The 144,179-nt window shown below is 40.0% G+C and overlaps 4 protein-coding genes across 4 annotated transcripts in view; all 4 read left to right on the top strand.

The window, feature by feature from the left end:
- The first annotated feature begins 37,821 nt into the window (after window positions 1–37,821).
- LOC308222017 (alpha-1-antitrypsin-like) lies at window positions 37,822–47,779 on the top strand. The gene is made up of 4 exons (XM_080619502.1): window positions 37,822–39,392; window positions 42,696–42,966; window positions 45,665–45,812; window positions 46,974–47,779. The coding sequence occupies exons 1-4, from the start codon at window positions 38,759–38,761 to the stop codon at window positions 47,160–47,162; spliced, it is 1,242 nt and encodes a 413-aa protein (XP_080475628.1). The 5' UTR covers window positions 37,822–38,758; the 3' UTR covers window positions 47,163–47,779.
- Window positions 47,780–80,808: 33,029 nt separating this feature from the next.
- LOC308221233 (alpha-1-antiproteinase-like) lies at window positions 80,809–115,562 on the top strand (the record flags this gene model as incomplete). Its single annotated transcript, XM_080618219.1, is given in 9 exon segments — window positions 80,809–80,850; window positions 80,853–81,549; window positions 82,054–82,324; window positions 83,022–83,169; window positions 83,907–84,106; window positions 98,137–98,543; window positions 99,795–100,065; window positions 100,715–100,862; window positions 115,356–115,562. Coding segments are annotated over 9 exon segments (2,391 nt in total).
- Window positions 106,945–112,161, top strand: LOC308222255 (alpha-1-antitrypsin-like protein CM55-SI; the record flags this gene model as incomplete). Its single annotated transcript, XM_080620030.1, is given in 4 exon segments — window positions 106,945–106,978; window positions 109,743–110,199; window positions 110,201–110,280; window positions 112,148–112,161. Coding segments are annotated over 4 exon segments (585 nt in total).
- A 24,224-nt stretch (window positions 115,563–139,786) lies between the features above and the next one.
- Window positions 139,787–144,179, top strand: part of LOC308221604 (alpha-1-antiproteinase 2-like) — a gene marked incomplete at its 3' end in the record, with an annotated part of 4,585 nt that continues 192 nt past the window's right edge. The window contains exons 1-4 of the mRNA XM_080618747.1: window positions 139,787–140,438; window positions 141,414–141,684; window positions 143,471–143,618; window positions 144,177–144,179. The exon at window positions 144,177–144,179 is cut by the window's right edge and continues 192 nt beyond it. Of these exons, the coding sequence (XP_080474873.1) occupies window positions 139,790–140,438; window positions 141,414–141,684; window positions 143,471–143,618; window positions 144,177–144,179 (1,071 nt within the window). The 5' untranslated portion in view covers window positions 139,787–139,789. The remainder of the gene's footprint in view (window positions 140,439–141,413; window positions 141,685–143,470; window positions 143,619–144,176) is intronic.

Genomic DNA, 144,179 nt, shown 5'->3' with positions numbered 1-144,179 from the left:
GGTTAGGAGAACAAGATCAGGTAGCGTAGCTAAGTAAGTTTTCAAACTGGGATAACCCAACTGCTTTTGATCCTTTGTCTGTGCCCCCAAATTACAGGGTCTTAATATCTGAAGTGCAAAGAAATGTTATTAAATTAGTAGTAAAATCTAATTTAGTAGTGGAATAAAGAAATGCAAAATTAACATCTGACACATTAGAAAACTATCTATGAAATGCAACTTCTTGAGTTTCACAACCAAAAAGAAAAAAACTAGCATGCACTTTGGCCAGTTTTTGCAATTCCATGGAAGTAAAAAAAGCAAGCAAGCTATAAAATGGGAAGCTGCTGTTACTGTGATCATAGCATGGGAGTGAAACTTATGGTTTAAATACGTATTAACTAGCAATTACCCTAGCTTAAGTTAAAATTACTGCATTCAAAATATAGGGAGATCACAGCTGTATATTTCTTCTATTGATTTTGCAAATCATAAGATCTGCAGACGTGCAAGCATCTCTGGCAAAACCCATTTTGCAAATGGCACAATCAGTCTTCTAGGTTACTGTAGCACTAAATACCCAGAAAATCAGCCAGTATCAGCAACATCTAAACTGTGGAATTAAAATCAAATGAAGCTGAGAATGACATCATAAAATGTTTGGATGTTAGTGTCACAAAATCCAATATGTAAGTCCAAAATGAAATAGGCGAAGTATTTTCCAGAATCTCTTCACTGAAGGTGTTTTCAATTAAAAAAATATGCTACAGAATGTTTAGTCGAGAAGGAAACAATTCCTGAAGGCATTAAAAAGAGGAGAATCAGTGATCCACCAAAGAAGGAAAGGTGCAGGGTATAGCAATGGGAATAAGACATCTTATACTTGAAAGTATAAACCTTTTTTAAGGAAGTGGCATAGTTCCTGCTGCCATCAGAAAGACCAGAATCTTAACCACATGGCTTATTCAGCTCAGTCTTGAAACAGTTTCATATGTGTTAGCATTTAAATTTGAGCATGCCGCAATGTGGCCTTGTTTCCCCACTTGGTGGTTGTTTGTTAATTTTTTAAGGTTGAGAGGTAACAAGCAATCAGGAGAGAAGATTTTATTAATTCTTAAGTAACAACTTAAAAAAACCGCAAGCAGTAGTTGAGATTGTTACCATCTAAGCTATGAGTCAACAATAAAAACTAGTAATAGTAAGATCTGATTTTTCTGGGGAGGCCATCTGAAGAAGCAGTACATCAGTAGAAATTGTTACGTGTGATTTAGATAATGATACAGCCCAAAGTGAAAAGTTTAGAGCTTGCTTCAGGACATACTGTATGTAATCAATGGCTAAAGAGTAACGGCATACTGTACACCTGCATTGATGGAGGGAAACAGACAAAGTTACAGAACCTTTTTAAAAACCCATTTGGGAGCACTCTCACAGCCTGGTCATTGCCTGCATTATATTTCCCAGAAGCACCTCCTTTGTTGAGTCTGAAGGGCTGGAAGTAGAAACGCAGAAGGAAGGAATGCTGAGATTTTGAAGATTTTTGCAGTTTGTGTAGTGAAGGGAAGAACTAATTAATCAAAAAGAGAAAGATTATCTGTATTGTTTCTCAGGAGTGTTCCCCAGAGGCTAAGACCAGCTTAACATTAATGTGTTCATTCCTTTTATTGCCTGAGGGTGGCTTCACCTTTGGGCAAAGAGGTAATGTTCTGATCCAAATTCTGCTTGCAGTAATTTTTCCACTAAGCTCAGTGGGCCTTTCTTGGCCCCACTTTCTTTATTTAAGTAAACAGTAAGTTTACATACCTGTATGATAGAAAGTTACTGGCAGAGGACCTCCTCTAGAGCTAGTTTTCTTCTTTCCCCCAAAATTCCACTCTGTATGGGAAGTACAGCTGGACACATCAGAGGAATGTTTTTGTGAGATGTCTGATTGATTGTTCTTTCTGTATTTTCTGGCTGTTAAATAGAGTCCAGCAAGGCTAAATGTTTCCAAACAGCAAATCCTTCCAAAAAGGGGAAGATCAGCTAAATATAATTTGAAAGTGTATTAGGTTGACTTTCTTGTATTTCCACTTTTTCAGATTTAAATATGATTCACTTGGACAACTGAACAAACTAATTCAAGAACTTTGACATATTCCTACTTCAGAAAAACAAAATGAAATGGTTCTCAGAGGATCCTTGTAAAAACCTTAATCACAGGCAGCAGGAGGTGCAGAATTCCAGGAAGGTGCCTGGGAAGCTGTATGTGTCACATTTCGTCTGCCCTTTGTGCATGAACTCACAGGCATGCACACTTCCATATCACTTCTTGAGCACTGTATTGCTACTTTATTATACTCAAACTGTCTCTGCAGCAGCTAAGGAGGGGGCAATGGTAACCAGGAGAAAGGCAGAGGGTTGTTCTTAACGGTATCAGCTGATAGACTTAATTGTGTTTACTTCAGAAGTGAGTTTTCAAAAAGAATTTACAATTTTGAGTGCTCAGTTTGAGAGACTGTGGGCTTTTTTCTTTTATTCAGAGGTCAGCCAGTGACTTTTGTGAATTACAGCTGGAAATTTGGGAGCTTGGAAAAAAACCCTCCCCCCAACAGCATGTCTTTGGCAGTTAACAGCAACTCTCCAATATCTGCAGACACTGGGCCATGTCTCTGATCCATTAGCCTTTTTACTTTCCCATTTATACTGAAGCATTCCCCAAATTAAAAACACCATGAGGTCATTTAGAAATACATCATCTTCTTTTACTAAGTTACTTACATTGCAAATCGTACTTACAGTGACTTACCCACTCCCTTTTTTTCTGTTGTGGTGATTTTGTTAAACATGACAGATAATTACATCTTAGTTGATCCTTTGGCTATTTTACTTAAAAATGGCTGGTTTTGCTTAGTTCACTTTTAATTCACCAGTTGCCTGCAGCCTACAATAAAAATGAATGCAAACTATGTTTAAAAGCTTTAGGAGGCAGATCTGACAAATGCAACATGGGATTTAGAGACAAAACGCAATTGGCCACTCCTACCAAATCACATCCCAACTAATGAGAGGGTTTGGGATAGACAGAACTCTTTGGCAATTTGGAGCCTCCTGACAGGCAGCTAAATCTACTGCTGTCAGAAGCTGGGCACTATGTTGAAGTCAAAGGAACATTCTGGGAAACATGGGAACAGGGGACTAGAAGGGGTTGTGTGGGTCATCAAGTCCAGTTTTCTACTGCTGTAGACATCCACGTTTCATAATCCCTTTCATTAAGTTACCAAAATCTATCTTAAAACTAGTTAGATTGTTTGTCCCCACCATTCCCCTTGGCTGGCTGTCACAGAACCTCTTTCTTCTGATGGTTAGAAGCCTTCTAATTTCCAACCTAAATATATTCATAGCCAGCTGACGCCCATTTGTTCTTTTGCCAACACTGTCCTGATGCTGAAAAAAAAAATATTCTCTCTCCTTAACTTCAGTCTCTTAATGCAGGACATAGACTGTCCATTTATTCATTCTGCTACACTATTCAAGCTAGATCCTTTGGGGTTTTCTCCTGTAAGGATGTCTCCATTCTCCAGGGATTCCCTTCTCTGAGCAAGCTGGTCACAGTTTGACTTCAGCCTTCTTGACTGTATATAGTGAGGTTTGACTGCAGTATGCCAGTGTGAGATTGTACTAGTGCCTTAACATTGTTGTGAGCACCTTGGTTCAAAATAGCGGTTCTGAATTTAACTGGTAACTCAGATGTGAAAAAATGTTATCTGCAATTGTCACAGCATAAACACTGTAGTTCATGAGCACAAAGATAGTGCAAACTAAAAAAAAGGTCTTAACCCACTATCCAAAATTACTACATGAAAATTTTACTTTAAAACTAAGCCTTTGAGATTTTTTAATAGAATCATAATAATGTTGCTCTAACTAAAGCTGCCCAGGAATTAATTTGTCCTATATGGTGCTGTTGATCATCCTCAGAAAATGTGAACAGTCTTCTCTATCAGACAGGGCATAGATGAGGTTGCTTGCAATGAACTAACACATTTGTGTAGGGGGAATAATAAACTGAAACAGATTTCAAATAAACAGAAACAGATTTCATATAAACTAGCTCTAAAGAAGATTTAAAGTACTTAGGATTTGGAGAGACTTGGTTTACCAGTAGATGGCACAAATTAGCTTGATTTGGTTTCAGAACACGTATAAAGAATACATTGACTAAACAATGAATTGAAGTTTTAATGAAGTTCTATTTATGGTAATTAGATGACAGAAGAATTTATAAACAGGAGAGTAACATTCATATTTTGCATTCTATTGCCCTGGTAGGCTTTTTGGTTAAAGTAATTTGTTTGCCAGTGCACTAAACTCTGTATCTTAAGGAGTTTTGACCTGATTTTGGCCAATTCAGATCTAAGTAGAAATGCCAAGTCAGTCAGTGGGTATCCTGGGCTGCATCAAAAGGAGCGTGACCAGCAGGTCGAAGGAGGTGATCCTGCCCCTCTACTCTGCTCTCGTGAGACCGAGTATTGTGTGCAGTTCTGGTGTCCTCAACATAAAAGGGACATGGAACTGTTGGAACAAGTCCAGAGGAGGGCCACGAGGATGATCAGGGGACTGGAGCACCTCCCGTATGGAGACAGGCTGAGAAAGTTGGGGCTGTTCAGCCTGGAGAAGAGAAGGCTGCGTGGAGACCTCATAGCAGCCTTCCAGTATCTGAAGGGGGCCTACAAGGATGCTGGGGAGCGACAGTTCATTAGGGACTGTAGTGACAGGACAAGGGGTAACAGGTTCAAACTTAAACAGGGGAAGTTTAGATTGGATACAAGGAAGAAATTCTTTACTGTGAGGATGGTGAGGCACTGGAACGGGTTTCCCAGGGAAGTTGTGAATGCTCCATCCTTGGTGGTGTTCAAGGCCAGGTTGGACGAAGCCTTGGGTGACGTGGTTTAGTGTGGGGTGTCCCTGCCCATGGCAGGGGGTTGGAACTGGATGATCTCAAGGTCCTTTCCAACCCTAACTATTCTATGATTCTATGTTCCCTTGCCTAATGTGCAGATTTGAGTTTGTTTATTTTGTTGGTAGGGTAGTTTGTTTTTTCTTCTGAGAGAATATACTCTCACACTAAATCTTTCATTCCAGGTGTTTAAATACCAGTTGGCTAAGAGTTTCATCCATTAAGTTGCCAACTCTTTTTAATTGGGCTGATTTTAACTCAGGGCATTTGATACTTTGGAGAACGGCGCTGTATCTTGAAAGACTTATCCCACACTGAGATGTGGAGGAGTGATTCTGACAAAACTCTTGCCTCATCCTCCACTCCTCCCTTGCCAACCATGTGGCCATGTTTTTCATGGGGAATCCCAGCCCTGGTGACTGTACGGATTGGCTCCTTACTTTACAAAACAGGTTCATATTACAGAGCAACAAGCCAGTCCCAGATCATCCAGCTACCTCCCTGTCGTCTCAGGTGTTGCCTCCACCCTACTGGCAACCTGGGAATCATGGCCCATTTTCTCTCCATCTGTCTCTGTCCCCTACTTTTTCTCTGTCAGGTTTCTTCACTGTAGGTTCCTTTCAGGTATCATCACAGCACGTTTGCTTCAGAGTTCGCAAGGATGGTAGATTTTTCCTTACAAGACCACAGCCTTTCTGTGATGTAGTTGAAGACATTTTTTGCAACAGTTAAGAATGTAAGAAAGAAAGAAGAAAAAAAAAAGTTACCTGGCCTTGTTTGAAAGATGATTTTGTCAGCTTGATAGGATTAATGTGATTCTGCTTTCCAGCATAAAAGGAATTCCAGTTCAGCCTAGCTATTCTATAAAAGGTCATCAGCAATTGGATGAAAAATTTCTGTAGAAGGACTTGGAACAACAACACAGGATCTTGAAACAATTACATGTTTTATTAACTGAAGGGCTGATCAATAGTTAATTCTTGTTGGGATAAAAAAGACCCCTCTCATCTACTTTCTTCTCTCATAAATATAATTACAAAAAAATCTCCTTTGTACTGTAGTGAGTCAGTATAACATAGACAGACATTTACTCAGTTATGGCCTGTTAAATGAGGAGGTTTCCTTACCTTGGAAAATGGCACATCAAGTTTTATAACAGAAAAAAACCCTGCAAAATAATTGCCTTTCCCCCATTTCATTTAACTTCTCTGTATGCAATGAACATATTACAACTTGGCCAAGTAAATTGGGGAAAGCAGGATTTAGCCAACGCATGTGAAAGTCAGGTTTGAGTTATACACTAGCCTTAAAGCTCTTTTAAGTACTAGAGGAAGCTGTGTTAGGAACTTTGCCAGTTGTGTGTCACTGCTGAACACTGTCCTGGAGGAGCTTAGATGCCAAAAGAGAGATGCTCAGGAGCTATGTTTGTCCCTGAGTGACTCAAAAATCCCCAAAAGAGGCAACACGGAGAAGAGGATGCTAGTAATGCCAACAGCCTGCAGCTGATGACTTGATCCTTCACAGCTTTTGGAAGATGACTATGTGTCTTAGGTGCAGAGGATTGGACCTTGGATTGAAAAACAGATTTGAAATAGAAGAGAAAGGAAGGCAGGATGTGTTTTAGGAACTGCAAAAGCAAGAAGAAAATCTGTCTTTGGTGGTGTGGCTGTCTTGGGTGGCTGCTAGATGGCACTAGCACACGCTTATGCTGCAGAGAGGATGTGCATCAAGGAAGGCAGATTTCTTCTGAGACTCCTGCCTGGTTCATTCTGAAAGCACAATGAGATGGTTGCTGCGTGTATCCTGAGACAGCCCACCGCCCTCATCGCTACTTTTGTGTCTGGATTTTAAGGATGGGGTAATGAGTTTCCATTCATGTAAACAGGAGCCTGTATTTCAGTTCTTTTAAACTTTAAAAGCACTTTGAGACTTGTGACTCTTTGAGGGTGGATGGTTTTGTGCAAATTCAGTAACTGTTGTGACACTGCATAGAGTCTGTACAGCATAAAATTCTGCATAGGTAAGATTGGGCTTAAACATGAGAGCAGCCCTTCTTTGGATATTTTTATTTATGAGATATTTCAAATGCTCATAGCAAGCAGAAAAAATTAAATTCAGTCTTATGAGACTTACTGTGTAAGCGGAGAGAGAAAACACATAAAAAACCATCCTGGATGATCATCAAAGCTTGATAATTATTTTTACTAGTTGTGTAGCACCATTTCTGATTGCATTGGCAAGCTCAGTAAAAGGCGGTGTGTGTTTTATGAGGGATTAGGATGAAAAGAGGGTGTCTGCCTTTCCCTGTCCATGAGCTAGAAAGAGTTTCATGTACATGGAGCAGGCGGGAAGTGAAGGCACAGGGAGTTACCAAGGAAGCGATGATGCCAGAGGCACTGGCATAATAATGGAAATGAAGAATAGGAAGAATTAAGAGCGGGGGTGTAGGCAGGGATAGACTTGTGCAGGGTCTGGAAGATTCCCTCTTGCCTCTGGTGTTTTCCAGTCAAATGCAAACTCATCTAATCTCTGCTGTGGAGTGTGCCCCCTCTTGAATTTTCTGACTGTATCTAAAAGTACTGCCTTCATTCTCCTTTTGCATGACTGAAACCTCAGACTGGGCTATCCAGACTAGATACTAACTTCCTTTTAAACCTACTGCTGAGCCCTCACACCATTTTTATACATTACTCATGTGTATGCACACCTTACACATGAAAGGGGAGCCCATGATATATGTGGCACAGTTGGCTCTAATATTATGCTCACAGCACCCTGTTGTGCGAGTTATGTTCATGAAGTTAATCCAGATATTAGCAGTCAAGTTATTACAAGGATACATATTTACAAGAAGTGCATGGAGTTACAGGGATGATGAACTTAACCTTGTATTTCCCAGATACTGATATGGCAACCATTTTTGGAGGGTGTTATGAGATTGGCGCTGAGACACCCTTTGGGGAGTTTTCACTTTGACACTTCAGTCAAAAGAAACAATTAAAAATGAAACCTCCTGGGAGCCCAAAATACCATTCAGAAAGCTCTTAGGAGTAACCAAAGAGTTTGCCTTTCAAGGTAAAGCTATCTCAGCTGTACTTTAATGCCTCTGAATATTTGCTGTCTAGGCTTCTGCCACAGGGCAAATCTGGAGAAGCAGGATATCTTATAGCACTGCTAGACTTGTAGCTCAAGGCTGTCTGCAAGTTTTTGGGTCAGGTTTATGGTACTTGTAAATAACAACCTTGGTAAAGATACCTTAGGGATCAAGGTGAGGATTATCTGATCATGATAGGATGGATTTCTACCCTATTACAGAACAGATGCTTTTAACAGAGAACTGATCTGTCACTTTCCAGTGAGGTTATTTTGTTGCTGCTGCTGTTTTAATATACATCAAAGAGTAAATACCAATTTCTTCAGCCAAGATGAAATAGGTGGTTTTAAATTCCCCATACCTGAGTAGCCAGCCGGTTAATACCAACTCCATCAGAGCCCTTCTTAGGAACAGAAGGAGAGAGATGTAACTTGCTAAATGACATTCTAGGACCTCCTGGTAGCATGAACTTGTTTGTTCATGGTCATTTGTTTCAAACCCAGGTTGTACCAGGGCCTGTTAAATTCAATTGCTGTTTTCTACACATTTTCTGTCTTTCATCTGCCATCAAAATGAGAGCTTTATATGGAAACTGTACTTGTTAAAGAGTACTCCATTCATCTAAGAGACAGGGAACAAAGGACACAGAGTTTTGAGACACTGGCAGGAGGTATTTATTTATAAATGTGATCAAAACATTGAAGAGGAAAACAAATATAAATTTAGAAGTTGTTTCTCTTTTATAATGATAGATAATGGACAGTTTGTAATTTTGTTTCACAAAATATTTTTCAAATATTTTGAGTTTTCTGCATTTGGATATCTTGTTTCCTTTATATTTTGCTTTGTGCCACTTACCGTGATAAGGTGAATGCTGTCAAAAGTATGTGAGCTTGTTCTCCTTCCTTTCCATTCATCCCTTCTTTTTTTTTTTTTTTCCTGTGTTACTCTCTTCATTTTAGTTTTCTTCTTCTGGAGCTTTCTAGAATGTTCAAGAATTCTTTAAAAGCTTTTCTGATTTAATAAAGGCTATAGGGTAGTAAAAGTGTCGTAATTTTTTAATGCTCATTCTGCAACTTCTTGCAGTTCTAAAATTAGTCTCTACTCTCCATTAGTTTGGTTGTTTTCTTTATAATGCTTTCAAACTGAAAAAATATTCAAAATCTGTTGGCCTAAAAAGACTAAAAGAAAGGATGAATCCCCAACATCCATTTGTTGCATCAGTGAGCAAAAAAAAAAACAACCAAGGGGGATAGATAGAAAGTTAAGTCAACAGCCTTTCTGAAAGAAATCTGAAGACTCTGGTGAAAGCGAATTGGTTTCACTGATGCAGTATTTTTTTGTTTTAAACAGTTAGATAATTTGTAGGATCTCTGCTTCTCCAATGTTTAATCCATATAGAGTATTTTTAGGGCTATGCTAGTTATAGGTATACTTTAAGATATATAAGTAATGGTAAAATTTGTAATGGCAGATTCCAAGTCAAAAGTTGCTTAGAGCAGCACAAAAAATATACTTCATCTGTACAGCCTCTTACACAATTGTGCCTCATGTAGGTGTATTGAAAGGCTTTACTGACATGTTCAAAACTACACAACTTTATATTGTGAAACAAATCTTGTGTTAGACATGCTCTGAATGTTCTCATGTTGTGAGCTCATGAAATGCTTCTGCGTAGCTTAGATATTAGATACACAGTTGGTCTGCTATTGTTGTCTCATCTACATAAATAATTTTGCCTAATTATGATCTAATCTTTATCTAATCATAAATGCTATTTTTATATTTTTAACCCATTTTTCTTTTTATTATATATTTATTATTTTAAAACTCTGTTTCTTTTATCATAGTCATTTTTTGGAAGACTTGTGAATTAATTAGAGTGTAGAACTGCCAGCCTATTGTGGCAGACTGTGGCTTTAAATACTATGGATTTATGCTTAAACGTCACTATGCTTAACCAATGGAGATTAATAATACAATACTTTCAATGTTCAATACTTTTTAATGAATACAGGTACTTTACACATTAATACATCTATTTTACACAAAACAAAACTAGTATGTGATGCTTTTTAAGGTAGTCTGCTAGTCCAAAAATATATGCTAAAACTAAACAATTGATACACTCCACCTGGTACTTACAACAGCACTGCTGGCATGTTGTCTTACTGCTTATTATTTGTCTTCTCCATCTGTCATCTCTCACAATCTTGTTTGTAAGTATTTTGGTGTGGGTTTCTGTTTTTTCATTGCCTGTATTTGGCATAAAGAACCTTCTGGGTGCTACTGCAGAGATAGTACAGTAATAACTAGAGTGTATAGTTTGAAAATAATATGCATATTAATTCCCAATATTCATTAGAAATCAGTCAAATGCTTCTAATTTTAGTTAACATCTGTGGAAGTGGACATCTGTAGCGCATAACTTGGTGTTCTGGATATACTTGTAAAGGCATAGCTGTTGTTATACGTATACATCATTGAGGAAAGAATTGTGTTTTTTAAAGTGGATGGATTGTATCATCATTTTTACCTATTTGTTTGTTTGGTAAAGCCAGTGAAGAACTTCAAACATAGGAAAAGGAGAAGTTGTTCATGTTAAAATGTCTGTTGGGAGTCTGATTTTTTTCCTGCTTGTTTTTACTGACGATTGTGATGAAGGGTCAGAAAAGCCATTGCATATGAAATTCTTGCGTTTGATGGGTGACAAGGTTTGTGAAGAATTTACATGGCAGTTGTTTTACAGAATACTAGTTCTGCAAATGTCTTTAAGGATTTAAATAGACACAAAGATTATGGGAGAAAGATGGATCATAGAGGAGGGACTGTGAAGAACAGGGAAGGAGGAAGAGAAAAAGCAGGTCAAGGGAGGTGATCATTCCCTTCTACTGAGCACTGGTGAGGCCACACCTGGAGAACAGTGTCCAGTTCTGGGCTCCCCAGTACAAGAGAGATGTTGACTTACTGTACAGTGTCCAGTAAAAGGCCACAAAGATGTTTAGGGGACTAGAACATCCCTCAAGTGAGGAAAGGCTGAGAAAGGTCGGACTGTTCGACCTGGAGAAGAGATGGCTCCGAGGGAAATCTCATCAATGCACATAAATACCTGAAGGGTAGCTGTAAAGAAGACATTTGTGATAACTGGCTGATACTCAAAAGCCACCTGAACATAGTCCTGGGCAACCTGCTCTAGGTAACCATGCTTGAGGAGGGAGGATGGACATGATGATCTCCAGAGGTCCCTTCTAATCTCAGATATTCTGTGATTCAGAGGAGAGGAAAAGCACATGAGAGTGGGAGGAGGGCTTGCTGAAGAAGCCTGAGATATGGAGAACATCAGGCACAGAGCAAGCTAACAGACAGTCCTAGAAAGAAAGAACATGCAAAGTCAGAAGTGCAGAAAGCTTCCTTGGGATTTTCTGATCACCTCAGCCCCTCAGTACCAGGAACAGGCATGCCTGTGGTTGTGCCTATCAGATAGTTTCTGTATCTCAGAAGCTGTCCTCTCCCCACCACTGTCTTTCCCCCAGCCTGTATATCCAGAGAGTGGGGAAGCAATACGCTGGTTCCTAGTGTCCCTAAAATGGTGAAGTAAGGTCAAACAGTGCTTGACTTTCTGGTTAGAAGAGTTGTGCAGCAGGACACTGAGGAGCCAGCAGTGGCATGTAAGTCATCTGCAGATGAACAATGCCAGAGTTCAGGAATAGCAGTGATAAAGACTTGTAGATAATCAGAGGTAGGACTACACCTGAAGGAGGAGAGAAAAAGGGAGGCATTGCTGCCAACAGCATTGCTCCACCCAAAGGTTTCAATTGAACAGGATGTCCACAAGTCTTTCTGTGCTGTATGCAACAAAAGGGTTTGCCAAAGGGACTAAGAGGGGGAATGTCACAAAAATAATCAGCAAAACTAATAGCAAGTGTAGTAGGAAGTATGTGTGTATGTATACAGGTTCATACGCATGCCTACTTACTGTATGGTGGGTACGAAGAGATCTTAAGCGAAACTGAGCAAGATGGGTGTGCCTGTGCACAAGCATTTGTTGCAAGATGCAGGAGAGCAGAGCATCCAGAACATAATTTTCACTGTGAGCACCATAAGGCAAGATATTGTACTGATAAGAGCTGCATAGATATTCTACAGTGGCCTGCATATCCCTTCCTTCCTGGACTTCAGAAGCAGTAGATGTGCAGCTATCTGACAGTGGTACCACATACTACTCCTTTATAGTAGGCTGTTGGGAGACCTGCTGGTGACAAGCAAGATTCCTCATGTACAGCCCAGCTCTGATTAGTTCATTCACACTATGCTGGTGTGGTTATCAAAATGGCAATCAAACCATACTTGTGTGATCAGCATCTTCATTATTGTCTCTGTATTTGTGTTGTGGTCTAAACACAACCCAGGACAACTCTCATGCCAGACCGGATAAAGGTTTCGCAGAAAACTATGTCTCACACATGGAATGAGTGGTGAGAGGGAAGTGTACTTCTTGACCATCAGCATTTCTTTAAAAGTCTACTTTTTGGTGGGATTGTTTGTGGTGCTTCTCTTTGTTAAGGTCAGTTTATTCACCAGACCATTGTTGTACTTCTTTATCACCTATAGTTTGATGTTCATGAATCAAATTGTTATAGGAAACCTCTTTTTAACTAATGAAGACTGATGTAGCTCTCTTCTTTTTATCATAGTAGTCTCTAGCTGCCAGTGCTGGAGCCTAGTATCATCCTTTTACCCATCCTTTTGGCTGGGTATTAGGTATGAGGCGGCTGAGCTGCATCTCCTTTCATCCTCTAGGAAGCAAAAGAGACCTTCAGAACATGGTAAAATGTTGGAAAGTGGCCTTCTTTCTAGGAAAGTGGCCTTCTAGGAGAAGGTATATTCTCCTACTGAAGGAAAGAACTGAGAGCAAGGAAAAAGGCAAATGTTCCCACTGAAACTGCCTTGATGATCATATTTTCTCCTGCTGTCTTCCAATACAGAGCTCTCACACAGACTGCCACCAAGATATGTTGGATTTCTATTATCCCTACAGCTAAAGTGATAAAGCAGTATGATAAATAGAGTGAACCAGCACAGAAAGAGGAGATAAATTGCAAACTGCAAATAGGTTTTCAATTACTTTAATGTACAAATGAACCACTGCTGCATAGCATTTATATTCAGTCAGTTCATTTTCTTTGGTAGACAAGGGCATCCAGTATATATTTATTTTTCTCCAGTAGGGGGGTGCAAAATATGTAACTTAATTTTTTTCATGGTGGTTAGCTCAGAAGGTCTGGTTGCCTAAGTAGCTTTGGTGTGCCCAGGATAAACATCAGTTGGTGATGGCAGTGATTTGGTGTTTTCATAACTGTGTGACAGACTGCACTTATCACCAGACTTAACTTGTTTCATGGCTTTTGATGATAATATCAGCGATGGGGGTGCTGAGAATTGCAAGCTTTTCCAAGTGGTATTGCCTGATGCACTTGATACAAGATCCCGACCTACATAAAAACAGATTCTATTTTCCTAACTGGCTTTTTTCCCCGTATCATGTCATTCTGCAGCCAGCTGGTGAAGCACTAAACAAATAGGTTCAATTTTTGGAAGCCAGTGACATCAAGGCTTTGATTCTGAATGTTTTTTCTATTTGAAACACCAGAAAGAAAGATCAAATTGCTGAACTACAGGCCATATGTAAGGAATCTGAAAAATTACACCCGGGGGGGATATTTCTTAATATTAGTAGCAGCCTGGAGAAGGCACACGTTGCTTTCTTCCAGCTTCCAACTCGCTGTTGTTTGAGAGAGGAGAAAGGCAAATATTAAAAAAAAACCCCTTCAAACTGAAACCAGAATCAGAGGCAGGTGGACAGCTTATCTGATGCTGTGATAAATGAGAAAAGCCTCTGGACTCCTAATTATCCTAGAGGATCACTACCTGCAAGAGATACTCAGAAGCTGTTATAATGGCTTTAGGTAATTTTTTCCTTAAACTCCAACAGTCTAAGGCATAGCACAGAACTCAGCCGTCTGTTCATAGCCATTATATCTCCTGGGATTTAACAGGTTTGCATCTGTATGGCTGTGATGAATGAGTTAGGAAATAGGGCATGCCAGCCATTTGTGCACACAAGTACATTCACCAGGCAAACAGCTTCTATGCCCACCACGTCAAAGTTTTTGAGCACAGTTAGTGTGACTGGGAGGTTTGCACGCAGCTGACAGTGCATGGGCAGTCCTGTGTTAGTTTGTCTGTGACACTGAAAATATATCTCAGGAGAGGAAACCGTTTTTTGCAGTAGCATATTAGCATGGCCTTCCTTGGCACCTGTGTAGTCATGCATATACTGAACATGAGGATCAGCACTACCAATAGTGTTATTCCATAGTGCAGACTGTATAATTTGCATTGGTGAGAAATCAAAAAACCAAATCACTCCTGCTCTCTCTAAACTTTTGCAGTTGTTATGTCCCACTGACATAGACTCACTTCAGGAGGTAGCATAGTGTCAGTAGGCACACATTCTTGACAGGGAGTATATTCCTTCTAGAGACCGTGGTGCTCTAAGTAGCTGGTTAATTTAATTTCTATTTGATACAGCCCAATCAGCTATATGTAGCAGATTTGATGCAATCAGCTTTGTCACTAAACAGCTTGGTTTCTTAAAAGTTATTAGACTTATCAGCTTGTTGGTTGTTTAGCCTTTGACTGCCTAAGAGAATAGGTAAATGTAAAAAGACAGGACTTCCCTGGAATAGACAGTCATTGGTAGTCTGTGATTAACAAAATGGGAAAAACTCATCTGTTTTCTGTAAATTTCCAAGGGTTAGTGTATATCCTGAATGATATATGGTTCCTTAATGACTGTAAATCTCTATCCCAATGATGTGTGCTACATACAATAGTCAGTTCCTGTGTGCTGTCTTTTATGAAAGGCTAAACCAGCTGAATCTCCCTGTGTTCTTCAGACACTGTTTCTATAGATCATACATAGTGGTTGCCAGCTGCTGAGTGAAGGTGCAAGCTCTTTCTGTTTATTTCCCATGTTCCTTGCAATGTATGGACTTGGTGCCATCAGAAGACCAATTGTTCCATATATAAGCAACCTTCTTCTATCTAGGGAAATGTCAATGGGTGCTTCCTTGGAATCATGAATGCCTTCATTATGTAGGTAGCCCCATCACTGTTAAGAGCAGCCTAGGCTTGGCTAATTATGGCATTGTCATTCAGTCTCAATTAATAAACTAATGTATTTATAGCCCTGGGGGTGGACTGGGGAGGTGGGAATGAGTCCTACATAAATACTGGCTGGTACTATTCTGAGGGAATAGCTCCTGTAGCAGCATTTAATTTGCATTTATAAATATTACGGTGATGATTGATGTTTACCATTTCCATAGATTTGCACAGAGCTCTTGGCAAAAGAGATAAGAAATACCTGCCACAGTGAATTAGAAAAACAAGAACTGAAAGGAATACAAAGATGAAGCTCAATGTAATAAGACCATGTATTAAACAAGATTCGACATACGTACTTCTTATTCCTTCACTTAGTTTACTTTCTTTAATAGCATGGAAAATGTGGGGCTGTAGTAAAGATCTAAATGAGCAGATAGTGCTGTGTGTTGCACAGGGATATGATGACATCTCACCTACGTGCACAATGTGGAAAATAGTAAAAATGCAATATAGGAAGCAACAAAGTATGTGGCAAACCACAGAGGAGGAGAAAGTACACCGGAGTCAGGGTCCTTTTGGTGGTCCACTGCAGCAGTGTAACAACTTGTTATGTTCATGTTTCCTTTGACTGCCCTTCGCTTGCTGTCAAGGTGAGGATGGAATTCTTACTGACATTTGGCAGAGAAGGTGATAATCACAATAGCTATCTGTAACGCTCTTTATCAACAGGCATGTAGGAATGAATCACAAAGATGCTTGCTCATCTGGATGTTGTTAATTGCTTTTGAGTGTTCAAGGATGCCATCTTGTAATATTGGTATCAGTGATTTCCCTTTCTATCTTCAATGAAATCAGACAGGTTTTTTGTGTCATATGTATTTAACGTACTTGCTCAAATTAGTTGTCTTTCAGGCCTTGCATTTTTTACTGTTTAGTGGTATTTCATCACTACTGTGGTTTTGATTTTGCTAATCACAAATACACACACACAAAAGATTATGCCTAGGAATTTCCATTTTAATTAGAGAAGAGAGGAAAGATGAATGTAGGCAGGCTCAAAAGCAGCAGTGGCAGTAATGACTACTGGCTAGTGTGATTTACAGTGTTCAAACTGAGTGAACATGACAACTTTAAGAACAACATAATTGCTCTTCTCTACCATAGAAGCACCATAACAAAGGAAAGTAAGAGGAAGATTTTAAAAAGAACAACTAAATAATACAATCATCTAGGTTGGAAAAGACCTCTAAGATCATCAAGTCCAACCTTTATCTCGGCACTGACAAGTTCACCGCTAGACTATGTCCTTAGGCACCACATCTACACATCTTTTAAATACCTCCAGAATGGCGATTCAACCTCTCCCCTGGCAGCCAGTTCCAACAAGCTAGACAATCTATTCAGTGAAGAAATTTTTCCTAATATCCAATCTAAGCCTCCCCTGGTGCTACTTGAGACTCTTTCCTCTTGTCCTATTGCTTGTTGGAAAAAGAGACCAACCCACCCCACTACAACCTCCTTTCAGGTAGTTGTAGACAGTGATAAGGTCCCACTTCAGCCTCCTTTGCTCCAGGTTAAACAACCAAGTTCCTTCAGCCACTCCTTGTAAGATTTGTACAGGGGGATAGATGATCACTTCCTTACTCCTGCTGGCCACACTATATCTGATATAACCAGGATGCTATTGGCTTTCTTGGCTACCTGGGCACACTCCTGGCTCAATCTAGTTCTTGACCAACACCCCCAAGTTCTTTTCTCCCACGCAGCTTTTCACCCACTCTTCCCAAAGTCTGTAGCATCGCATGGGGTTGTTGTGACCCAAGTGCAGAACCTGGCACATTGCCTTGTTGGACCCCATACAGTTGGCGTTGGCCCATTGGTCCAGCCTGTCCTGATCCCTCTGCAAAGCCTTCCTACCCTCAAGCAGACCAACATTCCCACTTAACTTGGTGCTGTCTGCAAACTGATTGAGGTTCAACTCAATCCCCTCATCCAGATCATTGATAACGATATTAAAGAAAGCTGGCCCCAGTACTGAGAACAGGGGAGCATCCCTTGTGACAAGCCACCAACTGAATTTAACTCCACTCACCACCATGCTTTGTGCCTGGCCATCCAGCCAGTTGTTTACTCAGTGAGTGGTATACCCGTCCTGTGGAGACATGGTTAGCAAGCAAAGGTCATGTTCCCATGTCTGAGCTTAATTAAGCACAGATTCTGTGAAAGTGAGAAAAAACACCAGTTGTGTACAGTTGCCAGCAGTGGAAAAACCCTGGAAGTTAACTAATAGAGATAGAAGACCAGCTGGCCAACCTTGTAGCTAAAAATTGTCTGTGAACTAGGAGCAGAGACCTTGAGGGGAGGATGTGTATATGAGCAGGAGAAAATCACCAAAAGTGCACCTGGAATGTACCCAATGCTGTATATGCCAACCAATCACTACGAGAAGCTGTGTGTACGTGGCAGTTTGACACTATATATACCTATTATTTGAGCACAATAAACGGATCACTTTTATCAATCATATTGATTGTGCATGTGTTCCCTCCGTGCGCGACAACACCGTCCAAGCCATGAGCAGCCAGTTTCTCCAAGAGGATGCTGTGGGAAATGGTGTCAGAGGCTTTACTAAAGTCCAGGTAGACAACTTCGTCTACATCTGTCCACATTTTTGTCGGTGACATGGACAGTGGGATTGAGTGTGCCCTCAGCAAGTTTGCCCATGACACCAAGCTGTGTGGTTCGGTTGATACGCCGGAGGGAAGGGATGCCATCCAGTGGGACCTCAACACGCTTGTGAGGTGGGCTGATGCCAACTTTATGAAGTTTAAGCATGCCAAGTGCAAGGTCCTACACCTGGGTCGGAGCAATCCCAGGCACAGCTACAGGCTGGGTAAAGAAGAGATTCAGAGCAGCCCTGCGGGGAAGGACTTGGGGGTGGTGGTCGATGAAAAAATGAACAAGAGCCGGCTTCAGTGTGCGCTTGCAGCCCAGAAAGTCAACCGTATCCGGGGCTGCATCAAGAGGAGCGTGACCAGCAGGTCGAACGAGGTGATCCTGCCCCCCTGCTCTCGTGAGACCTCACTTGGAGTATTGTGTGCAGTTCTGGTGTCCTCAACATAAAAAGGACATGGAACTGTCGGAACAAGCCCAGAGGAGGGCCATGAGGATGATCAGGGGACTGGAGCACCTCCCGTGTGAAGACAGGCTGAGAAAGTTGGGGCTGTTCAGCCTGGAGAAGAGAAGGCTGCGTGGAGACCTCATAGCAGCATTCCAGTGAGGGGGGCCTATAGGGATGCTGGGGATGGACTCTTCATTAAGGACTGTAGTGACAGGACAAGGGGTAATGGGTTAAAACTGAAACAGGGAAAGTTTAGATTGGATATAAAGAAGAAATTCTTTACTGTGAGGATGGTGAGGCACTGGAATGGGTTGCCCAGGGAGGTTGTGAGTGTTCCATCCTTGGCGGTGTTCAAGGCCAGGTCAGACGAAGCCTTGGGTGACATGGTTTAGTGTGGGGTGTCCCTGCCCATAGCAGGGGGTTGGAACTTGATGATCTTAAGGCCCTTTCCAACCCTAACTATTCTATAACTCTATGATTCTAACTTCCACGGCTTTTCCCTCATCCACTTAGCAGGTCACCTTGTCATAGAAGGAGATCAGGTTAGTCTTGCAGGACTTGCCTTTTATAAACCCGTGCTGACTGGGCCTGATCACCTGCTTGTCCTGTACGTGCCGTGTGATGGCACTCAAGGTGATCTGCTCCGTAACCTTCTCCAGCACTAAGGTCAGACTGACAGGTCTGTAGCTTCCCGGATCCGTCTTCTGGCCCTTCTTGTAGATGGGCATCACATTTGGTAACCTCCAGTCAACTGGGACTTCCTTTGTTAGCCAGGGCTGCTGATAAATGATGGAAAGTGGCTGGTGAACACTTCTGCCGGCTCCCTTAGATGCTTGGGTGGACCCAATTGGGCCCCAAAGGCTTGTGTCTGTCTAAGTGGTGTAGCAGGTGGTTGCCCATTTCCGTTGCATTATGAGGACTTAATTCCAATCCCTGTCAACAAGCTTACTGGTTTGGGTACTCCGGGTACCACTGTTTTTACTGTTAAAGACTGAGACAAAGAAAGCATTAAGTATGTTGTCCTTTTCCTCATTCTTTGTCACTATGTATCTACCTGCATCGAGTAAAGGATGAAGATTCTCCTTAGCCATCTTTTTGTTTTTAATGCCTATATAGAAAACTTTTTTGTTGTCTTTATGGCTAAATGGCTGCATCAGTGATTATTGGGAACTCCCTCAAAATATTAGTGTCAAGATGTGAGAATATATGAAAGTGCTTTTTTGAAAATGTAATAAAGGAATGATGGGGAGAATCATAAGGTGTAAGAGTTATCCTTTTGACACTCAATGAGAGATTTAGGGCATAGAAAGACTAGAGAAGGTTCTGTAAAGAAGATAAAGAGTTCATATTTGATATAATTAAAACAGCGAAGAGATGCATGGGGAAGGACAGTAACACATTTTTGAAAAATCCTTGCAGAAATATGTTTGTCAGGAATAGGGAAGGACTTAGTGGTATGTGGCCTTTCACGACACCGACTCACGTTGATGCAGACTCAAATCTTCGTTTATTGTTAGAAAGACCTTTTTATCCCCTTGTCCGGTATTTCCAACCTGCACATACATAACCCGTTCAATCTCATTGGCCCCTGTGAAACCCTCCAGGTAAATAGACCAATCACAATGTTGCAGACCCTCTCACAACCCCCACATCCTCTAGCCTCCCGCCACAACTACATCCAGGCCCATCCTCCCAAGGCTTGCTCTTCCACCTTCCCTGTCTTTGAACAGCTCAGCTCATTGCCCCAGGGCTTGTTAAGCACTAAGGACTCAGAGCTCACTCCCAAACTGGTCGCCTTCACTCCCCACAGTGGTATACTTGGGTAAAAATTTTGCTGTGCACATGGACAGCAGTGGCAATATATAGACATGTTACATTAAAAAGTGCAAGACTTAAACCAGACTGCTTGTGGAAACCTTAAGGAGATCTGAGGAAAAGATGTGGGTTATGAGTCTTTCAAGCAAATAAGACTGTAATGGTGTCCAGGCACATAACTCCTCAGAGGAAAGACTAGGGCAGTTTTAATCTCTGCGTTAGTGGTGTATGTGCTCTACTGATGTGTGTGCTTCCATGTCTCCCAGTAAATGTCATATCCTTGTGGCTGTGAAGACATTTCAGACTTCAGCTGCCCCTGCTTTACATGCATGGTAGTCACTAGTGAAAATTCATTTTAAGAAATATATAAGAGTTTCTGTTTTCCTGTACTAAGCTCAATGTGGAGTCTAGGCAATGAAGAGATGACAGAGAGGCTAAGATTTCAGCTTTGCTAAAAGAGGCGGACCTGAAATTCAGTAATAGTGTAGCTGCTTTTGTTTGTGAATGACATATCCAACAAAGAGGCACAGAAGAGAAGGAAAAGCAAAGCCAGTATTCTATATAATCCCCATCAGAACTTGGAAGGATGATCATATAAGGTCACAGACAAGCTCTTCAAGGTAAAGTATTTTCTTTGCCTCATGAGCTGTCTATATTTATATCTGAGATTTCAAGCTTTAGTTTTAGTTTAAAGCTGATCATGATCTTCCTGTAGTTTCCATAGATTCCTATGGGGCTGAGGTTTTTAAGGGTGGTGGGACAAACACAGTAACAGAGGATGGTTAGGCAGAGTCAATATTGACATACGTCCTGTACGGTGAAACGGATCCTCTGAAGGAGAATAGAATTAGTTTCTCAAGAGAGCAATCTTCCTGAAAAGAAATCTACTTAAACATGCTGTAGAAAATTATTTTAGGTGGATGAGTCATCTGGAAGACGTAGAACAAATGGGAAAAATAAAAGGGAACCTCACCACACTTTCATTCAAATGTCATCCTAGACTTTTTTAAAGGGTTTTGGGTAGGGGAGGATCCAGGGAACTGTGCACCATGAAGTACAAATTGTATACTAAGCAAGTTATTAGGAACTATAATAAAGGATAAAATTAGTGGACATAGAAATAATTATGATGTATGGTGGAAGAACCAGCATAGTTTATTTATTAGTGAATCGCATTTCCCAGATTAATAGATCTGGTTGACGTACTCTGCTTGAATGTCTAAAAATTATATGACAGAATTTCTCAAGAAAGACATTCAATTTCTTTAATCTGTTGTGAGGGAAGAAATATGGGCAGTGTCTTCCATGGGTCAGGTCTTTCATGGGGAAGATCTGAGTAGGTCAGAGTGCAGGCAGGAGCGTAAAAGCCATCCCAGTCCCTTCACTCAACTCATGTTTCTCAGAATCACTTTCCCTTTGTGTTTTCTTTAGTGCAAGAACTAAGGGGAAGGAGCCCAAGTAAATTACTAGGTGCCAGGTTTACAACAAGCAAAAGGAAATAGTTCCGCATGCAACATGGAATTAAGTAGTGAAACATGAATGTGACAGGATGCCAGAAGTACACGTGGATTCAGAAACTGAAAAAATCAAATGCTTTACTTCTGTTAACGGCTGGCCAACTCTGGAGGCAACCTCTGGCTCAGGAACCCTCTAAAATACTGATTGCCTCAAGGTGGGAGGGAAGTGTCAGCTTCTAGTTGACTCATTGTTATATTGTATCCCTAAAGAATCAGTGATAATCATAGTTAGAACAGTCTTTGACCCTGCAAAGTGTCAGTCACACATTCTTAAGAGAAAGCAAATTCAAGGTTAATATGAAGAAAAAAGGTGTTTTTTTTTTAAAAAAAGCCATTTTCTGTCTTTGCCCGTTTCCCCCCCGCTCCCTCCCCCCCCCCCAGCTTTATTGAGCACAGATGGACTCTCTGGGTTTCCCAAAGAAAGCAAGAATTAGGAGAAGAGGCATCATATTTATGAAGTTTTTATTAGGATTTGTAATCTCTCAGGTTTTCCTATTAAGCAAAACATGAGCTCAGAAAATCAATTCTGTCTTGTTTATCTTGTGTCTTTGGAGTGCTACTAAATGCAAATGCATGTACAACCCCTTAGAGTCTGGAAAGCAGTATCCTTAAGTCACAGCAGAATTTTAAAGGTTTGTGCATTTGGGACAGGTTGATGAACTGTGCGGATGACCTGCATTGCATAAGCTTGACTGAAGACCCAAAACTGAGTGTGATGCATTGATTATCTAATTGATTCCTTAAAGATTTGTTTAGCCAAAGACCAAGTGTTTGTGACTTCAGCTATCAGTTCAATGAGTAGCCCAAAAGTCTATGTTCACCTTGACTTTTTGCAGGATGTCATCTTTGAGGGACATATTGAAGGAATACTTAAGGAAGTCAGGAGAGAACTAGATGAAATCGTAGAAGTCCAAAGAGAACAAGACTGTCTTTTGCCCTCAGGCTTTTAGATGCCTAGTCCTTTGCATTTTGCTTAGTTTGCATTAATTTAGGCCTAAGTTCCTGCAGCTATGCAGAACCCATCACTCCTGCCCAGGTTTCCTGTTCATTACTAATGTCACTCTATCCAGCCTCTGAATCTGATTTCTTTCCTTGAAGGCCTGGTTTCCTTTGTTCTGCTCCACACTTCACACAGAGTAGTTATTCAGCTGGTTTCTTTAGACTTCATCCAACTAATTGTACCAGAGCTCTTTGAATAGGTTATCATTAAAGTCATACCAACCTATTATTGTGCTTTGTCTGGGAGGAATGTGTTGCAGCCTTTGTAAACAAATGGTGGATTCCCAGTGTAATGAGGCCTTTCATGATTGAAGAGTTTTATAACAACTGCATAAAATCAACTAGAATGTATAAATTGTGCACAGGTTCCCCTTCTCCCTTCTCATAAATCACACGTTACTGATGTACCTCTTGGCTACAGAAGAATTATTAAATATTTTGGTAAAAAGAGCTTCACTTGCAAAAGAAAGGAATCACACAAGGAGAGAAGCCCCAAATAGAAATTATAAAGGTTGTGTTCAAAGAGCTTCAGAATGAAAAGAAGATGGAGTGATAAATGGAGTGATATTGACGAAACAAGTTGGCTCAGGGTGGGATGTTTTTATAATGAGAGTGATCAAAGCAAACTCACGTGAGGGAATAATGTCAGGGAGAGTGAGAAGTTGTGTGTGGTAAAAGGGAAGTGATGAGGAAGTATATGATAGAGAACAGGAAAGACCGTGCTATAAAGCAGGTGGAGACTGAAGCATATGGGAAGAGGGAGTACAGCTTCCTCAGCTGTTTGTTTGTTATGAACTGACCTGATCAATCTTGCTTTCTGTGCTTTCAGAGTAGCACCCCTGTCTCTCCAGCTGTACCTTGGTCTCCACCAGTGTCCTATTGGTCTAGAGTTAATCACTTGTGAGAACCATGTTGTCCTGTGTTCCTGTGTTAGGAAGCATGTAGCACACTTCTGCTGTTACCATTCTGGGAATTTGCTGCATCAGATGATGTCGTTAGGCCTAATGTTGTTTGTGCTTTATGTTGCTTTATCTCCTTTGAAGTTGGTATTGGCATGTATTTCTACAATTTGTTTCTGTTGCAGGTTTTATCCTGTGGCTTGACCTCTTTTCGTGCTCTTTGGGCTGTGCCTTCCCCCATGACAAGGGTGTAGGCCAGCCTGTTAACTTGTGCCATAAACACATTCCTTCCTTCAGGGTGGTACTGAGGATGAGGAAAGAGGTTAATAGGAACTTCTTCAAATAGCTATGGAGTTTTGTCTGGCAGGCTGCATGCTGTGCTGTTGTATCCTATCCTGCTGTACTGGCCCTGCATGCCTCACTTAAGTAAATCTCTCTCCAGTCATTGATGTGGGTGTGTCTGCCAGTCCTGTATCAGGAGGGAGTTAGAGCGGAGTCCTCCATCTATACGTAGGGATTGCCTGTCTCACTGTTGAGCTTGAGCTTGGCTCTGTGCTTGTTTTATGCCCTTGTATTGATACAAAGCAAATGATTGCAGCTTTGTTGAGGTCATGGCAGATTTTGTTCTCTTTGGCCTTCCATACTACAGATCTCCATGTAGTTCAAAGTGGTTATTGTGTTCAACATTGTTGCATCATGAATTTTCCTGAATAAACAGACATCTGTTTGCTTTTCAAGCCACAAAATTCCATCTAAAAAAGAGAGAGTTCTTGGGAACGAATCTGCATGCAAAAAAAGTTAAGTTAGCAAGTGAAGGCAGTGGTGCAGTTAGTCAGCCAGTTTAAGACTCTGTGGGCTGGAAGATTCAGGCATTCAAATAAACAGCCTTTTACTTTTCTGCTAATCCCTCTCTACTCTCTCTTACTTTTTTTTTTTTTTTTTTGTCTTCCCCCGACTTCCTCCTCCTGTTAGCTACTAATTGGTATAATACTGTACAGGGTATGTCTTTAATCTGAGGTATATATTGAGTAAGAAGAGTATATGAAAAATAGTAACACATCATAGAATCATCGAATGATTTGGGTTGGTAGGGACCTTAATTATCATCCATGCCCACCCCCCCTGCCATGGTCAGGGACATATTCCTCTAGACTAGATTGCTCAAAGCCTCATGCACCTGGCCTTGAACATTTCCAGAGATGTGGTAGCCACAACTGTTTTATGCAACCTGTTTCTGCCTATGTTTCTACTCTCTTTTCTAGTTGAAATATCCTTTAAAATTTAGGATGACTCCTGCAACTCTTATTCAGCTGAGGTAGTTTCTCTCTCAACTGTAAAAACCATCTAAATAGGAGCTACATACTGTCAAAAGACTCACCACAGCATTTTGATCTTTAATTTTGGTCTGCTTTTAAAACTAAACATCAGCTGAATAAAACTTGAGCTGTGGTTATCAACAAAACATGGCTGCATATAATTTCAACTGCAAAGTGAGTGTATCACACAGATAAACGAACATCTCTGCTGAAAAGCATACTAATTTTGTGCACGACTGTTAATTTGGCAATGTTGCACTTACAAATACAAATATGTTTGAAAAATGGGGCCTTTTTTAGCATCATGAAGTTTAGTGAAAAAAACCCAAACCCAAAACTCCAAATCCTTAACAAATAAGAATGCCCTCTCAGTGTTTTGTTTCTGGCTCATTCATGTGATAAAATATATATGAGTCATAAGAAAAATTAAAAATTATTTAGTTTGCCTGGTTAGCAGAGTTCCAGAATTATAAACTGGATTTACTACAGATGGTAGTGCTAGATCATTCAGGGTATAACTGTTTCATTTTTGGAAGGATCAGCACCATGGACCTTGAACATCTCAGGTCTTTTTCATGCTAGGGACTTCTGAGTTCATAAAGGTTTCAAAATTGAATATTTACTTTTGAAAATCAGAAGATAGATTTCTATTAGAAGAATTTAAAGTCAGTTTTTAATTATAACAGAATATTACACATTGTTTCAAATAACTTTGCTTAGAGCTAAATTTTCACATATGGCATGCAGCTTTTCAGTTATTTGCAACAGTGAAGTATTTCGTACTTTATGTAAACATTTCATTTTGTCTTTCATCAGGTACAGTTTCCTTGTTTTCTTTGAAGAGCAAACGAATATCCATCTCCAGGTAACCCGAGGGATACTTTCATGGGCAAATTACTATGAGGCAAGTTGGGGTGTGGATTTACAGTATGTTACCTACTCCACCCAATGGCTTCTCTTTATGGTACATATAAGGTCTTTGCCACCCATCCACTGAGGTGCAAACTACAGTACACTCAATGGGGGTAAGATTACATGGGCATCCCAGTAGTTGCTGCTCATGTACTGTAATTTCACAATCTATGTTATCTCTTAGCAACTTGTTTGTGTGGTATATATTTACCATAGCAAAAAGTTGTACACAAACAGAAAGGGAGTTTAGAAGAGTATTACTTGCAACCCCAAACTCAGTATCATCTTAGTAAGAGGCAAAGTGTATTGTATTTGTGTGTAATATAGTGCATTTGTTATTGTGAAACTGATTTGTGGGCTGATATGTTCACCAGGATTATTTTTGGAAGATGTTTTAGCCAAATAGTATTTTATGTTTACTCTTTACTGAAATGTTTTTCTACACATAAGTAAGAGACATTGATTTATTCAGTTATTGCAAGAAGACAAAGAAAGTATTTACTATTATACTTCATCCATTCATGAGAGATTTGGAGGGACTTCTGCCCTAAAACAGAGAGTGACCTTCTATTTTTGTCTCCTGTTACAAAGTTCTTCATTAGAGTTTTTTAAAGAAAATAAAAGGACTAGGAACAGTTCTGTTTTCTTTTGTATAGATACAAAGCTGAGTCTATGAAGTGTGGCTAACATATTTAACTTCATTTTCAAAAGGCCCTTATATTCTTTTTCTCTCCACTCCTAACTTTTTCCTTATCTCTCTGTTATTCACTCTAACTTGCTGTGACTCATGTTTTCAGTGGTTCCATTTAGTTTTCACTTAAAATGTGTTAATACTACTTGCCCCTTGTTGTTTGCTTCATCAAGCAAGGGAGCAGAAACTATATAACATAGTAAATGAAATCCAACTAAATCCACACTTACTGTTGTTAGCACTGAAATATCTGTATCTATGGCTTAATTGTTAAACCCTATGAACTGTGAATATGTAATTACTAGAACTGTATTTGTAATTGCAATTTCCTTTCTCTTTTTATTTATTTGTTCTCCTTTACTTCTGAAAAATGCAACAAAAGCTCAGTAAAATATTCTAATATTTGAGAATCCAATTGTTTAAAGCAGTGGAACTGCAGTTTTCAAGGAATGGATTTTTGAAAATATTTTTGCACATAAAATAAGTCATAAAAATATCCCTTTGCTTCTAAAGGGCTCAAGTCGGTTACAAGCCTGTATATAAACTGCTGAAAACTCAGATTTCTTTGTATACTAAACACCTTTGAAAATCTGACTTCTTAGAACTTCATTCACTTTTGAAAATGAGGCATAGGCTCTGTAAACATTATGGCATTTCTGAAAATATTACCTTATGCTTCCCGTCAATGTTTATCATGTTGAGCCAAACTGCAGAGACTGCTGACAATGGTTGCTCTATTTGGAGAATGTGTACTTTGGCAAGCACAGATTTTCTTTTAGAAAAGTGCAAAACCTGGAATGATATTCTTAGAGGAGCTATGAAGGAAATCCCATTAAGCTTCCAAACCCACTGGATGAGTGCCTTAAAACTGACAGGAGTGAAGAACAAAATGTGTCTTTTAGGGCTTAGAGTTATTTAGAAATAGAAATTAATCATGACTCGATGAGAAAAAATATAGCACAGCCATATCTTTTTATGTGTAATATACAGCCCATTTTCTCAAGGAGTCTGTAAAAATAAGGCCAATAACCTGGAACTGATCTCACAAAAGCAGGAGATGCTGCCTACTTTTTTTTCTGTGTTGTATTGTTTGCACTGGAATACAAGGAGTCACCTTGTTGGACCCTGCCCTATACATATTTGCTTGAGTGACCACTGTTACCCTCCAGTAAAAGAAAAGTAACCTGATCCTACATGAAAGAAAAGTAAATTAGTGCATTTTTACTGCAGGATTTCAGCATATATACAGGGTCTGCTCAGAGAGTATCTGGCACCTACAAACTCCTACTTTTCTTGTCTTGCAATAACCTGGTTTAATTCCTATAGGTTTATGAAACTATTGCAGTGGGCAAAATGATCTGTAAAGCTTGTGATATATATGAATGAAACTCTAAGAGACTGAAACTTGCTTCCCTTGAAAAGCCTTGAAAAAACATCACTAGTTGGCATTTTCTCTGCTGACTTCAGTTGGGTTTGGATTAGGCAAAAGTAGGCTGCTGCAATCTTGCAGGAGTTCAGAGATAATGTCTTGAGATTGCACCAGGCTGTGAACTGCTGAGGCAAAACGTAAAGTCTTGACATCCTATTGACACCGCATGAGCTGTTTATGAGCCTGCAGATTGCCCTGCAGTCAGTCAGGAAGCCTGGTGGAGCACAGCACGTGCTGCAGCACCAACCTGATCCAGACCCTGATGAAATCGGGGAGGAGGGCTCCTGTTATCACTTAGCTTGCTTGGGTGAGGCCCTCCTCAGGAAGCAGTAGCCAACACTAGATGAGTCCAAAATGTGAGTTCCATTATATTTTTTCTGTTCTACAGTTGCTAAAGCTCCTCCTGCTTTAGCAGCTCTCGCGGTGTCTCTTCACTTAACAGCTCTTGAGCAACTGTTGCTTTTTTCTTTCCTTTCATGCCACAGCCCATTATTAAGCAACTTTAAAAATAGATACATACATAGATCTATAATACATACATTCTTGTACACTGATTGAAGAGGCAAAAGGGACACGTGTCTGTGGGAAGTTTCGGTCTTGTAATGGCCTAAGGAAAACAAAGTTACCTGATTTTGTTTTCTTTCTCTAGAAGATTCCTGTTGTGATACTTTGAATTTTCCTAACAAATTCACATTACTGGTATCCACATGTGTTAATCTTTTCTGTGAAGAGAGAGAAAGTTTGTCTCAACTGCCACTCCATCAGAGAGATTTCTTGCTGGGCTACCCAGACGTGTGCTTGGCAGATAGAGGAAATGACAGAGAAAGATGTCCAGCATACTGAGGTGGTGCCTATGCATGCAGGATCTAAAAAGGTGTATGCTGTTTGTGGGGCAATAGATACGCCCGGAGTTAAGGATACTGATCTGCCATCATGTGTCTACAGAACATCCTATGTCAACCAGCTTTCCCATACCCACTGTCAATGCAGTTATAATCTCTCTGCTTCCAAACAGGTATAAACACATATTTAGCTTTTGAAGATTTTCATAGATTGCTGACAAAAAAAAGTTTTGGGGAAAAATTGAGCTGAATCATTTGAGCCATACTTCGTCTGGTACATGTTACATGGCAATTACAATGAAGACAATTCCCTTTTCATTTAGCGCCACAGACGTAACTCACACTGCTTCTTCAGTGATACATCCCACATTTTCTGTGTCCATTGAATTAAACCATTATAGGTATGATTTTCATCACTAGACCTTTTCTTCTCACCTCAGACATATCAGCCATACAATGACATTGCAAACAGTTCCAGCCACCCAGAAACAGATTATTGGTTACCTTGACTGACCAAGTTCAGTATATCCCTGAAGTCCTTTGCCTTCTGGACAAGTAGTTCACTCTTCCAGTATCATTCATGTTTGTTCCCATTGCTTATTATCCTAGAGCTCATTTTCTCTGGGCTATTGTCAGCATTGCCTAACAGAAGCCTTTTCAGGAAGGGCAGCAAATCCTGTGTCCTTTGTCTGCCTTTGAAAATTTGGAGGTATTGTTTAATCTTCAGCATATGTGTCTGTCCTTGGATGGTGACCTCCATAGACCACTGAACATGTGCTCATTATGATGATTAATTTCTTTTATAAGTGTGATTTTCATCATGATCATGAAGTGATGGCACATCTAGCATCCCACATAAACAATTTAATTCTTTCAGAGTTGTGCAGACCTACAGTTCCCTTGGCTGTAGTTTAAAGACATTGAACGCATTCAGAATGTTCGTTTTCTGTGAAATTAAATATCTGCACTTGACAAATCCTGTTTTGCTCATTTGTTTTCTTGTTGCTAAACAGTGCATAGTTCAGATCAGAATTTAGCTTTTCAGCCTGCCAGAGTTAAGATAATGGAGTTTAGCTCCTGAATACAATTGCAAATGATTGTAATAACATAGCTGGAAACAGCGTTATCTCCTGAACAATGAGTTGGTGCAATGGATTAGTAGAACAACCACATGTGCTGCTGTAATATTTCACCCTAAGGCTATTACTGAGGAGTGAAAATAATCCTTTGAAAAAAATACACATTATTTTCTTACCAGTGTGAAACAACCAGCTTCACCTGCAGCTTCCCAGAAGGGAAGAAGTTGCTTCTTGCTGAAGTATGAAGTATGTCCTTTTAAGAAGTATGTTCCTTTAAATCTGAAATGTGTCCCATTGAGAGGTCACCTCTCAGATCTAATCTGCATTCCAGGGAGTGCTTTGCTCAAGGACATGTGCTCAAGTTTTTTCTGAGTTGTTTTGTTTCATTTCCCTTTCATTGCCTTGAGATCTGAAAGCAAAGATCTAATATACTTTTACAGACCCTGCTTTCAGGAATGAGTACACTTTTCCTCCATCCATTTATTTATCCATACCTGTAATTCACACATTTCCTCAGTGTGCATCATCTTGATGCTGCAAACTTTGAATTTCACTTGTGTGATTTCCGCTACTCTAAGATATTTTTGTAATTCCAGAACTTTAATTATCACATGGGTCTGCGTACCAGCATCCAATTTACAATGAGCAATGACCTCTCTGTTTTCTAATTATCAGTAATTCATCTCCTGGTGTGATGTTTTCTAGTGTTTCTATGAAAATTTCCTTTGGATCAGTAGTCAGAAAGGGCAAGGACTTTATTGTCCAATGCAACTGCTGTGGCTTGTAAGTTCTCTCAAAGTTGTATGGTCAATTAAACTTTTGTTCAATTTTTTCATATTGTATGCTCTGTATTACCTTGGTTTGATTGTCACAGGAGGCATCTTGAGCTAGTCTTGCCAGATTTGCATACTTCCCAGAGTAGGCCTACTCTGTGCAAAGCATCAGCAGAGGTATCTAAGGGAGCCCTAAACGAGCTAGGTCAGGTATCAGAAGCAGTGAAATCATGGAGTCATCAGTGTGGCACTCTGATACAGGGTGTGTCTTTCTGACTGGAATTCCCATTCTGTTAGTACTCTGGATTCTCATGTGTATCTGAGAGCATGCAAGATATTGTCTACAAGATTAATTCTGGACCACACAACTTCCCTTAGGAAAATGTTGGAACTGCTACCTAGGGCTAGTTCTTAGTTCATTCAGTAGTCTGTCTCTAAGCTTTTCTGTGTTGAACTCCATTCAGAAGTATTTTTTGGATAAGAAAGTTGGCATTTGTGTTCAATTTGTGCAGTATGATGTCATGCTAGACATCTAGGTTTGTTCTAAATTAGCTAGTGTGAATATATGGCAAGCAATATGCTGTGCAGAATTAAATTTTCACATTTGAATATTAACACAGCCATATCAGCATAACCATCATGATGTCTGGAGGCATGTACAGTCTCAGCATCGTGTCACTGCCACAGTTCTCTTGCTTTCAGTTCTAGGACTACCAAGTGACTTGCAGAGCATAGCAATCTCTAGGGCTGGCTCCAAAAATGGAAAAGTTTGCTTTTCAGCCTTACTTTATCACAGCTTTTTTCTTAGTTTTGTTTCCCCTTTAATCCCACAGTGAAAAGTCTCCTCTCCATGTTTCAGTTCTACATGGAGAACAGTGCTTCCTCCTTTCTGAGACACAGCTTCTTACTTGCCCTCCTCTGGTCATAATCTCTGGTGTCTCACTGCAGGTCTAGCAGAAGTAGTTTGAGAAAGAATTATGCTGAAGGTTAGGTTAGACTGTTTTTTTTCCTCCAGCACCCATGAGAAGTTATAATGAATCAAACAACTTCAAATACACTGAATGAGCAATAGTTGGTAACTAAATTCTTACATTTGTTTCCAGAGTATTTAGATAATTGGTACTCTACTGTATTCAGATAAGTCAGCATTTAACCAAATGCATAAGAACTTGATCTTGTCCAAAACCAAAGAAAGGATCTCATGATGACTGTCATCCTTTTGCCTAGTTTCTGTTGTTTGTGCTGACAGAATAAGCTGCTGTCTGCATGTTTTCTACAAAATGGCTGTTGATATTTCTTTGATGATATGAAGTGCCTTGAGATTTATTGATGAAAAATGTGCTAGTGTCTGGCATGTTTTTACTGTGACGGAAGAGTACTCTAGTTCAGGATTGCTGCTAGTCTGACTATCTGTACAGGACACAAAATTCTTCAGTTTTGCTTATTTTGAGAAAGCCGTTCAGAAGGGAAGTCAAACCTCAAGAAAGAAAGAAAAAGAAATCAAGATATTCTTGAGATGATTGTCCCTGTGTGGTTCATTAATTTAATATTGAGAATTTTCTTTTTGTGTTCAGTTGTGAATCTCAATTTGAATATAGGGGGGATTTTATTTTCTGCAGTTTTTGCCTCCTCTATTTTTTGAAATGTCAAGAGCTGGTAATAAAGACCAACAATAGAAAGCCACTAACTTCAGTTTCTGCTATCAAGGTGTTAGTGTTTTAGGACAATGTGATTGTTGAAACTAAGAGGAAAATGGTCTTACGTGGATTTTCTCAGCAGACAGAAACTTAAAAGCTGTAAAATTTCACTGAAAGCAAATCAAAGAAAATTTGCAGAGGTAAGCTGTTAAAATTGCAAAACATAGGAAGTATGGGACAGTGATTCACAGACTGATTGGGAAGAGAAAAAGTTTTCTTTTGTAGCAGGAAAGACATGTTTTACTGAAGTACGTGCTGAGGAGGAAGGGAGCTAACTTCATGGGAAAAAATGGGAAAAAAAACTTCATGGCTTTCAGAAGAAGCCATGAGCAGTAAACCTGCTGGGATACTTCCCTACCTCCTCTCCAGGATAAAAAAGGTGGGGAGCTGGGCAGGAGAGAGAAGAGCTGCCAAGCCATAGCCACTTCTGCCCTTTTCCTGAAAGGTGTTCTCATTCTGACAAAACACTGCTGGATTTGAGAATAGTGACTTAATTCAGGAAAAACTTTGTAGACACAACAGTTGCTTGTCTTTACCTACAGCCACGCATTTTCAGCGATAGGTAAAGTATCACCAAATGTACCTGGGAAATGTGAAAATGTAAGGTGTGTTTATTTGCTTGTGACTAGCACAGGTCCTTCAAGAGTGAATGTAAGAAAAGTGTTACTTTAAATCTGGGGGCTCAGGAGAAAAAGATTGAAAGTTAAGGGAATCATGGATAGCGATGCTTAGGGACATAAATGTGTGGGCTGCTGCCTTTTCCATTGAGTGATGAGAAAGGATTGAGAGACTGAGAAAGATCTTTGGAAATAAAAATGAGACATTGAAGGAAGAGAATAGTTTAGCCTTTCGGGGGGGGGGGGTGGTGGTGGTGGTGGTGTTTGTTTGTCAATCACTTTTTTTTTTTTTTTCCCCATAATTTTTTTAAGAGAGATTAATACAGGCAGAGATTCTATCCCAAAAGAGGCTGTTAGGGTGATGTTCCCAGATGGAGAAATGCTTCAGATAGTTTCAGAAACATAAAGAACATAGCTGTATGTTTTCTGGAGGTGCCAGTCCACTCCAGGCTATCTCAGTCATTGATAGTTTGCTGAATTCTTCAACCTTTTATGTGGTGAAATGGATTTATTGGTAGGAAATCCTGGGACTGAAGGGATTGTGAAAAGTCCTATAACTAAACAGAGCTGACTTGGGGTGCTTCCTATCTCTGTAAGTCATCTCTAATAGCGCCCTACCTACTGAGCCATAGTTTTTGAGAAATCCTTCAAGGTTTGAACCATTTATAAAAGGCTGTATTTTTGTTATTGCAGGAAAATAGATGTCCTAAATCAGATGGATTACACTTCACAGGTTACATAGGCTGAGCACTCTCCCATATTATATTTTCTGGAGAAAGTACTGCCAGCCCTGGCAAAGTACAACTTAATATAAATTTGTTTTCCAGTCCCTGTTGCCTCCCTTTTTAATTATAGTTATGAGGAAGTGCTTTAGTTTCAATGGGACGACAAATTAAGAGATTCTTCCGTCTCTTTGAAGGTACACACACACCTGGTATCTGTGGTTTAACACAGGCTAAGGAGAGGCTCTGGGGCCTTGTTTATGCAGCAGAATTCCCTGCTCGTGCCACCAGTGGTTACTGGATATAGCAGAAAGAGGAACCTTTCATAAACAAATCTTTTTAAACCTCTTTGCTCAAAGCAGATGCATTTACACTAAATTTTGCCAGCAGGGGATTAAGCACATACAAACAATTCAGTGCCAGCTCTGTTAAAAGCTTTATGTTTTAGGAAAGTCCCCAGTGTATGTAAGGGAATTTCCTGTTCACTATCCATGTCATATCTTCAACACATTCAATATTACTCTGGAATATCCCAGTCTTCAAACCTGAACATAATGGCTGAAATCTTTGTAAAAGAGTATTCTGCTTATAGTTATAGATTGTTTATAGTTATTGAAACTTTTTCATCACATACAGAAATTATGCAGTTGGGTCAGGAACTGTTACCTTTTTCTATACCTTCCTCTCATAGCTTGACACCGGAAACACATGAAAAACAAGTTTGGACTTGCTTTGATACTGCTGTCCAGAGTTTTACATTATTAATATAAATTGATCCTGTACTGATTTTCTCTGCTTTCTTTCCAGTCACAGTGCAGGCTTTTCCATGTTCAGTAGCAGGCTTTCTCCTGCAAGTGTCCCAAGGTGTGGTCTAGGTGTGTTCGAATCTAGCTTAGTCATTCATCCATCACCTTGTCATTAGTATGGCGTCTGTATTTAATTGGTCTTTCTTCCTTCCTTCATCAGAAATCAGTTTTTATGTACCATGAAACCTGCAGCCCATTATTTAAAGTTAGCTCTAAGTGAGATTCTTCTCTCGTATAGAAGAAACAGTGAAAATAGTATCTCAAATACTCTTTCAGGTGAGGCCGTGCGTGAAGAACTTACCATGTGTGAGTCCAACATACTGCCTCAAAGCCTTCTATTTCTCAAGCTTTAGTTCATAAGCAACTTGTTTAAGAGAGTTTTCTTTCAATCTATTGAGTCGCTTGGTAGGTTGTAATCATCAACAACTTTCACTGGCTGCAACTTTGCCTCCCAGAAAATGTTGCTGAGTTATTGTTGTGGTTAGTGTTTCAACTGGGCTTATACACAGCATGGAGATCAACATTCCATCTAATTTGTGTATAGGAAGTGTTGGTCCCTCCCCAAAAATCCTTGCAATTTGAAGAGGAAATGAGAGAAATTATCCTAATTTTAGAAATGGAGATGAGATGCTGTTCTTGGGGGTCCGCAATTTCTGCTCAACACCAAGTTACCCATGACTCAGCAGTAAGCTTTTGCAGAAAATGCAGCCACCATCTTGAGCTGCATTAAGAAGAGTATCACCAGCAGGTCAAGGCAAGCGATCCTTCCTCTCTGCTCATCCCTGGTCTATGCATCTGAAGTGCTGCATTCAGTGCTGTGTTCCTCAGGGCAAGAAGGACTGGGGCATAGTAGATTGAATCCAGTAAAGTGCCATAAAGGTGACTGAGGGTTTGTAGCAGCTAGGATATTGAGGAGAGGCTGAGAGAGCTGGAACTGGTTAGCCCAGAGAAGAAAAAGCCTATGAGTATCTTACCAATGTGTGTAAGTATTTGATTTCTGATGGGAGGAGGAAAGAAAGAGATTACTTCTTCTCAATGGGATCCAGTGACAGTACAAGGTGGAATAAGTACAAATTAAAATACAAGAAATTCCATTTAAATGTGGAGAAAAAAACTATTGTAGTGAAGTGTCATCAAACACTGAAACAGGTTGCCCAGACACATTGTGGAGTCTCCATCTATTGTGGAAGAAGTCAAAACCCAGCTGGACACTATTGTGAGCAACTTGCTGTAACTGACTCTGCTTTGAGCAAGGGGTTGGGCTGTATGGTCTCCAGAGTTCCCTTCTTCAATGTTTCTGTCATGCTGTGCCCATCAGCTTGTCCCACAGTTGCAGGAGTTTACTGTAATGAGTAGAGCACAGGATACCAGGCTGTCCAATCTGACCCAGCTGAACTTGGCACATGATCAGAGGGGCCTGCTCCCTGTGTCCCAGGTCACAAGATAGTAAGCTGGTCTAAAGACTTCTCTATTTAACACCCATGTTCTTAGGCTTCCGCCCCCTTTCCCCAGGCCATGCTTGTAACTGGAATCGCCTTTGTGCAATGGCATCCCAGCCACATTCCTTCTTCCCAGGCACAGGGTCATGCAAGTGGCCCAGCAGTTGCTATCACAGCTCTTGTTGCCAGCAGCTTCCCTGTGTGGGAGTGGATAGTCAGGCACATTTACAGCAGCAGTTGTTAATGTAGCAAAATGGTGTTTTAAGCCCTACATCTTTTCGAACCATCACTGGCTTCATCTGGAGATAATCAGATATTCAGAACACAAGAAGACTCTGCCACAAAAATTCAGAATGTCCCAGTGCATCAAGCCTTGTCCTCCTGCCTTAGTGGCAACAATGCTATAGTCACTGGAAATTATGTTCAAGATATTTCTTTGTAGTTACTACCTCTGATGACCCTTTTGTTCCTAAAATAGTAGATTTGGGCAACTAAGATGTGTATGAATGTTTGATATTAAGAAACAGTAGATTCATTTTGAGGAAAGTTGCTTTGAATTTAACCAGGGCAATCAGATAGTCATGAATAATAAGAAGTCACGTGTGAAACATATATTCAGCAAAGTTAGGTGTCCAGTAAAACTAGTTTCAACATTGTTTGCACTACCTAATCTCTAAAATTATAATGTGTGAGTCACAGCCCTTAGATGATCTTAACCTTTACTAGAGGATACCCTGCTTTGTGTTCAGCAGCATAAACAACTGAGCAAAGACCTGTGCAGAGCTGGTGAATACAACAGGACCCTTTTGACTTTTCGTAAGTAGTGCATTTTTTTTTCTGTGGAAAAATTGTCAAACATTATATGAAAGAAAACAGTTTTGAATAATCAGTTGAGAAATTACCACATTCATATTCAAGTTACAGTTTAAAGCTTTTTTATTGCTTGTTATGCTTTTGTTTTTTAAAAAATAAAAAGATAAGTCCTCTGTGAGATAGGCATGTTTGTATAGTATAACTCTTTAGGAAAATTGCATCTCTGAATGATTTAGGGAGTTAAATGAAGTAAATGGATGATAATAACAAATACATGGCATGAAATAAAATGAAATAAAATGAAATAAAATGAAACAAAATTAAATGGAAGTAGGGACTTGAGGATTGCTCTCTAAACCTTCTAGAGAGTTTAAAAAAAAACTGTGGATAGAGGTAAAGGCTAAAAGATGTAGAGTAAGAGTGATGGTGGAGCAAATCACAAACAAATCAAAGAGGTCAAATTTAAATGTGTTCTAGATATGAAAGTGAACTGTCTGAAAGTGGTTTGTCATGGGGCTTAGGCCCCCCCAAGAGATAGTAGTATTGCTATAACTATAATATTAATGAGGTGTGAATTAAGGAATATTTATAGGATATATGTTATATATGTATATAGCATATATTATTAAATCAGAGATCAGCATTCTGATTTCAATGGATTTTAGAGAACGAAGACACTGGGAAGTGGACAAAAATGTAGGGTCATGGTGGGAGCTGGTAAGGATTCAATGATTTTACAGGGCAGAGTCTGAATACTATTTCTCATTACAAGTCAGAAACCTAAAGTATTTTTCCCCTTACATTTCCTTACATTTTCCTCTAAAGAGTACTTTATTTTATAAAAGATTCTGTAGATAAAGTGATTAAGTACCACAGGAAGATGTTCTGGATTTCCAGATACTCCACATCTTTTTTCTTCTTTCTGTCTGTTGACAAAAGTTGTTGGACCAAGTGCGGTACAGTGTTAATTCATAGAGTTAAAAGTATTGCCACAGATGTGAAATAAGTGGTTTACATGCTGCTCTAGAAAAGGCTTTCCTGTTCTATCTGCATCTTTTAGTATCTTTATTCCTCCAGAATTCACTCATCCATCTTTTTACCATTGCAGCTTTTTCTGCCAAAATCACTTTTTGCTAGCTTTCTGATGATGAACACCATGATTGTTCCAAAGTTTCCTCTTTCTTTTATTATTATTATTTTTATTTCATTTGGTTCAGTCACTGAGCTGGACATGCCTTCGCATGCAACAGGCACGCTTGTTTCTATTTACTGTTCTAAATGGATGCTGATTTTCCCTTACTTAATGACCAACACTGTATTTCCAGGGGTTTGATATCTTCCTAATTGCTCAAAGCATATTTCTCTCTTCTGTTAGGTATGTGGAAGTTTGTTTGATTTTCTTTGTTTGCTTTTTGTTTTTTTATTTTTTGGGGGTTTTGTTTGCTTGTTTGCTTTTTTGTTTTGTTTTGTTTTCTTTTGTTTTTTAATGGTGCTCAATTGTTCAGACTTTATTTAAGCACTGTAATAGTTCATCACTTCCTCATTAACAAATGTATTTACTTTCTCTCTGGTCTCTGCCTATACATTTACACACATCTCAGCCAAAAATGTATAATATTTTACTTCTCACAAAGGAGTAATATTGTGCCTTTCTTCTGCTTTGATTTTTCATCTTCCTAAATGTAACTGACTAGTCTTGACTCAATCCCTTACTTTCAGCTCTGTAGACCTGTACTTTTTTGCTTACAGCTTTTTATCACTTAAAGCCACACTGAGAACAGAACACTGGATACAGAACAGTTTCAAAAGAATAGTAGCCGAACCTTAATGAGGGCGTCTTTGGTATTACTTCATCACTCTTTGACTTCAATTTTCATTCTTTCATAACTTCTTCAGTAGGTTGAGTAATTTTCCAGAGTCTGCTTCCTTGAAATAGAAAGCTGATATTCCTGAATTCGAATGGCTTGGAATCACTGGTACCAAGCTAGCTCTGTACAGTGAACAGATTGACTTAATGCTAAGAACAAAGTGAAACGATTTTTTAGTCAAATTTCATTTTTGTTTTCTTCTTTTACAGAGTCATAGAAACATGAAGATGTTATTTTTCCTATGTCTTTTAACTGTTTGGATTCATTCCAACAGTTATTGCTATGAGCCTAATCACCAAGGTGTAAGAAACCAAAATCAAAGAGGCCAAGAAAACCGAAATAAGCCACAGCTCATTGTAGGGAACAGTGTTTGTCAGTTTGCATGTTGTTTCTACAAAGAGATTTCTTCTCGACAAAACAGTGGAAATGTTTTCTTCTCTCCTTTGAGCATCTCTACTGCCTTTGCAATGCTGACTCTGGGTGCCAGATCAGACACACTGTCACAGATTCTTAGGGTCCTTAGCTTTAACGCACGTGAGATTTCTGAAAATGAAATACATGAAGGTTATCGTCAACTCATGAACATGGTAAACAGAAAGAATGAGGGGTTACAGCTGAATATGGGAAATGTCCTGTTTGTACTTGACAGACTGAAGCCACAAGATAAATTTTTAAGTAATCTCAGAAACTTCTATGAAGGAGAAGCTTATCCTATGAACTTCAAGAGGGCTGATCAAGCCCAGATAAAGATCAACGAATACGTAGCAGCAAGAACCAATGGGAAAATCAAGGACCTTATAAGTAACCTCGATCCACTTACTGAAATTCTCCTTATTAGCTATATTTATTTTAACGGTAAGATATATATCTCATACTCTCCTACTTAATATATTATTTCCTGAGATCAGTCTTGGACTTCACGTGTTTTTTGCAAAATAGTTTTGCATAGGGACTCGTATCTTGTTTTCCTTTTGGTCCTTCTTTACACTTAATTATGAACAAAGCTTTTGGAAATTATGTTCTGCTTGACAGTGATGATAATTCTTAGCAAAATTTAAGGCAAATTTTCCTATATATTTCAATACACATATTTCTTTCCTGATGAGGATTAAGTGAAATTTACTTTGAAGAAGGCATTATTAATATCTAGTCCTAGTCTGGAATTAAATTAAAAGAACACTGTTAAAATAAAACTTAGCATCTTACCTGAAAGAAACTATGTTTACTCAATAGTTTTGCTATTACTATGTTCATATATCCAAAGCCAAACATGTAACAGTAGCTTTAGTTTCACACTCATGTTTTCCTTGTTTTCTTTTTTACTAACTGTGCCCTTATCGATAGTATGGCTGTTGTCCTTGTATGTCCAGAGGCACAAATTTTCAACCTTTTTTTTTTTTTTTTATTCACATTTTTTAATATTTTTCAGTGAAGAGATGGACTCACCAATATCAGATAGAAGCCTAGCGACAATAAATTTTTTTCTAAATTAACTTGTGCAGTCAGCTTAGATACAGTCTACAGATCCTCTCTGAGCTTTTCAGACTGCTTATCTAATAAGAAGAGGAGAAACAAGGCTGTAAGGCTCAATCAGACGCAATCAAATACTACGGTCTTCCTTCAAACCTTCTCTCTCTTATTTTATGGTATTATAAAACCAAAGAAATTGTAGTCAGAAAAATAATCTGTAATTTAGCTGATAAAAATATCATTAAGCTTCTTAATTGAAATAGAGATGGTGTAGCAGAAATGCTAGTCTTTTAAAAGAGGTACTTTTTTAAAAAAAATTGTTAACCTGGAAGCTTCCACTGTCCTCCCCAGGATGAGGCTTCCCCTGAAAGTAATTCACAACCATACTTTTGTTTTGCTTTGCTTTTTATATGTGTTTATGCTCCTTGCATTAAGCTCTCAAGATCTGGTCACAGCTAAATGAAACTGTTTCAGATATAGATGATTGATGCTTCTTAATTTCCTTGAACCCATACCTGTTTGTCTAAAATAGTGTTTTCAAAGTAAGTTTTTGTTTAGCATCAGGCATATCTTTCAAAACAGGCAAAATAGCTGTTGATTTTTCTTTGACTGAACCATGTATGAAGAAGGAGCAATACATTTAGTAGCACAATGAGGTCAGAAGCCTGAAAAACCTTGTATTAAAGATAACTTTGTATTACAAATAACTTTTACATGTTTTAAAGATAAGTGGGTTTTATTACTGAAATGGTTTCCCAGCTGCTCCAAAAGATGGGGGAGATTCAGTTTTAGCTCTTCAGTTTTAAAGAAAACAGAATAAAGAATAACATTAATAGAAATAGTATAAAAAGGATTTTTATCTTAACATTGAGAGTAGGTTAACATTACTTGATCTAAAGGCTGGAATTAACCTGTAGAGGATTATTAAGGCTCCAGTACCTCTATAACCACTTTATACTTCTAGGCTCTTGTCCACTCTCTGTGCATTACAACCTTCCTTGCACAGTACTGGTGACTCTCCTGCCCCTTTTTTTTGCAGTGTATCGTAGTGTAGAAGTCCTTCCCTAAGGACAAAATCTGGCAATACTTTACTGTCCGTCAGCCAGTGGGCATGCTATTCAACTGTGGTACACACTAGTTCCTTATCATGTCCTAGCCAACCTGGTCACCACAAAGTATCATACTTTGAGGTTCATTTTTTCAACTTAAACACTGTGAAGCATTTGAGAAAGGTGCCATCCCTAGAAGGTAGTCTGCTAAGAGACAGGAGAGTGAAGAAATAAGAATTCCTTTGAAACAGGAGGAAAGGATTAAGGAATATCATCTCTGTCTAACCTGTGTGCTAAATCCTAACATCCTATTCAATTTTTAATCAAGCAAAGTTTTTCTGAACGGAGTTGAGCACTAGATCAAGGTCGTTTGAGTGTTTCAAGTCTTGTGTCCTTCATGTTTCTGTGATTCATTGTTATTTTTTATTTTTTTTCTTAAGCATATCAAGGCAGAAGTCCTGCCTATTATACACCTGGTGATAGAATACATTGCTGTTAATGAAGAAACATAAAATGAGCATTTTTTCCCATCTCCGGGTTATTGTTAGTTGTTAATTTATATTTTCAGAGCCCAAGACATGTACTATCTGAATCTAATTTCACTTTCCAAATACCAAATAAGTACTGCTTATGTCTATTTCACAAATGGTGGAAACAGCAGATGATATTCCATTTGTACCAAGCTGCCTAGTAATCACTGTTCAAATAGAAATCCGAAATCAAAAGGTGTTGCATCTTTTTTCATGGTTTCCTTGATAGCACTTATTTTACTTAGCATTATGCTCTACTTTTACCCACTACATTTTATAAAAAGTTAGGTTTGTTCTGGAAGGCAAAATTTACTACAGAGTAACATCTCTTTCTTGAAAACCAACCAAACAATCCCCATCCTCCAAGTTTTCCTCATTTTTTTAATCTGCTCAGCCTCTGAAACAGATGAGGTTGATGTCTAGAGTTTGGGTTAGATATTCCTTTCTGCTGAGGTTAAGAATCTTTCAGATTTTCAATGTAGACAGTTTGTTTCACTATGACTAGCAAGGAGTTTTCAAAAATTTAATATTGTAAGCATGACAGTTCAAAAGGTTTCTGTTGTTGGTTTGGTTTTTAACCCAGCAGTCTGATAGACTTAAGTTATATATGAATTTATTGGCCATGAATTAGAGAGAGATATAAAACACTTCTCTCTGCAAATAACCTGAATTCCTTCATTTCTCTAGAGAATTCATCCCTCATGTCACTCTTCACAAGTCTATTTTGGAGCGGGAATAAAGAAATTAGATAATCTTTCTTCTGAGCTCTCATTTAAAGGCTGCATCATAAGAAGGCTTTATAGGCTCCTTAAAATTGTTGTCATGAAGGAAAAGAGCACACTAGAACACTTGGTTTCTCATCTAAATGAAAACTATTGCGACCTGCTGTAAGTTCTGAGAGACTGTTTCACATCACAGTCTACCTACTGTGTATTGCTATTGAATTATTCCGAGTATCCAATAAGTCAAGTGTTTGTTGCAAACTGGTTTGTCTTTGAAGCTGATCCAGCTGTACCAGTTTCTGTCATCTATGAATGTGTCCTATGGTGATAAGTCATATGGTTTCATGTCCTCAAAATATCCTGTAACTCTGCTTCTTATATTTCAAGCTCAATGGGAAAAACCTTTTGATACAAAATACACTAAGAAGAACAAATTCTATGTGGATGGGAACAAGGCTGTTGAAGTCCCAATGATGTTTGGAATGGGCCAGTTCAAGCATGGCTATGATGAACAGCTGTCTTCCACTGTGGTACAAATGGATTACAAAGGTGGTGCTTCGGCATTTTTTGTTCTGCCTGATCAAGGGAAAATGAAGAAGCTGGAGAAACGATTGTCTTGTGAACGTATGTCAAGGTGGAGGACGTTAGTCTCAAAAAGGTAAAATTCTGCAGTTCTTGTTTCAGGTGGTAGGCAAGGAAACACATCAGTTCCAATGTGCAGGGCTATGACACAAATTCAGGATACTATTTTTAATTCTGTTTTAATCTACAGAAGAATTGCCACCGACCAAAGCTGAAATCTGGCTCTCTAATGTCCCTCTGTTTTCACATTCAGTACAAGTGAAAACCTTCACAGCTTTAGGACTTTTGCTGTTTCCACATTTTGTTTTCCATCTTCAACTCTCCATAGCTTTCAGGTTTCTGTCTTAAAACTTCTTACATTTTTAGGAAGATGTCTTCTGCTTTTTCCTGTTTATAAGTAAATTCCTATTACTTTCCTTCAGCCCTTTTTCTTGTCTCTTGCTTCCTTTCTGTCTATGTGAGTTACCCGTAATGGCACATTTAATGCTGAAATAACAACTTTTGGGAATTGTGAGGACAAAGCTCAATGATAATGGTATAAAGGTATATATATATATATATGTATATATATAAGGCTGACACATAACAGAGCCACTGTATTCAGGCTCTTTGAAGACTTTGGCAAAATTAGAATAAGCTGCACTTGCTTCAAAGTAACTTTGAGACTAGAAAGGAGAAAGGTTATATGCTTTATAAAAACAACTTTAGACTCTTTCTATTCAGTATCGTGTATTGGTAGCATTTGATGGGACAAAATATGTATAAAAGCATAGGCAAAACATGTTTACAAAATCAGGTCTTTGTGTTCATTCATGAATTTGATGTGTCATGTTAAAAACCTTCCTACATACATATTTGAAAACCATATTTTAGATGAACAATTCTCAAGACAAAAATTATGTCCTTCTATAGAAAAGTATGTCATGCTCTTAACTCTGATTCAATGCTAAATCTTATTAAAATGATCTATTTCTTTTTGATTAAAAAAGAAAAAATTATGTGTACCTTCATAATTTTGAAACTTCTGTGAACAGCTACGTGGTTTGTGACTAAAACCACAGTAGGACAAATAAGATGGCAATTGGAAGGATTTATATTTCCTCTCTCCATACTCTCCCCTCCTCCCCAAACTGGAATAATCTACCTAAAAGCCATGAATAGGAAATGTAAATCCTATGTTATATACAGGCATCACTGTCAAAGACATGCAGCTCCCTGTTTTTCATCATGGCTGTTTTCTCTTGCAAACTGATGATGCAAACTCTTCCTTTTCCTTTAAATTTTCAGGGCAACTGGTGCCTTTGCTATTATTTGGAGTCTCTGGGAGGTCTTAATGGATGGGTTTGATGGAGGATATGGGATTATTTAAGGACTTTGGGCAACCTGTGTTGTCCTTGTTTCTCTGTCTGCAAACTGAAATTGACACAGTTGCAGAGGCATTGAGAGGAATGTTTTTACAACTGTTGGCTGCTGAACATGGGATAGTGTCAAAGTATTGCCAGTACAGGCAGCTGAGATCTGTTTAATGGCTGAACTCTGGAGAAAGCATCACTTTCTCTTCTGGAAAGTGTATCCCAGTGCTTCCTGCACTATTGCATTTGCATTGTCATAGTGTGCCTATGGCTTTCCCTTTCCTGCATGTTGAAAGCAAGTGGGGGCTTGTGAATGAGTGTCTTTATTTAATAGCAAGGCAGATGATTCAATGCATCCTCCTTGAGACAGCAATCAGCACAGTCAGAAATTAGACAGAAGTACGAGATCACCCACCTGTGATCCGCTAGCACTTTCATTTTTTGGTACCAGCCAGACTTGGTATTTGATGCTGTGCTACATTAAAAGTATGGGGCCTTGCCTTCCCACTTGTCCACTAGATGACTTGCTCTTTGGACTGCTTCATTGAGTTCTCCTGTTTTCTTACCAGAAAACAATACCTTCTGTCAGCATTATCACTAACCTTTGTCTCATTATACTGCATCTAGTTGTAAATGTTGATTTTAACCTTTGAAAAGGAATTGTTAGATCCTTATTGAAAGAGCAAGGGAGGAATGAGTCAGAAATATAGAACTTTGATTAATTTTATGGAAAGCAGCAATCTAGTCCCTTTCTCCCACCCCCCCAAAAAATTAATGAATCAGACATTGGTCTTGACATGGAAAAGATATTATCTATTGACTAACTATATGCTGTATTCTGTCAATGTGATTTTGTTTTCTATTTTGTCACCCATACATCTCTGTCCAGATTTACATGATAAACACACAAGGCCTACCTTTTTCTTTTTTTTTTTTTTTCTTTCAAAAGTAGCCAGTGAACTTGGATGTATCGGAGTTTTTGTGCCCAGCATGAGACACCTAAAAGAAACACTTTTTCACAAGATGATTCCTCTGCATCCTCAGTAATGGGGCATGATGAAGGAGCTTCCTGCAGAATGCACAAAATATCTCTAACTTCTGAAAGTGTCAGATGAAGACCTTTAGGGAGGTATAGCTATTCTGTTGAGCTGAATGATCACTAGGTCAATCTCATTCTTCATGTGTTGGCTTACTGCGGACTGACAGCCAGCAACCTACAACCTATCCTCTCAACCAGCTTGCCAATACATAAACCTTTTCTTCTCCCCAAATGAATGTCACTACGCATCTCCCATGCAGGCTAGAGTGCAAGCAAAATGTCTTTGGGGAGAAAGCAAAATGAGTTTGTACCTCGAGAGTCTGTGTTATACCATGAAACCTGATCAAAAGTTTCACCATATTCTTCTGCTTCTTTTCTGGCAGCTCAGCAAATGTATATCTTCCAAAATTCACTCTTTATGGGACATATAACCTGAAAGATATCTTATATAAAATGGGTATCATGGATGTATTCACTGATAAGGCTGACCTGTCTGGGATCACTGGGCAGCCCCAGCACAGAATTTCCCAGGTAAGTCATACTGCTTTTTGTTTTATGAACCCAAGTTTACTGATACTTACATCACTTCCTTTACAACTAGTCATGATGCAAAACTCATGTAAAGAGGCTTTGCGTCATACGAAAAGGGAGCTGTTGGCATACAGAGTATTTTGCCCATGTTGCTTGCTCTGTCAGTGCAATTGAGCTGGAGCAGGTTTCAAGTCTGTAATTTTATAATCTAGGAGGCCTTTTTGATCTGCATGGGGCAACCTTATAAAGCAAACATGACCAAATCATCGCATGTCCACACCTTGGTGCCCTCCTGCAGCAAGTTGTTACAGTCATTATATTGCTGCTTCTGTTTGTGTCTACCTTCTTTAGCCTGCCTGTGGGAAAATAGGGAGCTGTAGGACGTATCAGTACTTGTGTTTTATGGAGGGGAGGGGAGAGGAAAAACAATGCTTGCTTTTAAACTCTTTGGGGGAAAAGAAAATGTGGTTATTAAAAACATTTGGCTTCAAGCCTATGAGCAAGCTCTCATTAGTAGCAGCCCAGGCAAAAGCTACAGATAAGTCACACTTCGATAAACCTAGAGTTTAAAGCTGACAGTCAGTGCAAACTTCATTATCTAATATGAACAAAACAACTAGCCTTATGACTTCGGGTAGAAGTTAATGTATTAGGGTCTGTGAATGTCTTGATTTTGCCAGGTAAAGCATATGTTTCTCTGCTCTAGCCCTCCATTTCTCACCCTTCTTCTTTGCTTCCATATCTTCCAAGACATTAAGGAACATGGAAAACATAATTTCAGAATACTATTCATTGTGCTAATCTGCATGTTAATTCTTCAACTATATGAACTTTTAGTAGACAATTAAATATGTTTGTGCTCAACCTTCAGTTGAGCTCCACATATTTGCATGAGTGGGAGCAGGGAATAAGAAAAACAAAGCAAAAGTTTTCACTAGCAAGGGCTTCCCCCTCCACCAGGATTGAACTTCTCTGGTGCTAGGAAAGCTATGCTGCAGGTAGCTTGCTGATTTTTTTTCCAATTTTGCTGTCTTTGTGCAGCGGACTCACATCTGGTGCTTGCTTCTTACCAGTAACTTCTTCGGGTACTTTTAGCACAAGTGTTATTTAGCTGCTTAGTTTTGTACTGCCTTGACTTGTAACATGTCTGTTTCTTCACAGGCTATTCATAAGGCTGTGGTAAAGGTGGATGAGACTGGCACTGAAGCGGCAGCGGCCACAGGCATGGAAATAGTGCCTATGTCTGTGCCGGCTACCATTATATTCAACAGGCCCTTCCTAATGGTCATAACTTTGGAAAACAATATACTATTCATGGGAAAAATTGTGAACCCTCTGAAAAAAGATTAAGTTGATGTACATATTAAGTATGCAGTGATTACCACTGTTAAATCAAGTGTTTGACCTGATGAGTATGGCATGGCTACCGAGGGCTCTCCATCTCTTAACTGATGTTGTTCACTGTTTTTTGTAGATGAGACTCTTCATCAGTTTAAGTTGTCATAGTTGCATATTTGTTTGGGCCTTGGTTTTTTTTTTTAATTTTTTATTTTTTTTTTAAAGAAGGCTGCATTCAGGCAGAACTGTCATTAGATCTGGGACAAAATAGGCCTGTGTGATACTGACAGCACATATACATCTTCTAGCAGGGAAGAGGAGGAGCATGTGGGTGGAGAGGGTTGTGTAAGCCTGCTTCTTCCCTCATGGCTGCCTTCTCACCTTTTTTTTTGAGTTGACTGACAAATGAGTACAAGTTACGGCACTCTACTACTTCTGCCCATTTTCCTACCAACATGAAGTTTATATCTGTCATAGATCTTAACATGCATTATGCTTACTACCTTGCATAGTACCATAGTTGTCCAGTGAGTCTATAACATACTTGCCTTTCAGCTGTCGTCCAGTTAGGCTGCTGCAAAGGGGTCACAAAGAAGGTGTGTTTTTCCCCTGCAGATGTATACTGGCCTGCCCACTGTTTCTATCAGGGTTTATAGGCCAGACTCATTTCAGGGCAAATGTTCCACATCAAAGAATTGGGTCTAAGAAATTAAGAGGTAGATGATATCTCTGCAGTTCAGTGAAGTGCCCTGACTCCAACCTCTGTGGATCACACAGACAGCACAGAGCAGCCAGAAGACTACTTCTAGCCTATGCCTGCACCTAAACCAGCTTCTAGAAGCCCCTGAGCAGCAGGAAACATTAACCATTTCCCCCCTGGTGCCAGTGCCTGTATTATCATCATCTGGCCCTGGGAGATTACCCATGGTAGTAAGCACCATTCCAGTATTGTCTGTAGGATCAAGCACCCTACCAGTAACACCTATACTGCATCAGTGACACCTGTGTCTCTTGATGCAACCCCTTCTGTTCCCAGACTGTCCAGTAATACAACATTGGTACTCTGTTTCGCATCCGCTTCATGGTTAGTATAGCCACAATATTATAAAGATCTGTTTTTACTATTAAGGTACACAATACTAAGTCACATCCATAATGCACATGCTTATTTATTTCTTCTTGTCTACTTTCCTTTTTTTTAATTCTGTTTTCACAACTTCTATCATTATTTTACTTCTTTGCTCATGCTCATGGTATATATCTGATCTCTGGTTGCAGGAGGGGTAAATTATTGACTAAAATGGGTTAGTCTGTTAATAGGTATTAAGAATTAACACCAGTCTTTGTATAGCCTTGAAACATGCAGACAAATGTACTACAGTAGAAGAACTACAATGAATAAACATGACATTAAAAAGTTTCTAATATTGCTATTTATTTCTGTAATTCAGAGTTAAGACTTAAGTATGGTTCCAGTAGGTTTTTTCACAGCTGTGAACAAACAGTTATTAATATACTTCTGACATACATTACATCAGCACAGTGATGCCTGTAAGCTTCAGAAAGCCCTCTGCCTTTGGCCTGAGTAAATCCCTGTTAAACATATAGTAGGTTATTTCTGTTAGGAGGAGAACTTTCTGGGAAAGTTGGGCATTTTTTTAATGCAGAAATGTTTATTTCAAAGGCTGCAGACAATGTGCTACTCCTACTGTATTAAGTGAGTAGCTTCATGTGTGTGTCTTGCCTCTCTTCTAAAAAGCTCTCTCCTGACTCCCTCTAATAGCTATGTTACCAGTCCTAGCATGTGTGGCTGCTGTCATTCCAGAAACAAAATATGGGCCATCTAGATCATACTTTTAAAATAGGTTATGAGAAGAAAACCAGAAAAGTGCTTAGAGGCTGTCAAATTTTGTAGAGGAACCAACTTCCAAATGAAAATTGCTGAAGACTCGTCTGTGTGGCATTCATGTTGGGCAATAAGGAATAAATTCAGTATTTCCCAAACTGAAAACCAGATATGGTCAACTTGTTTTCATTTGGCCTTGATTACATCACTGGATCCATAGCAAACCTTGACAGAGGGTACTTTTTTACCAGTTCTTACAAATCTTCTTAATTTATATTGACCTAGAGGCACTGCAGATCTTGCTAGGTCACAACAGTTTTCTGAAATAACTAGGTCTTGGAGTTTGCTTTCCAGTAAAAATGAATAATGATGCATTTGGATGTAAATCAAAAAAACCTAACTTAAAAAGGAAAAAAGAAATTGGCATATTTATGCAGAACAACCCCACAATATTAAATCTAAAACTGTAATAAGAAAGGAAAAGGACAACTTTGAGGAAAAAAAAAACCTTACAGCGTAATAGCATATAATAATATATTCTTCTTCAGATACCTCAGAAAGGTATTTGCCAAATAGCCTGAGAGAACCGTAGATGTTCAAAACGTAAAAGAAGCGCTCAAGGGGGATACTGGCAAAACAGGAAAGCTCAGACCATGTTTACTATTTCTGCAGTGGTTGAGCCTGAGCAGCTACTTCAAGTTAAGGTAACAATAGAAGACTTTTTTAAAAAAAAAAAACCAACACAAACAATAAAATAAATTGCCAGGACTGTTTGAATGTATGCAAGAGCTCTTAGCTGTCTCAAGAAGAAAAATGTTAAGCTTTCATCTGTGATGCATCAGTTAGACAGGTACCAGAGAAAGAAGAAGTGACAAATGTGATGTAAGATTCTAAAAGAGATGCAGATGAGCATGCAGTGAATTGCAGAACAGTCAGCCCAGCTTTGGTATTTTGGAAACTGTAGAATCTGTGGTTGTACAGGTAAGGATGAAAAATACCAAAAGACCAACATAGAACAATGGAATCATTGAGGTTGGAAAAGACCTTAAAGATCATAAAGTCCCATCACTAAACCATATCTCTAAGTGCCACATCTACAGGTCTTTTAAATACCTCCAGGATGGTGACTCAGCCACTTCCCTGGGAAGCCTGTTCCAATGCTCTATAACCCTTTTGGTGAAGAAATTTTTCCACTAATCCGATCTAAACCTCCCCTAGTGTTACTCTTGTCCTATTAGTTAGTTGTTAGTTGAGAGAAGAAACCAACACCCACCTTGCTACAGACTCCTCTCAGATACTTATAGAGAGCGATAAGGCCCCCCTGAGCCTTCTCTTCTCCAGACTAAACAACCCCAGTTCCCTCAGCCACTCCTCATAGTACTTGTGCACCAGACATTTCACCAGCTTTGCTGACCTTTGCATACTCTCCAGCACCTCAATATCTCTCTTGTAGTGAATAGCCCAGAATTGAACACAGTAGTTGAGGTGCAGCCTCACCAATGCCAAGTACATGGGGACAATCATTTCCCTGGTCCTGCTGGATGCATTATTTCTGACACTGGCCTGGAATGCTGTTGACTTTCTTGGCCACCAGGGAACAAGTTGGCTCATCTTCATCCAGCTCTTGGCCAAGACCCCCCTGTCCTTTTCCGCTGAGCAGCTTTCCAGCCACTCTTCCCAAAGTCTGTAACATTGCATGGTGGTGTTGTGACCCAAGTGCAGAACCTGGCACATTGTCTTGTTGGACCCCATATAGTTGGCGTTGGCCCATTGATTCAGCCTGTCCTGATACCTCTGCAAAGCCTTCCTACTCTCAAGCAGACCAGCATTCCCACCCAACTTGGTGTTGTCTGCAAACGGACTGAGGGTGCACTCAATCCCCTCGTCCAGATCACTGATAAAGGTATTAAAGAAAGCCGGCCCCAGTACTGAGCACAGGGGAACTTGTGACCAGCCACCAACTGGATTTAACTCCATTCACCACCATGCTTTGTGCCTGGCCATCCAGCCAGTTGTTTACCCAGTGAACAGTACACCCGTCCAAGCCATGAGCAGCCAGTTTCTCCAAGAGAATGCTGTGGGAAATGGTGTCAAAGGCTTTACTAAAGTCCAGGTAGACAACTTCCACAGTTTTTACCTCATTCCTAAGCAGGTCACCTTGTCATAGAAGGAGATCAGGTTAGTCATGCAGGACTTAAGTTTCAAAACCTGTGCTGACTGGGCCTGATCACCTGCTTGTCCTGTACGTGCCATGTGATGGCACTCAAGGTGATCTGCTCCGTAACCTTCTCCAGCACTAAGGTCAGACTGACAGGTCTGTAGCTCCCCAGATCCTCCTTCCAGCCCTTCTTGCAGATGGGCATCGCATTTGGTAGCCTCCAGTCAACTGGGACCTCCTTGGTTAGCCAGGGTTGCTGATAAATGATGGAAAGTGGCTGGTGAACACTTCTGCCAGCTCCCTTAGATGCTTGGGTGGATCCAATTGGGCCCCACAGGCCTGTGTGTGTCTAAGTGGTGTAGCAGGTTGCTGACCATTTCCCTTGGATTACGGGGGCTCCATCCTGCTCCCCGTCACCATCTTCCAGCTCAGGGGTCTGGGTACCTTGAGTACAACTGGTCTTGCTGTTAAAGTCTGGGGCAAAGAAAGCATTAAGTACCTCATCCTTTTCCTCATCCTTTGTCACTGTGTTTCCTTAGCCCTCCTTTTATTGTTAAATTATAGAGGCATTTTTTATTGGGGTTTTTTTACAGCTGTAGCCAGAATCCTTTACCAAATGATTATTTTAAAGAGTTAGTATATGTGAAAATTGTCATGGTTTGACTGATATATGTCACATAGTTCATAAAAAAGATGACTCCTCAACGAAGGAGCTCAAAAACCCCTAAATGAGTATGGAGAGAAGACCCTTTATAAGCAGTAAGTTCATGCATGTGTTATTCACAGAAAGAGATTAGGTGGGACTTTCATGAACTGCAAGGTGACACATTTTTCTGGTGGTTCTATCTCGTTTATAGGTAAGGATCTCATGGTGCTCAGTGACTGATAAAATGGCAAAATACTCAGTGACTCTGATAAAATGGCAAAAGAAAATCACTGCCAACAAATACAAAGGAAATAATAGAACGAAAGAAGCCCTAGCTTTATATATGGTGTTGTGGTGTCTTAAGTTAGGCATTGCTACTCAGAATAGAGATTTTGCAATGATGCTGGTTAAGCCACTGAATATGTCATCTCCATGCTCAGTGTTAGTGAAGAAAGAAACCAAGCAGTGGAAAATACGAAGAAAGGAAGAGAGAGAAAGGAAATATCAGAGTTGCATTTCACTGTGGCATGGTATGCCCACACTGTGTACACTATATGCAGCTCTGGATACTGAACTAGATGAATCTTCAGTGTAAGCTAGGGGTGTCAGTTTTATACAGCTTATAGGATAATGTTTTCCCTACATTTACTATGAATATATGGGCCTAACTCGGAGCCAAAGCCTAAGTGCTTTATTTCCTTTTTCTATGCCTGGGGGTGTCTAAAACAACAGTATGGGACTGGCAGTTAAAAGCATTTTTATTTCCTCAATTAACAGCAACACTTCTATCAGCTCAGTGGTTCAGTGGGAAGTATCTAAAAACTCAGTTGACCTACATGACTCAGTAGTTTAGGAGCATTCATTATAAAAAAAAAGTATGTTCTTTTGGTTAGTTTACAAGGATCTTTAATCATGCTTTGAATGATTAAGGTAGGTGAATTTCCATTTGTATGTTTATTTGCAGTTTTGGTCTTTTTACAATCATTGATCATGCTTTTTACAATCACATGAATGCCTAGCTACTTGCCAGTGAACCTTCATGAAGACTCTAACTAGATCTATCATAGCCCTTATTTAATGTTTCTGGTTTTTTTTCTTTAATTTCTCTATTGAATATATTTTGGTTTTCAGTGGCTATATCTCATTACTTGCCAATTTTTCCCATGAGATTCATACCAAACTTTCTTTTTTAATTTTTTTTTTTATGTGAATTAGCTCTCAGTATGCCAGTTACAAACTATTCTTCTTCTACATTTATCACCTTACAGTATATGACAAATCTGGGTTTAGTCCATGGAAAAAGGCAACTTAAAATAAAAATTTAAGTAGCAAAGTAATGACTTCCTCGATGTTCAGGTCCCCTACAACTGATGTAGAAGTTTTTTCCATCATGAATTAAAGCAATAAGTGCTTGATCTAAACACTATTGTAAAAATTACTTTCTTTCCAGTTAGTCTTTTTCTACAATAGCCTTTAGATAATGTCCATAGTCCCATATTGGTATTATCTTAACATCCAATAAATGATATTCATGTCCCAAGAGAAATTTCAAGACATTGAATTTTCTGAAGTTGTGAGAAAAATCTTGAAAATTTTCTAGAAAATGTTTTTGAAATTTTCTTCCATTTTATTGGCAAATGGTAGAAAAGTTTATCATTTGATGGCATCTTATAAAATAAAAGTCAATGTGGAATGTTTTCATCATTTCTGTTTGAAAATGACAAAACCAACACATTCCTGAAAATACTTTGATTTCTCTAATCTGCTTTCTTACATGGAAATTGCTCCCTCAGAAAACTTCCAAGAAGTTTTTTCTGAGAAAGGGTTTTTAAGGGGGACAGTAAGGGCTAGAGGAAGAATCTAGATATTTGCATGATCGATGAAAGTTCTTCAGATGCAGAAAAAAACTGAAGTGAATATTTGTGAAGTAGTTTGCAAGTAATGCAGCGCTAAAGTTGTAGTTCAGTGTTCGATTGCAGTGTTGAAGTTCAGCTATAAGGTGCTAACATCAAAGATGAAGTAAGAACCCCCAGCCCAAAGGACTCATGGAATTGGCAACTTTGGGTCTACACTGAGTGCTCATGGAGCAGCAGCTGAAAGAACTGGGTTTACAGTAAACTACGAAGGGAAATGCAGTTAGAACGTGCTGGTAAAAAAATGCCTCCTTTGGAGACTGATTCTTCTTAGATTCATTCCTGGCTTGCAGGATTCTCTTTCTGGTGAGAGGCATTGTGCTTCACAGTTTACCTCGGGAGGGATCTCAACAGTTCTGAGTTCCAAAGAACATGGGATGCTAAATGTCATCTGTGCTTTAATATTTGGGTGTTGGGTTTGGAGTTATAGCAATTATGAGTGTGGAGGCGAATTAGAAAAACAAGCGTGTTTGTTAAGACATTAATTCAATCATCATTAGTATGAGAGCTGGAGCATTCACAAAGGCTGGAGACCAGTTCAAACTGGTTTTCTTAATCCCCACCCACCTAAGTTCTACCAAAGGCATTAATTTAAAAACATTGCATCATCAAAAAAAAAAAAAAAAAACCAAACCCAACTCTCACTGGCTGATCAATGAACCTGAGATCAGGACATTGCCACCTAGAAGTTCCTATGACCTGATTAAGCTTTTTGCTCTCTATGGCTGACCCCAGCCCCAGGAGTGCCATAGTGCTTTGCTGCTCTATGGAAGAAGACACCTGGGTATTCTGTGAAAATCAGTCTGGGCTTTCCCTGGTCCCCAGAGGCTGACTTTTGATGAAGGATCTTGCTGTGACTCCTTTAGGAATGCCTTCCTCCATGATTCTTCAACAGGCTGTATTTGCCGTTGCTCTCCAAGCTGATGGAGAGAGTAGGAGGTAGAGGCATGGTGTACCAAGGAGATGAGAGTGGTCTGCATGTGACTGTGGGTGATGTGAACAAAGGCAGGAAAAGGATGTCAGAGCAGTTATCACTATGTAGGAGGTACTAGACAGAGTATTTCCTAGTTTGGGATAAGGAAGTTTTGATCTGTACTGAAATAGTAGCAATTCCAGCAGTTTTCTGTTAAAACTAACAAATTTGAGATGCTTGTGTAATGGCTGATTACATAGGGAAATGGCTTTTTTACTTGTGTGCATATTGATCTAGGATAGGACTTTTAAAAGTCATGCAGTGTTGGCCTAAGTCTTCCCCCAGCATGGTTAAAAGCAGTGGTGAGAGCAAAGCTCAGTCTACACTATATCCATTCAAAATAAAATTGAGACCTGCTTCCCTTCTGTATTTGTTATCTGGTGGAGTCCCGTGTTTGTACCCTCATTTTCAACAGAGCTGTTCTGTAAAAGTAGAGAGTCTGGCAAGGAGTAATAAGGTAAATTGCCTTTGTGGCTTGCCAGACCACTTTCTGGGTCCTTTCTTTGAGCATTAGCCAAAATCTATATTGTGTGCTTGGGCAGCTGAGCTGCTGAGTCACAAAATAATGTCACTACTGTTTACTTTCAATCCACTTTGATCAGCCTTACTGGGTCAGATGTGTGATTAAAGGTAGGCACTTGATTTGGTATCGCTCAGTACAGAGGAGGTAAAGGAAGCAATTCACATGAGATGGTCCCAGATAGCAGGGTCAGTGGACCAAATGGGAAGGTGAAGAAGAACTTTTTAATGAAGGCTTTCAAAATAATGTTAGTTGCTTAAGTCTTGAATTACTCATTGGGATGGTTCTTATTAACTATATTTTCATGTTGTATAGACACACATTTATTACAATTTTAAGTACTATATTGCTGCAGGAAGCCCATAATTAATTGATTAATTTCTTTCTTTCTTTCTTTAATGCAAGAACATTATTAAGAAAGAAGGATGGGCCAGTAGTTACACAGCATTGGGCTGGGACTTGAGAGTTTCTGCTTCCCTTCCCAGCTCAGTCACAGGTTCACTTTGTATAAACCTAGCTTCCTGTCTGCTCATAGCTATCCACTGAGGATGATCATCCTTTCTTTCTTTGTTTAAGCAGTCAGAGCAGGATTCAGATGCCTTACTTTTGATAAATAGTGTGATTTCAAAATCACAACACTGGACTGGCAGTAGATGAAGAGGGTCAGGTGAAATGATTGCTGGTGAAACTGGTGGGTGAAGAAGAATTTTTTAGTGAGCACAATGATCTTATCCTTCTCTGTTTTCCTGTTCAAGATTCTTGTGTTATAAGTACTGGCAACAGATGTTTGCATTTTCTAGTCATGAAAGCAAAATATTCTGGTAAAAGGGTTGGCTTGAGCAGTGTCATATGGAGCATGCAGATTATTAATACTTGCAATATATGTGTGCTTAATCACCTCTCCCCATGTGGTAATGTACCTACGTAGTCAACACCTCTTAGATACAGGATCTAAGCACACCAGGAAAGAAGACGCTTTCTGCAAAATCTGGAGGACTTTTCATGGAAGCTTGCAACTGAGGAACATTACCAATTTCACTTTGAAGTAGTATAACGCTGCATCCTGCAGACCACAGATTTTCAAATTGTGTATCACTATTACTGAGGGAGTTGCTATGGTATCAAATAAATAAAAAATAATCTTGTCTTCATTAAACTCAATAAAGAACTGAAATGTTGCTCAAGTCCATTGAAAGTAACTTTTTATTTTCACATCATCTTATCTCAATGAGGAAGTTTGATGTGTCTTACAGACAAAAAAAACTGAAGCCTGTCAGACAGTGTTAGTGATGATTCCAAAGTCAAAGCTGAGATAATCAACAGAGCTACCAATCTATCCTAAATTTTGTGGTTCTTTCTTCAGGCAGTCCCAGATCCTGATCATTCCAGAATCCTTAACAGTATTTGGGCAATGGGAAATATTCTTGGAGATCTTTGTAGTCAAAAAGATTGCAACATGGTTATTTTGTCAACTATTTGAGGGGTTAGAAGGAAAAGGAAATGGAAAGCATACTATTCTTTCACAAGACCTGTATTGGAAATCACTCCAAAATCTCCAAAAGCTGTTTTGTTACTAATATTAGTACTACAGAAGCATTCAAGTCTGAAAAGAAACTCCCTGGTAAGATGTTACATGAAGAAATTATGAAAACCACACCTTCTTTTGAAACATTCTGGGTGCTAAATAAAGGTTTTTCGCGTTAAAACAGCCTGTCTACTGTCTTGCCCCTTTTTTCAGGAGGGCTCAAGTCTGCTGTAGGTCCTGTGTCATATCTGCCAATCTGCAATCTTCTGAAGCAGCAGTAGAAGGTTTAACTGTTACTGATGCTCCTTATATGTAATACACCTGCTATATTTTTATAGGTAATTTGTAACTGGCATTGTTTTTCCAACCAAAAAATGCTAATGAGTGTTTACTATTGGTCATTGCTGTTGGTGTAGTAGATTTTTTTTTAATTCATTTTAGTTCTCGCTCCCTACTTAGTTCATATTAGTGATGCTAATTCAAATGAAAACCAGTTCTGTGAGCAGAACTTCCCCCTCCTTGTGAGTGTTCTCGTCACTATATACGTATCAGGGAAGAAAGGAGGGAAAGGCAATGCCCATTTCCTTCTTAATTCCACACTCTGTTTCCTTCATATTGTTGCTATGTCAATATATTTGTGGTCTATGTCCTTTATACTTACAAATATTTGTTTTACTTGTGATATAATAGATCTATAGGGATAAAGACTTTTTTTATTTGTAGTAACCTGTATGTCTGTGAGCCCTAATCCCAGAACAGCTATTATTGTTGCTAAATTGACATGAAAACTAGAATTCCTTACCTAAGGTGTGGAAGCACAACACAAGCACTGGAAAAGTTGAATTGTTCTCTTGTCATTGAATATATCAGCCACTGGTTAATTAAGATCTTTTTAAACATGCTTTGGAATAATTTATTTAAAACAAAACAAACTAGCAGGAAGCTGTTTGCAAGGTGTTGGTAAACGTGTGAAATATTATACAGGTCTATTCTAAATAAGTAAAAATGTGAATTGGCATGTGGTATAGACACTGACCTACATGAAGCACACAGCAGTAACAGAGACTTCGGTAATGTAGACCCATGTTTTGTTATTTCAGTATTCTGGACTTCTATTAAAAATAAGTAGTAGAGAAGCAAGATCTAGTTCAGTAGATGAATGATCAGTATGAATCTAGTTAATGTGGTTTAGTAACATAGTTTTAGAGTTTAAATTGTGATCAGTAGAGAGGTGGGACTGTAAGTGGCTTGTGGCAATGTGTGGTACACATGGCACGCATGTATCTGTTCACTGTTTCAGTTTAAAAGCTGGCGTAGCACCTTATTGCTGCTTCTATAATGAAATGCTAGGGAAATGCCTTGTTAAAGTGTAGCTTAACATTATTAAAAACAAAACAGTAATTAAAAGGCCTCACAAGTGGAAAAAAACCCAAGAGGCTTATAACCATTTTGTAACACAGTTTGTCCTTGACCACCATGACCTGTCGTTCACCTAGACTTTGATGAGTAAAATAATCTCCGTGTTTGTGACCTTTCATAGCCAGAATTAGAAGGAACAAGTAAAAAGGAAAGGGGAAAGAACCCAGAGGAAAACAAAGAAGGGGAGTGTCAAGACAAGGTTTATCTATGTTCTGTCTCCATGTTTATCTGTTTGTAATGACAAAATTACACATGCGAGTAGACAAGTACAAAGGAATAAGAGTCGTCACATATGAGGAAATGTATTTCATGTCATCGCTTAATCATGTTTTTTGCTGTTACCTGGAAAAATTCAGTCAGCTTGATCCACCAGCATTTTATTTTTATTGGAAAAAAGTTAATAGAAATGGGTAGTAATTTTTTTGATTCCAACACTTTAAATACGTGTGAGACAGACAAGGAGAAGAAGTGCATGTACACAGGCGGTATGTGCATTTGTGAAGGTAGAGAAAACAATTTGCTACTTGTATTCTTACCAACTGCCCAAAGCAGTAGCTCAGATGCACATAGAACTGAGATATATGAAGGGACCACATCAGTCAGAGTAGGAAACTCATCAAGGAAACATGTCTATTACATATCCTTTCAATGGCATGAAATTACAGTCAGATTGGGAAGGTACAGACAAATTAGTTCAGAGTCCATATTCAAGCTGAGGATCAGGCTCTGGTCAGACTTTGGCAGAGCTCTTAGCTGCTCTGATGTGTGGTTGTCAGCTCCATGTGTGTTTCAACACAGCACAGAAAGTCTGACTTCTGACACCAAGAGTTAACATCTGTTTCCAGTGGTCCCAGGCACAACCTCCTGGTTCAGAGTAAGGTCCTAATTACACAATGTTTTGCATTGAGCTCCTCTACATGGTCATTGGAAACAGAAAGTCACAGCTACTATTCAAATGACTGAAAATTGTCAGCTACATTGGCTGAATTGCAGAGAGATCCTCAGAAATCCTATTTCATCAATACTTGCTCTGTTTCCTCCTTTTTTTTTTTTTTGTTGATTCTAATTTTTATCAGGCCATTTAATCTTTAACAGTGTAAATTAAGCAGATGATGATATAGCAGTATAAGTAACAGTTTGGAGAAGAGCATGGTCAGCTGAAGGTCAGCAGCAGGGCTTCTGATTTTGTATGTACTGCACATGCATTTTTCTTTGAGACTTGTAAATGATGCTTTCTGCGGTCAGTGGAATCTTCATGCTAGGTTAATTTAGTTTGTCCACTTGTGACTGGTTGCATGCAGATGTTGCAATGAAATATTAATCAAGCAAGCGTGCAAGGGACCAGTGGGACCTGCTATTCTGGGGGAATATGCTTAACCTGAAATTAGAATAAAATAACCTTTGAAGTCACGGGGACTTATTAAGTAGTTGTTAAAGCAAAATACTGATGAAATCATCTTTTAGGTTAGAAGCAGCCTTCACAGTGACTCAAAATTAGCATAATCCCAGTAGTGACTGAACAACTTGGGCCAATTTATAAACTCTTCTGATGACTTAATGTATAAAACTACTGAATTGCTAAGGCCAGGCTGTCTAATTAGGGCTGGGGTGAGTGTAGGGGGTAGATGGAAGGCCACAATTTAAATTTAATTACCCATTTTAATCCCATAGAAAAACTAATCTGTCATTGGGCAGAGAATTATTTTCTGAATTTTCAATTTTCATCTAAAAAATATAGCCCAGATTTAATAAAGACTTTCCAGTTTCTTCCCCTTTGAAATGGTAGCCAAAAAAAAAAATAAAAATTGTGGCTGAAATTGTCTAGTTTTAAAATGTTGAAATTAATGTGATTAACATTTCTTTAAAGAATGGGAAAAACATGTAGGGAAAACTCCATGACACTATTCAGTGTTTTTCAGCTTCTGGTAGTAGTGCTTCTTCACTATTTCTGTAGAGCACTGTGATACTAAGAGAAATTTTTAACTGACCTGTTATTGTAGAAGTTAAAAACAGAGCCATGCCTAATATGAGCTTGCTGCAGAAAAATCATATTCTTTGCTTCAGAAATTCTTTGAAATTCAGGCTTAGCTTTGTTTAGACACAAGAAGTAGTCATGAACAGACAAAAACTATCCTCTTTTTCACTCAAGTGTGCAATATCTCAGATACCTAGAAAAAAACAGTCTATGAAATGTTAAACGGGAAATACTTTTGAAACACTTTCTGTACTACATGGTCACTTCATTTGTTCACAGTACGTAAGGGTTTGTGGGGTTTAGCTGAAAGGAACAGGGAGAGTTCTGTCCTAAAGAGATGTAAATAGAATTAAATTCTCATCTAGTGCCATATTATGTCTTTTGGTTTAAGGAAATTAAATTTAACATTACCATACTCAACACACTCAGATCCTAACAAATATGAGAACACGCAGCTAATGTATATGTTTGCTATAAAAACAAGACCACCATATCAATAGAAAAATTAAACAACTGGTTAATCACCAAGAATCCTGGAACTTGGGCTGCCCTCAGGAACTCTACCTAAATCTTGTTTAGATAGTGGATACCATCATCTTTCACATCCAGAAAGGAATATGGGACCAAGAGAACTTTCGCTTGCCAGGACATGGGAAAATGCATTCCTGGAAGAGAAGGATACAAACAGGCTGTATTGGATGGAAACCAGAAAAACAGGGGCCATTACAGTAGAAAAGTTCTAGAAATGTTTTCATGCAGAAGCTGCAAGGGCAAAGAGCTTAGGGTTAGGTAGCATAGATAGCTTGGTACATTTCTGAAGAGGATTTGTATGAAAAGCCTCCCCAGAATACCAGGGAACTGAATTCAGTAAACCAGTTCCTGCTTCTGTGGAGGGCAGGTGGCTTATGTAAATCATGTTAACATTAGGAGAACTAACATAATGAAAAAACTTGTCATCTCGAAGGGGGTTAAGCTGAGTGTCCATTGATTTCCAAATGCGATCTGTGCTCCTTTTTTCATCTTGAGTCCAGGTTCTTCCTGTATCCCTAGAGGAAGCCACACATCCCACGCAGGTTAATCCATGGTGAGGGGCAAACCACCTCTTAACAAGTTACAAACACTTGTTGCGGCTCCCCAAAAGGAGAGTCCATACAGGCACCTCATTATCTGGTGCAAACTGGCGCTTCCCACGCGTCTTTACACTCACTTCTAAGTGCTGTGCTGCCATGGCACAGGGTGCTCCAGACTTCTGATTTGAATTTTTTCATGAAGTTTATGTAGATGCCTTTCATCCATCATTTATAAGCAGTAGCCAGTGACTGGCCATATGAGTAACCATGAAGTAAACAGGGGTGTGAATTTAACAAGCCCTGGGTAGTCCAAGACAGCCTCTGTCCATGTACTGCTGTCCTGATGAAAGTGAGGGAATTTATCCCACTTCCAGTGAGAAATGTGCTCCTCACATTTCCTCATATTTACCAAACTGTATTTGGGCAGGTGACGTGGAGTATTTGATGTCTTTGAAACCCACACCTGTCTTACCTCATGGTAATTTGTTTGTTTTGATGTACCTTGTAGAAGGCAATAATCCAGGAAGATAATGTCATTGTTAATTGAGAATAGGATGGACTTTGGCTCTATAATTTCATTGCCAATGGAGAAAAGATTTTCCTTTTCAGGGCAGTTAGAATGGAATATTATGATTTTATTATGTCTGACATTTTAATTTATAATTTGACTGAATTTATCAATGACATTTGGTGTTGTGTCCATGGAAACTTTAAATATCCCATGTGCATTATACCTTTACAGTTGCACTATATATTATTTATGCTAGCAAACTATTCATTATTTCTTACTACCAAACTCATCCTTGCCATCTGCTCATCTAATGACTGTTTATTTTGTGACAGAATAATTTGAAAAGAAGATGAGTATCTCCAGTGCCTGTGTTTACTCCTTGCTGTTCTTTGCGTTGTAACCCATTGCTGCCATGAAGACGTTTGCCATGAAGTCAATAACACTAATCTGAACGGCGGAAGAGAAAATTTATTAATACATAACTGTGACAAGAAAAGCTCTAACTATGCAGATTTTGTATTTAGATTTTACAAGCAGGCTATATCAAAAGAAGCTGATAAAAATATTTTCTTTTCTCCCATGAGCATCTCCACTGCTTTTGCCATGCTGGCTGTTGATGGTGAACCACCAATTTTCCCAGGTCAACCACCCTGTCACAGATTTTTGAAGGCCTGGGCTTTGATGATCTGACTGAGACTCGCATACATAATATACATGAAAGTTTTTATAGAGTTTTAGCTGTACTGAACTGTACTGATGCTAACATTACATTAAATATAGGGAATGCCCTTTTTACTGCTACTGGGTATGAACCACAAGAGACATTTTTACAAAATACCAAACAATTTTATGAGGCAGAATGTTTTTTCTAGCAATTTCCATAAACGAAAAGAAGCTAAGAAGCACATCAACAAATATGTAGAGGAGAAGAGGGAAGAGAATTCCTGGTTTAATTGGTCATCTTGATCCAAGTACTGTATTGGTTCTTGTAAACTACATTTATTTTAAAGGTAAAATATTTAATATAATATTCCAATAGATGATTTTGATGCAAAACAAAAATTGTAGAGAGCTCGTGACGATTTATTAGGAGAGTGACTATTTAGGAAAGAGTTAAACTTTGCAGGACCTTCAAAGTGAAGAACTGATCTAGACAAAAGCAGAATATCTGGTTGTTGATAAATAATATTGGTTGCTCTATTTTGGCTCAGTTTACTTGAAAGCTGTGGACAAAGAAGTCCTCTCTAGAAGACTGCCTCAAAGACAGGGATTCACTGCGTGTAGTCTTGCTGGTCTGAGGACATAATGACTAGACATGTTTCAAGTATCTCTGTGATGACTGTATGTGCCAGTCAAACTTAGTGGACTGACATGCTTGCACTTACAGGGTCCCTAGTATTATGGTGGATTTACTATGTAAACTGCATGAAAACTTGTGACACAGCCCTGTTAGGATCCTTTATTCTGCTGATTAATTCCTCACCAGGCTGAGTGTAGTCAGCTTGCATGGGGTACAGCCTGACAGGAAAGGCATAATAAGATCCTGTGGCTGGATGTTTAAATGGTTGAATTTGAATAACAAAAAAGACACAAGTGATGGAAACATATGGCTACAGTAGAAGCAGGACTTTCTCCATTGGTCCTCATCAAACTTTGGTACTTTTTCAGCAAGACAGGATATCCTCACATTAAATATGCTGAACATACTGCACAGCTAAAATGCTTTATTGTTTTTTATGCAGGAGATTGAAGTGATTTAGCAATCCTGTTCTCCCATAAGCAGCCCCCCAGCATCCTACATTTAAGTTGGTCTGATTTATATTGGCCATTTTTTATGATCTTCATGTGTTTGAGTCCAGTGTCTTCTTTTTCCTCCATTAGCTGCCTGGACAAAGTGTTTTGATCCTTTGCGTACATATGGGGATGATTTTTTTGTGAGCACAAATGCATCTGTTAGAGTCAACATGATGCAGCGTGACAGTAACTATGACAGTTACTATGACAAGGATCTCTCTTGTGAGGTGGTAGAGCTGCCTTACCAGGGCACTGCATGAGCATTACTTATTCTGCCTGATGATGGAAAGATGAAGCAAGTGGAAGATGTTCTGTCCAAGGAAACTGTTTATAAATGGGATAACAAACTCGTGACCAGGTAACTCTAGGTAGAGGAGTTACTATATTTGAGGACACATCATTATTTTTCAGAGAAAACATTAATTTGAGATTGCTTCCTCCTGGATGTAATGTTCCAATTTCATAAAGCAGGGCCTTAACTGATTCCCAAGACAAGTCAGAGCAGAGCATAATTGATAAGAAACTGCAACCTTTCTGACCTGACAGAAGGAGACATGGCATTGTAACAGCTGCCTCAAGACTTGCTTGGCTACCTTTTGGCTGCCATATCTCTTCTTTCATGGTGATAACATAATTCATTTGCTTCACTGGGTCTTAGATTTAATCCTCCTTTTCCCTTCATTTAGCTTTTCCACAGTTGGTCTGCTTACTCTCTATAGCCCTCTAGCCACAACACTGCTAGCTGTGTATGAATGGAATCATACACTGGAATGAAAGAATGAGATTAGTTTCTCTTTCTAAAGTACAAGAAGAAGGCACATCTCTCTGGATGCCAAAATTGCTCAGAGAGTACAAATGCTGCCATCAAACAAATTAGCAATCAAAATAATGCTTTCAAGTGTCACTGTATTACATACTATCTAGCCTGGTACCTGAAACACAATGCTGCAATGCTTCACTGCTGCTTTGTTTACTTTGTTCAACAGGAGATTAGATCTGCAGTTACCAAAGATTTCTATTAGTGACTCTTATGATCCTAAAGAGCTGTTCAAGGAAATGGGCATTACTGAAGTATTTTCTGGTAATGCTGATCTGTCTGGAATTAGTGGCAGCCGTAATCTCCAGGTTTCAGAAGTAAGTCAACAGAGCTGGTGATGGGGCCATGGTTGGTTGCTCTGGATGTGGGGTTTTTAAAGACTTGTTTTCCCTCCGTGTCCTACTGAAGTTATGAGTAAAATTCACAAAGGCATGTTGGGGCTTGCTTAGCAATTGTGCTTCTATACAGAGAGGGCCTGCTTTCCCACCTTTATATTATTTAATATTGTTATCAAAAGGCTGGATATTGAGTACATGGAAAAGCTGGGCAAGATTTTATATTTTTTCTTGGCACTGGAATACGGTTGTTTACATGAGATTGTGTCAAGTAAATTATATATGAGAAGTATATCATGATATTTGTATTGATTTATACCTATTTTTTTAATATTCTCAGAGTTCCCAGGAAACTTTCAGTTTGCAGTAACAGAATTTCACCATGTCACTTTAAGTTACGATTAAGTTAATGAGGCAAAGATGACAAATCATAGAATCATAGAATCATAGAATAGTTAGGGTTGGAAAGGACCTTGAGATCATCTAGTTCCAACCCCCCTGCCATGGGCAGGGACACCCCACACTAAACCACGTCACCCAAGGCCTCATCCAACCTGGCCTTGAACACCACCAAGAATGGAGCATTCACAACCCATGGGCAGACAATTCCAGTGTCTCACCACCCTTACAGTAAAGAACTTCTTCCTTACATCCAATCTAAACTTCCCCTGTTTAAGTTTGAACCCCTTGTCCTGTCACTACAGTCCCTGATGAATAGTCCCTCCCCAGCATCGTTGTAGGCCCCCTTCAGATACTGGAAGGCTGCTATGAGGTCTCCACGCAGCCTTCTCTTTTCCAGGCTGAACAGCCCCAACTTTCTCAGCCTGTCTCCATACGGGAGGTGCTCCAGTCCCCTGATCATCCTCATGGCCCTCCTCCGGACTTGTTCCAACAGTTCCATGTCCTTTTTATGTTGAGGACACCAGAACTGCACACAATACTCCAAGTGAGGTCTCGCGAGAGCAGAGTAGAGGGGCAGGATCACCTCCTTCGACCTGCTGGTCACGTTCCTCTTGATGCAGCCCAGGATATGGTTGGCTTTGTGGGCTGCGAGCACACACTGCCGGCTCTTGTTCATTTTTTAATTGACCAACACCCCCAAGTCCTTCTCCTTCAGAGCTGCTCTGAATCTCTTCTCTGCCCAACCTGTAGCTGTGCCTGGGATTGCTCCGACCCAGGTGTAGGACCTTGCACTTGGCATGCTTAAACTTCATCAGGTTGGCATCAGCCCACCTCACAAGCATGTCAAGGTCCCTCTGGATGGCATCCCTTCCCTCCGGCGTATCAATCGAACCACACAGCTTGGTGCCATTGGCAAACTTGCTGAGGGCGCACTCAATCCCACTGTCCATGTCACCGACAAAGATGTGACAAATACTGCCTCGATATCAGCATTTAAATAGCAGTATTCCATTAATCTCATTGGAATAACAGAGAAATGGACTGTTATTATTCCCCTCTATTCAGCACTGGTGAGGCTGCATTTACAGTTTGTCTGGTTTTGGTTTTGTTTGTCCCCATTCGGTCCTGACATGGAATATGCTCCTGTTGCGGACTGCTGGAGACTGCCTATCTCCAAACTATACAAGAAAGTTTGGTCCACTTAATCCCACATATGCATTCTCTCAGTCTATGGGACAGCTGGATCCAAACTAGCCCTAAAAGATAATTAGAGTTTCTATATACCCTGCTAAGTGTTGTCCACCTCACTTTCCTGCAGTGACAGTCAGCAGAAGGCAATAATGCAGCTTACAATGGTGTATGTGTCCCACTATCATAAATGTCCATAAACATCATGACCTGCTGTAGGCCATGACCCAACATGCTTACAGGAAGCTATTAGGAAAAGAACTTATGTAAAGAGAGCATATTTCAGCTGAGAAGTCCTGTAAGGGAAGATGGACACACTGGACTGCGTCCCTGAAAGTCAGCCTAGCTGTGCCCTAGCAGAGCCAAGCGCCAGACTTTTCCTGGCAGCCTCTGAGCCATGTGGAAGACAGTAAGGTTGTTCTATCTGTCCTTGCTCATGGTCCACTGGGACACTGTTTGCTGATGGGATATCTTTTGTCAGTAAAGCTCTGTTTGTTTTGCCCCATGGCAGGGTCCATGCAATATATTGTCACAAGCCATGAAGCAGTGGGATTGCAGGGCTAATGCAGTACATATCCAATACATTTCACCTTTCATCAGTAAGGAAAGGATCTGACTATATGCGAAAAGGCACAAAGTAATCAAATAATCACAGAAACACCAGATGCTCACATAAGCCATACTATTCTAATGCTACCAGTACTTTGGACCTTCTTATTCTCAGCTATGAAATTTCAGCCTCAACCCTGGTATCTGGAGAACTTGCTCTTGAATAGACACAGCCTTCTACCCACAGCTATGTCATTTGTTCAGTCCTTTATTGCTGCTACTATTTAATGGAAACAGGAATTCACCCAGATGTAAGCCAACCCTATTCTGTTTCAGTAAAATCAGTACAACAAAAGCAGCAGACTCTTCCCCTCTACTGACCCTCATTTCAAGCAGAGAATCACTAAGCTCTTAAAAATCAGATGATTCTGAGAGTTCCTGGCAGGGTACTTTTTGTTTGTGGATTCTGAGAACCAGTAGTATCTGTATGGTATCTACAAAGCAGTCTCAGGGCCTCACAACACAGCTCATTTTTGACATGAGTCTAAGCAGCTTTTGAAGGTATTAAAAATCTCATTGCAGTATTACTCCCTACTCCAGAATTCAAGTCTTGTCTCCAAAGTAAAGAGACATTATGGTTTCCCATCAGAAAAAAGTGCAAGAGAAACACAAACATTTTTAAATGCAAATGTTTCCCCAAAAATTTAAATATTCACTGTGGTGGGAACTAGAATGAGTGCAAATTCTCAAGAAGGTAAGGAGCATAAAGACCACCATGGGCTATGTATCTCCATGTCCTGCAACACATCCTCCAAATCTTACCCATCCATCTAATATTTCCTGTTGAGTAGTGCACCTCTGTTCTTACACATATGGGGTTGCTTTGATTAGATTTAAACTGAGCATATGTATGATATCATCCATTTCTTGTAAACTGTTAGCTAGCAAAGACTCATGTGGAAATAGCCATTATTAAGTTCCCAGTCCCATGTAAAACAGAGAACTCGTTTTTAAATAACTTGGTAATTGTGCTCTCCTCACACTAACAGTTTTAAAGAAAACTGCAATTCATTCATTTAATGTAAACATCTGTGAGTATGATTAATGTCCGTTACACAAACTCAGCTCAGCACTGATGTTGCTACAAATGACTTTACCAGCTTCTTGCAAAAGAGAATTTCATGACAAAAGTAGCTTTTTAGTTCAATCCTATCCCTGCAGATGAATTAATTACAAGCAAATTAGCCTGACTTACACAAATGAGTCTTTACTTCTCTTATTTTTGATTGCATTCAGTTTCTTTTCATAAGACATCTGGAAACAAAATATTATGATCTAATACTTAACAAGAAGGTATCCTTTGTGGTTGGAAAACTTCAGCTAACAGCAATGTGATGCTTATATAAAAGGTCTGAAGAAGACTTGTGCAAATACCTTATTAAGGAAAAGTTGCTATATTGTTTACTATGTCTCATGTAGGAAACACAGACCACATGGCAGATGTGGTCCTCTGCTGAAAGAAAATATTTGAAAGGAAAAAACAACACAGAATAAGATAATTCACTAAGTGTTGCAGTGGTCATAGGGACTTTGGTTGCAGCCAGGAAAGAATCTCAGAGCAAGAGAAAACGTCTGTGTGCAGGGAAGATGAAAGATGTAATGAAAAGCGGGTCCTAAAATGCATATGAATGCAAAAGTGGGTGTAGGCCTAGACTTCATGCTGTTCACACAGATGCAGATACCTTTGCCATCAAAAAAGCCATACCATTCGTCATGTATTCAAGGGACAGATACTGGAATGTGCAACTTGAATTTATTTTCTGTTCTTGTACCTTCTAAGTCTGAGCTATATCCCTCTGCTAAATCTTACAGGTTAAATTTTAAGACATTTTGGGCTTCAGTTGCCCCAGCCATGAGTTACTACCTCATGCCCATGCCTATCATTGTGCTGTGTGTCATAGTCTTGACGTATTCATAGTTGTGGCAAGGGTGAGAAGAGTCATCAAATAGAAGCAAATATGCTTCAGCACTTCTAGCTGCTTCTAGGTTGTCATGATGGGACAGATGGTGCAGCAATCATAACAGAAAGCTTGTGTAGGTACAGCCTAGATACTGAAGTGTCCATAGATGCATTATACTGTTAGCCATTGACAGAAATGGGATTGTGCTGACCTGCCAGAATATGAGCTTCAAAGCCTGAGGGCAACCAAATATTCTCTTCTTTTGCCTCAATTGAAATAAGAAAGACAATTGTTGCATTAAACCACCCTGGGGACCTGTCAGAATCCTCAACACCCCAAAGGTTTAGAGTGTCAAAGTCTTGTTTAAGAAAATGGATACAAGCAATGGAATCATAGAGTGTCAAAGTCTTGTTTAAGAAAATGGATACAAGCAATGGAATCATATCATAAATTTAATTATTTTTAATATATTCATTCAGCTGATATGATCTACCTTCTGCTTCTTCACTGCAGCAAGCAATATTAATCTATTAAATAATAACAAATTGTAATACTTCACAAATTTTAGCCCTAATACTTTCTATCTAGCTTTGGGAGCAAAATACTTCGTAATTAAGTATCTGTATAAGGTATTTTCTTTGTGCCTGTTTAAAGCCATGTCTGCAACAGGAAGATAATGTAAGGCATCAATTTAAATTTAAATAGTAATACCAAGTGGTCTCTCTGTGTAGGCAACTTCATTTTAAAATGAGAACTTTTATTCTCCAATGAACTTATCACTCTAAAAGTTGTTTGCGTAAGAAGGTGCACCAAGAGATAAAAAGTCTGTAGAGCAAATTCTGCTAGTAAAATGTTATTGTTTCAGTATACCAGTTATGGGTAGTAAGATCCTTGCAAGAAGCAAAGATTTTAGTGTGTTTCTGTTACACCGCTTTCTGCAGGTAGAACTGTAAGTATGGAGCCTCAGGTTACAGGGATTATGAGAAAAGGAGCCCTGTGCCACCATCTTCTGGTAAAATCAAGGAATGGACATGACAAACTCTGTCTTGTTTTGAAACCAGAAAGAACAGTAGCTTTCTGGTTTGCTGTTACTGTGTCAGTGGACATTTTGATTTTCTTGTTAAGTTTTAGCTGCAGGTTTGGTGAAATGCTGTACTTGAAAGGGTTTGCTGTTATGGTAGTTCGTTCTTATACAGATCAACTCAGTATTGCGGAAGGAGGCAAATTAAATCTTGGAAGTTATTGGGTAAGAAAAAAAAACAACAAATCAGATAAGAACATTGTGCCACTGTCTAAATGCCTGGATCATCCAAGGTGGATTCAAGTAAGTAATTTTGTTCCTATAACAGAAAAGATAAATGAGAACTGGAAAATCTTTACAACCAGGTGGTATGGTTGATCAAAGGTCTGGAACAGCTCACAGATCTTCAGCCTGGAGAAGAGGCAACTTAGAAGGCATAAAGAAGGCAAGAATTATTTGTGGCACAGACAGTGAACGGAGACAACATTCACTATTGCATCTAATGCCAGAGCTACAGAACTTCACACAAAGCATATAAGAGTCAGGTTTGAAGCCAATTAAAAGAGATGGGTCTGCCCACAGCAGGCAGTGTACGTGGAGGGGACCACTGCAGGGTGATCTTGCAACCCCACCGGTGTACCAGCCCAGAACTTGTTCCTCGTATATTCCTAACACACATACATTCCAGATGATCAATAAGGCATTTTTTCAAAGGCATATCTTTGCTCACAATGCAGACTATAAACCGTAAGCTTGCTAGGTAGACACTCAATATTTTGTTTTCCTATTTCATTTTGTGTCTGTTACATATTCCACAGGAGTAATCACTGCTAAGGAACTCCTCTTTCTGGGAACCCAGATCACTGATGGAGTGAGGAAGGACAAGACCTGGTTATTAAGGCAGGGTGTCTGGTTAGGGGCAGATGGGACAGTGAGGAAGAGTCTGAGAATGGAAACTTACAGAAGAGAGTAAAGGGGTTCCTCCAACCTATGTGCATCTTTCAGTGGAGTGTAGATGCTTTCTTTTTTTTTTTTTACACAGGGAAAAAGAGATTGAGTTTTGTGTTTACAAAACTGTGAAAATGATGGAGGGTAAGGAACTTGTACTTGCCCTTCATGCTTCTCCTTGTGCTTCCACTGAAAGGCAGACCGGGGCTGAGAGCACTTTCTGGGGAAAGTGTTTAGCCCCAAGGAGGCTGAATAAAAGTTCTTGAGTTCTCAACCACCTCTTGCACTTCCAACCTCAAGCTTTTCTTATTAAGGGAAGATGTGAGCTAATAAAATACGAAAGATCAGAAAAAACTTTGTTTATCCAGGTACAATGGACAGACTCCCTACCATGGGCTGCAGAAAGCAATGTGTTGTGTCCTTCTTCCATTACAGAGGCACTGACCTGAGATAAATCTAACAGGTGCTTTCTGTCTTAGAAATGTATTTCTGCATGGTTAAAGTTAATGCTTAGTGCTATCTATCCATAACTGTATTATTTGTGCTGAGTATAAAGCAGTGGACAGTGGAAACTTAGGTCAGCTGCATTTCTTTTTGTAAGCAAATCACTTTCAGTCCAAAGCATACAATGAACAATGGGTCAAAGATTCATTATTTAATCATTTTCCAGTTCTGTAATTCATTGCCCACATTTGCAAAACCCTTTCCAAAGTGCTTCTGCAGGATTCTAGTTTAAGGCTTAAAGACTCTAACTCAGAATCAGGCAATAATTTAAGTTTGAAGGACTGCTGAGATGCTCTGTTCAGTATCGATTACATATGGAGGTATAGCCTGTCTGCTTTACCAAGGTAGATTCTAGATCAAAATGCTTCCCAGTCGCTATTACTTCATCTAAGCAAATGCCTTTTATATCCCATGTTTTTATGTAGCCTTGCAGGATTTGCTAACTGAATATTCGCCCAGATCAATTTTATCATAGCTCTTTGGTAGGTTTTATCATGTAACTAGAGTAAAGCTTGGACTCAGGAGTGTTATGCTTTTAGAAATTGATTTTTAAATTTGTCTCCTTCAATGGTACCTATTAATGAATGACATAGAACCTCAACTGAAATATATGGTGATCTGGAACATCCAGTCTGGTTATAAAATGTTACAAAACAGTTGTAATGTTTACAGAACCTATTCTTCATTCATCCTGTACTGCTAAATCACTCCACTGAGTGTTGGATTGTCTACAAGCTCACCTGAAGAGGATGCACAAGAAAAGCTAATGGTGTTAAAAATGGAGATGCATCATTATTGAAAGGTAATCTATAATAAATTGTTGGGGTTTTTTTCTCAAGAAAATGTAAGGATGATGAAAAGATTCATGGTAGCTAATGAGAAATGTAGTTCCATGAACTGGGAAAACTTAGAAAGTGTGACTCATATAACCTCAAGCACAAAGAAAATAAAGCAACCAACTTGGTTTCCAAAGGAAACAACATCACATTTTCATGTTTGTAGCCACTTGCCTTCTCTTAGTTACCTCCCATAACATTGCAGCTTATTGGCAAATTTCAGTCACACTTAGCAGAGGTAGAAGATTGAAAAAACATTCTGCTACACTGTGAAAATTGATGAAATACAACTTTGTGATCCCTGCTGTGGGGAAGGCAGGCAGGACTCAGCTGCTTGAAATTTCATTGCAGCGAGCTATGAGTACATGTCAGGGAGTCCAAGCCCCTGCCCTAGCTTTAGCCCTAGCCCCAATCCTGCTATCCTGCCTAGTTGGAGTCATCCTGGAGGCTGGGGAGTAAAACTGTGGTTATTGTGGTTAATAAAGCCATAAATCCTTAGTAAACCAGGCTTTGTTAACTCCACTTTTTACAGAACATTTTCTTTTGTATTGTCTGTACCAGAGTGTAGTGAGTGCTGCCATGTTTCCTCTGAGTCAGTTTTAGTGTTTTGCTTTTTTTTTTTTCTAGGAGTGCCATTTGTGTGTGTGTGAAGTTCATGCATGTTTGTACTGTGAAAATTTCATGTGTTGATGATAGGACAGTTTGCTTGTAAGGGAGTGAAATACTAAACCATCAGATTTCAAGATCAGGTAAAGGCAGGAATTTTTACCTCATCACACCTTGCTGGAAGGAGTCTACATTTAACTAAAAATAGCATAATAATAAAATAGTGATAACTAATGGCATATTCTTTCCCAATCACAGATTCTCTGAAAGAATTGACATCACTCAGCCAGGGTATTTACAGCCTGATCAACTTATTTCATTGCCTCACTTTTAACATCCTTTTTTTTTTCCTTTCATTTACATTTGAAAGTGATTTTTCAGGTTTTTTTCAACAAAATCTTTGTAAGTAAACTTAAAATATTTTCACATCACTTCATATCAGGATGTAAAAAAGCTAATTTTTTTAAGCTTTTAGCAAAAAGTGTTTTAAAACAATAGCATCTACAATCTAGTAATACGATTCTTCAAAGCTCTTAAAAAGGATTTTGAAGTTATTGTTATGTTATCAGAACATCATCATTAATTCAAGATAGCATTTCTTCAGGTACTTTTCAATTCAAATCATAATGCATTAATTATTGCCACAGGTCCTGATTTAGCGCAGATAATGTTTATCTTTAGCGGAACTACTCACACACTGCTCATATGACTAGACCTAATAACACTTGCACACCTTGTGCAATCAGGTATCATATTCAAAAATAATTCCTAGGGCATTTGTTTCTTATTCTACTTGAATTGTCCTCCGAGGGAAGCCTAAGTTTCCTATCTCACAGGCTTTCTCTTGCATTATTAGATTAACACATTAGACTAGTTGATCCTAGTCCAGGATCCTGAATACTGATAGGGGTGTGTGTGCTTATATACATAAATGTCTTTTGCAGGTAGATGAAAATGCGCACAATTATTCACACACAATTATCTGCACATCTCACCTAAGTAGTTTTTATATCTGATTGATTTGTTAAGCAGAAAATCCTCAGAAGGAAGGCTGGAAATTGCCTTTCCCTTCATTTTCTCATCAGCCTCTTGCAGCATGAATTAATTCCTCTGCCAAGTGGATGATTTGGGTCTGATTCTCTCAGGCAGAATAGTTTGTAAGGCTTGAGGGTCTTGTATCCAGATTAAGTGATACAGTGCTCCAGTTACCTGGTCAGTAAACAAAAGATTCGTATTGCTGCATTCAAAAGGAAAATGGTGTGTCCTGCCTTGACAAGTGTGTCCTTACTGCTTGACTATGCAGCCATATGAGACAACCATGGGACAATAGCCTTGCTTTGAGCTTGAGGGGAAGAAGGCGCAGTTCCCTTTCCAGTATTGCCTTCAGACTCCTAAATGGAGGTCCCCATCAGCGTGCTCTCATTCTGAGGTGTTGAGCATCTCATGTGCGACAGTTTGACACCTGACCTATCTTGGGGCTCCTGCTCAGGAGTCAGATGCTTGGGAGCTTGCAGAGAGGGGGGTGTATGTCACTTAGGCCACTGCTTTTTGCTATGTATTACTATAGTTCTCCTTTCTGTCAGTCTCTCATCTATGTTAATGCTCTTTTCTGAGAAGATGGTGAAATTCTTCACCAATACAGTCCAAACCCAATTAGTATCTTCATAATTCACATTGTATTCAACCTTATGAAGTTTAACATATGAAGTTATGAAGTTATTAAGTTATGAAGTTTAACATATGAAGTTTAACCATGGCAAGTGCAAGGTCCTACACCTGGGTTGGAGCAATCCCAGGCACAGCTACAGCTTGGGCAGAGAAGAGATTCAGAGCAGCTCTGCGGAGAAGGACTTGGGGGTGTTGGTCAATGAAAAAATTAACATGAGCCGGCTTCAGTGTGCGCTCGCAGCCCAGAAAGCCAACCATATCCTGGGCTGCATCAAAAGGAGCATGACCAGCAGGTCGAAGGAGGTGATCCTGCCCCTCTACTCTGCTCTCGTGAGACCTCACTTGAAGTATTGTGTGCAGTTCTGGTGTCCTCAACATAAAAAGGACATGGAACTGTTGGAACACGTCCAGAGGAGGGCCACGAGGATGATCAGGGGACTGGAGCACCTCCCGTATGGAGATAGGCTGAGAAAGTTGAGGCTGTTCAGCCTGGAGAAGAGAAGGCTGCGTGGAGACCTCATAGCAGCCTTCCAGTATCTGAAGGGGGCCTACAAGGATGCTGGGGAGGGACTATTCATCAGGGACTGTAGTGGCAGGACAAGGGGTAACGAGTTCAAACTTAAACAGGGGAAGTTTAGATTGGATGTAAGGAAGAAATTCTTTACTGTAAGGGTGGTGAGGCACTGGAATTGTCTGCCCATGGGTTGTGAATGCTCCATCCTTGGTGGTGTTCAAGGCCAGGTTGGATGAGGCCTTGGGTGACGTGGTTTAGTGTGGGGTGTCCCTGCCCATGGCAGGGGGGTTGGAACTAGATGATCTTAAGGTCCTTTCCAACCCTAGCTATTCTATGATTCTATTCTATGATTCTATTCCTTTTGAAGTTTGTATTTGATAAGAACATCTGTGAGATGACATTCTCCTCTGTATGGTTCAGCAGTAAGTAACAAACTTAACACATGAGCAGGCCATATCCACACTAGAAAATCCTTCTGGATTACAATACATCCTGTGCACTTTTCCTCTACTTTTATGTTTAAAATAAAATTGTCAAGATTTGTACATGAAGAAGGAGTTTCTTGAAGACGAATGAAGCAAAACCTGCCTGAAGGAATGAGCTTATCTGGATTCCCTGATGGAGAAATGCAAATTATAATGGAAGCTAGAGTTAATTAAGAAGTGTCTTCTAGGTTGCCCCTTGGTTTTGGCTGTGATAGAGTTAATTTTCTTCATAGTGGCTACTGTGCGTCTATGTTTTGGACTTGTGCTGAAAACACAGATGATAATGCAGAGAAACACAGTTGATAATGCAGAGATTTTTCATTACTGCTGAGCAGGGCTTACACAGAGTCAAGGCCTTTTCTTCCTCTCACAGCACCCCACCAGCAAGTGGGCTGAGGGTGCACAAGCAGTTTGGAGGGGACACAGCTGGCTCAGCTGACTACAGCTGACCCAAGGGATATTCCATATTATATGGTGTCATGCTCAGCATATAAAGCTGTGGGAAGAAGAAAGATAGGGACATTTGGAGTGATAGCGTTTGTCTTCCCAAGTGACAGTTACACATGATGGAGCCCTGCTTTCCTGGACATGGCTGAACACCTGCCTGCCCATGGGAAGCAGTGAATGAATTCCTTGTTTTGCTTTGCTTGCACATGCAGCTCCTGCTTTACCTATTAAACTGCCTTTATCTCAACCCAGGAGTTTTCTCACTTTCACTCTTCTGATTCTCTTCCCATCCTGACTTGGGGGAGTGAATGAGGAGCAGTGTGGGGCTTGGTTGTCAATTGTAGTTAACCATAACAGTCCTTTGGAACTTACTGTTAACACAACCAGTTGGTGTCATTCTAGGAAAATGTATGCTAATTGTCAGTATTCAAAACAAAGTTTAACATTAGTGAGAAAGTATGCTCCATTTTTCCAGAACACTGAAATTTTTAATTAGTGGGGAATTTTTTACTTATGCATTCTCTCCCTCTGATATCTTGGCAAAGTAGAAAATTATATTACAAAAGGAAACAAAAAGCTGTAAAAGCAAGAAACCCCAGAAAACAGAAAAGAATAAGCATTAGCTCTCTTGGAGAGTAAGGAAGGAATTATGTGCAGTATCTTTTATATAGCTTTTTTTTTTTTGGCAAGATGGAACCTGGAAAAGTATGTCCTCTTGATGGGTTAGCTACTTGCTGGGCAACATGGCATCACTGAATTGCTATCCTATGATGTCAAGCTGTAAGTCACAGACCCATGATGCTCTCCAAGATATAGACTGCAATAAATGTGTTTTTGTTATTGCAAGCAACATAAAAAATTCCTGCTTTATGTGGTTTTAGATAGCATCAAAAGGTAGCTTGAAACAGTCCACCTTCCAGAATCTCTGAGGCTGATAAATATACTTTTGGTTAGAAAGCAAAGAAAATAACAAGGATTAGTAAGTAAAGCAGAAAGAACTTTGATTCTCAGCAGAGGTTATGTATATCTGTGTTTTTCTTTAAAGGTAAGATATACCACAGCATTTCATTGCAAGTGTAACTTTCTTGTAACATATTGAGACTGAGGGTAAAAAGTTGTATGTTATTTCCCAAAGAAGAACATTAGCAGAGTATTGTGGTTGTAAGGCCAAATATTCAGTCTTTAGGAAATACCAGAATTAATATTGTCCAGCCTTGCTGTAACAAAAATGCCTGCTATAATGGGAATAGGCATGACATGTATTACTAGTGATTTAATGACACAGCTGTAGAGACAGGTTTCTCGTGTCTCTTCTGGGACTGGATATATTCTAATGGCTCATTTGTTTCTGTCCTCTGCTAGCATCTGTCCTCCCTTTCCTTCTCATTGCCTTCTCCCAGCACTTACCCACCAGCTTTCATCCCCAGCTTCTCTTCTTCTACTCTGTAAAATGGTTGCTTAATCCTCAGAGATGCATCCATTTCTTCTCCACAGCTTTGATTATGGGAAGGGAGCATTTCCAGCAGGCCTTGCATACTCCCTGTCAGCTGTGGTGCCTTCCCAATGACTTTTTTCTTGATGGAAATTTAGGTATGAGTAAGCATCTATGGGTAAGCATCTAGCAGCTCACGGCTTGGACAGGAGCACTCTTTGCTGGGTCAGTAACCGGCTGGATGGCCGGGCCCAGAGAGTGATGGTGAACGGTGTTGCATCCAGCTGGCAACCAGTCACCAGTGGTGTCCCTCAGGGGTCTGTGCTGGAACCGGTGTTGTTCAATATTTTTATTGATGACATGGATGAGGGTATTGAGTCCTTCATCAGTAAGTTTGCAGATGACACTAAGCTGGGAGGTTGTGTCGATCTTTTGGAAGGAAGGAGGGCTCTGCAGAGAGACCTGGATAGGTTGGATAGATGGGCAGAATCCAATAAGATGAAATTTAATAAGTCTAAGTGCCGAGTCCTACATTTTGGCCATAAAAACCCTTTGCAATGTTACAAGCTGGGGACAGTGTGGCTGGATAGTGTCCAGGCAGAAAGGGATCTGGGGGTATTGGTGGATGGCCGGCTGAATATGAGCCGGCAGTGTGCCCTGGTGGCCAAGAAGGCCAGTGGCATCCTGGCCTGCATTAGGAATGGTGTGGCCAGCAGAAACAGGGAGGTTATTCTTTCCCTGTACTCAGCACTGGTGAGGCCGCACCTTGAGTACTGTGTCCAGTTCTGGGCTCCTCAGTTTAAGAAGGACGTGGAAATGATTGAGCACGTCCAAAGGAGGGCAACGAGGCTAGTGAGGGGCTTGGACTGCAAGCCCTACGAGGAGCGATTGAGAGAGTTGGAATTGTTTAGCCTGGAGAAAAGGATACTCAGAGGTGACCTTATCACTCTCTACAACTTCCTGAAAGGAGGTTGTAGACAGGTGGGGGTTGGTCTCTTTCACCAGGCAGCAACTGACAGAACGAGAGGACACAGTCTCAAACTGCGTTAAGGAAGGTACAGGTTGGATATTAGGAAGAAATTTTTCACAGAAAGAATAATAAAATATTGGAACAGTCTGCCCAGGGTGGTGGTGGAGTCACCATCCCTGGATGTGTTTAAAAAGAGATTGGATGTGGCACTTGGTGACATGGTTTAGTTGAGGTGTAGGGCATGGGTTGGACTCGATGACCTTGAACGTCCCTTCCAACCTGGTGATTCTGATTCTGATTCTGCATCAACTTGCATACAGTTTGTTGATCCTCCTTGAACAGATACCTGCAGCACTCAACAGGATGCAATCTTACAGGGACAGCTTTGTTTTGGTGCTGCAAGGATAAATGCAGTGGTGGAAGGAATGAATGCAAGGGGATATATGCTCGCTTGTGTTTCACGATTGCTTTTCAGTTCCCCTACAGGTAATGAACTTAGACCATAGGTTGAAAATCTCTACATTATTGCAATGCCAGTATGAGCTAAGAACATCTGTGTTGCTATTTGTGTGCTTATATGCATCTGCAATCAAAAAGGAATAATTCTTCAGGCGATGCCTCCATTTATCTCCATTTTGCCTCACTATTAATAAACATTCTGATCTCTGTTAATGAAAATTTAGGATTATCAGTATAAGTTTACAGAGCTAGCTGAACTGGAAATATTCAAGTTCCTCGTTTTCATCTTTACATCTTATTCAATGTTTTATAAGCTATAATATAATCTGGTATTATATATATTATATAATATATATTATATATATTATATATATTATATATATTATATATATTATATATATATTATATATAATATATTATATATATTATATATATTTTATATATATATAATATATTATTTATAAGCTATAATAATAAATCTGGTGGTTGCCATCAGCCTCTTGGGGTATTCTGGCAAAGTGGAATCAACGGGATGGAGACGGCATATTTCACACCTACATTATGGAAATGGCACTGTAACTGCGAAGTTGAATGACAAAACCATCCAACATAGTGGAGATGGCTCCTACAGGGGCAACCAGGTCTGTTAAAAATCTCATTTCCTGCCTTAGTTTGTCCTTGAGCAATCTGTCCATATATGATATTCAACCCTGAATATTCATTCAGTGATGCCAGCATGTCTTTACCATTTGCTGAAAGGTGGATAGGCAGCCTTGTTTGTGTGCTGCTGAGGTCCCTTTCAGTTGCTTATGATTCAGAAGACTAATCTGAGGACACAAGACATTCATGACCTCATGTCTGTCTTTGCAGTCAGTCTCTGGAACTGATCAATGTAAGTGTGGTTTCTCAGCAGTGGTGGTTGTGTATTTTCAAAAAAGCCCCAGGAAAACTTCACCAATTCCCCAAAGAGTCACGAGTGATGGCCAACAGCAATGAGTGAACAGCTCTATTGACTGGAAATGTCTCACTAGAGTGGTAATGTCACATGATATTCTCTAAAGAAATCTAGAGACAGTTCCCTAATCACTTGCAGTCTGCTCGCCTCAAAAAAAGGCTCCAAACCACAAAGGTAGTACCAAAAGTTGTGACTGAGGTATAAAGTAGAAGCAGAAGGGCTTTCCAAATCCAAATCTTCTTTTGAAATCCTGACAGAGAGGTTACTACTCCAGAGGAAATATAGTTCCTGTTCTCCTCCCTTTCATCTGCAGCCCAACACCCAGCACTGTTAGTTTGTTGCTGGGTTGAACAAACTGTCCGGAGTATCTAGTGTCATTGCTGCTTGTCGTGCATCCTCTCTGGCAATTTTTATTGGAACTAATTAATGATTAACGGGGGTGCTTTGCTTAATCCTGTTCAATGGTACTGAAGAGAAGGAACAGACAAGACCAGATGGACACAGCACGATACTTTTTGTACCACTGTAAGTACCCTTTAAATTTGCCCTTGGACTGTTTGCACATTATATGTGGGGGGAATTATATTGTTGCATGGGAAGGACACCTTTTTACATGTAAACGAAAGTATATACTTCACATGCAAAAAACCAAAACATGCCAAAATCCAGCAAAAACTGGCTGTTAGTGAAGAAGATACTCCACATAATTAAATGAAAATTTGGTTTGGAAACAATAAAGATGCCTATAGACTTTGCTACCACAGTGATCCAATATTTTATCTTTGAAGAAACAGTAAGTACTTTGAAATTTTGGTCCTAGACAGTAGAATGTGTCTTTATACCTCATTTTTGTTTAAAACATATTTCATTCTCTCATTATTTGATGAATTGAGGAAGACTAACAGGGCTGCAATGGCCATCCTACAATACTGAGTGCAAAAACAACTTCCTCCGCCTACTCTGGGAAAAAGGTTATAATCTTCCAGTTATTTGCAAGTTTTTAAAAATTCAGTCCTACCCTATTTTTTAAAAGTCAATATGATCCAGATGACAGCTTTTGAGAGAGTACTTGGTTATACAAGTAGTGTATCAGGAGGCATATTCTTTCTGGGGATCACTGGCATGTATTAAGAATGTGAAATATAAAAGTCTGGGATTTTAGAGAACAGGTGTGTTCTGAGAGCCTCATTTTGCTTGGCTGGACACACAGAATGAATAAATTCATTTCCATGTCATGTTTTCTACATTTATCTGTTTTCCAGAAACAATTAAAAGGAAAATGAAGCCCAGCTTCTCCTTATGTTTATTGTTGGCTGGTTTGTATACTGCTGCCCACTGTCATCAGCATCCTCATTATCCTAATAAGCAGGATGAACCTAAAGGGACATATTACCCAGGACACAGTTCTCATGGGAAAGGAGTTTATCCAGCTAAGAACAATACTTTTGGTAAACTAGTTTCCAGCAATGCTGACTTTGCATTTTTATTTTACAAGCTGATTGCATCCGAAGCAACTGATCAGAATATTTTCTTTTCACCCATAAGCATCTCTGCTTCCTTTGCAATGCTGGCACTCGGTGCCAAGTCAGCAACACTGACACAGATTCTGGAAGGGCTTGCCTTTAACCTGGAAACGACTCAGGAGCAGCAAATACATGAAGGTTTCTGCCAACTCCTCCACATGCTGAATCGCTCAGACAGTGAACTCCAGCTGAGCCTGGGCAATGCCCTTTTTATAGAAGAAACACTAAAACCGCTGCAGAAGTTTCTGGATGATGTCAAAAGCTTTTATGACTCTGAAGTCTTTTCTACTGACTTTAACAACTCCTCTGGTGCAGAGAATCAGATCAATAGTTATATTGAGGGAAAGACAAATGGGAAAATTGCTAAACTAGTGGAAAATCTTGATCCTTTCACCACAATGGTTCTTGTTAACTATGTCTTCTTTAAAGGTAAGAAATATCAAAGGGTGTGAAGGTTGTAACTTAGATGCTTGCTGCATATTACAGGGAATGAAAACAAGAGAAAGAGAAAGAAACTGTAGATTAGATATTTTAAATGGAGGAAAACAAGTTCAGTATCTGGAAAATACCACATATTGCTATAAACTCATGTATATTCCTTGTCAGTATAAATGTGTCCTCACCAGGTTGAGTGAAAGAAAGGTTTTGGTTTTTTTTTTAACAATTATCTTTGTTGAGCTTGGTAAATTCTTTAATGTTTTATAGGCTCATGCTCTATTGAAAGATGATGTTTTGAATATTATTTTTCTGCAATTGTCTTTAAACACCTGAAATAGCAACCAAATAGCTGCATTGCTGTAACACCTGGGGATGCAGCAGCTTGGAAAAGATATTTGCTTTAACCAAAGGAAGGCTGTGGGACTAGATCCCGTTTTATTAACCATGACCATTCCTCTTTGTATTCTACTGAATTATTTTTCTTTTTGCCCTAAGCCCAGTGGGAGAAACCCTTCAGTACTTCATATACAAAACAGGAGGATTTTTTTGTGGATCGGGAAACATCCGTAAAAGTTGACATGATGTATCGAAAGGGTTACTACAGAACTTACTTTGATGAAGAACTGTCCTGTTGGCTGGTTCAGATACCTTACAATGGAAATGCTGCAGCATTATTTGTTTTGCCTGACAAAGGAAAGATGAAGCAAGTGGAAGATGCTCTCTTGAAAAGGACTGTATCTAAATGGGGAAAGTTCCTCCGAGACAGGCAAGTGTTTTTGCTGAAAGGTGACCATACTATAGATTAGTAGAGTTTATCTCACCAAGACGAAACATCAAAGGCCACGTTATTCTACTGAACTCTGGTCACTTAATGGTACCTCTCTATGCAGGACTTCTTTCTTAGCATGAAAGTTACAAAGAACTGTGTCTAGCGAACAAATAGGGCATTGAACTTGCTATCCACCTAGGGTTGAGTTCCTGGCTCAACCAAAAGTTGCTTAGCACCAGAATGAAGATAGCAGACCCTTGTTTCATAAGGGCGTTTCGAAACTATAATGGAGTAGCTATTGTGTGTTTAGGTGTTGACACTTTTATAGGTAAAAGCAAGAATTTTACTCATTCACCATTACTGCAGCTACTCCTGCGGTGGCCCAAGCCCTGTTGTATATTCAGACAGCCTTAGGACAACTAGTTATGATTTCTTGAAAAAGCCCTGCTCCCTGCTTGCCACAGAGTTGGTACAGTTGTGTGGTATTCACCCCACCGTGAAGGCAGAGGATAACACAGGCTCATTCTGCTCCAACCCTCCACATTAGACAGCTAACCTGATCAGAAGTGCTACTTGAACCATGAAAGCAGACTTTCAACATTTAGGAAATAAATGTGAAGTGTCATTATACTGAAGCCATTAAGGAGTGTTACCTAGATGACAATTTGTCCCCATTTGTGGTCTTTTTTTACAGGAAAATACATCTGCACATTCCAAAACTTTGTATTTCTGGTACATATGATGTGAAAAGCATAGTCAAACAAGTGGGGATGATTGATCTGTTCACTGAACAAGCTGATCTGTCAGGGATTACTGAGGAGCCTGGACTAATGGTTGCAAAAGTAAGTCGGCACATGAAACACAGTGACCACAGGATTTGTCTGTTCCAAGGAACCCGACATTAATATCCCATGAAAAGCTTATCCCTGTCTCTCTGAAGCACCACTCAGTCGTCAACAGCTGCCAGACTAGAGGCAAAGCATTCCCTATATCTCCTAAATCTGAAGCCAAACATGCTTCAAGGCTATATGTATATGGTTGGAGAACAAGGAAAAAGACATATATATATAATTAACTGTTCTTTTAGGTACTAAACAAAACTACCCAAAGCTAGGACATTAGCGTTGGTAAAATTTCCCCTAATTCTGCCTACAAAGGGCAAAAGGCTGTTTTTCCTGCCATTCTAGTACTTTCAAAAAAGTTGTTTTTTTCAGCTAGATGGTAGGGTAAATTCACAATAATACATGAAGCTGCCAAAGGCAAAACTAAGCCTAGGCTAAATTACCAGGTTTCTTTGCTACCAGAGTTTCTTGCCAACAGTCATCTTGACCACTCTTTGGCTGTCTGCTGTTTGAGGGTTACTCCCTGCACATGCAGTGAAGGAGGCTAGCAGGAGTGGTCTGATAGTTGATTGCGCTGCAGTGGGAAGGGGAGTGTCTGGTGATGACCTTCCCAGAGGTTGGTGCTGCTGGGTCTTGCTCCAGGCAGGGCTCCCTTTGGTGAGAACAAGGAGGGTGGCAGGCTGCTCTTTTCTTGCCAGGTTGTCATCTGGAGGTTGTTTGGCTTCATGTTTTTGCAGGTGATCCACAAAGCCATACTGAATGTTCATGAAAACGGCACCGAAGCAGCTGGGGCCACGGTTAAGGAGATTACCTGGCGATCTGGTGATTTTCCTCATCCACCTCGAATTAGATTCAACAGGCCTTTTCTCCTGGCAATTCTGGATAAATACACCCGCACCATCCTTTTCATAGGAAAAATTGTAAACCCTGTGAAAAATGAATGATCCACCAGGAAATGTGCACTTATACACATTGCTGGCTAAATCCCTGCCATCCAGCGAAACATCTGTGCATGCACGCGATTATGTACTAGTGCTCATCTTTCACCCATTATCCTTATATACATTATTAATCCTTTAAAAAACAAACCCTATTTTTCCTTGTCTAAAAGTCACTGGTATTTCCACCAGTCTATAGCTGGAGATAGCTTGTAGTGTCAGATCATTTTTCACCAGTTTTGTAAGAAGCTGTTCCTGACATGCTCCTGTGGGTTATTTGAGATGGCTCGAAGACTCTGGATAATGTAGCTACTGCTGTACACTCAAGGTGCATGTACTGGACAGCAGGAAAAAGGAATCAAGGAAAAGAAGGTGTAAGGTATAAATCCTGTCCGTTTAATACTCTAACCTTGATGACCAGCTTTAAATACAGGTTCCCTTAATATTGGATGAATTTCCATTAATTTATTTGGTTTTTAACCAAGTATGGTGTGAAGCTGCAGGATCAGTGACTGGGACGCTAGAAGATACAGCAATGTAAAGGGTAGATGAGTGCAGATGGTTTAGCTTGCCTCCCTTTTTCTTCTTCAGAGGAAGCCCTCCTCATGAAGACAAGAAGGTTGGTTTTGCTTTACAAATAATATTTATTCTGCTAAGCAAGGAAGCCATAGCATCAAAAAGACTCTGTTTTATCCTGTTAATACAGCTATTATTGCCAATGCCCAGAGATAAAAGTATGGTGGAGCAGTATATGGCATAACACCAGTTTCCTTATTACAGATTTATCATCACTGTCATTTCTCTTTTCTCCTACTGATGCCATGTTTACTATAACACTTTCCAGCTAGACATGTCAGACTGCAGCAGAAAAGAGGAGGAATAAGAAATTATAACCCTGGAGAGTTTGTATTTCTTCAGTAGGAAGAGCAGAGCTTTCCTAGGGACTGTTAACATAGTTTAAACTATCATAGAGCCACATAGAAAATGCAGGTAATGTCTGAGAAGTCAATTTCCTAAATGGTAGGAGCGGATTACTGTTATGGAGTAAAAACATATTGTGAATTGATGTTTGTACCTTTTCACTTTTAAGGTTTCTTGAGTTTAAATTATTGCTATTGTGTTGTTTTATAGTGAGACAACTGAGAGGATTTTAACATACCAGCTACATTAGATAGCTGTACAGTTGTGAAAAGAAGCACAGATCAGTCAGTAAATATTTATTTTTTTTCTTTAATTTTTTAAATCAACATCGTTAGCATGTCTTAGTAAAATATAGAAAGCCAACGAAAGTGCTTAAGTTACAGATTGATTAAAACTTTTGCAGCAGAATCTCAAACTGGTAGAAAAGAAGTAAAATATAAATGGCAAATTTCTAGACTTTAGTATCTTAAAATATCTGTGAAAAATATAACTTGAAAGTTATGTTGAATATTTCTAAAATATAATTATTTTGATTAGTTTGGGGATCTTTACTTTCTTTGAAATTAAGTTATTGATATCAACATTAGTAAATTGTAGCTATAAATGTACCAATAAGGAGCATAAGAACCTTTGTATATCAAACTGCCATCCGTGCAACACTTGACATTCACTCTCAAAGCCCTCATCAAAATCATGTAAATTATTGACAAAAGTTTTTTACTCATAATTGTGTTTAGTCTGTTCAATATGTAGTAACGAACAGTTGGCTTCATACCTCTACACATAAAAGAGCTTAGTCTTAGTGCAATACAGATAAACAGATTCTACAGAAAATAATTAAAAAACCCTTGGCAAATCTCAGGGCTAATTCAGGACAGTGTGCCAAAGTCCAGCTTTGCAATGACAAACAACTCTGTAGGCAAATACCAAAAGACTGTGTTTGTTGTACCTCAGGGACCTCAGATCAATAGTCTCCATTTGTTGGGAAAAAAAAACCAAACCAAAACTAAATGACATTTTGCTAATCAGATCTCACTGAGGGGTAACCCTGTTGCTCAATTCATTTGAAAGTAGATGGAGAAAATTTAAGCTGAATTAAGATCTGGATAACCAAAAAATATCAAGTTGGTAGGGAATTGTCTACAAGGCGGAGTAGCAACCATATACATGTGTCTTAACTTGGTTTTCTTTCTATTTTGACTAAAATCAGGGAATGCCCATCACTGGAAACATGCAGCAAATTTGTGTGGTAAATAACAAGTACAGAAGGATTGCATAACACTCCCAAAACTGTCAGCCTTAAGAGTATCACAAATCCAGGGCAGTCATGGTTTCTGCAAGACAGTGTTTCTCATCAGACAAGAGATATCGCAGGCTCTTATAATAATTTAGGTCCTTTTAATTTGTTTTCTAACATATAACAGCTAAATAGCCACATCCTGTTAACATTGTCTTGATACTAAATAACCTATTGCGTTCTTGTACTGTATGATACTGTCTGCAGTACATATATGTATTATATACATATATAATATGTATTTTATATATTTTGTATTATATAATAATATAATATATAATATATATATTATATATATATTATATATATATAAATATATATATTATATATATATAATATTATTATTATATATTATTATATATATATATTTTATAATAATATATATATTATTATATATATATTATTATATATATAATAATTATTATATATATTATATATATAATATATATATATTATATATATATAATATATATTTATAATATGTATTTATATATATTTTATATATTATATACATATATGCAGATACAATGTATGCATGTCACTTCTAGGACATAATGACAAAGAAAAATGTTAGTAAGTTTTATAAAGTTCTGGTAGGGATTGACACCATGATAATTCAGGGATGGTGAGGTAAGACTGTCTCCTTAATGACAGCATGCTTTTCCTGGTGCTCTTCATTGATCAGCACACCCATATTCCCATTAATTGGAAAATGGTTATCCCTATGGGAAAATAGTGCCATTCATGTCACATACCCATCACTTAGGGGTGTCTGATTTCTCAAAATCAGATGTCATGTATTTCATTATGTATCCAGACTGTCTAGCAATTCTCATACAATTAGTAATTAACAGATATTTCTGGGCAATACTATGTGAATTTCTCAGCTCTTGAAGAATTTGATGATTACTTACGGATAAAAACCTGGCTTCTGTCACCACCAGAATCTTGGCAGCTATGAACGTGTGGTGGCTGAGATCCACACAGCCAGTGTCCATCACCTGCTAATCACACTAACACCTAGGCCCAGGAAGCCCTTGTGAAAGATGTATTGCTCAAGGTAGTGCTTTCCTGCAGCCTACACAGAGCCTTGGTAACCCCAAATACCTCATGAATATCCCTGGCATATGTCAGATGGAGTTACCAGCAACATAATCTCCTATGTGAGGTATGGCTTGGGCTCAGAATGGGGGGTCTGAAGGCATCAACACTTTCATTGTTGGAATGGATCTAGAAAATGTTTTCTGGAAGGGAGTGTATTTAATCATACCACTGGCTGCTAAGAGACTGCAAAAACCAGACCAAAACAAATGCACTTCACACAAAAATTTCCAGGCCTTTTAAATGGAGAGCCATAATATTAACTCAGCAATTCTGCCGTATATTAGACTCCTGGCTTGTGCTCTCTCATTTGGCTAGGAGAAAAAATATCTGTTGGGAAGAATGTAAGGTCTGTGGTTATTTCACTCCTGCGAAGTCTTGGCAAAGAGTTGCATTTTTCTTCTTCAAACATAACATAGTTTGGTCACTTCTGTCTTACACATAGAATGAAATTTCTTTCCTATTAGGAAAATACATATGAAGACGGTACAGTATTATGATAATTAAATGCTGATGCACACAGGTGAGTCAATCACTATAAGTATTGATGCTTTTCACACCTTTACTTCTTTAAAACTTCCCTCCTGTGCATGTGATGTTTACCTGGTTCCAGACTTCGGCTGCAGCTTTCTTCCAGATAAAGGTTCACAGGATGCTTTTCCCGAGGACCTTCTGAGAAATGCTTCTAGATTATGGCCTCAGAGTTTGAAATTATAGAACTGTCAGAACATCTCACTAGCTCTTTCTACTTCAGCTTTCCAGGAATAGCCACCTGCTTCAACATCCAGAAACCTGTGATTGCCATAAATCAGAAACAGCTTCATAAATCAGAAACAATTTCAGTCATAAGCCATTTCAGTCTGGGGAAAAGGGCTGGAAAAGAAGTAGGGTTACACTGACCATCAGTAGTGGGTGGATCCATAAGCAAACCATGCTCTAGCTGAGCTGTAGGCTTTCCACCCCATTCTTCATATCTTGTTCCCTCTGGGTAGCTGATTTTGACATTTCTTATGAGATTTGTTCAGTTTAAATGGACCTGTAAGTCTTTGTTTTGAGTTAATTGAAAAATGCATCTCAGATTTTTATTACAACAGCTTCTAAAGCACCCGACCCACTAGATGCCTGCATTGAAAAAAGAGAAAAAGGAAGAAACCTTCCTCAGAAGCTAATTTATGGTCTCCAGGATTGTTTTTACTTCTTATCTGGTTGCATTATGCTGTGTGGAGTGCAAGCAATAGAACAAAGAGGAGAAGAGAACAATTTGGCTAGGGGAGCATCTTGCAAGTGGTGTGAACATGAGAAAACACTTGTATTAGAAACCATGCTACCTGTGTTATTTATGCTACGTTTTCTTATTTCATCTGTGTAAAAGGAGTGGGTTTGGCAGGCCTGATAAAGAGAATCACTTCTCTCCAGAGCAAGAACTGGAAAAATAGCTGGTTTTGTGAAATGGTGAGAAAACAGAAATGCTCTTGGAGGTTCTGTGAAGAAACATGTCATGTCGTGAAGAACACTGGGTTTCCCTGCAAAAAAAGCAGAAGTCTATAAGAGCAGATGGCAGGGAGAGGGAGATTGCCACGGTGGCCAAGATGCCCTCATTGTGCTGTGAGAGGCAGAGGTATAAGCTGAGGTCCTTCTTGAACCTGTCATGAGACAGGGAAGCAGGAAACTGAGAGCAGACTAGCAGTACACTGGGGCTAATTAGCTTATCTGTTTGGGCAGGCCACCACGCAATTATAGACTTTGAGTCTTTCTAAGGCTTGACTGGAACTTAATTAGCAGATGTTCAAGCTTTTGGCATAAATAAGCCAGAACATGATGCCAATGGAAAGAGAATCAAAGGAAATTATTGTAGGGAAGAATGTCAGATGTTGATTAGTTACAGGGCACAGGCTCAGACCCGTGCAAGTGCAAGTGCACTATTGCTTCTTGGAGTCCAAAGGTTGACTGGGACAAATTTACGTTTGCATTGTCTTTTGCTATGTTTATAGCCTAGATAAGGGTTGGGTTTTTTTTAATCTTTTGACTAGTTTTTGCAGATCCTTGAGTTTTTGGGGCAGGCTTCCTGAACTCCCTTCTCTAAGGAAAGCTCACGTGTAGGAGCTGGCAGCTGATGTGATGCAATCACTTCTTGCTCTTTCTTCCTTATTTCAGAAGTACATGGGCCTCTCCTGCACCAAGCCATGTAACATTTTTAGAGCACTGCAGCAAAAGGAGTTTCTCTTCTAGGACATATTTATATCTGTTCTAACCGCCAGCAATTTCCACTTCAGTATCTGTTCAAAGACTACTCTCTGCCAAGCCCAAAGAGGTGATTGATACCTCTCTCTTTTGATTTCGTAGATCTGGTACAGTGAAGTTAAACTCAATGTTTAGTTTAGACCCATTTGCATCCAGCTCATTCAATGAAGTCCTATGAATCATAAAAGAAACTCAGAGCTATCCCAATCTGAGGTGATTCACTTTTGTGTCATTTTTTGGATAGTGTAACATGTGGAGGCTCCTTAAAGAAATAATTCACTTTCTGCACTAAAAAGAAATTAAGAAAAAGAGGAAGACAAAACCACAGTTGGGATAAGCACATAATTTTAATTTCTGCTTCTTTAAAAAATGTCTTTTCCGCAGTTGTGTTGCTGTACAGATGAAGGCACCACAGATATACATCTTCATTTAAATCAGCACAGCAAAATTAAAAGAGCAAATTAGTTTAGCAGCAGTAAGAGGGGTCTGATATGTCCCATCTTTGTATTTTGTAACAGTAAAGGCAAAGTTTATCTCTCATTTCTTTTTTACTGAGTTTGATCCTCAAGTGTTCTTCCATGATCTCCCAAGAAATCCAGCTCTATTTTCATTCGTAAGCAGCCAGTTGGATGTGACTTGTGCTTTGGATAAAGGTGGAATTTAGGTGGTGAAAGATGCTGAAAGGTCAAGAGAAGTTTAAGGGGAAAACAGTCTCTCTAAACACTTCTGTATTCATGGAGTTTGGCACCACTGAGCTAACCACTGAGACCTAAGCCTTGTATCTCATTTCTGTGGGCAAATATGAGGAATTATTTTTGGCACTCTGTGGATTTAATGGGTGTCCCAGTCTTTCTTTAGAAACTACTTCAAAAACATAAATTAAAACCCTTTTCTCATTGCTTGCATGCTGGTCTTTGAGTTCAGTCCTAGATCTGAACTAGCATTAAATAAACCTCTGTAACAAGTATCAATGGCATTCTATGGAAAGTTGGGTAATTTTCACGACATTTTCTTACTCAGGTGTGAATTCTATTCCTCACTATCATGCAAATGACGGCCAGCAACCAAGTTCACTGAGTAATTAGGTTTCACTCCCATCACCTACATAAATAGTACAGGTTGACAGATGGAAACCACCTAAACATCTCCTGAAAAGCAGCAATGTAATTGAAATCCGGCTCATCTTAAGGTAGTCACCAGCAGTGTTGACTTCATATTTAGGTTTTACAAGCAGGTCATGGCAGAGGAAGGGGAAAAGGACATTTTATTCTCTCCTTTGAGCCTTTCTAGTGCCTTTGCAATGATCTCCTGGGGGAGCAAAGCATTGATGTGGAACTGGATACACAAAGACCTCACCTGACAGAGACAGAAGAGCAGGAGGTCCATGAAGGTTTTCTTTCATTTACTTCCAAACAAAGTCTACTTGAGCAAATGCAATGCCCTATCTGTAAATGGCAGGCCAGAAGTTTCTGAACAGAGATTCATGACGCTGAAACTGGCAGAAACTGAAGAGAAGATCAATGAAAAGTTTGAATGTAGAAAATTCTAAGAAATAATTTTTACCATGTGATGGTTAAACACTGGAAAAGATTACCCAGAGAGATCATGAAATCCCCCTCCTTGGAGGCATGCCTCTGAGGAACCTGATCTAAGTAAGCATGCTTTGAGCAGATGGCTGGACTAGGTGATCTCTGGAGGCTTCTTTTGACCTAGATTATTATTCTAAGATTCTGCTGCACAGGGGTAAGAACCTGTGAGGAAAATACACTAGCACACTTGTTTACTATGTTCTCTATAAAAGTAAAATATGTTTTACAGAAGGACAGTTTTAGAAACACAATGTTTTTTTCTGATTATAACCTCCAAGTTTTTAACATTTCTCTTCCATATTGGTTGATTATAAGGCTGCTGCAAGAAACCATTGGACAACACAGCTGGACAGAATTTGAACAAGACTTTATTACTGAGTGGATGCAGGACGTTCACAAAGTCCTTCTGAATTTCGCTGGGAAGCACAGGGAGGCAAGAGGCTGCCACCAGCTGGGGTTGCTGAACATAGGTTTAATTCTTGTCCTTTCACTATTCAGGGGTCATCACTGATTGTGCTGTAGGTCAAACTGAATCTGGCAAAAAAATAAAGAAAACTTTGCTTACAGTTGTGGGTTTGGAAATCCATGTAAGGCAATTTTTTGATCTTGCACTTTTACTATGAACACCAACATGTGAATAAAAGGTGCCTTTTTGAAAGTATAAATGAAGATGTTGTAAGCTTAAATATGTGACTATCTCTGTGCATGCCTAATAATACCTTGAGAAGCTTACCTCTTCACTGTACTCAAGGATTTTGCATCCTAACACGTTACAAGTTAGAGATGTTACTGGCTTAGGTCTTGGCCTCACCTAGATTGTGGTTTCTTGGATGATCTGAACTTCTGCCATGTTCAAACACATAAAACATGAATTTTGTATAGGCATTGCTAGTGTTTAGCTTAAAAACAGCCTCTCTCAAAATTCAAAATTAAGAATATGTTAATATTATTAACTGAGACTTGTTTCTAAATTAGTTGGGGTGAAGCAAAGTTTGTATGAGAAGACAGCTTGAAATTGCAAGAATTCAACCATACAACACTTGAAAAGCAAAGAAAACTTGTAAGGAGTGATCTTTATCTCATATGCATACATGCATCGCTAGCCAGCTGTACTAACAGATAGTGTGCCAGCAACAAGTTGTCAGATTAGGTTGGGCTAATTAAACCTTATTACTTTGTTAGGCATGGCTCATTGAACAACCACTGTGTAACTGTTCACAGAAGTTCTTTAATTCTTACCGCTATAACCCAGTAAAAATGTGAGGCTAGAATTTTCTTTAATACAAATTACAAAAATCAACACGGTTGTCTCCCATGAAAGCATAAACGGAATACACAAGGTCAGAATAACCATGCACATGAACTGTGTTTAAATTACAGCTAAAAGCAAAACTGTTTCATTAGCAAATGTGCCAATGAGAAAAATGAAGCAAGCCAGAAAGGCACATTTTAATGCATCCAGAATCTGTGTTTGTATGCCTAATGTAAGATTTTAGGCTGCTATTTTAAAAAGTCTTTTTTAAGCCAATCAGAAAAAAAAAGGTTAAACAACAGCTGGTTAGGACCAGTAATGCTTTTCCATGGACAAAATTTCCACTAGCATAACTGGAGTTTTCAAAGCTGGAGTTTTAAAATTACAGTATTTAAATCCCAGCAGGGCTTATGCATAGAAACATGACCTGGCCAGCAAATAACAAGTACCTTGACTTTTCTTTCAAGCAGTTGCCAAATGAAAGCATGAAGTACAGATTATTATTAAGACAATTTGGCTTTGGTTCATAAACATGGATTTAGAAAATGTTTCTTACCATTCTAGTATAATAAGCTTGCTTTCCACATGACACAGAAAACTCAATAAAATACATAAATTTTAGTTTTTCTCTGAGTCAATTAATACTATACACGGACAGGAAACTTTTGAAGATTTAATGAATGAAAAAAATGGGTTCATATCCTTTCTTTATTGAGGTTTTGGAGCTGAAACATTTTCTTCAAGCTAGGCAGCTCATACCGGAGACACTTACAGTAAAATAGTATGAGTGCAGTCACATGTTTAGGAATGAGCTACAGCATAAATCAAAGTAGCAGCGTAGGCACATTTTGCAGGTATGGTCTCCAGAAGCAGGCCCTGTGGTGGACTAGCTGTTGGCTTGTAGAACCTCTGCCAACCTCCCTCATAGGATGATGGACCTGTTAAGGCCTCCATCTCATGAGAACACTGATAGCTGAAGTAAAGAGAGGCAGATTCTGAAAGAGCTTCAGAAAATCAGGGTGTGACTGTTTCTGAACTGATGCCAAGTTCATTGTGGGGGGGGGAAATAAGTTGCATGTTAATTACCCCTTCTGCTCTGCTTTTCATAGAACAGAAAGTCAGCTTGGTTTAGCATGTTGTAGCAGGTGTCCAAGCTGCGTGGTCAGGAAACTAAAGCCCCAAGGCAGGCCACAACATGCCTCAGGAGACGTTTTAGCTGGCAATAAGCTAAGGAGGTATAAGTGCTAAAGACACACCTAGTAGAACAGGAGACGTTTTAGCTCGCAATAAGCTAAGGAGGTATAAGTGCTAAAGACACATCTAGTAGAACAGCTGCTCACTGCCATAGCCTCTTCTCCCTAAACCATGTTTGCCTATGGCAGTTATGCGTGTTCAGGAGCAGGAACATTAAAGCCAGCTGTCCCTTCAGTCACAGACTTCTACCTGCTCTGCATGGCCATAACAGCATTTATCTGCATCCTCAAATAATCTTGTTTTGATCCATATAATATTTAACAGAAGTGTAAATGCTTAACACCACTCAGCTGTATGACTAAAGAAGTAGAACAGAACAGCCAACAGCCTGTTTTGGAGAACTATAAGCATCCCCTTTTTTCCTGAAAAGCCACATTTGTGCAACCAAGCTTTCTAGCTTATAATTAATGTAATTCAAATGCAGTGGAGTGGTTTGTGGCTGGCAAAATAGAACAGTCCGCTCCATCAAGCTCCACCTGACCTACACAAGCTTTGCAGGAAACAGCAATGACTGGTACTTTAGTAAGAGAAAAAAAAATGCAAACTCAAAATACTTAACTGCAAACTTTGGCTATATCCCAACAGAGCATGCAGAGTTCAGCTGTGTTATGAAGAAAAGAGTGCTAAGGCTTTAGATAATCTCCAGGGAACCTAGACGTGTGACCAAGGCCATGGATCCTGGTAGGTAAAGAAATACCTTTTAAAGAAACACAGCAAGGGACTGAGCACAGGCATGCTTACACTGTTTTACTTGCACAGCTCCTTGGCTCTGCAGGATACTGGGGATTGCACCACGCCTTCCTGAGTGGACGGTAACAAGTCCTGCAAGGTGCAGCAGAGGCATAGAGGGACTGAGAAGGCATTTTCCCAGCTGGCTGATCAAGCCACACACCTAAACAGTTCATCTAGCCATGAACGCTGGTCAGCCAGCTTCACAGCACTTACCTTCCTTTGGAATAATCCTAGGAAATTGAAACACATTTTTACAAGAAGGCTAAGGCTTGTTATTTGAGACTGCCTTGGTTAATGTTACTGGGTTGCTCTCTTTTGTTATTTGCTATTCTTTGAGAGATTTGTGACTGTACCATGGTTTACTGTTTACGTATGTTACAACAGTTGCATTTGTTCAGTGTCATTTTTGGACACTCAGTGATGGCACACATTTCATACAGCTTTTTCAATTGGTAAATACTACGTTAAGCTCCTCACAGAACTTGATAACTAGGTAGTCCTTGACAGAGACAGAGAGAATTGTTAGGTCATGAGAAAACACTGTGTCTGAAAGAATACAAGACTACAGTTAAAAGGCACCATTCTTACACAACCGAATGAGGTAGTCTCTTTATTGATGAGTCCAAGAGGACTCATTGGCTTCTAAATAGTGACCAGTGGGGTCTCTACTGCATAGAAATAAAAGATGAGATGTTTACACTTAAGTGGAGTTCAGTAGGCTGGGTAGCATAGCTACACACAAGCTGCAGCTCCCTTTCTCTGACCTTCAGAGCTTAGTGCTGTGCTGAAATTGTGTGTCTCCAGATGAATTATTATCTATTTCAGGTAGTGTATAGAGCAAAGTAGCTACCCTTGGTACAGAAAAAAAAAAACAAACTTGGCACAAAAAAACCCAAAACAAAACAAAATATCATTTCCAAAAAATATTTGCTTGAGAGTTGCATACCTTGGTATATAACATGACCAGCTAGGCCCAATGGACTTTGTTTTCTGTTTAGAGTGGAGAGATGTGGACATACACATAATGATGTCCAAGAAAACCAGCTTCATCAGCATCCAGCTTTTCACTTCTCGGTAATAGATATTTGAAGCCACATAACATTTAACAGAGGAAAACAGCACTATGAGTAAAGCAGGAAGAAACAGCACAACCCTTGAGAGAGCAAGACCCTTCTGAATGAAATGTAAGTACCCAGTTATCTTTACCTTTAAGATTTTGATGCAGCTGTATGGCATTTAGGTCATGAGTCATGAAGCACATGCACTTTGAAGGGCGAAACCTGGTTTCTAAGCACCCAAATGACATCAGAATTAATGTCAAGAAATACTGAATAGCAAATTCGGGGGATATATTATTGCAGCTCCAGAGCATAATTCTGATGTGAAGATTTATCCCAAATAGCTCTTTCACATCTAGAAGTCTGTTTCATTAAAAGGGGGAAATATTCTTACTACCAACTGTCAATCTGAGTTTTATCTATTACTTATATTCCCTAAAGTTTGCAACCAGCTAACCGAAAGTGAGGTGAATAAGCCATCTTATTTACATCAATATGGTCTAGACAGGATTCACAAGTCAATTTTGTTGTGCCAACCTCCCCCATAAGTCTTGATTTACTCAGACCTCAGAGAGCAAAGCTGCGGAAGGACAAGCTGGCTCCTTTTCACCCAGATCTTGGTGGTCAGAGTACTGACACAGGGTGGAGGAAATCACAATAAACATCTCATCTGCTCTGCTAAACCAGTGTCTTTCAGTGCCTTTGCCACTGACTAGGGGATAAGTAGGTAATTCATGCAATTGTCTTTCTTGAGGCTGTTCTGCTTCAATAGGACATTAGGTGAATGCTATTTGGAGTTAATTTTCTAGCCATTAGTACGTTTTTTAAGGTGTAATAGTTCTTACCTGTTTTCTGACAGGTTAGACATCTTAGTACAAATCACTCAAGTATGTTCATGGTCTAACCAGCAACAGAGAAATCAATAAACAAAGAAATGGTCACAGTTATCAGAAATGGCCACGGTGCCATAATCCAGGCTAATTGCTGAGTGCTACTCTGGCTTATTTTGCCTTATGAAGGTAGGCTTTCTTGCTGATACAAAGTTTGGAAAAAGGGGCCAAGCCCATACCTGTGACATCACCGGGATAGGGGGTGTACACACAGAGAGGAATCTATCTGGAAGACATCTGTCACATTAGCAGTCATTTAAAATAAATTAACGTGTTCCGATATAATCTGGTATTGAAGGAGAAAATCTTTACAAGTTGTCTTGTGATGTCACTTGCATATGTTAAAATGAGTCAGGAATGAGAGAAAGACTACTGTTTGTGAGTACTGCAATCTCATATTGCTTTCCACTGACATAGCACTACCATTTCATATAAGCCTCATTCAATTACTAATAACATAATAATCCTGATAAACATAAAAGAGTTAAGATTTGCTCCTGATGAGCTGCCTCACTGTAAAACAAATTTACACAGAGACAGAAAATAAAAAAATATAAGCCTTTTTACTTGTTCTCTCTCTGGGACTAATTTTTCTTTAATACTGTCCTGGGTTCAGCAGTAGCAGTCATTTTTCTCCTTCTTAGTAGCTGGTGCAGTGCTGTGTTTTTGACTTTCAGCCTGGGAACAGTGCTGATAACACGGATGTTTTTAGTTACTGCTCAAATGTTTAGTCTGACCAAGGACTTTCTGAGTCTCATGCTCTTCCAGGGAGGAAGGGAAGCCTAGAGGAAGCAGAGATAGGACACCTGACCCAAACTACCTAAAGAGGTATTCCATACCACAGCACATCATGTCTAGGATGCAAACTGTGAGTTACCCAGAAGGGCTAGTTCACTGCTGGGGTCGAGCTGGGTATTATCAGTTGGCGTGTGGTGAGCGGTTGTATTCTCTTCCTTTGTTATTTCCCTCATCATTATTATTATTGGTGGTAGGGATAGTGATTTGTGTTATACCTTAGTTACTAAACTGTTCTTATCTCAACCCATGGGAGTTACATTCTTTTGATTATTCTCCTCCCCATCTCTCAGGGAGTGGATGAAAGAAAGGGGGGAGTGAGAGAGCGACTGCGTGATTTACGGCTGAGCTTAAACCATGGTAAATACTCATGTTTCTTTCACCATATGTTTCTTCCTGCAGTGATAAAGGACTTTTGTAGCTGGAGAAAGCAGAACGCAGGTAGGGTGCAATGGATAGGAATTACAGATAAAAGCACAAGGATTTAAAAAACACTTCCATTATAAAGGAGCAGGTCAGGAGATAACAGTGATTATCAGATAGTTGTTGAAAATAGTAGCAGATAGAAATAAAAGATGAGATGTTGACAGAGCTGGCCTCCAGCATCCAATACCATTTCATCTTTTTTCTATGCAGTAGCTGTGGAGGGTGATGAAGACCACCCTCCTGCTGTGCTTACTGGCAGCCACACTTCACATCACTGTCCATAGCCTGACCCAGACCAACCACCACAATGAAGAGCCCAAGGCAACTGACCGCCAGGAAGAGCATCTTTGCGAGAGAGGTTCCCTTGAGTCCTGCCAGCAGATAGCCCTCAGCAACACAGACTTTCCCTTCAAGTTTTACAGGGAAGCAGCTATGCAGAAACCTAACAAGAACATTTTCTTTTCTCTGGTCAGCATCTCTAGTGCCTTTGCCCTGCTGGCCTTAGGTTCCAGAGCCACCAGCTGGGCTCAGGTGCTGGAAGGGCTGGCCTTTAACCTCAGCAACACCCAGGAGGAGGAGATACACAAAGGCTTTCATCATCTCCTCCTCTTTCTGGACCACCCTGCCAGCCAGGTCCAGCTGAGCATAGGGAACACCCTAGTCATGGACAAACACCTGAAGCCACTAAAAACATTTCTGAAGGATGTGAAAAAACTGTACAAAGGAGAAGTGGTTTCTTGTAACTTCCAGAATTTCACTAAAGCTAAAAAAGAGATCAATAGTTACACAAAGAACAAAACCCATGTGAATGTAAACCAAATACTTAAAGATCTTGATCCGAACACTCTACTGGTAATTGTTAACTACATTTATTTCAAAGGTAAGTTACATAGACATTACTTAGCAATACCTCAGTTTCACCTGTACTAAAACAAATACTCCACATTATTTCTGAATTATTTTTAGAAGTTATAAGAAACATTGAAATTTCTCATGCTTTGAAACCTCTTCTACGTCTATGTTTTCTTACAATATGTTTATGCTCCTACACATAAAATTTCATTAATTTGCAACCTTCAGATTTTAGGGAATTGCTAGAGCACAGCAGAACTTGTGAATGCATTGCTGTGGCAATAATTAACTTCCTCTTACACATTATATTTGTTAATAGCAGCATGCAGGACATACCTGGAATTTACCTTCCAGAAAAACATGTTTGGAAATAGACAAACTTTCAGTAAAACAAATTTTTATTTCAAGTATTTTGTTAAACTGGGTTCCCTAATCTTAGATGCCCTTGTCTGAAGCATTTCTTTATGATAACAGAGTATATATTTTTAAAGGGCAAGCAGGAGGAAAGCTCAAACTTATAAAGTAAGCAGAGTACTGTGGAGTTTATTCCATTATTTATTTTCCAATTTTATTTTACTTCTATTCAACATTAAAAAAAAAGAGAAAATACTTACAGAATGGCAAGAGGTGATCCCTCTGTATTTGTTCAGTGAATGAACTGGTTTAATTTAAAATAAAATATCATAAAAAATTCAGTTGAACAAACATCAAGAAAAAATAATTTTGAAGATTAAAACCCTTGAAGCCTTATTCCATTTAACATTATGCAGTTATCATCAGTTATGAACCTAGAAGTTCGGGTTGTTCTTGCATGTAAGCTTTTCTTTAGTGCTACGAGATGAAGAACATATGAAAAAGCATATGTAAGGAGCTTAACATGCTACCTTTTAAAAGGCAGACATCTGCTGTGGAATTTCCTTTACAAACAATATTCTGAATCCAGGAAGGAACTCATTGGATCCTGATTGGCTTTCATTTTCTTCAAATAAAATATAAGGTAATATAATGAAGTTACTTCCTTTAATTTATCCAACATAAAAAGCTGTTGTACAAGTCTATACATAATTTAACGTAGGATATTTAGTTTTTACTCAGCACAGTACAGCAAAGATGATAAATAACAAGATCTTTAATAAATTTGGAATACTTCAAATATGAGTGTGAATCTTCAAATATGTGTTCATCTATATGGGTTTATCTCGTGTACATCACTGTCCTATATTACTATATCCTCCTTGAAACAAGCATTCAATTGAATCGTTTCTCTTTTGGTTTTAAGCCTACTGGGAAAATCCTTTCAATATTAAAGGGACTCACAAGGATTGTTTCCATGTGAATGAGAAGACCTCAGCTGAAGTGAAGATAATGACTCAAGATGGATTTTATAAAGCATACTCTGACAGGAAGCTCTCTTGCGAGGTGGTGCAGATTCCCTACAAGGGAGATGTTACAGCATTGTTTATCCTGCCTGATGAAGGAAAAATGAAACAGTTGGAAGATGCCCTGACAAAAGACACTGTGTCTCAATGGAAAAAATCACTTGTAAGATGGTAAATATAGAATTCGGGTTTGATGATTCAAGGTAGATAGAATCCAAAGTCTGAATACTATGATCAGATTTTACAGTTACTAGCCTTTGTTTTGATTGGAGATTTAAACAATGGAATAAGTATATAGGGACAGACCAAAAGACTTGAAGATTTGACATTTTCAGCAAAAATTAAAATCAGCATTGCCTGGTGCTGAAGGAAGAGATCTGTGAGCTGGGTAACTTAATCTTTTTTTCCCCACACATTTTCTACTTGAAGTGTCTCCATTTCCTTGTCTTAAACACAATGTGTTAAAAGTAGTAATACTGCAAGATAGCAATCAGATGCTTCAGAGGGGTGTGAATTCCAAAAGAAAACCTTCAAGGTTAGAAAAAAAATAAAGCAACCTTAGTTCTAGAAATGCTGGCATCATTGCTGCTTGCTATCCAACCAAGTGACGGTGTTGCAGAATCGTACAATAAAGCCCAGCTGATGTGTTTCTCCTTCCATTCTTTCCTATAATCTTCCAATGTTATGCTTGTTACCATCTTTTTCAGATGTAAAGACTAACATTTTTGCACAGAAGAACCACCAGCAAGTTGGGAGTCTTCAGTCCAAGGCAACTTTCATTGCAATAATTATCATAATTTTTTATTTTTTTAATTAACAGGAGGATAGAAGTGCGTATTCCAAAACTATCAATTTCCGCCACCTATGACTTAAAGAAGATGTTAATGAATCTGGGTGTAACCAATGCATTTTCTGACTGGGCTGATCTGTCTGGAATTACAGGAAAACCTGACGTGAAGGTTTCAAAAGTAAGTTTGTCAGCAGAAACAATGATCTATGGATTCCTCAATACCCAATTGTCTTGCCCTAAACTAAGGTGTGAGATTTTACTTGTTGCTAGAGCTAACTGATACTCTAAACTAGAACATTTAGCTGATAAAGAAACTTTAAACTCTATCAGACTTCTCCAAGATCTGGAGATAAGGATCCTGTCTTCTGTCTGACACAAAAGCTAGGAGGGGCTTAGCATTTGTTCCAGAAACTAAACACAGCCCAGTTTCTGTATGTGAAGTGCCCATGGATATCTCTGCTGGAGATGCCTTGCATCAACATATCTAGCAGAAAATGTGGCCTTTTTCTAACATGTGCATTCTGTAATTTTAAAGGACTTAAAATCTACTTCTGCCATTGAAGGCTCTGATGAGTGCTAATTATGTGAAATGACCACACTTGAGGAAAACATCCCATTTACTGAAAATAATGTGAGAAGAAACAGGCAAAGTGAAGAGAAAAGCTAGCATTTTTGCAGCCATTCTGAATGCAGCACTGACAAAGTTCTAATGTATTGAGGGTAGTAAAACAAAAAGATTAAAAATAACCAACAATAATTTAACAAGAACACAAAAAAAGGTATCAAAGTGTAATTTCTACTGGCAAAACTGTAATGCATGTGCTATTTAGGGACACATACAGAGCAGTTCTGGAGCCCAACTTCCTTTCCCTCTGAAATTGTCATTCCTTGTGAATTTGCTTGAATATTCTACTTTCAATTAATTCCACAAGGTATGCAGTCACTAAGGTCTGTGTTGCGTACGCTTGTGGTGAGGAACACTGATTGTGAAAATATTTGCTTATTGAGAGAACATTGCTTAAAAAACCACCCCAAGCTATAACCTCCTTCTTCCTGGTTCCTGGTCTACCAGAAATTTTTGTGAATGGCAGTAGCTGAATTAACTTAATGCTAATATGAATCATTTCACACCCTGTCCTCTACATACATTAATTATTGCCTATTTCACTGCAAGCTGCTCACACGGCTCTGCTGAAGATTCATGAGAACGGCATAGAGGCTGCAGCAGTCACTGGCACAGAGTTGCTTCCTCATTCTGTTCCTCCTGTTATTAAATTCACCCATCCATTTTTGCTGTTAATTGTTGACCAATGTACTCAAAGCATCCTGTTCATGGGAAAAATTGTAAACCCAACTGAAAAATGACTGGTCAGTAGCTGATCTTACTGAATTAAATTGCATTCTTCATGCAATTGTGATTAAAATGATATCATAACAGTTATTAAAAATTTTCTTTTTGCAAAGAAATGTCACACATGCAAAGAGTGTGGTCATTCTTAAAACACTGTTCTTGCTTCCTTTTCCGGTAGAAAGTAACCACTGGGATACACCTATTAGTGGATTATGAAGAAACTTACAAATCAGCCATTTGATGACTAGCATGTGTCATCTTTGAAAAACAAGGCAAGTACCCAGCTGAAAGAATTTTTTTAAAACATTTTAACTAAATAAAGGTTGAACAAAGAGACCACTCCTGATTTGCGGATAGGAATGAAGGAAAACGCTGAGGCTTGCTCAAGCTGCTGCCATCTCTCACGAGGTCCTGGCGCTGGAGGGCTGATGTGGAAATTTAAAATACAAATGTAGTCCACTAAGGGATATATTGGTTCTTCTCTTCCACATGAATGTCATTGGTGGAGATGGGTTGTATTTCAATGGGAAAATGATTACTCACCTCTTGGAGGATGCCTGTGTCAATCTGACATAGAGTTATAGAATCATAGAATAGTTAGGGTTGGAAAGGACCTTAAGATCATCAAGTTCCAACCCCCCTGCCATAGGCACAGACACATCACACCGAACCATGCGACTCAAGGCCTCATCCAACCTGGTCTTGAACACCACCAAGGATGGAGCACTCAAAACCTCCCTGGGCAACCCATTCCAGTGCCTCACCACCCTTACAGTAAAGAATTTCTTCCTTAGATCCAATCTAAACTTCCCCTGTTGAAGTTTGAACCCGTTACCCCTTGTCCTGTCACTACAGTCCCTGATGAATAGTCCATCCCCAGCATCCTTGTAGGCCCCCTTCAGATACTGAAAGGCTGCTATGAGGTCTCCAGGCAGCCTTCTCTTCTCCAGGCTGAACAGCCCCAACTTTCTCAGCCTATCTTCATATAGGAGGTGCTCCAGTCCCCTGATCATCCTCATGGCCCTCCTCTGGACTTGTTCCAACAGTTCCATGTCCTTTTTATGTTGAGGACACCAGAACTGCACACAATACTCCAAGTGAGGTCTCATGAGAGCAGAGTAGAGGGGCAGGATCACCTCCTTCGACCTGCTGGTCACGCTCCTTCAGCTGATAATCCAAGTTGGTATTGACACTCAATTCATTGCTAATAGCTCTTCAGATCAAGGTCATTGCTTTGCTTTACAAAACAGCTTTGCTGTTCTGTGCAGAACAGCTGATCAGGAGAGCAGCATGGCTTCTGACAAGCGAATTATTCTTAGTGCAGCAGAGGAATAAAAACCCATGGGTTGTTTCTTACTGTTGAGAGCCCTTTAAAAATTATGCTTTTGAACATAGTGAAATATTTAGTGAAGATGACTAGACTTCAAGCAAAACTGCAGATGCAAGCACATGCGCAGGAGAAGAGCACAGTCAGAAGATTCTCCTTATTTATTAATTTCTGCCGTGTGTTTGCACCTACAAAGATAAAATGCTTCTTGTAGCAGATCTTTTTTTGGTTATCTTTATTTTTGCTTCTGATACCGGTAGTGAATTCCTGTAGAACACAGAAAGTGTGCAGGATAAGGAATGCACAAATATGTCAGCATCTGGCGCAGGAAGCAGCAGGGCGGGACCTGGAAGAGATTCACAGTTGGGGACGAGATTCAAATGACCTTTCGGAGCTTGAAGCATGTTTGCAGAAATCAGTCCAGCACTGTGCTGCCAAGCACCCCAGCTCTGCTTAGGCTGCCGTCTAATGCTGAACACAAATACACTCTGGAGGTACTTCGTTTCTATTTCCCAAAAGGTTGGATCTGTTCCTGCACGTGCCCACGTCAGTCCTGTGGGAGAACTTAAGTTCACCTGGACTCCTGAGCCTGCTGAATCTCTGGATCTCCAGAGATGTTTTGTTAGGTTGTTGGAGCGTATTTCATCCACACTTGCATGTCTGGGTTTCTCCACCTGCAGTGGTTTGGGGTGGTACCCACTTTTATCGTAATACTCCAGTTGACACTGCCATATTGATGGTCTTGGGTTCACTTCTCAGTCTGTTTTGCAAGGGTGAGGGTTTGGATCCACTTCTTCCTGATTTCAGAAGAGCCAGAGACATATTCATGTCAAGGAGCAGCACTGGGTCTGGAAAGCAGTGTTTCTTGAGGCTGTTATGAAGGCTCTGTGCCTCTTGGTTGCTGAATACATTCCATGAGACAAGTCTTCCCAAATGCAGATAAAGGAAAAGTGGCAGCCACTTCATGAAGGAAATGACAAGAATTCAGTTCATGAAGGAAATTTAAGAATTCACAAGAATTGCCTTTGGACCAGATGTCACAGCGACAGCCGCTCCCGAAGCATGGCGTTGTCTCTGGTGCTTGCTGATGGAAGGGATCAAGACTTGGAAATGGCATAGCACACAGAAAGCTGACATTAGTAGACTCCAGTATGCTTTGTTTGCAAGTGCCAGCTACGTGCAACCAGGCTGGCTTGTAGCTGCATAACTACATAGAGACCTGCCAGTCAACCTCTGCACAGCCAAAGCTAAGCCTGTCCTCCCTCACCACTTCCCTTGCTGCTGCTCTCTGCAAGCCTTCTCAACCTTTGAATAGAGCTGATCCTACAGTTCTCTGAGCATGCCCTTTCTCTGTAAAATCCAAATGTCTCATCCTCTGAAAATAACCTCTCCCCAATTGCTCGTTATCCTTAGACAGGTGGGGATGCCCTCGGGGCTGGCATCATGGGGGACTTGGGAGGGGGCTGCCAGAACCATGCCCGGCTGTTTGTGCTTTGGTGTTATGTGGGAGAATTCCTTGCTCCCCCCCATATTGTCTTGTAAAGTCTGCAGCATAGAGGGAGATTCAAGCCATGCTGCAAATGTCCTGCTGGCACTAAGAGCCTATGGCCACTGGCCCACTAAGCCAGGTCTGTCCCCGTGGGGCAGTCACCCCACCTTGCGTGGCACTACCTTGTTATTCTCCTCCCTGGAGCAGGACCACGAGGTGCTGAAGCGCATGCAGGCTGCCATCCTGCAGATGCAAGAGGAGTGTGAAAAGCTCAACTCTGTCACGGGGAGCCTCCTGGATGACAAATTTTGGTCTTGCAATTTACCTACTACTAATTCCTCATCATTCCCCCCCCCCATTTTATTCTAGTGATTAAAAAAAAAAAAAAAAACAAAAAAAAAACAAACCCCCCCCCAAAAAAACCCAAAACTAACCCTGAAACAAAAAAATCCTACGAACAAAAAACTCCCCAAAACAAAACCAAAAACAAAGACAAAAAAAAAACCACAACCAAAAAAAACCCTTACAACAACTAGTTTTAAAAGCCTTGGCAGTGTCAGGGAGGTCTACAATTCCAATGTCTCGATCTGGCAACTTCATTGAAAATATATCAGTAAAACCTGAGATGAGCTCTCAGTGAGAGATTACCCATCTTGAACATTAAAATGCTGGCTGACTGATTCCAGTGGAATTCACATCAGGCCTTAAATGCTTGTATGCTCTTGGAAACACATTTTCTTTTAGTGCTAGAAGATCAGGTACAGACGAAGCAGAAAACTTAAAATGTTTTCTGCAAACAGATGAAAATGATCTGAGGTGAAACATCGGTTATGAGAAATGGAATCACACCCTGGTAATAAAAGAACTTAATTTCCTTCTGAGACATAGCACAAAAGGAAAAAATAACAATATTATCTAATTGTTTATACAGCTTACATCCAGCAAACTATGAGTTCATATGAAATTTTAGTTCAGAGATTCCTACTGCATTGGTAAAAGAAGCTGAAAAGAAAGCAGAAAAGGTGTAGTTTATATTCCCAGTTGTCCTGGGTTCAGCAGTAGCAGTCATTTTTTCTCCTTCTTAGTAGCTGGTGCAGTGCTGTGGTTTTGACTTTTGGCCTGGGAACAGTGCTGATAACACCGATGTTTTTAGTTACTGCTCAAATGTTTAGTCTGACCAAGGACTTTCTGAGTCTCATGCTCTTCCAGGGAGGAGGGGAAGTTGAGAGGAAGCAGAGACAGGACACCTGACCCAAACTAGCCAAAGAGGTATTCCATACCACAGCACGTCATGCCCAGGATGTAAACTGAGTGTTACCCGGAAGGGCTAGTTCACTGCTTGATCAGGCTGGGTATCGGTCGGCTGGTGGTTTTGTATTCCCTTCCCTTGTTATTTCCCTTATCACTATTATTACTGGTGGTAGCAGTAGTGATTTGTGTTATACCTTAGTTACTGGATTGTTCTTATCTCAACCCATGGGAGTTACATTCTTTCGATTCTCCCCCCCATCCCTCTGGGAGCAGGGGAGGAAAGGGGGGAGGAAGTGAGCGAGGGTTGCGTGGCTGATTTACAACTGAACTTAAACCACAACACCAGTTCTGTTACAGACTTTTTGCTTAGCCTTCAGCTTTTTTCCTTCTGTTAGTCATGCTGTTTTTTAAAATGGAGCTAGAAGCACTCCTTATCCAAGGAGAAAAGGATGAATATTTGTAAGACATGAAAAGCGTATTTGGGATGCCCTCTACAGAAACAGATCAAATACAGATAGGACTTAATCTTTACACTAGTTACAGTGATCTTGCAATGATGCCAATATCCTGATTTTAATGGAGTTATTTATGTCAAGAGGTCTATTTATGCAAACTTTTGCAGACAGCTCTTGAGTGTTACATCTTTATATCAGGCAACAAGAAATGGCTGCATAAGGATTTATCATGCAAAGTGCACATTTCTCTTTCTTAGTCCTTGTCATCTTGCTGAAGTTTTATTTCCACAGCCAGAAATTCTTTGTCCTGGAAAACCCAGAAATATAACTTGCAAAGCTAACATAGAATAATCTGACAACCAAGGAGTTGTAAGGAGGAACTAAGACATGTTGCATAACCGAGCAGAGTCACTGGCAGACCGTAGGGAAAGAGATAATTATTTCTCAATTCCTTACATATAGATCATTATCAAGACAATGGTCAAAGCATGTCTGTCAGTCCCTTATATAATTCCTCTGGCTCCTGGAGCAAGAGTCCCTCTGCCCCAGCTACTGCTTATCTAGAAGCATCCAGGAGCTCCATATCGTCCCTCTGTGTTCTCCTGGATGGATCGCCTTCCTGCAAAACTCTGCCCAAATTTTCCAGTTTAGCCTCATGTTTCACAATCTGTTCCGGGGGCACAGCCATTTGCACCAACAGGAATGTGTACAGAAGTAACAAACTGCTTTCCCTTCCCTGGACTCTCACAGATGCTGCCATCTGGCAGGTATGCTGGTGATATCCATGTGTGGTGATTCACCCTCATTTTTCATTGCCTTCAACGAAGAGTCTCTATTTCTGGCATCTATGACCTAAGGGAGATTTTCAAAGGACTAGGTGTGACTGATGGACTCATTAACCATACTGATGCATCTGCTGAGAGCTGAATGCCTTGAAAATGGTCATTTATGGGTCTGATGTAACTGCTGGTCCTAACCTTGCCTAGGACAAGACTTGGGACAGGGTGGCTGGAGCTGGTTCATGGGAGTGGTGGGCAGGGACAGAAGCAACTTTCTACACTCTGCCTGACACATGGAGTGCTGCTGCATGTCCTGGAAGAAACCAGAAGAATCACTGAAGAAGCTCTGCTGTTCCCAGCAGTTCCTTCCTGAGAACAGTAGACTGGACTGAAACAATCATGATATCTATGTAGGCAGGCTCAGACTTGAGAAAAATAGCTTGTCTTTGCTAAAGACAAGCAACAGCATATTTACTGCCTCTGAACCTTGGTCATTCTATATTATACGGCAATAAACTTTCTGAGTACTTGCACACATCATGAAAAAAAATATGTTCTTGCAGACATATGTTCTGAACAACTCTGCCACTATCTTGTAAGAGGTAGTAGTTACATAGCAATAAATATGGTGGGTAGATTCCTATGTGTAGATAAATTGCAGATTTACTCCAGATGAAATCACCAACATTCAATGGAAATAATGAGTCATTGCTAATTAGGCTGAGTGCCATGCATCTCGTCCTTAAATACCCTTCTAAATAGGAAAATTGTGCCTGTTTCTCTTCCCTCGGAGCCCCACGCACTGGCATCATTCTGCCTGTATGCTGGGAGGATAGACTTTTAATGTTTGATGTCCAGAAAAAAATTGCTTACTCAGTCTTTGCTTTGCAAATAAATCTCATTTGCTCTGTTTAATATTTACCAATGGATATTAACTTAATATTAATTTAATTTATTAAATATAATTTAATATTCCAAGTGGCCTGGAAGAAAAATCAGTCTCTCTCAAAAGCAGATTTGAGGAATTATGAAAAGAGTACTTATCAGACCAAAATGAATTACCTCCATTTAGAATGCTTTCTTTTTTCAGCGTCAATGTTTTCATCCAGCACTTTAAAAATGCTGAGCACAGCTCCTGTACTCAGCACTTCCACAGCTTACATCTCCAGTGTTTTATACTGGGCAGCTAGAAAAGAGGGAAACCAGAATTAATAACTCCCCGTGAAAATTTGATGTAAGACCTAAACCTGGGATTAGACACACAGCTTGAGGCAGACCCTGGAAAGGAATCCCACGCTCCAGAATAAGTATACAGCTGCTATGAACAACATTCAGATCATCTCTGTTTTACTGCAGCCCAAATTGCCTACTTCATGTTTTTGAGTATTTGTCATTTGAGATAATTTAGGTGAGGCAACCTAGGGATAATGCTCTTCTCCAGTGTGGTTCTTCACTTGAAAAGGGCAGAAGACAGACTGGGATTACATAAAATATGCTTACGTCAGTTAAAGGAAGAGGAAAGGTCTTTGAATAGTACATACACAGCAAGACAGATTACACTAGAGCTTTTCTTAAGCTCTTGAGTTTTGGGCTTTGAAACCTTATAGATATTTTATGTGCAGTAGAGGGAGTCAATAAACCTTGATTTATCCTCGATTTGCCAAAACATTTAAAGTAATGCTTTGAAATAATATGCTTCTTGATTTCAGAGCTGCTACACAAGACACAGAAAGATATACATAGTTTAAGAGGTGAGTATTTAGATGCATTTTATTCTCAGCTGTAACTGACATTATATCTGTATCACCGCAGTGCTTGAAAACCCAAGTAATAACAAGGCCATGGGTACCTTGTCTGGGGTTCAGCTGTAGCAGTCACTTTTTCTCCTTCCTAGTAGCTGGTGCAGTGCTGTGTTTCCACCTTAGTCTGAAAACAATGCTGATGACACACCAGTGTTTTAGTTGTTGCTAAGTAATGTTTACTCTGAGCGAGCAAACAGTTCTGGTGGGCAAACAGCTGCATGGTTCAGAGTTACTGGCTGGGCTTAAACCATGACAGTACCACATAAACTTATCAGCAAAAGTTGGTCCTTCTGACAAAGTGCTTACCAAGTACATGGGGGTAAATAGGTGAACTCAGCCATGCACCCCAAGGCTCTTAAGAGTGCAGTGAGGCCACACTAATCAAAGGCAAGAACTATTTCAGTCATAATGCCTCGTGAAAGCCTAAACATCAATTCTTTGCTGGTAATGCCACATTAATATCTTCCTTCTCTTGCTTGTTGGTCAAATATTGAAAGAACTGACTAGAAATACTTTCCAGGAGGCCAAGTAGAAGAGTAATCCTGAAGACTGACATCTGAAAATCAGTGATGAACAGCAGAAACAAAAAATACCTGTTCCCCAGACCATTCCCAGGCTGAAGATGAAAACTTGGCTCACGTGAAGATAGCCCCCAGCAATGCTGACTTTGCATTTAGGTTTTACAAGCAGGACAGAGAGGAGGTGGGCAACAAGAACATTTTCTTCTCTCCTTTGAGCATCTCCACGGCCTTTGCAATGCTCTCCCTTGGGGACAGATCAAACACGCTGACTCAGCTGCACGAAGGCCTCACCTTCAACTTGACAGAGATGGAGGAGCCAGAGATCCATGAGGGGTTTCAACATGTCCTCCAGCTGCTGAACGACCCTCACCGAGAAGTCCAGTTGAACATGGGCAATGCTTTGTTTATAAGCAACCAACTGAAATTGCTCCAAAAATTTTTAGATGATGTCACATATTTTTATTATTCTGAAGCTATTTCTAGTAACCTCAAGAATTCTCTGGAAGCTATAAAGGAAATCAATAAGTACATAGAAAAAAAACTATGGGAAAATTGTTGATTTACTCAAGAGTCTTGATTCAGACACTGTGAGGGTTCTAGTTAACTACATTTTCGTTAAAGGTGAGTTCCAAACATGGGTAGCAGTTATACACATAATCTCTGTATGTCTAATCCAGATCTAAAAAACATAGCTTTTTTCACACTGTGAGCATATGCTATATGTGTTTCTACTTATAAATGACATAAAGAAAAATTTGAAAGCCAGGTACAAAGGCTCATTTTCTATATAATTAGAAAGAAAAAAGAATAATAATTGAAAAAATAGAATCATAGAATCATAGAATCATAGAATCATAGAATAGTTAGGGTTGGAAAGGACCTTAAGATCATCAAGTTCCAACCCCCCTGCCATGGGCAGGGACACCCCACACTAAACCATGCCACCCAAGGCCTCATCCAACCTGGCCTTGAACACCACCAAGGATGGAGCATTCACAGCCTCCCTGGGCAACCCATTCCAGTGCCTCACCACCCTCACAGTAAAGAATTTCTTCCTTACATCCAATCTAAACTTCCCCTGTTGAAGTTTGAACACGTTACCCCTTGTCCTGTCACTACAGTCCCTGATGAATAGTCCATCCCCAGCATCTTTGTAGGCCCCCCTCAGATACTGGAAGGCTGCTATGAGGTCTCCATGCAGCCTTCTCTTCTCCAGGCTGAACAGCCCCAACTTTCTCAGCCTATCTTCATACGGGAGGTGCTCCAGTCCCCTGATCATCCTTGTGGCCCTCCTCTGGACTTGTTCCAACAGTTCCATGTCCTTTTTATGTTGAGGACACCAGAACTGCACACAATACTCCAAGTGAGGTCTCACGAGAGCAGAGTAGAGGGGCAGGATCACCTCCTTCGACCTGCTGGTCACGCACCTTTTGATGCAGCCCAGGATACAGTTGGCTTTCTGGGCTGCGAGCGCACGCTGAAGCCAGCTCTTGTTCATTTTTTCATCGACCAACACCCCCAAGTCCTTCTCTGCAGGGCTGCTCTGAATCTCTTCTCTGCACAACCTGTAGCTGTGCCTGGGATTGCTCCGACCCAGGTGTAGGACCTTGCACTTGTCATGGTTAAACTTCATAAGGTTGGCATCAGCCCACCTCACAAGCGTGTCGAGGTCCCTCTGGATGGCATCCCTTCCCTCCGGCATATCAACTGAACCACACAGCTTGGTGTCATCGGCAAACTTGCTGAGGGCGCACTCAATCCCACTGTCCATGTCACTGGCAAAGATGTTGAACAAGACCGGTCCCAACACCGATCCCTGAGGGACACCACTCGTTACCAGTCTCCAGCCGGACATCGAGCCATTGACCACAACTCTTTGCATGCAGCCATCCAGCCAGTTCTTTATCCACTGAGTGGTCCACCCATCAAATTGATGTCTCCCCAATTTAGAGACAAGGATGTCATGTGGGACAGCGTCGAACACTTTGCACAAGTTCAAGTAGATGATGTCAACTGCTCTGCCCCTGTCCATCAGTTCTGTAGCCCCATCATAGAAGGGCACCAAATTGGTCAGGCAGGATTTCCCCTTAGTGAAGCCATGCTGGCTGTCACCAACCACCTCCTTGTTTTTCATGTGCCTTAGCATGCCTTCCAGGAGAATCTGCTCCACGATTTTGCCAGGCACAGAGGTGAGACTGACTGGTCTGTAATTCCCTGGGTCATCCATTTTTCCCCTTCTTGAAAATGGGGGTTATATTTCCCTTATATAAAAATGGTTATATAAATAATATAAAATATATAATAATATAAATATTATAATAATTATAAAATATATAATAATAAATAAAATAAACATAAATAATAAATATAAATAAAATATAAATAAATATAAGTAATAAATATAAATAATAAATATAAGTAAACAAAATATAATAATATATAATATAAAATAATATATAAATGGGGGTTATATTTCCCTTTTTTCCAGTCGTTGGGAAATAATCAATACCATATCAATATCAAATCAATAAGCAATATCATATAAATTTTAAGCCAGGTTCAGAGCTGAAAACAATCAGAAAGGAAGGATGAGCCTGACAATTTATGACCACTTGCCAACAGACACAAGTGTTCAGCTGTGCAGGACATGGGCAAACAAGGATAACACTTAAATGAAAGGAATAAGGTTGAAGCCTGTACAGTGGGAGTCTGTGGAAGATTTACCATTGCCTTAGCAGAAAAAGGTTCAGGTCTTTTCCATGGCAACCCTCAGCCTGTATTTCTCCTGCGTAATTTTTTTTAGAGCCATTGAAATAACATAAAGCCTCTTTCTATGGCAAAGGAACAAGCATCCTTAAAGAAGATGGGCTTTTTGCCTTTACATTTCAAATAAAATATTTTAAGCATCAACTAATGTGACATGCTTTTATTAGTCCCTTTTTCAGTTTATTCAAGTTTATATTCATTCTTTTGTCAAAAAGCTACTGGGAAAAACCTTTCAACTGTTTGTACACCAGCGATGATGACTTCTTTTTGAATGCCAAGAATTCTGTTAAGGCCAAAATGATGCATCAAAAAAAAAGGCTTTAATATCCACAGGGATGAGAATTTGTCTTGCTGGATAGTAGAAATCCCATACAAAGGAAGTCCTACTTCGTTGTTCATTCTGCCTGATGAAGGAACAATGCAGCAAGTGGAGGATGCTCTGCTAAAAGAAACAGTGTATAACTGATGCAATCACTTGAAAACAGGTAATCTTTTAACTGCTGCTTTTTTTAAATATTGAACAGGCCATAACTGCTCATCCAGGCAAGGTAAAGCTTAGGATGCCACAATGAGTTGCTAAACACATTGTTCTAAGGAACAAGCATTGCATGGTTTCTTTAAATCAACCAAGGTATTGGATGATTTTGCACCTAGAGGCAACACTCTCCTCGGCTTCTCCAGTCCCAGCAGTGGAAGTACTACCAGCTGTGATGATCCCTCACCCCATACACAGGTACATTACCCTTGGGAGCCTGTCTCGAGTAGGAAGAATCCAGTTAAAAAGAATATAAATTTCTTTCTCTCTAGGCTTAACAATACCTTCTAGCTAGTCACTTTCATTTACCAGCACTCTCTCCCTGCACCACTGATCAGGTTACAGCTGGTGGGACAGGTACCTCAATTTCTGCTTCTGTAACATAGGATTTATCACTGTCTTAGAAAGTCAAGCCTTAGCTCTCTAGGTATTTGGAATATATACCTGCAACAGCTGTTGAAGGGACAGCATTGAAGTATCTTGCAATAATAAATTCACACTGTTTGTTCATTTTTGAAAAGAAAAATCTACCTGGACCTTCCAAAATTCTCCATCTCCAGCACCTATGATGTCAAGAGCCTGTCTGAGAAAATGGGTGCGACAGAGTTGTTCAGTGACCAGGCTGATTTCTCTGGAGTGGCAGAAAGAACTCTTCTGAAGGTTTCCAAAGTAAGTATGCAAACAGAGATGGTAATCAAGAGATTTATCTGCCTTGCTTACACGCAGGTTTTATCTCCGTAAATAGGCTAATCCCACATCTGGAGTGTAGTCATGGCTTATTGACGTTAATAAAGGACGGAAAAGGTTAGGCATTAAATGGCTGTTACTCCTACAGTTTAATTAATACTAAATTGTTTACTGCACAGCAATCCTGCAAATTCACTTGAAAGTCTCTGAAGAAGAAAACAGATCTGGAAAGCAAAACAGAATAATTTCACAAAAAGATGGTGTAAAATAATGTATGACAAAGGTCATAGTTATGACATAAATGCAGGAATAGTCATTCTTATCCTATGTATACATCATTCATTGCTGCACTATTACTGCCAAGTTGGATGGGGATTTGTGCAATCTTGTCTAGTGGAAGGTGTCCCAGAATGTGGCAGGGGGGTACAACTAGATGATCTTTAAGGTCCCTTCCAACACAAACCAGTCTATGATTATTGAAACACCTCGGAATTTATATAGACAACAGTCTTGTGGATCACGGATAGCCCCATTTCACAAACAAGATATTGAGACACAGATAAGTAAAGTGATTTCCATAGTGTCCCTGGGAATATATGGCTTGTGTCATGAGGGAATTGAGTCTTCCCTTCTATTCCACACTTGTGAAATCATTTCTGGAGTACTGCAAATCCTGCTTGGGGTTCCCCCAGTGAATGTAGTGGATTACTAAATTACAGTGAATGCAGTGGAGGGTGAGCAGGGTGGCTGTGTGGCTAGAGCATGGGATATATGAGGACAAGCTGAGTGACTTGAGGTTTTTCAGCCAAGAGAAGGGAAGTGAAGGAGGGTTCTTAGTGCTGGCTACAGATACCTATTAGGAGGGTATAAACAAGATGGACACAGACTTTTGCAGGTTTACAGGGATAGGATGAGAGACAAGACATACACAAGATAGAAAATAGGAAATTCTCATAGAATCACAGAATGGTTAGGGTTGGAAAGGAAAGATCATCTAGTTCCAACCCCCCTGCCATAGGCAGGAACACCTCACTCTAGAACCCCATGAAGGTGATCAAAACTAGGATGGGTTACTTAGAAAGGCTGTGAATTTCCATCCATAGAAATACTCAGACCCTGACCAGATGAGAGTGAGGTGGTTGGTTTCATTGGATGACCTCTAGAGGTCTTTCCAACATATATTATTCAAAGTTTTTGTGATTCCTCATACTGAATAATACCTTATTTCATCTCTAAACACCTGGATTACAGATATAGAACAAGTAAATAAAGGTAGGATAGAAGGCCCACATGAGAGGAAATTTCGGATGTGTTATTCATAATGAAGGAAAACCATAAAGGGCAGACTAAAAACAATGAAATAAGACCATGTGAAATCAGAAATACGTATGTGCTATACCTATCATAGAAAGCCCTATAAAGTCAAGTCATGTCAGTGAGCTCTGTTACAGAAAGACACTTGCAAATCTTGTCCCTATTGTGTTTTTGCATACGCAGAAATCGATGCAATACAAACTTTTTTCTTCTGTGTTAGATACTAAGGACAAAATCTTAGTCTGACAAATGACAGAACAATAAATATTATCTATGCTGCTCAGTATCTGCAAGCATCCAGAACTACCTTCTCAAAGTGTTAAAGCAAGCAAGTTTGTCTCCAGATGCTTCTCACTCTTCTGTACCTAGATTTTAATGTTTGCTTCTCTCGCAGGCAATTCACAAGGCCATGGTTCATGTTAGTGAGAATGGCACAGAGGCTGCTGCAGCAACCTTGTTAGAAGTGGTGCCGTTTTCTGCAGAGTTTTCTCCTCCTCCTCACATCAGATTCAACAGGCCCTTCCTGCTCATGATTATTGACAAAATCACCCATGACATCCTTTTTATGGGGAAAATTGTGAACCCAGCTAAAGAAGACTAGGCCAGAGCACTTGTACCCCCCAGTGCAGAGAAGAGACCCTGTACACACCCCAGACACTTTGCAAAAAGGGACTAGAATTGATCCACAATTAAATGCTATATGAAGTTATTCTTCGCTTACAAACAGACAGTTGGGGAAAAGCACGAGTGAACCATATTTATAAAACGACCCAGGCCAAATAGGCAGCCATAGAATCTTCAACAGACAAACATTTCCTTACCTCACACATCTCTGGTGCCACAGTCCCTTGCACGTAGATAAGCCTTCCTCCTCCTAGCTGAGAAACTTCCTATGTCTTCCATTTTCTGCATATCAAGTCCTCAGTTCAGAAACCACAAACCTATCCCCTTCAGCTGAGAAACCATCTTTTCACTTCCTCTCATTCCACTGTGAATCTCAGAAGTGTCTTTTATTTTTTAAGTCCTTGCAGGGCTCTGTGGCTAAGAGAAACAAAAGTGGCTAAGTGGAAACAGAAACACAGACCTTTAGACACCCTTTTCACACATCTATAACACATCTATAACACACCTAAAGGTTTGCTTAATGCAAAATATTTTCTCTATAGTCATCCCTTTGTGTCCAGATTCTAAAGAAAGAAAACCAGCAATGCTTGAAAAATGCTCCATGGAAAATCTTAGTCAGCTATACCTGTCTAACTCATTTTCCTTCTCAGGAAAATAAAATCAATTGTTTCAGCAGTGCTTGAAGGGGCAAACCTTAGCTGCTGGAGCCAAGCCAAGGATTTCAGCTCTGCACAAAGCTGCCAAACTGCAAGTCTGTTTATCCACAACTACTAATACAGCTTGCACAGTCATTGCTTCCCTGCTCTGGGAGCGGTGAGGTTTAGGTAAGCAGTTAACTGTGTGCTATTTGGGATATGTTAGAAGAAAGGCAAGAATGAGAGTAAGTAGGAAACTCTTTACATTACATCATTTATTCCCTCCCCATCTGCCTACTTCTGGAAAATGAAAATCAGGAACAACCTCAGTCTTTTTGATTAGTAGTAAGTATTATACATCTGAAAAAGAAACCTTTGTAAAAATGACTATTTTCTTATCAGAACTATGGGATTTTATTATGGGGAAAAGTGCAAGTCCATTTGGTGCCCTATGGGTTAAAAGCAGTTATTTGGGGTGGAAAAATTACTTCAGCTAAGATTATATTTGCAAGCTATGCTTTTGTATCTTCCCTACAACTGCAAATAAAAACCACTCAAAAAGGTTTTAAAAGGCAGGCCAGTGATTTCTCAAATAGGCAGTTAAGTTCAAAGACTTTTCTGAAGATTTATATGGGGTTTGGAAAGGGCCTTAAAATGTTGGAAATGAGAACAAGTGTTGAGCTGATTTGCTCAGGAATTTTAGCTCCATGATGAAATTAGATGGAGTATAGCAAGAACATGATGATTTAACAGAAAAAGTGAAAACCACAGATGTTCAGAAAGCCTGCCATATAACTAAAGCAACAGAGTGGCCCAGACATAGATACCCTAAATTAGCTCTCTCTGAAACTGAAATTCTACCAATCAGAAAACATATCACCTTGGGCCAAGACAACAGCAGCGAACTGCAAAGCCTTTGCATTTTTGAGAGCAACATGGAAAGAAGAGGGTGGGAGAGTAAAATCTATCTCAAGAGGACAAAGAACCCTTGGCCACACTTTGACATCCTGATGTTCCTCACACTTAAGACATACTGACCCGAGGGAGACTAAATTTGGAGCCAGCACACAGACTGGACTGCCAGTGTGCTGTACTCATGTGTTATCAGGGGACAACTAGCCTCAACTTCATCCTCCACCTGCACAGTACCTGCAGGCGGTTAGCTAAAAAACAAGGACATGGGTTTGATCCTCGATGACTTCCCTTGTTAACAAAAACAGCAGCATCTCCCCCGACCACAAGGAATACTGGACATGCAGGATCTGTAAACACAATGAGGAGCAAAACTGGACTGAATTAACTCTACAATGTGTTACCTCCATTTTGCGTAGATTTCAACAGACAGGTCTCTCTGTGCTTTCACTAATCACCTATCTCTGATGCTTTTGGTGTCAAGGTCCTGTCTGGGAAAACAGGCATTACTGAATTGCTCAGAGACAGCAACACTCTTGCTGGAGTCACAGGAAGCATGACCTGGCACTACCTACCGTCAGCCCTAAGTGAGAATGGAGATTAACTGAGCAGTGGTTATATTTTGTATTTCCAAACAGTATGATCTCGTATCCAGCAAAATTAAGGTTAATGAGCAGCAGTAGGGAATGTTATATGCAACAAACTGACATATTTGAAAAACAACACATTACATTTCAAAGTTACTGTGAACTCTCTTGATTCCTCTGAAATGAACATATTGAAATAATAACCATAAATAGCCACCAAATTAGAAAGTGTCAGAAAAAAAAAAACAACATGATTTGCCCTTCGCTAACATAAAATTGTATATTAGAAATGTACTACAACATCCTGTTACTTTGGAGTCTTTTTCTATTTTAGTTTTTTTTTAAGTCCTAAGTGCCCCTTTTCTTTAGGGTTACTGTAACTCTCAGTTTCCTAAGGTAGCACCTTTACAACTGCTTTGTGAGGTCACAAATGTATCTGGGAATCTCAGGTCCATGTGGGCTAGAGGAATTCCCTACGACTGTGGAGAACTCTTACACACTCAACTTCCTTGTTTAGAGAACCAGGCACTGGGAGCCCACTTACGTTATTTCTAACAATACCTGGAGCTCTTTGTTGGTTGAGGAAGAAATCCTTATAAGCCCTTGGGAAAACTTCTGGGTTAGACAATAGCTTTTATATGCACAGTTAAGTGGATTTTCTTTCCAGCTATTTTTCTTTAAAGAAATGACAGTGCAGGCAGTGCAGGCAGCTTGGAACAATGGGGCACCATCAAGTTTTCAGTCTTCTGAAACTGTAACTATCACTAGCTCAGATAATGTTTTCCATGAAATTTCTTAGTCCTCATTTGTATATCTGTGATTCTTTAGGCAAGTATATCACATTTACGTCAAAATTGTGCATGCCTACATGTTGTGTGGAAGTCAATGGGAACCATAGATACATATCTACTGATGGTACTGCAGGTGGGATTGAATTTAGCATTTAAATATCCACATATTCTGTCTAATTCAGGAATACAGCCATTCTTTCCAAACCTCTGCAGGGTCTGTGGCATTCACTGCATGCACAATACCTTTACACTGCTCTTTGCTCATCTCTCATTCAAGAACAATGTGCCCCAACCTGATCACTATCTATTGTGTTCTGTGAGAGACAGTCTGCAACCCTGAACGTTCACCTTAAAACCTAAAAATAATCAATAGCTGAAGTGTTGTAGCTGTTCAGAAAGTGGCCAGTTGACCATGAAGCAGTTCACATGGAAGACACAGACTCCTCCCCAAAATAGGAGATGGCATTAGACCAAGCTCAACATGCTAGTTCCCCAAATGTCCCTTCTTCCCCACCTACAACCCTGTTGCGGCCCACATGTGCACATGAGTGGGAATGGGAGAAAGCAGCATTTATGGGAGAATAAATGATGGGAGCATAAATGGGAGAAAGCAGGATTTATTCTCCCTGGCAGGATCAATTTTGAACAATTTGATTTCCTATATTGCAGGCTGCTTGGTGTAGGATTTTTGGTAGTCCATAAGGGTTGTAGGTGGGGACTAAGTTGACCTCTTGTAAATTTGAAATTAGCTGGATACAATCAACAATTACAAATCAAAAAAAAGTATTAATAAAAACTTTGCATGCCTGTCACTTTCCCATGTAGGTCTCTATTTCTTGCATTCTCTGTGCTAATACAGAAGGAAAGTAAATTAGATACAAGCCAAACATGATCCAGCTTAGCCATTGAACCACAAGTTCTAAGGGTTCAGGGGAAGAATTCTCAGTTGCACCAAGGAAATAGAGGGTTTATTAATTTCTCTACACTTCTAAAAATGAGACAGTTTGATTTGGAACTGATCTGAAACACATGCAAGGGCCTCAGCGAAACAACTTCCAAAAACAGTTTAGAAAACTAGCTTTCCTAAAACTTCAGATGTAAAGAAAATCAGTTTCCATTCATTTCTCATATTTGCCTTTCACCAGGAATATTACTAGCTGATAAAACTTTCAGAGCACCAAGTAATTATGAGTACTGCTTGGTGAATCCAGCCACCTGGTTTCAGGGTAGATATGCCATTGCAGAAATAAGATTTCCATGGTAAAAAAAAAAATAAAAAAATAAAAACCAACTATCTAAACAGTGATTCATTGGTTATTTCCTAATTATTTATCTTTTGCTTCTTTTAGTTTCATTCTCCACTGTTTCTCTAAAGCCTCATGAACAAAGAATTTCATTATAAAATGAATGATTGTGTTTGGTTTTGCCTGATGGCAAAAGATCAGAGTCCAAGTGAAGACCAAACTGAGTAAAAATTACAGTGAGTTTCATGAGCACTGGGTGGCTGCCTGCCTGGGTGGAAAAATCCCACAGACAGGGTAAATCTTTTGTTTATTTTACAGAAATGAAAATGAAAGAGGCAAAGAAGGCCCATTAGAATGAAATGCTATATAAACAGAGAAAAAAAACACTGGAGTACAAATTTGTATCGGTTGCTATGTTTACATACACTTGAGGCCAGAAACCCATGCCTTGGCATGGTTCATGGGTTCATGGCCTCTTCCTTTTCATACAATACTAAGGGGGCAATGCTTTCTCACTGTCCTTGGAAAAAGTCATTTTGCCTCTAAAAGTCTACTCTGTAAGGGAGGATGAGGCTTTCACTGCTGTGAAGATGATCTTTGAATTAAACTTTTAAAGAAACAGACTCCACATAACACTTCTACTGCAGTAATAATTACCTGCACTTGGACCAGAGCCTCTTGCTCTGAGGTGGTCACATTTGCCTATTCATGATACCTGTGCATTGGTGTGCTAACTGGTCAAAACATGCATGGAAGATCCGAGTAGCTGATCTGCAAATATTAAGGAACAGAGAGAGCCCTCACTGGCATCTCATGCTAGAACAAACACATGGAAATTCCTGCTGGAGTTCAAGGCAAAAAGGTTGACTTTGTGGTGTCCTCAATACTTATAACTGGCACTAGGAAGATGCATCTAGCAACTATTCCTTACATCTTTAGCTTCTGGTAGGTGAGAGTCAGGGTGCGCATATAGCACCTACAGGAGGGAGAGGATTTTGTAGCAGATGCAGCCCTGTGACCGCAAGGCAGTGCTCCTCAGGGAAAAAAACCCTTCTCTTAGAACCAGGAATGAAACGGAAATGAGATCTTCCCAACAGATTCTAGTGCAGGATTTCAGGCTTTCTGGGCAAATCCTGAAGACCAAAAACCTAGGAAGTTACAGAAGGGTTTGAAGACACAGTTCATATCTTTATTCCAAAAACTTATCAATAATTTCAGATAGCACTCGCTTCAGAGTCAGTGAAGGACATCCCTGCCCAGTGTTGATGAGCTGCAACTCTGAATAACAACTCACTAAAAGCACCTTCTTTCAGTTCCGAAGCCTTTGTGTACCACCGCCCCTGATTTAAGAGAAAAATAAAAAACAACAAAAGAACCCCATATGCTGTACTCAGCCTTTGACTACACTATCTGTCTGCGCTACTAAAATTGGATTTGCCCATTTCCTTTCAGTGGAAAAGATCCGCCAGCCACTGCCCAACATTTCCCTCATCTTCCTTCCTACTACTGCATGGACTGACAGGTACAGCAGCAAGTGGAATAGGGACCTGCTAGTCACTCTCTTTTTGATGTAGCGCAATGTACTTTTGGGCTTTTTGGGCTGCAAGTGCACATTGCCAGGTGATGTTGAGCATCTCATCAACCAACACAGCCAAGTCCTTCTCCTCAGGGCTCCTCTCAATCCATTCTCCACTCAGCCTGTACTTGTGTTTGGGATAGTCCCAACCCAGGTGTAGGTCTTGTACTTGGTCTTTTTTAACTTCATGAGGCTCACGCTGGCCTAGCTCTCAATCCTGTCAAGGTCCCAGTTTACACACCCAGCTTTTGGGAGATGGTGGCATGGAGGTAACTGGAGACGGCAAGCTAAAAGGCACATCTGGAAGTCATTACCAGTGGTCCCATTGGGTTCACTTTATGAAAGATCTGGTGCTCAGATCTTCTTAGCTGCTTCTAAATCTGGCCATTTGTTGAAGACATTTATTCCTGCTCTAGTTGGTTATTTCCAATGCACGGGGAAAGGTCAGAGCAACAGAGCTCTTTGGGTTCTTCATATTCCCTCAGCTGTGGAACAGTGTTATCAACCGAAACTATACCACAAATATTAAATAGACCAGAGACAGATAATCATTGCTGAGGAACAGCACATAATGTAGATATTGCTTGTGTTCATTTTTTCACAAATGCTGAGGAAAGTCTACTGTACTTAGAGGGAGGTCAGCTGCGTGGTGAACGGGAAAGAGCCTCTGACAGGGTGAAATACTCCTGTCAAAACTTGTCTTCATCCAAACATGTTGTGTCAGGTTGCCAAGAGCAGCTCCTAAAGCTTTTGCTGAATCTACTGAACAGTTTCTCCCCAGATATTTTTCAGATGAAAAATTAAAGCATTTACAGTTTCTGAACCTGAAAAGTATTTAACACGATATTCTTTTAAATTTTGCCTGACTCTGATAATACCTCCCCTAGCTCAGTAATGCACAACTTTTCAGCTGAGGTCAGGCAAGGCATGCTGATGACTTGGAGAATCTTTCAGCTCATTTACTGAGAAAATGAAAAGTGGTTTCCTGAGGATGTTTTTCATTCAAAGTGCAAATTTGAAACTGGATGCTAGCACTGCATGGTGTTTCATTAACTCAGGGGCAGATTTGGGGATGAGACTGGTGGGGATTAGCAAAGGGTGTGGAGGACTATGAACAGGCATCAACCTGCCTGCAAGGGGAAACGCTCTCTTCCCACACACTCACTTCAGCAGCAGCTCCTGGTGACTGAAACTCCTGAATGCCATGAAAGCAGAAGAAACAGATTACACACAAGATGTATAGAAAATACTGGTAATCAATGAAATATTATTAAAAGTGTTGCCTCTTAAGAAACATGCCTGAGTTTTGCTTTTTTCCTGTTTTCTTCAGGTGTGCTTGAGAACAATATTGATGGGTGTGAGACAGCAGCTTATCCAAAGTCTGAGAGGAAAATCAATCACCTCAGCCAGAGGAGGCCCTGCATCTTTTGGACTCAAGTATAAGCAGAGGAGAGTGATCTAGCAATGTGAAATGTGCAGTTATTTGCTCAATAAATTGAATTCACATTTGCAAAAGCAGTGTAGGAAGAATGCTGTGGCTCTGGCCAGGATCAAGAATGGTAATTTTCAGTAAATTAGAACTGGATGGAAACCAACAAGAAACCACAGATAGCCTACGAGATGGTGAACTGCAATGTGGAATCTGCAGGTGTCTAAAGCACATAATTTATAGCCTCTTTTGCCCTTAACTTGAAACACAACACTTTGTTAAAGATCCCAACTCCTCCCTAGTAATGAACAGCTGTTAGTATTTCTGCAGTTAGTGAGTTGTGAGCAACAGAGAGAGGGAAGAACCAGTGGGACTGTAGTTCATGCTATGCTGTCTTGCCTTTGTAGTAAAAGCATGTTGAACTTCTTAGCATTTATCATGATCAGTACAGATAGCAGCATAGATGTCTATTGGTGATGTTATTTAGCCATCTTATACTGTTTTTTACTTCTGCCTATGCATAAAGCAAACCACAAGGTGCCCGGACTGAATTACAGACAGTAATATCGTTTAGAGCATCTCAGTGGATGGACACCTGCAGTGACTCCTAAGACCGCATCTTCAGTACTGCATTCAGCTCTGAGGCCTCCAGCCTCTCATATGAAGACAAGCTTAGAGAGCTGGTCTTGTTCAGCCTGGAGAAGAGAAGCCTCTGGGGAGACCTTATAGCAGCCTTCCAGTATCCAAAGGGGGCCTACAAGAAATCTGGAGAGGGACTTATTACAAGTGCATGTAGAGATAGGATAAGGGGGAATGGCTTTAAGCTGAAAGACGGTAGATTTCATTTTAAAACAATTTAGTGCAAACAACATCGTAACTTGTGAAGACATAATTATACTGTTTTAAAATTATTGCAAAATTCACTGAAGAGCTAGTGAAGAACACATGGGCATTTCACTGTCAGAGACTTGCAAAATAAGACCCAGCAGGGGATTATGACTAGGGACTTCCCAAAAGAATTCATAATTCACAGTCACCATGGAGATTTTAGAGCTGCATTACACACATCTGATAGAATTAGAGTTATATACCACACATGTAGCTGAATACAGTATTTAAAATGTACCACAAATAACTACAAATGTTCCAGACAGTACTTCTGGTCAGAAGGAAGAATGTAGAACAAATTCAAAGGTAATGGCAAAATATTATTTAACTATGATAAAGAAGATGATTGTAAACTGTACCTGCTTAATTTTTTTTTTTTTTTTTTGCAAAGTGACTCCGCAGAAAACATGCAACAATGGAGAAGCATTCAAACTTGTGTAATCCTCCCAAATACAAAAGTGAAATCTCTAAATGCCGTCCAAATGCCAATAAAAATACCAGGGGACAAGTGAAAAAGTTTTAGGCTGAAGCAATCTTATCAGCAAAATCAATATGATTACATCAAAATATGTATTTTTAATGGGTACAGGTATAAGCTGGCAGAGATTTCACTCAGGAAAATCAAACCTTCTGCATTCATGTGATCAAGTGCAGTGTATCCTTTGAGCTGGGGTAACCAGATGGGTTCTTGCACCGCTCACACTGCTGCCAGGGCACAGCAGCTTCCTGGGCCCTTCCTGAGAATGGGTTATCTCCAAGTGTCAGAAAGCACCACAGACTAGCCAAAATATAGATAGGGAGTCATCGCTCCCCAGTAAGCCATGAACAGTTCACACTGAAATGAAGACTTTTGCTTGATCTGTGCAAAAACACCTTGAATTTCCTATTCTGGCAAAGATTAAATGGCTTTTTCAGTACATACTACTAACACAAAATACACATTTCCTGACTTCTTTCAGTTTTCATTCTGGAGAGAAAGTGTGTAATGCTGACACTTTTGGAGATTAAGACAAAAATTTAAACACTGAAAACATAAGCTTTTCTCTTTTCAATTGCCAGAATCCAACCAGAGAAAAACTTTGGTGAACTCCCTGAGGAGGTGGATGTTCCTGCAGATCACCAAACAAGCGTGTTATCTGCAGGGGGACAATGTATTATGAACACCCTGGGTGAGGGTGAGCAGCTGCTGGGCCTTTCTCGGTTATCTTCCCTGGAAAATGCCAGCGGGTTTTTCACCCTGCCTGATAAAGCACAAATGAATAAAAGAGGCAGAAGATAACCTGTCAGAAGAAATTCTGACCCTTGGGAAAAACTATTTCACAAGTAGCCCTACAGGTACTCCTTTGTCTGTGGATATTTTAAATGGGGATAAAGCACTGATTTATGCGCCACAGTTTACTTTTCCCTTGACTGGAGGACTAAGCAGTAAACAAAACAATCAGAAATGTCAGATGCCTTTAGGTCAGGAATAACAGGCTACATAGACACTAGTTTAGCATTGATTCATTGATTACAGTGGATCAGTAAATCACGTTCACATCAACAACAGAAGGTGGCTATTAAGGTGTATTTCCACAGTGGTTAATCTGTTGCTAATTAAAAGTTTTCAGTTGGAGGGGTTAGCACTGCCAGCATCTATTATAATCAGTTCTACATAAACAGACACTACTTTGTCTTTAAACTTGTGTGTAATTCCTACTCAAGCAGTAGTTTGGGGAAGTGGTGAGAAAAAGTCTGTATGTGGGGGTCACCATTACATGCATTTCCCTCCATTTACAGCTTTCCCCAGCTCCCCACCTCAGTTATGGATGGCCCATAGCCCCTCTGAGCTCCTCAGTTCTCTTCCAGCCCCTGCAAAGGGGCAACCATGACTGTGTGCTTCTAAGTGAAGACAAGCCAACCTTACACAGAAAAACACCAAAAAAAACCCCACCCAAACTAAAAAGTACATTTTCAGATCACTAGAAAAAGATAAAAAGTTTGGTTGGTTGGTTGGGTGGGTGGGTGGGTGGAGGTTTAAGAGAAAAAATAAAGTTAGGGAATTATAAGCCACTCAGCCCAACTCCAGTTCTTGGAAAAATGTTATGTGGAAATATTAGTAAAGCATCTAGAAAATAACAAGACTATGAATAACAAAAAAAAAAAAAAGCAGGATGACAAAATGAAAATTGTTTTGTCAAAAGCAAACTGCATCAGACCAACCTATTCCCCTCCAATGGCAGAGTAACATACCTTGCCATTAGGAAATAGTTGAGCTAAAGTACAGCTTAGCTAAGCTTTTTTTTAGGTTTAGTAAGGCATTATTGTCTTGAATGACATTCTTACATAAGGTACAGAAATATTCTCTAGAAGATTGGTGTAAGGTAGGATACTGTTTTTAGAGGTTTTAGTGATCCAGCATTAAGGACAAGTTGGGCTTCCTCAGGGGTGTGCTCTGGGTGTAGGCTGATTCAGTATTTTCATTATCACTGGTATAAAGACAGCAGGTATGACAGGAAAGGGAGGCAAAGTGCAGCCCAGAGGCAGGATGCAGCAGCAATATACGGGAACAGGGAGGCTCCACTTTTGTCTCTGGAGAAATATAGTGTCAAATCAGTGCCAGCAGAGCAGGACTCCAGCTCTCTGGCCAAACAGCTCAGCACTGCCAACTTCATCCTGGCATTTCCTAACTGCAGGAGGAGTTTGCAGTTAATATGTCCCTCTGAGGTACCTGGCATGTGAATTTCCATCCAAGAGTCCCAGATTTTATCACATGCAATATCCCACAATACCTATTTCTGAAGTGTCTAAGTACATAATAATCACCACAGATGGTGGATGAGACAATGAATGAGATTCTGGGAGAAGAGAAAGTAATGCAAATACTGGAGCAATCAGCAATCACAGGTGATGGCAGACTTAAGACTTAACAGGGTTTAAAATCAAGCTTAACTAAAAGCTAGTTTTCAGTCTGCTAGGTACTTCAGTAAGTGGTCAGTCTCCAATTTCCTAGCTATTTCACAGACATCTAAATGCATCTTGGCAAGGGTGATGTGCTTTTTAAGGAGGGATTTGAAAGAAGAAAGTGTTCCCATGGGGCATGTGCAGAAGTTGGCACCCCCTGGGCAGCTTCCAGGGTTTGAATCTCTTATGGATTGTTTGTCTCACAGCACAGGGCAAGAGGTTTGCAGACATTTTAAACCTGCAGAAACCTAAGGCTTTTCTTTGGTGAAAGAACTAACTATTATATAAATAAAGATCTAACACTGAGTATGTTCAGACCGCATAATTTTAGAGCATAAAAGCAACAGGTTCACTGAATCTTCCTCTTCCCAATGGCTCTTCAGAGGGAATAATTGCAAATGAGATGAAATGCAAAAAGAGAATGAAATTTTTGCAGATAAAAGGTAGAGAACTGTCAAAATTTGTTCTCAGACCCACTCATATGTATTGTTTATTCATAGCATAAGAAAGCAGAACATCAGTCTGCTCAGATAATAAAAAAAAAAATGTAAACATCCAAAACAAACTAACATGCATTTGAACATTTTCCAAACTCTTTTCTTCTATGCTAAAGGCTTTTGTCAATAATCAGAGACAGTTCTCACTGCAATCACACAGGTTCATCTTTGGTGATGCTTTATCTTGTCCTGAGGCTAGACAGCAAAGAATCAGACCTATCGAGACACCTGCAGTCATGCTTTTTGCAACTTTAAGGAAGCAAATGGAGTTAAACTCAACTGCTTGAATGCTCCACTAAGGACATATCTGAAAACTTGACTTCTTAATAGAGATACATGAAGCAAAATGACAGCATCTTTAGCAGCAACTTACTTCTAATTTTGAAATCTCCCATTTGAGTTTGCCTGTTCCAAGGTTCACCGTTTTCCTTTTCTCCTCCCACACAGGTTTTTAAAAGCATTTCGTTATCAGGTATAATTGTAGGCAGGTTAGAAAAATCAAGGCAGCTATGTGGATCCCTGCTAAGATCAGGACTGGTGCTGGAAGCTTTCAAAGTCTCCAGGGAGAAAAGCACAGTCCTGGGCTGTGCTGCAACCCTAAGCCCAGGCGGCATTCTGAAGGGGTGCATGCTACTTGCCATGGCTCTGGTGTGCCGGGAGCTCAGCAGATGGTCCACCAAAATTTGTTTGCTCCCAGCATGCACACTGTGTGCTGCGCTTTGGCAGAGCCTGCATCTGGGCAGCTGGGAGGGAGGCTGTCTGCTTGTCTCGTGCTGGCTACACTGGGGCATGCCAGGGACAAGGGAGATGACACCTTCCCAGGGAGGCTGTTTCAGGGAAAAGCCTCTGGAGTCATGTGGTGAGAAGCAGAGGAGGTTTCGCTGCTATGTGAGGTGCAAACCTGCAGTGTGAGTGGAGACAGACTCCTGAGAGCGTGGTTTCACAGTTATTTTTATTAAAGGAGGATCATTTTGGTTGGAAGGCACCTCTGGAGGTCATCCAATCCTACCACCTGTTTGCAGTCTCACCAGCCCAGGATCTAGCTCAGGTTGCTCAGGGTCATGCCCAGCAAGGTTTTGTACAGCTTCAAGGACAACAATTTCCCAGCCTCATATGGTGACCTGCCCTTGTGTTTCACCTCCCAGTGAACATTACTTTTATTGTATATCATTTGTTTTTACCTTGCTGCAGCTCACGTCCACTGCCTTGCACACTACGACTGCACTTCTGACTCTATCTTTTTTTTTTAATTTAGCCCATTATGCAGGGGAGGACAGCAGGCACAGCCTTTCCATTCACCTTCTCTTCTCCAACTTGAACAAGCCCTGTTTTGCTGGCAGGCACGATATGCGACAAAATGAGCATTGGTAGCTGTGTAACATGCACAGTTTATTAAGCAAGCACGCTGAAGGGAATAAGCACATCAAGGAGAGCGCTGTATATATCTCTATATATAGTAAATTAGTCCAATAAGGGAAATCAGAGATCTATATATATAAAATACAATGGAAAACTGGCAATATCAAATCATTGCTGTATAGAGAGAACAGAGATTAAGAAGAAATACATCACCAATTACCACCAAATCATCATCCAGGCCCACACTTCAAGCTGGAAAGCCCCTTTGCAGCCAATGCCAGGAGTTTCAGGTAACTGGGAAACTTCCTACATGGCACTCCCACCCATGGGTGAGGCTTCAGATTTGGCTACAAGAGGGTCCTGCTTTTATATCCTTAGAAAAGCAAACGGCTTTATGCCAGGTCTGTGATTGTTTACTCGTGGGGCCATGCAGTTTCTCATGATCTCACTGTTGTCTGTGCTGTGAGAGTTGGCACCTGGTGCCAGCCTGGTGCAGCCAAGTATGAAGGTCATAGAACAGCTTCACAACTATTCTTTCCCGCCTCCTTAAGGCAAACAGTCACAATGAACATAAACATATATACTCTACAGAATACACTTTGGCAGAAACATACTCTGTTATGTCTCTCAGTCATGAGTGGGAATTAACTCTCAGCTAGATTCCCATCCATTACAAGCCCAGGTGTTGTGGCCTGTCTCCACTTGTCCTGGGTCCTAGCCCCCTGACCATCCTGGAGAGATGGTAGGGATGCACAAAGATGAGATACCTCTGGCAGTGGCATCCTGCACTTTGCTCAGGTTGAAGCACTTCTGAGACCACAGCCTGAGAAAAGGAGGAAGTGGATTCAAAGCCAAATTTTGGGAGTGATGAAAAAAAGAACCTATTTCAACCCAGTACCTTGCAGAAAGAAACTAATGGTAGAGTGAAAGCAAGGGACTCACCAGGGTGGCTCAGGGTACAGTGCTGTGTGTGCGTTCCATTACTGAGGATGGAATTAACTCCCCCTTGGAGTCAGCCTGGATCTACTGTGTGGAGCTGGAAAGGAGCAAGAAAAATGTACAGCATGAAATCCAGGGAGAAGCAACTTAAAGGTGAAGGACTGCCTTATCTTCTCTTGGAAGGACTAGAGCAGACAATTGACACACTTCTACCCGATCTGTATTGGCGCTGTGGGTAACTTGTGGGTCACTGCTGAAATGTTCATGTAATTAGGAGTGCTTTTCCCCTTGAAACAGTGAGAAACAGAGCTCGACAAATTAAAAATACACAGGTAGCAGAGAGAAAGATACAGCCTTCACCAGCTCCACACCAACATTTAATCTCAGCACTACTGTAGGAGGGATTCATGTGCTCTCTGTACTCCAGAGGGCATCATCAGAACAACAGCAACCCATCATCTTTTAAAATGGCTTTCAGGGTCGTTAGTTAAATATTTAAAAAAGATGAAAGTGTTTCTTTGCCAGAGAAGCAAGCATACAGTTCTTCTACATTAAATAATTAATTATTTTTTTGGACTACAGCCAGCCTGTTTACAAGGGAATTCATGCTGGATGACTTGTTAATGTTGCCAATTTACTGAAAATGAAAAAGTATTAAGATCTTGCAGTAGTAATAATAATAACAACAATAATAATAATAATCATAGAATAGGGTTGGAAAGGACCTTAAGATCATCTAGTTCCAACCCCCCTGCCATGTTCAGGGACACCTCCCACTAAACCATGCCACCAAGGCCTCATCCAACCTAGCCTTGAACACCGCCAAGGATGGAGCACTCGCAGCCTCCCTGGGCAACCCATTCCAGTGCCTCACCACCCTCACAGTAAAGAATTTCTTCCTTACATCCAATCTAAACTTCCCCTGTTGAAGTTTGAACCCGTTACCCCTTGTCCTGTCACTACAGTCCCTGATGAAGAGTCCATCCCCAGCATCCTTGTAGGCCCCCTTCAGATACTGGAAGGCTGCTATGAGGTCTCCATGCAGTCTTCTCTTCTCCAGGCTGAACAGCCCCAACTTTCTCAGCCTATCTTCATACGGGAGGTGCTCCAGTCCCCTGATCATCCTCGTGGCCCTCCTCTGGACTTGTTCCGACAGTTCCATGTCCTTTTTATGTTGAGGACACCAGAACTGCACACAATACTCCAAGTGAGGTCTCACAAGAGCAGAGTAGAGGGGCAGGATCACCTCCTTCGACCTGCTGGTCACGTTCTTTTTGATGCAGCCCAGGATACGGTTGGCTTTCTGGGCTGTGAGCGCACACTGAAGCCGGCTCATGTTCATTTTCTCATCGACCAACACCCCCAAGTCCTTCTCTGCAGGGCTGCTCTGAATCTCTTCTTTGCCCAACCTGTAGCTGTGCCTGGGATTGCTCCAACCCAGGTGTAGGACCTTGCACTTGTCATGGTTAAACTTCATCAGGTTGGCACCAGCCCACCTCACAAGCATGTCGAGGTCCCTCTGGATGACATCCCTTCCCTCCAGCATATCAACCGAACCACACAGCTTGGTGTCATCGGCAAACTTGCTGAGGGCGCACTCAATCCCACTGTCCATGTCACCAGCAAAGATGTTGAACAAGACCGGTCCCAACACCAATCCCTGAGGGACACCACTCGTTACCAGTCTCCAGCCGGACATTGAGCCATTGACCACAACTCTTTGCGTACAGCCATCCAGCCAGTTCTTTATCCACCGAGTGGTCCACCCATCAAATTGATGTCTCTCCAATTTAGAGACAAGGATGTCATGTGGGACAGTGTTGAACGCTTTGTACAAGTCCAGGTAGATGACGTCAGCTGCTCTACCCCTGTCCATCAGTTTCATAGCCCCATCACAGAAAGCCATCGAATTGGTCAGGCAGGATTTACCCTTAGTGAAGCCATTCTGGCTGTCACCAACCACCTCCTTGTTTTTCATGTGCCTTAGCATGCCTTCCAGGAGAATCTGCTCCACGATTTTGTGAGGCACAGAGGTGAGACTGACTGGTCTGTAATTCCCCGGGTCATCCATTTTCCCCTTCTTGAAAATGGGGGTTATATTTCCCTTTGTCCAGTCGTCAGGAACTTCACCTGACTGCCATGATTTTTCAAATATGATGGCCAGTGGTTTAGCAACTTCATTTGCCAGCTCCTTCAGGACCCGCGGATGGATTTCATCAGGTCCCATGGACTTGTGTATGTTTAAGTTTTTAAGATGGTCTCGAACCAGATCCTCTCCTACAGTGGGCCTTGGGTCTTCATTCTCACAGTCCCTGCGTCCACATTCCAAGACTTGGGTGGTGCGCTCAGAGCCTTTGCCAGTGAAGACCGAGGCAAAGAAGTCATTAAGGACCTCAGCCTTCTCCAAATCCAGGCTAGCCAGTTCTCCTGATAGCTTCCGCAGGGGGCCTACGTTGTCCCTAGTCTGTCTTTTATTTGCTACGTACCTATAGAATCCCTTCCTGCTATCCTTAACATCCCTAGCCAAGTTTAATTCTAACTGGGCCTTAGCTTTCCTAACCTGGTCCCTAGCTTCCCAGGCAACATCCCTGTATTCTTCCCAGGCCGCCTGTCCCTGCTTCCACCTTCTATAAGACTCTTTTTTCCTTTGAATTTTCCTGAGCAGCTCCTTATCCATCCAAGGAGGTCTCCTGGCCCTCCTGCTGCACTTCCTTCTAGTTGGGATGCAACACTCCTGAGCTTGGAGCAGGTGATCCTTAAATAATAACCAACAGTCTTGGGCCCCCCTGCCCTCTAGGGCTGTATCTCATGGAACCTTACTAAGCAGGTTCCTGAAGAGGCCAAAGTCTGCTCTCTTGAAGTCCAGGGCAGTGAGCTTGCTGCACGCTCTTCTCACTGTCCTGAGGATCTCTAATTTGACCATCTCATGATCGCTGCAACCAAGGCTGCCCTGGAGCATCACATTTCCAACAAGCCCTTCCCTGTTGGTGAGCACGAGGTCAAGCACGGCACCTCCCCTTGTCGGCTCCTCTTTTACTTGCAGAAGGAAGTTGTCTTTCACACAATTGAGGAACCTCCTGGATTGCTTGTGCCGGGCTGTACCTTCACTCCAACAGATGTCAGGGTGGTTGAAGTACCCCATGAGATCAAGGACCTGCGAGAGTGAGGCTTTTCCTATCTGTCTGTAGAGTGCTTCATCCTCAGATTCCTCTTGATCAGGCAGTCTGTAACAGATCCCCACAGTAATAATAATAATAATAATGTTAAAAAAACCCAAGTAACTTGGTGTCCTGGGTTCAGCAGCAGCAGTCAGTTTTTCTCCTTCTTAGTAGCTGGTGCAGTGCTGTGGTTTTGACTTTCGGCCTGGGAATAATACTGATAAAGCCAATGTTTTCAGTTGCTGGTCAGAATGTTTTCCCTGACCAAGGACTTTGTGAGTCTCATGCTCTGCCAGGGAGGAGGAGAAGCCGGGAGGAAGCAGGGACAGGACACCTGACCCAAACTAGCCAAAGAGGTATTCCATACCACAGCACGTCATGCCGGGGGATGTAACTGGGAGCTACCCGGAAGGGCACGTGCTCTTTTCTGTCGGGCTCATTTCTGGCGGGCGGTATCGTATTCTCTTCCCTTGTTATTTCCCTTATCATTATTATTATTGGTGGTAGCAGTAGTGATTTGTGTTATACCTTAGTTACTGGATTGTTCTTATCTCAACCTGTGGGAGTTACATTCTTTCGATTCTCCTCCCCATCCCTCTGGGGGGGTGGGGAGGGAAGTAGACTGCGTGGTTCTAATTTACAGCCGGGGCTTAAACCACGACACTTGGGGTTCAAAGTAATGACACCTAATGTTCCAGACGAAGAGGAGTGAATGGAGGGATTCCTAACAGCAGTTGCTAACAAGTTGTCTTTCAGAATACCAGCGTAGAGCCTGAATAAGCCCTTTGCATGCACAAAAAGATAGCTGCAAGTTCATATGCAACAAATTCTGCTACCAAGCATTTCAAGAAAGTCTCTGCAAATTTCAGTATAATTTACACGATTGGCTGAAACTGATGTATACATGAAAGAAAAGAAATTGGTTATCATATTGTGTATAACATTGGAGCTTGATATGGATTAGAATTGATTTTATTAATTTTCCCTTTTGCACTCCCATAGAAACATCAGCAGGTAAAGGTCACAATTGCAAGACTGAGCTGCTCTTAAACAAAGCCATGTTAAGTCAGTTAGTTTCTCTTGACTTTTCTCGGTAACTTTAATCATAGCTGCATTTTTTGTCTTTTATTGTGTTCTCACCTGTCTCTCAGTGTATACGTCATTCATCTTAGTCTGCATGTGTTGTAGGTAAGGCTCTGTAACTTCAGAGGCTTTTCATTTGTTACTTTAAAAAGAAGCAGGCTGCATGTGCCCAGCTGCTGTTTTACCAGCTGGTAAACAATTCAAAAGCGTATTCTAGCAGCCTGGATCAAAACTCACACTGAACTTCTCTACTTACTTTTGCATGGATACTGACTGGACACTGACCTGTGAGATTTTTCTAGGCCCTCTGTTATACCCACATTAGCACAGCCCCTGTGGTTGCCCCTCTGTGAGTGCTGCAGGAGCGCAATTTCCTACATGGAGTTTGGCTATAAGGAGGGAGCATGTAAAGCACAGGTGGCATGATCACATGGGTCCACCTCTGCTTGAAAGCATGCTGTGGGTCACCAACCTGACACTTCTTTACCTGCATTTCAGCAGTGCCTGAACCTAGTGCCAGCCCACACACATAGCACAGTGCCCTTCAATCAATAGCCCAGTTTGTCCTTCAATCCATGCTGCATGAAGTACCAGGTAAACGCCAGTCTGGCTGGATATGTTGAGTACCATGGGCTTCTGAGTGCCCGTCTCTGCTGTAGCAACCCACTGCCACTTAAAACATCAGTACTACTGCTTTAAGTTTACCAGTAATGTCCCCAGAAATTGGCCTTTATTAATGGCAATGTAGATAATTAAGAATAGTGGGTTTCTTAAACAAATATACCATATAAAAGCTATTAAAAGTCTGGTGTAGAGGAAGCAAAATATCTCTATGCAAAATACTAAGATGAGATCTTAGCATGCATCCAGCTGTCTTTTCCTTAGGCTCTTTTCTAGTATTATGTATGTGTTCAATTTTACTAATTTCAGTATGAATTCATGCAGTTCACAGAAGTTAATGAAGCATGTTAAGTGTTTGCTAGAGTGAGCGGCTGGATTCCCAGCAAGAGTATTTGCAGAAATGAAAAAGGGCTCTTACAACTGTTTAAGCAAAAGCTGTGTTTGGCGATGCACGTATAGCAAAAATCAGGTGCCTCCCCCCAAAAAAATTGTCTTCACTGTTTACTCTGCACCATTCCTAAAGTAATAACATTTGTCTGCCCTGGTTAATGTTTTCTAGAGGACACTCCGCTTTCATAATGCTATTTAACAGTATAAATAAGAGAGGGAATTGCAGAGTAGTCCTACTGAAGACAGCAGGATCCTTGGAAGCTGCTGTAAGTAGTGACTGTTTTTTTTGTTTCCTATAGAGGCTTCAAAAGTGTATCCTCATGTTGCACGGAATTGATTTTAAATCTTTCTTGGGGTTGTATATTACATTGAAGTCTGTCTTAGAAGTTGCTCCTGTAGTGAAGAGGTTTCGATAGGGTCAGATGGATATAAAGGACATAGACATCACAATTTAGGCATGGAGTTGCCTGCACGCTGCCAGGTGGCTGTCAGGAGTAGGAGGAATCGAAAAGCCAGAGTGGGGTGTCTAGCTGCATTGCAGGGAAGCAAGGTGATCTCTAGAGCCAGGAAATCCTAAGCATCTAAAAGTGGATCTTTCCCATATATACCTCCTGCTAAAGGAAATAGACTCTGCTCCATTAAAAGCCTGAGGAAGGGTGCTTAGAGCATTTTTTTTTTTTTTTTTAAAGCATTGGTAATTCCTTTTAAGTAATTTTGGTGATTTTTATCTTCAAGGTCTTAAAAAAATATCTTTGCTTAGGGAATGGGTTATCTAAGGTGTGCTTCCCTTTTACGTGAAACATTTCCTTACTGCTCTAAGCATCATCAAATTACAGGATTGTTGAGAGGAGAGAAAATGGTGTGGTCCACATGCTCAAGGGAGTGAAGATCACAGTGAGGTTAACATATGCATAGAGCCAGAGACTGGGCAGTGGTCAGGTACACACTGGAAAGTAGAAACTGGAAGCCTGGTTTGATCTGTTCTTGGGACTGCTGCTGCTCTGTCCCACCCAACTGCCTTAACCACTGCACTGGTTCTGTTTTATCTTTTCTTTATCCTCTGGCCTCAGTGATGCTTCATCCTGAGCATGTGCAGTAACTCAGGTTTGACAGCAAATATTGATGGTGATCTGGTAGAAGAATGAAAGCTCACGTTTCCAGGTAAAGGAGGCCCAGAAGTGTGTGATGCCATTCTTGGAGGATGCGGTTCCCAAGTGAGATCTCCAATGCTAAGCTGTCTTACAGAAGATAGATGACACTGGGAAAAGCTCTGTGAACAGTCACATACATTTCTAAATGACAGTGTAAACTTGGTTTCTATGTTTCCTCTGCAAAAGGAATTACTTCAAATGAAATAGCCACAGTTGTTGGATTGTCTGCAGAATCCAATGTACTTGGCTTTTACTTGCAATCTTCTCAGGGCCTCAGGCACAGAGACATCAAAACTCTGAATCACAGGAGAAGTAAATGTCTAGCTGATCAGTCTGGAAAATCCCCTGAGTGTGCCCATGTGCTGACAGTGGGCAATGCAGAGTTTGTGGTGCGCCTGTGAGTAGGTGGTTCTGGGCAGCAGGCTTCTGAGGTCATTTTCTCAACACACAGATATGGCCAGCCAAGTCTTTCTTTTGTGACTTTTGTGTGTATTTTGAGGTGATTTTTTTTTTCAAATATTTTTTTGGATATAGCCCTGAGTAGCTGTGGTTAGTTCATCAGACACCACTTGTGGTGACGGGACCATGTCTTGATGTGCCTGATACCCTTACAGGGCACCTTTCAGGAAACAAATTTCTCAGCTTTCCTCATTTAGAAGCAATCAGGAGGGAAGCAGCACCATCTGGTGAGCAAACAGCTTTTCTATTCCATGCCTGCACCTGTTTCTGAGCAGTGCAAATTTTCATGCTGTCTGAAATGAGATAACCAGTGAGGTTCCCTTATGAGAATAGCATGGGATGATTATTCGTCTCCTGGACTATTACAATGGACTCTAATGGCAGAAAATTGTCTTCAGAATTGTCTCTCCAAATCACAGAGATAAATATCAGCCCTAAAATGGATAAATAAGCTGTACCCACAAAGAAGCAAGTTCTGTCAGTCAGAAAACTTAATCCAGCTCACTTCCCAGCACTTCTGGTGAAATTATTCTGGCTAATTTCAGCTAATCCCAGTTTTTTTCCATTTTCTTTCTAGGATATATGGTGCAAAATAAGTACTGCCATTCTGGGTTGCATGGTAGGAAAGACTGTGTGATAGGGAACAGGTAATACATTCAACAAGTGCTATCACCAAACCTATTACAGATAAATTGCTTAAAGGAGCACTGTCCTCCAGGTGTTGGCATGCTCTTGTGTTATTGTCTGGTTTGATTGAAAGCTCTTCATGAAACCAACCTTTTCTTGAACACCACAAATATATTGTAATTTTGTTACATAGAGAAAGAGAATAAAAGAGATAGAGAGGTAAATGGATTTCCTTCTGGGGGTATTCAATAAGTCAGCATAGATCTGGAATTAGGATTGAAGAGTTTTTCACTGCTACTCCAATGCTTATGAACAAAATGTTTCTCTGGAAATCATATGGGTAAAGGTCTTAAAATAGGAAGCTTCCTGCAAAATTAGCCTCTTCAGATAGGGAATTCCCTAAGAGTGTTTTAGCACAGGTTCTCAGCTTTTTGCTTTTTAACAAATTGTTAGCAAGCATGCTTGGTACAAAAATCCCTCAGTCACTAGAACCATGTGAGAATCTGCATCTCCTGCTTCATACTGAAAGGATCTCTGTTGTCAATTTATCACTGGGTGTTCACTTGCTAACCTAGAAGCTATAATACTATTAAATGAAACAGTAAATACGAAGTTTGAAGCAGCAATCTTCAATCATATTCTAAATTCCATTCTATATAATGCAAATTCTATTATAAAAGTACCTTTATGTTTCAAAGAAGGGCCTAATAGAGTGGGCCACTTGTACCTTTAAGTCTTAAATAACAAAGACCTCTATAAACTGCAGCTGTTAAGTCTTTTATAATCTAAAGTCTTTAAAATCAACCATTATCAAGATTTTTATGAGAGCTGACTCATGAGTCTTGACTGTGTGTGATTGGCCAGTACTGAGTAATGGATGATTCAGATTCAAATTGGATTTAATTATCTGTGAATTCAGAGCTGTAACAAAATGAAAATAATTCCATGAAAGTACATAGAGTAACCACAAAATGCAAACATGTCATAACTGTATAGAGGAAAAATATCAGGATAGGAAAAAAAAACATTCAGAAGTCTGTAACCAATAATTTACAGAGCCTTTACAGCAAAACCATGGTATATCCATTAGCCATAATTTTCAGGCCAGGTCAGTTAAATTCCATGTCTACTTTGCATTCCAAATAAACTGAAATTGGCGGTTCAATGTGTATATAGAAAAGTCCATCTATCTGCTGTGTTTTGTAATAAATAATAAATAAGATAGGGAACAGGTGGTGACTTATGTTTAAAATAAAACGTTTCATTCTTTAGTATTCATGTTATTCTTATTAAATTGTAACTGCAGCTGAGTAAATAGTTCACAGTGAGTAATTTACCCAGAGGCAGCTTTTGAATCTGCCTGGGTATATTGAAATAGATTAGGCTCTGATGCTGTTTTTTGGAAGCTGTTTTCTTGTCAAAGTCTGACTAATATATTGGCTTACTGATAGCAGTTTTAAATATTCAGAACTGGAGCTCTTATGTTGAGTTACAAATAGCTAGATATATCAAAAGTATCATTTCAGTGTCAAAATCAGAGGAGGCCAAACTATAATTTAAAACTGCTGTGCAGAGTAATTGAAGAAAACGCAGTTACCAAGAACCCTTATGGTTCTTCCATTTGTCAGTAACACAGTAGGTGTTATTGCAAATAGGCCTGCTTCTTAGAAATGCATATATCGAACATGTAAATGTTTAAATATTTCATTATAGCTCAAAGGTTTTGGTGTTCTTATTCAGGTCTAACTGTAACTGCATATTCAGCTACTAATACAAATTGCTCCCTTTGATGTTATGGAGAAAGCAGGGCCATGAGCTTCCCTTTCTGAAGGCAGTCTCTCAAGTTGAATCATGCCAGAGCAGAAAAGGTGCAATTGATTTAATGGGTGTCTCCTAGCACAAGTTTTAGCAAATCTGGCTAATTTTCTCCCCCAAAACCTTTGCAACTCTCACCCTTTCTTTGCCCTAGATTCCTCCTCAGAAATCAGGCCCACTGGGACATTCATACCTGCATTTCCAAGGTCTCTTTGTAAGAGCTTATACAGTGCAGAGTGTCCGCTCTGCAAAGGAATGCAGCTACCACAGCCAAGAGTAACAGGTTGATAAATGTATTGCCCTTTGACCAGTACAGCATCTGATAAAAATAAGGCCTTGGTTTTGTTAATGACATTGATTCCCTCTGCTATGCTGAAAATGAGCCCACTCCAATGGTTTGGTTTGTTGATTAAGAGACAGTACATTACTTCAGGTTCTTATTTAAACTGTTACATCGTTTTCATTCAGAAAGAAAGAACTCCTATTCCTTAGAGACATAAGGCTTTATATTTGGTTTGCTACTGATGAACAGCCACTGTCATTTGTCCTTCCTTGAAATAGGATGGCTTATCAATCAATCTGACCAAAAGTTTATTTAAAGATTTCCTTCATGCCTGTTTGCTCAAATTCTGTCTGTATGTGGCTATTGATTGCTGTCCACTTCCATGAACTTCCTCTTTCTCCTTTTACTCACAGAACACCCAGACTTCTATGATGCACATCCTAGGAATCATCTTAGACCATTAGTGGCAAAGGCACAGTGGTATCAAAGCCCTCCAGTGATTAGCCATGTGTGTTTTCTGGTGAGATATGCTCTGTTCTCTGGCCTGCTGAGGGTGCTGCGTATTCAGCAAGTCCATGCTGAATTTTGCCTTTGCAGGTATTTAGGGTGAGGGTGGCAGAAAGAGTTGGTGGACATTTGCCAGGAGACCTAGGAAAATTAAAACCAAAAAAGACTGGCAGAAGTTGGAGAACATGGAAGCTGAGTATGAAAGAAAGGGATTTCTTATTCAGTGGGAATGACAGAATAACTATTTCTACTTAATTAATTTACTTAGTAGTAGCTTCTCCTTTTTTCCATAGGACTTCAATACAAGAAGATGAAGACCACATTCTACATAAGTTTGCTACTGACAGGCCTTCATGCTGTTTCCCATGGTCATCTCCCACCCAATCACCACAATGGACATGATCCAAATGAACCTAAGCACCATATGCATCATGCAGGTGAAGCGATTGCTTGCCTCAAACTAGTCCCAAACAATGCTGACTTTGCATTTCAATTTTTTAAAGAGGTTATACTGGAGGTACCTAATAAGAACGTTTTTTTCTCCCCTGTAAGCATCTCCACTGCATTTGCAATGCTGGCCCTAGGGGCTAGGTCAACCACTCAGACTCAGATCCTGGAAGGACTCTCCTTCAACCTTACAGAGATTCAGGAGAAAGAGATACAAGAAGGCTTCCACAATCTCATCCACATGCTGAACCATCCTGAAAGCAAAGTCCAGCTCAACATGGTGAATGCCATCTTTCTAACAGAGAAGCTGAAACCTCTAAAAAAGTTTTTAGATGATGCCAAGGCTCTTTATCAGCTGGAGGCTTTTACCACTGACTTTAACAATCCCAGGGAAGCTGAGAAGCAAATCAATGATTATGTAGAGAGGAAAACACATGGAAAAATTACTAATTTGATCAAGGACATGGATCCACAGACTGTAATGCTTCTGGGTAGCTTTGTTTTCTTTAAAGGTAAGTCCTTTAAGATTTGTATTCACATTATTAATTCTTATCAACAGATCTAATGTCAGCTACCTCATTTTAAAATGGGCCTGGGGAAAATTTCTAATGTTCTTTGCTGGGCCAGAAGGGTCCCTAATGGTGTAGTGAAGAAGGTGGAGAGGTGCCATGACCCTACTCAGCATGGGGAGGCAGCTAGGGACCGCACAGGCTTGGTTCTCTTTGTGGCAGTCACAGGAGCTCTGCTCGAAGCCGTAGCCTTCCATGCAGTCTGAGCTGGCTTTCATAGATTTAGCTGTAACTCTGATTGCCCCATGTTCTTCTAATTTTCTGTAAAGGCGCTGAGAAGCATGCGTGACCTAATCCTTTTAATGCCTTTCTTTAAAAGTGTGCATGATTCAGTGGCCTAATTTACTTCATACTTGGGTTTTTTTCCTATCAGAGTCCTTTCTGTATACACAGTAACCTACTTATATACAGGAGAAGCTAGTGATGAACAGTGGAGGACATTTTGAGGAACAAAGTAGAAACAAAGTGTATTTCTGATGTGGGTTAGATGATGTGCTCTTAAACCTGACATAACAGCACTCAGATATGAGATTCTACGTTAATTTTATCTACAAATTGAGGACTATGATTTAAGTCGATAGAAATGAAATGCATACAGTATGTGCATATACAGATGGTGTCAGGAAAGCCCTTAAATGACAGCTTACAGAAAGGCCACTTAGATCACCTGAATAAAAATGTAGTGATAGGTAATAAAAAAATTAGTTCATTACTGGCATCTGAAAAATAAACTGAAATTGGAATCTAGTGCACTCTTTTGACCAGGTTCTTGCCTTACTGTGATACACATTTTAAAACATCATGTTGAAGATTTTGAATTTAACAAATGGAGCAATATGTGAATATTATTCCTAGTGATATAAAATTCAATTTATTTTGGCATAGGATATTCAGTTGCATTTTTTTTCTCTGTATCAGGCAACTGGGAAAAGCCTTTTAAACCAGAGCATACTGAAGAAAGAGAGTTCTTTGTGGATGCTGAAACTACTGTGAAAGTCCCCATGATGCACCAGACAGGAAGATTTGACTTCTATTTTGATGAGGATCTGTCATGCACTGTGGTACGGCTTCATTATAATGGGAGTGCTACTGCATTTCTGGTTCTGCCAGCAAAAGGCAAAATGAAGGAGTTAGAACAAACTCTGGTCAAGGAAACCATCCAGGAATGGTCAGACCATCTCTTCAAGAGGTAATCTTCTGCCAGTCAGCTGCAGCAACACCTAGTTTTATAGTCCTTTTTCTTTTTTTGGGGGGGCGCAAACATTATGAACTTGCTGATTCTGGGAAATGAGTGAGTTATTTTTGGCTGGTGTACCCTATCTGTAAAAATCGTTCAGCTGGTTGGTATTTAACTATTCTTTTGTTGATGCCTGAGTGACTTGCTGTTCACCCCATCAGAGTGGAGACTATACTGATGAGCTCCCAGGAGTCCTGAGCAGCAAGCCTAGATTGATGTTTCTAGAATAGTCCATTGATTGAGTGGGAAGGTGGCAATTCTAAACCAGATCTTCTATACTGAGGTTTCAGCTAATGTGCTTTACTTCTTATATGTCACTGGCACACTGTGACTCAGACATATGTCTAAACCTTAAATAAACCATAACTTAAACAGTTTGTAGTAATGCATACATGCGTAATATGTCCTACACATATATCTTCCTTACAAGAACCACTGCAGCACATAGTGTCTGTTAGAACAGGCTACTGATTAATTGTGGCTGTTCTGATTTTCTGGCATTTTGGTTTTGAAACTATAAAAATCTAATGAGGTTTTGTTAGCTGCTACCATTGACACTAACATCAACTAACACATTTTACAACCTTGTTTGTAAAGGTTTTGGGAAGGAGGATATCTTAACACCAGTAGATGAGTAATATCAAGTTAATATGTGCCTTATTTACCAAGCTGTGCCCTGATTCACAACTAATAAGGCAGTGCAGTTCACACCCATGATTCTTGATGCATCATTACAGAAATGCCAGCACAGTTAATAAAAACATAATGGGTAGCAAACTGGATATGAACTAATAACATGAGGCCTCAAATATGAAAAATAAAAATGTATAATTCTCAGCTACAAAATCAGGAAGATCTTTATCTAAAGGAATTATTGGTGCAAGCTCCTCCAGGATCAACATAGGAATGAGTTTTTTGAAAACCAAACACCAATTTCAGTTCTGCTATTATGCTGATGCCAGCACTAATACACTTTGTCCCATCATCTTCTAATGCACAGGGCAGTATCACAGAAAGGCTACAGCAGTGCAATTTGGATCCTGTACGTTTTGCTGTTCAACCCAGTATGTCTCTCGGCAAGACAGCAAAAGACTTCAGCTACCTAAAGAGTAATCACTGCAGCATGTGACTTGAAGGCTCTGAGTATCCTTAGACAGTGCATGAAGAGAAATTCAACAGAAAGTATTAAGCAGGAGCTGCCTACAGATACCTCCCAGTCAAAGGCCAACTCGATCATGGCCAGCCCATAGGAGGAAGATGACAATTAGAGAATAGGGTGTCCAAAGCAGTTGACAGCAGGGCACTGAAGCCATGCCAAATAACACAGTTATGCCAGACTCACTGTTTTGCTCTGAAGTGCTGGGATTTGCCACACTACTCCCCACTTCCCTGTGCCCCACTTCAGGTCTCCAACTGCTCGAGCAACATGGGCTGCCACCTACACAGCTCATCTTCTCTGGCTCTGAAGAAGGGCTCTCGTTACTGTCCTCCTTTGCAGAATGCTCTCAGATTTGATGAAGCAAAACACCAGATAGATATTACTGTTATGATGATGATGAATGATAGTGCCTGTATCACCATAAGAATATGCACCAGCAATTGAATTAGTTCTCATTTACACTCAGGGTCCAATCCTCTGGGATTTGACACTCGTGAGAAGTACACATTTCTCTTACTATCATTTACCTTGGCAAAAAATCCTTCTCACCACCTTCTGTGTTTCTCTTCTGCCTAACAGACTGCTGAGCCTCTACTTCCCCAAGTTCTCTATTTCCGGGAGCTATGAAATAACAAATATGCTTAGCAAGATGGGAATTGTGGATGTGTTCACTGACCAGGCAGATCTCTCTGGCATCACTGGCACCCCAGATCTTAAGGTTTCAAAAGTAAGTCCATGGCTGTTTGCCCTCTCCTTTCTTTCACAAACATGCAGGAAAACCCCTCTGTGGTAACATCCAGAAATACCAGCTAAATACAGCTCCCAAATTTGCAGCTTGCCTGCATCTGGGCTCACCCTGGCTTCAGCCTGCAAGTTTACAAGGAGTTTAGCCCTCAGGGACAGTGGAGATTGTATTAGTTTGCTGCACGTCTGTTTTTTTCAAAGACCGGTATCAGCCAAGATTTCATGAACAGTATCTGAAACATGAAAGGAACATCAACCTCTGGCTCCTCAAGGGGATCCACTAATGCTCCCAAACACACATTCTTTATACAATCTTTTAAACAAAGGAAAAATAGTCTGGGGCTTTTTTTGAGAGAGTTCTGTAGCTCTGTCCTGGTCCTCTTTTAAAGTAGCCATGACTACAATAACACGCTCACATCTCTGCTATGTCTATTCACTTTCAGAGGATCCTACAAAAGCAAGGCTGCTTTAAAAGGGTCTGATTCATCTCTCAGATGGCTGTTCTCTGCCCAGAATGACTGTCTCTTTTCTTTCTTCTTAGGTT

Source organism: Psittacula echo, assembly GCF_963264785.1.
Source record: "Psittacula echo genome assembly, chromosome: 5".
Taxonomy (NCBI): domain Eukaryota; kingdom Metazoa; phylum Chordata; class Aves; order Psittaciformes; family Psittacidae; genus Psittacula; species Psittacula echo.
The sequence above is the reverse complement of the archived record's forward strand: the minus strand, read 5'-3'. Positions and strand labels throughout refer to the sequence as shown.

Excerpts from the sequence above, each read along its gene's own strand:
- LOC308222017 (XM_080619502.1), top strand. The coding sequence starts at position 38,759 with ATGAAGATGTTATTTTTCCTATGTCTTTTAACTGTTTGGATTCATTCC. Across the intron at positions 39,393-42,695 it reads TAGCTATATTTATTTTAACG|CTCAATGGGAAAAACCTTTT; the intron begins GTAAGATATATA and ends TTATATTTCAAG. Across the intron at positions 45,813-46,973 it reads CCCAGCACAGAATTTCCCAG|GCTATTCATAAGGCTGTGGT; the intron begins GTAAGTCATACT and ends GTTTCTTCACAG.